Source organism: Phalaenopsis equestris, unplaced genomic scaffold, assembly GCF_001263595.1.
Source record: "Phalaenopsis equestris unplaced genomic scaffold, ASM126359v1 Scaffold000840, whole genome shotgun sequence".
NCBI lineage: Eukaryota > Viridiplantae > Streptophyta > Magnoliopsida > Asparagales > Orchidaceae > Phalaenopsis > Phalaenopsis equestris.
Window position 1 is genome coordinate 3,610,523 of NW_018165280.1, and position 110,805 is coordinate 3,721,327.

Consider the following 110,805-nt stretch of genomic DNA (forward strand, 5'->3'; position numbering starts at 1 on the left):
ATATATATGTATATTTATATATAATAAAAAAACGGATCTCAAATGGATTACAAATTAGTGAGTAAACTTTTTAATGTTCATGAGACGATCAAATATGAACTTTGATGTAATATTTGAATTGAGAATCTTCACAATCAATTTCAAGTTCATGCGATCTCTAATTTCAATAAACTTCTAGATATATTGAATGTTTTGAAGAGAGAGAGAAGCAAAAAACGTTTTGCTACATGCTCAAATAAGCTCAAATGAAGCACTTAAGATTGGTTGAAATAAAAAACTTGGATAGAAAGAACAACAAAAATCAAAATTGGCACATGTTCAAAATTGCTCACGAACAGTGTGTTTGTGTCAGTTAGGAATTGGGTCATTTAAATTAATTAGAAAAATAAATTTTGTGATGTATTTGAACCTGCTATTTTTTCTGTTCTTTTTAAAACACTCGAGTCGCCATATTGTTTATTTATATGTCATTGTATAACTTTATTGAAATAAATCTCTCTCTTGAATCATATTAATGATTCAAAGAGAAGAGAATCGAAAAAGATGATATACGACAACAAATAGACAATCAAATAAAAAGAAACAAATGAAAGACTTATATGTGGGTAATCCTTGTGTGATGAGTCGAGAATATACGTCTGAACAAGATCAGGTCGAAGCACCTCAAAACACAACATCTATGAAGAGAATCCCTACATAAGCCACCCATTATGAAAGAACCGAAAAGAATATTTTTGTTTTGTGGTTGAGTCTCCAGAGTCTCTCAGAGGAACATGACCCTCTAGTTAATTACATCCTAGGGATAACCATGAGTACACTAAAAAAAAGGAGTTCCCCTTATATTATCATGAACCTAGAGAATATGTGATCAAAAAATGGTAATTTTGTATGGGAAGATCTCAATATTTCAAAGCTCTGGCTAAGCCACAGGATAGAGAGTGAGTCTCTCACATTCTAAATGGGCAGCAGTTTATCAACATTAGAACCTACGAAATAACTAAAATCATCTCAATGGGATATCCCTATACATCAGAGCTCATCAGGCCATAAGAGCATATGGTGAATCAAACCATCAAGATGATATCAACGAATTCAAAGGAGTGACATGGCTCATAGAGGCTCGACAATCAAAAGGGTAGAGTAATCCTAAAAGGTATAGGTAGCCGAGTTAGGGTACCATAGACCCATTATCCCATGCTACTAGGACCCTAAGTCGATCTGATCATGAAGGTAGTTGACTCAACAAGTCCAAGGATCTCTGGTCAATAATACAAGCATTGTTTCATCCACGAGGACCTCGGTATCCTTAAGATAGAAAGAACAAAACCCTATCTCATGACTATGAGTGGAGCTCCAAGAGGCGGGCCGTATATCCGTCGAAGAGGTGCAAAAGTCGTAGGAGAGGAAGAGAAAGGGAGGTTTAGCTACAAGGCTTAATACACTCCCAACAAAAGGACATACACCCTTCTGGGTCAGGAGCCTTCTAATACGCCAAGCACAATCGACAACCACTTAAGTAAAAAATCAATGTTGGGTCAGTCAGGTTGGAAAAGCACAGGGGGCTTCTCTTCATGACATGCAATATGATGTAGTGAGGTATTTAATCTTAATATGAAGGTTGTATTAAATATGATGGAGGTGATAGCCATTGATGCGACCCATTTAAAATCCGGCTCTCAAATGCCATGTAGGAATGTAAAAGTATGAATTTTAAAGTTCTGAATGTTTTAATCCTAAAATTTTCATTATTTTGAATATTTTAATATGATTTTATTGCAAATTTAGAATTTTAAATCATAAAGAGCCTATATTGTATTCTTGATTCTCAGACAAACCACAAAAAGAAATAATGAAATCCATTCGAGCATGCAAGCATACAATAAAAAAAAAAAAAAAACCAAATTCAAATAATAAGAAGGTCGGTACCACTAAGTCGTCAATATATTCCATAAAAGAAAAGGTGGCCAGATTTCACGTAACATGCCTGGTCCAAAAAAATTATATAAATATTAAATATGGAATTAAGATACGGGACTCAAGCAACTGCTCCTTGTCCCCCACCACATGAATCCCGCTTCAAATACCTTAGAACCTATGCCTATATCTTACTTCTGCTATAAGACTCTCCTAAAGAATCCAAAAAGTATAGAGAAGAATAAAAAAAGATTCGGCCAGCACGGAAATATGTTAGTAGGAAAGCCAAATACCATGCAATGTATAATGATTCGTGTCTTTTTAATGGAGAAGCTAAGTAACACTTGCAAGCAAAGAGTTAGTAGAAATCATCACATGCTCTCCCTTCCAGTAGTAACTGTTTGTGTGCATATATATAGGTGTGACTCTCTGCATAAGAACACCCTAATATACTACCATACATATCAAACACACAAGCACACCAACAAAAGTGATGCTTGGCTAGCACAAACAAGTTAAAAGAGAACAATAGCCAGAGGCATCGAAAAAGCTACCTAGCATCCTTGCGAGCAATGCTAGTTTGAGTATCATGAAAAACAAGCGGTTCACTGTCCTAACAAGCAGGACAGACCATCAAGGCGAATGGGCAAGCATACAATCATGCAAGAAGCTCATATTTTGATTGTTTGATTGAAGCATGAAATAATCACGATGGTCACACAAAAGGGCAAAGCACACATCATACAAATGAATGCAAAGATGCTACATGCAATGTGACACACACAAACAGGATGTACCGGTAAAACATATTTCCTATGGAAAAGAATTATATGTGCTCAGAAGACTAGGGGCACCATGCAACAAGCAGGCACCATCTACGAGTGTGTTTGCATCAAGTAAAAGGATACCAATGAAAATGATTTACATCCCACCCGAGAGGCACTCACCGAGCAGACATATAAACATGAAAGATATGCACAAGGTAAATGAGACAAGTCAAGCATATGACATACAACTGGCAAACATAAAAAAATGCTAAGCGCCAAACATACTTAGTGATGTGATCCTTACAAGTGAGAATCATAGACCCAGGTGGACAAATATTATGCTTCGCACGAGTTCAGTGGTTACGAAGCATGACTTGTGCTTGACATAATGTGAAATACCTACAACACTCTAGGCAGCTTCGTAGGGAGTTAGATAGATGGCTTATAAGGGAGCTAACTCCTGCCAAAGGGTGTAAGTGTCCATCCCCGTAAATGTCGTATGTGGGGAGAAAATTTACAAGTGTGGGTACGCAAAGAGGCACCACAAGCATGGATGTTCCAAGAGATATCCAAACATGTCACATGTAAAACATACAAGAAAAAAATATTCTACATGCAATGAAATACATTGTAGACATAAAGTCAAAAGATTTTTCAAACATATGCAAAGAAATGTGCAACATGCAAGAAATCATACGTGCATGCAAGTGATAAGTCGAACGGGCCGTGGCAACCGTCCAAACCGAAACGGTGGGTCGATCAATCCGGGACAATCAATAGGACCCAAAAGAGTGGGTGATCGGCCTAGGACGACCGATCAGACAAAAAGTGGGTGATCGAACGAGAGAGGTTGATCGAACCCGAAAGATCGAGCCGAGGCAATCGATCAAAATATGATTATATTATGCTGGTTTGAGAAGAATAGTTTGACATTTGTAAAAAATAAAGAAGAAGGCTTAAGGACAATACTCGTACCCAAGCTTTGATACCATGAAGACTGGTATAGAAAGAAAAAAAAAACCCAAATGACAAAATTACATTCAATGATGTAACTTTCATTTCATTTTTATCATGTAGTCTTAATTGCAATGCAATGTATATATAGCTAAAGGTATACTACAAAAGGAACATTTCGGATAGATTTCAGAGTTGGTTATGCTTTAGAGCAGTGAAATGTGCATTCGACAGTGTGATGTTGGTTTCTATGGGGACCTTGTGGTTGTTATAAATATTTAATATATCGGTTATATGATCAAGTAATCTCAAATTCTTACATGTTTATGCTAACTTAAACGCCTAAATGAGGAGATTCTAACGAGCAAAATATTATTCAATTTTAAGGTCATTAAGACACATAAATACTAAAAATACTACCATTGATAAACAAATCAATAAAATTCATCCAGAAGTATTTTTTGTGATTTTTGGTTAGATTTATCAAAATGTCATGCCAAAAATATTAATAGAATCATATTTTCCACATGGATGAAACTTAAACTTGAGTTCTAAGAGAACTTAGAGCTCTATCTAATGTTTTATACCTACGAATAATATTAACACCGTCATTATTTGATTGCTGTCTCACATCTATCACTCAATGCCTTACCGTTGTCATCTAGCCACCCCGACTCAACAATCATAGTCTATTCACCATTGTTGGCCTTTGTTGTCAAAAAATTATCATCTATTCATCATCGTCGGACCCAAATCATTCAACAATTCTTATCTTACCATCACTGTCTAATCATCGTCTCTTATTTAATATCTCCTAGGCATCATTGTTATTTATCTAGTACCCTTTCTCTGGGATAATTACATGTGATCAAGCTTGAGTGCATAACTCTTTAATAATAATAATCAAATGAAACCATTAAAAATCATTATTCTTATGTATTGCATGTCAATTTCCATTATTAATGATGTAATTTCATAAACAATAAAATATTTCTCGATATTATAAAACTAGTCATATATAAATAAATTTATTGCTTTTTTTATAATCTTAGTTTATATAAATATTTTCAATTTCGAATAAAAAATTTAATGCTAACAGTTAAAATAAGCTCTAATTTTTGGAATGTGAACGTAACTTTATATGTATACTAATATATACTTTTCATAAATTAATATTTGAGCCGATACTAACCATCAAAATTAATTGAGTTTTATTAAGGCCAACAAAAAATTAGCAACTTTTGTTAGGTCAATCTAAATTTAGAATTAAGAAAATTACGCTGAAACAATTTCATTAAAAATTCATGAACTTTAATTAAAAGGATAATTTTGTAAATCCCAATAATTGCGCGAATTTTACGTTGGCCCATCAATACATATTTGTCTCAATCAAAACTTTATAAGATTAAAAACATTATGACCACTCTTGTAAGTACATACTTACAAAATACTCTATCAATCTTTGTAAGTACATACTTATAGAATATGTAATATTATGAAGACATCTCATTTATTGGTGATGTGGCGCTTCGTGGTTGATCTTTCGGACATCAAGAGGCAATATTTTCTCCTATAAATAGGCATGTAAGGGTATCCATAGTTGTCATCCTGGACAAGCAGAGAGGTCAGGCGTGATCATCAAGTAGATGGCATCCTCCTACGCGACGGCTTCCAAGTGGTCGGCGAAAGAGGACAAGGAGTTTGAGAGGGCTCTGGCGACGTACGGGGAGCAAACACCGAACCGTTGGGAGAAGGTGGCGGCGGCCATCGGCGGCGGAAAGACCGTGGCCGACGTCAGGCTACACTATCAGCTTCTCCTCGACGATATAAACAGCATTGAGTCCGGCCTCGTCCCCTTTCCCAACTACCGTCCACACCCCTCTCCGCCTACCGCAGCCGCCGCCGCCGCCTCGTTTCTCAATGATGATCGCCAGCGGTAAATTTATTGCAAAAATGTCTTTTTCCGTGATCTTTCTGTTTTAATTTATGGATGTGGTTCTTCTTTTGGGATTCCTCCTCTGTTGTCTGTTTTTTTGGCTACTGATCATGCGGAGTTTACTTTGATTTTTGCCAATTTCTTTCCTTTGTTTTGGAATAATTACATACAAACCAACTATTATAATCACTATAATCTTTTATATTTGTTCGTATATTATAATATCAAACATTATGTATTATAACATCATAATCTTTAAAACAGACCAAAAATAACATTAATATTAATTTGTTATGCATAAATTTTATTATGATTTAGACACTAAAAAGATATAATTAGTGAATTAAACATTATATAATAACTTATGGTAGATTTGCAAAAAGTAAACAACCTCCTGCGTATATCTTTTGTATTTTTGTCACTCTTCTGCGGGTATGTTTTAACATTGTCTTCATCCTCTCGTTTTCATTATCTTGTTCTGAGCATCTTGTGACATGAAAATTTTAAGTTTACATCATTGCATGCATATTTGTCCTTTCCTAAATTAATATTCCCAACGTAGTGGTTCTAACATATCTTTTGACTGAACGAACAAATTACAGCAAATTCCCTTATCTTATTAAAAGATTATGCCAAAAGGCATGGTGGGTAACAGGGTAAGGGTGTAAATGAATGAATGCACTTTATGAATAATTTGAACTCGACTTGATTAACACTCGAATCATGTTCGTTCAAATTAGTTAATAAACAAGTTTGAACAAGTTTTAAAAGCTAGAAGCCTATGTGAACTAAACACGAACATAGTCGAGCGAATTCATTTTTATTCACGAACAAACTCGTTTGTTGTTTGACGATATTAGGCTCGATGATATCTCGTAATATATATATGAGAAGTTATTTAAATAAATTTTAATTAACTAGAATATTAACATGTTTGCTAATAGCACGATGACAGCTCATATCATATATGATATATAAATATTTGATATTAAGTTTATGTAGGCTTTAAAATCATCATTTTTAGTTGTTTGGTAAGATTTAGGCTAAATCATGCTTAAATGCTACACTAATTATTCTACTAAACATATCTTAAGCGGGGAAATCGGGGCAAGATGGAGTAGAAACAAGATTTAAAATATTATAGTGTTTATCAATTTTTACCTCCTTCATTAGCTAGTTTAAATCTCACTCTTATTTATATATTTATATTTTCAGGGGATTAGTGCATCTGAAGCTAAGGTGATCCAACCATCTGCAAAGCCCAATGTTGAAAAATGATCTACTTAGCAGCCAGCTCAGCATTATATAGATATATATGTAATCTTTGTAATTTGCATGATAAATTAGGGGGCAGTATGTAAAATTTGAAAAAATGGACGCTCTGGTAGCTTTAATGAATTGATTATCAGCGTTAGCAAGTACAAACAGCTGGTGTCTTAAATGATTAATGGTTTCAATGTATGATTGATTGTGCATGCCCGCATGTGGATTGGAGGGCTGTGTTGAGTAAATGGGCGTTGATACGTATGACATGCAGTTGAATGCATCGGGCGCTGGGAAATTGGTTGCCATGCATTGGCTGCATGGAATCGGCAGTTCCCAAATTTTAAAACCTTTTCACACTATCGCTTATAAGTTATAATAACCCGAATTATTTTTTTGATATCTTTAAAATATTTTTTGTGGTGGGAAGTTTTTTATTTGAATATGATCTCTTAAAATATGGTGACTACCGTAAAATAATGATATTTGTAATAGTCATTGCAACTTTTTGAACTCTTGTGTGTTCTGTGGTAGCTTCTTCAAATAGCTGCAGTCACCCCACATTGATCATAAGTTTGTGTTCTGATATTCAAAATTTTCAAAAATTAAGTATTATTGTAGATTTGTAATATTATTTGAGTTAACTCAAAATTGTTGAACTTTCTCAGTTAACATAAATTAGCTATTTGACATGACTGGTAAAATAAGCTTGGTCAAGAACCAATTTAATATTCTTTTAGAAGTCTTGGATAAAAAAGTTCTAGTTATATTTTAAAAAGTTTAAAAATCAATTTAAATATCATTTTTGATAGAAAAATGAGAATTATTATACTCTATATTGAATTGAAATAATATATTCACATGATAGATTAAAGAGAAATAATAGAGTAGAGTAATAAAGACTAATATTTTGAGCCTTGAATTGGCTAATTTATAACAAATTTTAACATATTCAAGTTTGACTAGCCATCAAGATTTACTGACACTATGTCTACATACTTATAAAAAGATGATATTGTTTGTCATTTTCACTCTCATCATCCTCGATAAAGTTGGTCCACTAACAACACTTTTATATTTGCATGGCATGTAGTATTTCACATAAATATTATGACTATATAAGCAAATCAACATGTTATCCTTTATATTACCTAATTTCTAAGTCAATTCTCCATTTAATAAGCTCTTCATTTTTCCTAAAACTAATAGCACAAATAATTATAATAGGACAAGCATATGGCCTAATTGGTCACATGATTAGAACTACCAACAAAAATACAATGAAAGGAAATGGTATGAATGTAAATCATATTAATAATCAAAACATCATAAAGTATTACCATATGATAACTCATAGAAATAATAATTATATATGTAAACTACATATTATGTATAAATTTGTAGATAGTGTTAGATAGATGACCAGTTTAATGGATGTATGATTATGGAATCAGGATGAAAATGTCAAATTTAGTGCTAAATCATTGATGATGAATACTGAACACTAGATTAGACTTTTTCAATAAAATAATCCCGTGTACACATTCGATGACCTTATAAAGTTGTTTTAGAATTTATGTACTTTATAATTGTTAGAGAAAAAAAAAACCTATCAGTTAATATGCACGTCATAATTGATGTCTCATCAAGAAATTTTTATCGTTGGACATGAATCTCTAAGCATCATGAGCAAGAAATATTTCAAATTTAAATTTAAGATTTGGTTCTCGATTTCAACTAGTTTTTAATCAAAATGAGCGTCTTAACAAAATGAACCCAATGATGTCAAAAAGTATCTAATTCGAGTCCAAATAAGTATATGCCAAACACTAAAGTAGTTCAATGCTTTGGTGAATTTAATTGGAAGGCGAACGATCTCAAACTAAAATTTACATGCTTTTATTTAAATTGAGTGTCTCAATGAGAAGAACCCAATAAGCCCAATATCATTCAATTATGATGTCATTAAAGCGCTTAAATATTGAAAAGACTAATTGTGATAAAGGGATTTTACTGTGGGCTTTCTAAGAATGTGTTTTGAGAGATTAGCTAAATTTATCAATGATCGTATAAAAAATTATGAATAACCTTACATTCTTCACTTGAAGGGTGAAGGAGAAGAAAAGTGGGTGAGTTAACTACTAAAGCTTAACTTTTGAAGTCTCAACAGTTGTTCCATACTACTAAAGTTTGTTGTCAACCATTAATAGTCCACATCGATCGCCAGAGGCCATCATTGGACACCACAAACCATGTCGATTTCATGCATGAAAACTACAATTGTTATAACCAATTTTGATAGCTCTGATAAGATTTTCATAGCCATTAACTACAATTACCTCTATAGTCAACCACAGCTTATACAACCAACAAATACAACTGTTATAGTCTTATCATGAAAAATTTAATTAGACTCCAATAATTATAGTGTCAACCACCCTTATACACTTATATCTTTTGGGTAAAGTAGTTATGATTTTAACATAAGCTTATAATCTCATAATCTCCAATCCAATTGAAGAGTGAACATCTATACTCTTGAATATGATCACCTTACAAGATGTTTTACATAAAAAAAAAAAAATTGATGTCTTTTCCCATCAAATTTCTTTTATCTGTGTATGTGTTGGATATCGATGCAACAGTAAGACGCTAAATTATCACTCAATCGCCGCAAATTTCCCATCATTGAACAATACGTAAACAAACTAATGATTGTGAAATAGGTTTCTTATCACAATAATTTGCTAAAATATTAATATAATTGAAAAAAAAAACTGAACTAACCATTCCAACACTAATTAGTTTAGTCTAAACTTTATAATGACTTATATGAATTCTATTACTTGCTCTTTGTACATATCATAACAAAACAAAAGAGAAGATAAATCATATTCCAAAATCCTATGATGACGTCCATATTAATGTTAAGAAATTGATTATATTTTGAAAGTACTCTTAACATACATTTGTCATATAATAATTTAGGATTTATAATAATTTTTGACTTATAAATTTTAACCTCTGAAAATTAAGATGATAAATAATATAGCTTGTCAAATTATCTAATCATCTAGTGATTGTGTTTCAATTTGATTTGAATTTCAGGTAGAAGAAAGCTAGTATGATTATAAATATAGGTAATTACTATGAGAAATAACCATAATAATTAATTTTATTCTTATATCCATATGGAAATCTAAGAATATCATTTTTAGAGTAGAGCCATAATAACTCGAGTTTATAGTTTTGAAATCCACTCCAGATTGAACTAATTTAAAGTTCATGAAATGTAGAAGATGAAGGTCAAGTCACTTTGTTAGTCTCGCAAGAGTTACGACACTCGTGTATTTATAATTTTTTTTCTCTATATTTTTTCATCTCATTTTAATTTGTTATAAATGCATTAATAATAAGTCAGTAATTACAAAAGGAGTTGTGAGGTAAGTTGAGTGATTAATATGACTAAAGGTGGAATCATGTTAAGCACCCCTTTGGAATTTATGATTTTTCTCTATAAAATATTAAATTTAATATTCTTTTCTTATATAATTTAGACAATTTAATAATTTTTCCCCCTCTCAATATATATATATATATCTAATAATTAAACAAATTCAGATATTTTGTGATTTTATTCACCTTAAAAAATAATATTAATTATTATATATATATGTATATATTATTTATATAATAAGCTGATTTTATTATTTTGATTTAATAAAAATTTAAAAGTCATGGATTATGTGCAAATTAGCCGCAGCAGAACTAGCAACTTCCACGTAACGAAGACCGTCCGTTGTTCGTTTCAGATCTTCCTTTCATCACATCGTAACCGTCCATTTCAACATCCTCACATTCTTCACGTTTATCGATTTTTTAAGTCTGTTTGCCGCCTAGTGATATAATGCAGCTCATCAATCGAAATGTTACGGGTAGAGCAAAAAAAATCGTGCAATTTTGGCCGATTCCCGCAGCTTCTCTGCCTCTTTCCCAATTCCAACTTGCTAACTTCCGATTAATGGCGATCTCCTCTCCTCTTTCTGCCATTCGCATTTCAACTCCTCATCCTAATCTATAATAAGTCTTCTTCCTCTCAGCTGCCTTCACTTGGGAGGGAGAACAAGAAGGGAATGAGGATGGCCGTGCGTCTGCATTTCGGAGCGGCTATTCTGCTGCTGTGTTTGGCCGTGGCAATCCAATCTGAGCTGGTAAGTGAAATCGTTCTTAAACTTTTGACTCTTGTTATGAGTTTTTGATAGGTAGCTTTGCCCGAAGTGGAGATAACCTAGCTTATTTTGGTCGTTAACTCCTTTCAATTATATTTTCTTTCTTCAGAAACTGTTTGGTCCTTACTATGGCTCTAATATGAATTCGAATCACACTTTCTTCTTTATTCTTACTGAGAGACTATGATCTGCGATTTTGGAACTATAGGTTATACTCTTATGATGTTTCATGCCAAATTTCGGAGCCCTGGAGTGGTTCTGAAAGCCTTCCTTTTTTTTTTTTTTCATTGTAGATAGGCTTATTTTTTTCCTTAATTTTCTTAACTGCTTTTCGTAAAGGAGGTGGAATCAGTCTTCTGTTTACTCCTAACAGGCTTACTTCCAACTGGGCAGCACCTTGGGCTTTGCTAGGTTCTACGTGTATTTCAAACTTTGATGAATTTGTCAGAATCATGAATTTATAGCTTCTTGGAAACCTGCTGGAGAATGTTTAAACAATAATGGTAGGCAGATGCATTGGGTTTTTAGATCATTGTTGTTAAGTTCACAGAAGCAATGCTTCGTGTTTAGCTTAGTTTTATTGAAGGCGTGAGTTACAAAGAAAAAACAGGCTATTGATGGAAGCCTACCGTTGTCTCCTCATCATCAACAACAATTGCCTTGTGCCAACCATTTAAATTTGTCCTTGTTGAGAAGCCTTTAGTTATTGAAAAAAATTTGTACAAGGCTCCTTGAGAATTTTTTATTTCAAGATTTTATTAGGAAGTTTGAATCAAAGTGGCCCAAATTAAATCTAACACACCAGTAATCAAAACTTCAACCCAAGGGGCTGTATGGCTGCAAGTAGGATTTAGCATTTCATGGATTTTGTGTCAAGGGGGGGGGGGGGGGGGGGGGGGGGGCGAGGGGGGGGGGGGGGGAATGTAGTTAAATCGCGGAAACCGATTTGAGATATCCGAAGCAAAACTTTGAACAGAAGCTAACAAAATGAGAAAACACGGAAAACACAAAGAACATAAGATTTAACGTAGAAAAACCCGAGAATGAGAAAAAAATCAAAGTCACACCACACCATACCAAATAATCTACCATGAAGAAAATGAGGAGAGTTATACAAATTACATAACACCCTACCCTCGCCAAATTTTGGAACACTTCATAACGCTCCTCTCCTCTCCTTTGCGCAAAAGAAATCGAAAACACAACCTCCAATAAAAAAAAAAACTAAAATTTTAATTGAAGAACGACACAAATTTGGTTGCAGGCACCAGGGCGCCGCGATATGGCATTGCGGCAATCCAATGAGTGCTTGGACACTACAGTGTAACGCTCTTGAGTTTTGAATATGGACTGGTTGCTGTAGCACTGCTTGTCTCAGCGCTGCGGCACTGTGACACTCCCCTCCTAGGCTGGAGCGCCTTGTTTTTGGGTTTTGAATCCGGACTGGGCGCTGCAACGTTGTCGTCCAGGCGCTGGGGCACTAGGCATAAACAAAATAAATTTTTGGAGGCAGCGCCCCCAAACCCAATACAAGGGGGACACACCCCATATTACCTGAAAAACTCACCGTCAAGCTTGATTAGAGAAATTGAGGGCTCTAAATAAATGATTGATCAACATGAGGAGTCTCCACATAATAACATTTAAAAAATCCATCCAATCCTTGGATTTGGTAAATTGAATATAAGCCTAATCGAAGCCAAAATTGGGGCTACTGAATCTGAAAATTCATAAATCTACGAAAATGTATTTTATGGTGTTGAACTTAGTAAATACAGTGATAAATTCAATTTAAAGGCACTACCAAACAGTCCCCAAAAAGCTTAAATACCATATCAAACATTGTTTCCCCTAAAATACATTTTTAAACACCATCAAGTATCATGCGCCAGAGACCACTAAACCACGTGATGCATTCATAAAAGTCATTTTCTCTTGAAACTTACTCTACCATGATGAAAAACAACAAAGACTCACGAGACTCACAAGTCATATAAATCACTTTTTCTCAGATACATGGCTCAAATATCATTTCTTTGGGTGTAAAAGTTGAGGGGAGTACAATGGCCCTGTTATATCTATGTTCAAATCCATTTTTAAATCAAAAGTTTAACAAGTTTACTGCTGAGAGACAACCACTTTATATTTTAAATCAATTTGCTATTCTTCTGTCCATTGTTGGATTAATAAAAAACTTAATGTATCTTAACAAATGCAATGCATTTTTAATACTTCATAAGTTCTTTCTTGTTGCATACCAGAAATAACTTTGAGTCTAATGATTCTTAAGGGACACCATCTTAAGCACAAATTTGTTTACTGCACACATTTAATGAATAAATAAGATCTTGTAGAAGGAATTATTTTTAGGAATATGATTTGTTGTCCAAGTTATTGATTGAACTTTAAAACAAATGATAATACTAAAAGTAACTTAGTAGAGCCTCCTTCACAGGGTGAGCTGATGAAATATATGTGTTTTGAAAAATATATAATATGGGAGAAATGGGATTTGAATTTGAGGGATATTGGCTTGAGATAATATCAATGAATCACAACAGAGAATTGACTTGGGATCAATCTACTCTATGAACTCATAACTTTAATGATATGCAAGCTAATAGTTTGAATTCTCATACCTCTTTCGATTATTTTAAGTTTAGAGATTATGAGATCAAAATTTCTAACAAGAATATTGTTCTAACATTTTGTTACGTGCTGACACAGAGGTCGGAGTTGAAAGCTGTAATAATATTTGTAGGTCACAGAGGTCGGAGTTGAGAGTTGCATGTGTTGTGAGCCATGTAGGCCGTAGTTGGTCACATAGGTCGTTTTGGTAAGCTTCAATAACGTCTGTAGGCTATAGAGGTCAGAGTTGGGGGCTATAATTATAGCAGTCGACCACATAGGTTGTAGTAGGGGGAAATTATGAGTGAACTTCAAAAGTCCAGATAAATTGATTGCATATGATTACATCGGTCATAAGATGTTGTCGAGAGTTATTGCCGAATTTCAGTACTACATTATTCATTGTCCCGTACTGGGGGTTTGTTGTTACACTAGATTCAAGATGCCTCGTTACACTATATTCATGGTGTGTTACACCATTTTCGGGATGAGTCGTTATACCACAACGTATATCGTGACTTTGCAAGGTGCTTTATTGTAACACGTGCCATTACCATGCAAGGTCTACAGATAGTGATGAGTATTGGGCGGTCGACGATGGTCGAAGATGGTTGACGGTGGTCGAAGATGATCGACGAGTGATGGTTGATTGTGGTTAGCGGCTGCAGGAGCAGGAAGTGTTCACATGGCCTCCGAATCGTGAACTACTTTCAGATTCTTATCCTCTTTCTGATCCAACTCTAGGTCGCCCTCTTCCCCCCTCAATGAAGGGAGTGGGGCTTTATTTATAGATTCTGGGATTGACATCCCCTATAAATAATGCAGGAATCTGGACCACTTCATCCTAGACAACAGTTGAGAGGTGCTTTTCTCTCTCTTTTTATATATAGAGCTTAAAGCTTTTAATTTAGATGATGAAAATCAATAAAATCAAGCTTGGATGATTCATTGAGATCAAAATAAGCTACCTTAAGCTTTCTATAGTAATTCTTAAGATTTCTAAGGTGATTCAGTGGGAGGCGAGATGTTTACCTAAGGATGATTGGAGAAGTAAAGGCCTCCATCAAAATTGATTGCTATTCATTTCTCCTCTCTTGAACAACATTAGGGTGCTGCTAAAGAGTCAAGAGAAGGGATTGAGTGCCCCTTCGAAAATCCCTTTTAGTTTCCACTTATTTCTCTCATTTTTTTTAATTCGAGGAAGTGATGACATGTCTTGCAATGTGTATCAATGGCTGAGATGGCTATTGGGAAGATAAGACAAATTGTTCTTAGCTATACCTATAGTTAGATTAAGCTAATTTTAGTATATGAGGGAGTTTAGCCAAGATTTGACAATTTTGGATTCAGGGTTTGATTAAGATTTCCAGTAATTGATTAGGTGGGTACATAAGCTTTGGTGGCAATTTTGAGGCGAATGACAAGTTTCTTGTACCCAACCATGGGATTTAATTCATTTAAATTAAGCTTTTGGCTTAATTTAAAACCAAATATGTTGAATTTGACCAAGATCTATATTTGAGAAATTTATTTTGGTTGATTATGGTGGGCTTCTGATATCGTAATAAGACAAAATTGAAATTTGCAGTTTTGAAAATTCCAAAAGAAATGAGGAGAGCCGGGCCAAAAATCCCAAGAGAAATGATGCATTAGCTGAAAAGAAACATGATTGCCACTTGGGTCCGCATCACTTTAGGGTGTTGAATACACTTCTTAACTTAGAAGGATACATAAAATGTTATTACAACCAATCAAAAACTCTCAGTCTTATATAAACAAGCTCTAAACAAAAACAAAAAATTTAAAAATAAAGACTTAATTACAAGTATGACACCCTACTGAAAACATAATTTCAATTCCCGCGTCATTCTACTGGAGTCGACAGGGGTTTTTCATGAAAAGAAGTTTCAGAATCGGTTTCATAATGCAGAGTCAAGTCAGCGATGTTGAATGCAGTAGAAATATTGCAGTCTCTGGGGATATCAATTTGATAAGCGTTGTCATTAATACGTTTCAAAATTCGGAAAAGGCCCATTTGTTATGGCCTTGAGCTTCCCATGTCTTACCGGAGGAAACACCCTTTCTTTAGTCGAATCCATACTGTCTCCTTCTTTGAAATGATCACCCTTATACTCTTGTTTGCTTGTCGTTGATTTATTTAATTTTTCTAATAGTATTCTCACGAACTAATTTATGCTATTTTTGAATTTCTTGTAGTAGAACCTCAATATAATAAATGATCTTAATTTATTAGAACTAAATGAAAATATGAAACTAAGAAGGACACAATGGACAAAAAGGATTCATGTAGCCTATCCACGTAACCCTAAACCCCACGTAGTGGGATTAAGGCTTTGCTGTTGTTGTTGAACCTCAATATCCAGAATCATCGCCTTTGATGGGAAAATCTAATGTAGCATCAAGTGGATATTAAAAATTTTTTCTCATAAATCGCCTAAAAAAAGCTATATTTGGAAGTTTAACTGTGGGATTGATTATAGGCAAACTCCACTTGTGATAGAAGAATATCCCATTGTGCAGGATTCTTCCCAACATAGCGACGAAATAGGTTTCCAAGACCTCTATTAACAACTTCCATTTGACCATCGGTTTATGGGTGCGAAGAGGGACTATATTTAAGTTTGGTTCCCATTCTGCCCCATAATGTCTTTCAAATGTGGTTTAAAAACTTAATAGCTCGATTTGATGTGATGGTACATGGAATGCCATGTAATCGGACCACCTCTTTGAAGCACAAATGGGCGATGTGAGAGGCATCTAAAGAGGTTTTGCATGGTACAAAGTGAGCTATATTGGAGAATCTGACCAAAAGAAAATATGTTGAGATTTTCATACCTATTTTACACTATTTTTGATGATATTGCACTTTAAAGAAGGGTATTTTTGATGTTTTGTTGCAGGTATGATTAATTATGGTCATTGGAGCAAAAAAATGCAAAAACGGCGTCATTGGAGCAAAAAAATGCAAAAACGGTGCAATTTGGAGAAAAAACGAGCGATAAATGAAATTTTGCCCAGTCATCTTTTGATAAGTCTTTCGATGTTTAATCTTTTTTACACTTTTAGCATATTTTTGAATGAGATTACACTTTAAAAGAATGTTATTTTCATGTTTATTTTGTAAGGCTATCTGTTAGGAACACAATACAACTGAAATAGGGCGAAACGGAGCCAAACAGAGCGAAACGGTGGAGCTGCGCAGCCTGCTCGCTGACGGCGCCAAAACGGCGCCGACGGCGAGGTTTACCCAAGAAGACAAAAAAAAGATAGAAAAGCTCGCCGACGACGCCCTCGAGCCCACCGACGGCGCCCGGGACGACTATGGACCGACTTTTGGCGGTTATGGGCCAAAATTCAACGTATTTGGACGCTTTTTAAAAGGTTCCTTGTGGCAACTCTTCAAACTTCATCTCTACACTTTAAAAGAACAAATTTAGGTTAGAAAAAGGGGTTATGTGTGAGAGGAATGTTAAGAAAAGTGTGGAGAAAATTTAGGATTTTTAGAATAGGAGTAGAAATGTATATTTCTACCCTTTTGGAGAGATTGGAGAGGAGATTTTGAGAGAATTTATAAGGAGATGTTCTAGCATTGTATTGATCGGTGGGAGACTTTGTGAGAGAGATTTTCTTCTTTCTTTCAAAGGGAAAAAGCTAATTATTGTGTTCTTCATTATCCTATGGTTTTGCAAACACTTATCTAGTGAATTTGCTTTGATGAAATGAAGTTTTCCGTTGTGTTTTCTTCGTGTTTTGTGATGTGTTTTTCTTACTCTCTCTTATTGTTTGGAAATAATGGTATGAGAAGATTATGTCGTTATTTTCATTTTACTTTTCTCTTGTAATGAGTAGAATTCATGTTTAGGATTTTGTGATGCATGTTAGAAGCAGATTTAATTATAAATGTGATGAATTTTACTTGTACTTTATTTACATTACAATAAAGGCCTGTTTTAGTGTTAAAATTAGTTGTAATTGCATTAAAACCCGAGAGAGCTGTGTAATTCTTAACAAAGTAGAACCACATTCAGATTCTATGGATGGTTAAGTTCATGGGAGTTGAATGCAAATAAATAGGGAAATATACTTTGATGAGCGCAAAATTGGAGATTTTAGAGTGACAGACTAAAATCCCCAATTCGGTGTTTGAGTACTGAAGCGGAGATGTTAGCCCTCAGGCTAGGGGAACGTGGGAGCTCCGAAGTGAGAGCCGGTATCCTCCCGGCCTAGCCACGGATTCAGTAAGCAAACATAAGATTAGTCAATGTTCTTTATGCCTGGACCAAAGGGTAAAGAATAGGATTGCTCCTATTTGGCACATACAATATTTAATGCATCTCATTCCTTTACATTATCCAATTCATTATATAAGAATAGTAGTTTTTAGTATATCAAAATTCTCCAAACCAATTCATCCAAAAAGGGTTATCTTTATAATTAATATTTGCATTTAGTTATAGTCACTATCTTTATATTTAACACTTGCATTTATGAGTAGTTGCTAGATAAAACATCATTTTAATCGACATTCCAAACTAAAAACTAATTGTAGTAGATTAGAATTTGACTAAGGACCTCTTATCTCTCTTCCTTGTGGGATCGATAAACGGGACTCCACTAGAGCCCTGTATTACTTGAGCGATACGTATACTTGCGTTTGAAATTGTGACTTTACAAAATCATTATAAATATATAAATCTGAGTTCATAAATTTAAGCATATATAAAGTCGCTGTCAGAGTCTATCCACCACCACCATTATAGAATCCTTTTGTTGTCGAGTGCAATGGTAGACTAACTACAAAATTCAAATTAAAATCTGTCCAAAGAAATATAGGAACGAACAAAGGAAAGTATAGTCCTAAATTTTGGGACCTCTAAATGGAAAATACAATATCTTTTCCGCTGACATCTTTATGCATAGAGGGCCAATAAAGTTTGTTTTGAAGAAGAGCTATAGTCTTGTATCTTCCAAAATGATCAACCAAGGTCCCCCACCATGGCCTTTCACCACTATGATTTCTCGAATGGAATACTTTGGAATGCATAAATAATTTCCTTTGTAGAGGAAATCATCTTTGACGTGGAAGGTGTTATAAGTTCCAATGAGACATTACTGCCATGCCACTCGAGAATCCTCGACATACATTCCCCATATTAGTTCAAAACCCACAACTCTAGCTTACAAAATTTATCGAATAGCTTTTCGGCAGTTTAGAGCATCGACTACTTGATTATAGAGTCCCGATTTGTGCTTGAGAGTATACTGAAAGGCTGGAATATATTCACTCAATGTGGCATGTCTTCCTTTCAATTTAGTTTGATTTTGAAGATATTTAAGGGTTTCACGATCTATAAAAAGGGCAAATTTGTTAGCTAAAATATAATTACTCCAATGTTATAGGGCCCTTACGATTGAATATAATTCTTTATCATATGTTGATTATGTCCTTTTGGGGTTGTTGAGCTTTTTGCTAAAACTTGCTATGGGATGTCCTTGTTAACTAAGATCGACTCCAATACCAGTGCCACATGCATCACATTCCACTTCGAACAAAAGATCAAAATCAGGAGCAGTACATGGGGTCTGTTTCAAGCAATTCGAACTGAGTTGTGCTTGCTCGGTCCAACATAAATGGACTGATTTGAGAAATTTCGTTAGTGAGACAACGATGGTACTCATGTTTTTGACGAACTGGCAATAGAAAGAGGCCAACCTGTGGAATTGTTGAACTTCCATGAAGGAGCTAGGGTTTGGTCAATCTCTTACAGTTGGTAATTTGTTAGAATCAACCTCCATTCCTACCGTCGAGATCAGAAGTCCCGAAATATTGATGCGGCCAACTAGGAATTTACACTTTTTTCTTATTGGCAAAAAGCTGTTGTGATCACGGGACCTCAAAAACACTTTGTAAATGTTGTAAACATTCAAATTTATTAGAATTATAAATTAAAATATCGCCAAAGTAAATCACCACATATCTTCCCGTAAATGGTTGGAAAACTTGATTTATGAGGCACATAAAGGTGCTCGAAGCGTTTAAAATCTTGAATGGCATCAACGTCCACTCGTAGAGCCCATACCTTGTCTTGAACACTGTTCTGCACTCATCCTTATATCACATATGTATTTGGTGACACCCACTTCGAAGATCTATTTTGAAGAAATCTATCACCCCTTTTAGTTGATCAAAAAGATCATCCAATCAAGGAATGAGAAACCTATATATGATAGTGATTTTATTTACAATATGATTATCAATGCACATGAGTCATGTCCCATTTTTCTTTGGAACCGCATTCGGGATAGCACTACGTCACACTAAGCCTTTGTGGATCAACTCATCCACTTGACATTGAAGATCCTCGTGCTCCTTTGGAGACATTCTAAATGCAAGATTGTTTGGGATGACTAAACCAAGCACAATGTCAATGACATGCTGTACCTCTCTCATAGGAGGCAATCTTACAGGATTCTTTACTAGAAATATATATTCAAATTGCTGTATCAATCCCTATGCTTTGGAAGGACTTGTTGGTAGATGTCCGGAACTCTCAATTTTGATCAAGAGGTACCCCATATTTTTCTCCTTAAGTTCTTGTTGGTAGATGTCCGAAACTCTCAATTTTGATCAAGAGGTACCCCATATCTTTCTCCTTAAGTTCTTTCAAGAACAACGAAGGAGTAAGAAATATTGATTTCAACCCTCACTTGAATCTCCTCCTTCATAGACACCAAAGTGTTTTGAATTCCTCCTTTGATAAAGGAATAAGTATTAGCATATCCATCATGAATTGTACGACGGTCATATTGCCAAGGCCAACCAAGCAATATGTGACATGCGCCCATAGGAATTACATCACATAAAACCTGCTCTTGAAGTTTCCTACTGATTGAATATGACACCATGTATTGTCGGGTGACTTTAATTTCAGCCCTCTTTTTGAGCAACATGAGTTGGTACGAATAGGAATGAGGTTGAGTAGTTAGCCCAAGCTTCTCCGGCATGGTTATTGCAACAACACTCTCACAACATCCACTGTCGATGATAAGATTACAAATATTGTCCCAAATTATGCACCGAGTTTTAAAGATGTTATGTTGTAAACAATCTTTATATGGAAGATTGTTCGACACTTTAGGAAACATATTATCATGAGTAATTTCCCTTCATTCGCAAGTATCATTTGGTCCCTCGTTGGATTAATGTCTTTTTCTTCTACCACATTATTTTTCTCTAGATCAGTCTCCTCCACCAATGAAATAATGCACCGGTTAGGACAATTCGAGGTTATGTGGCTGAACCCATGGCATTTCAAGCATCATATATAGGATGCAGTTCCTTCCCTCACTGTGGTAGCAGTCCGTCTCGATTGGAAAATAGTTTTGCTGCTATTTTCAACTTGTCGACAATTGGTTTGTGCCCAAAATTGGACTGATTTGTTGAAACCGCCTAAATCATTGGTAGGAATGCATATTGTGGTGTTCCTACCCAATATTCCGCTGTTTTTTCAAACTTGACTACCAAGTTAATCATGTTTTGTAATATCTAGAACAGCTGCAGGTGTACCACATTAGCGATATTTGGTCGTAGTCCACCAAAAAAAATGTGCAATAATGCGCTCTTCAGGCTCAAAAAGGTTACATTTTAGCCCCAAATGTTCTAATTTAGCGCTATATTTCTCCACAGATAATTCTTGTTGATAAAGGTTATGAAGTCAGATAAAGACTTCTTGTCGGTAATGCTCGGGTAAGAATTTCCATTGCTTTTCTATCTTCATTTTTGTCTAAGACGTGATCTTGGATATTCCTCTCTTTGTCGAATTCTCTTCAAGTTTTCTCACTACAATGTGACAATTTTTTTTCAATCGATCGCCACTAGTTTGTGGATATGTTTTTGTGACACCTTCTTGAATTTCAAGACTCGTTTAACTGTATGTAGCCATGTGAAAAATTCATCAGGATCTAATCTTCCATCAAAATTAGAAAGGTCGATTTTGATTCCAAAATTTGATGGTTTTTGTTGATTTTCACGCAACATACGTAGAAGTTGTTCATCACCACTAGATGTCTGTTAATGACATAGATTTTCTTCTTCACCAGTTACATCATTTTGGAATTCATTTTGAAATTCTTCTGGGTCTCATTGTTCAAGAAGCACCAATCTTGTACTTGACAAATTTCTTGTTGCAATTATTCCACAACCAAATCTCTGCCTAGACAGACATCGTTCCTCCTTGGTGGCATCTTCAATTGCGTTTAGACGCCAAAAAAGAGAAAAATAACAATTAGAGTTGGAGGAAGGAAAACATTGACGGCCGAAACCATAAGCCTTGGATCCGGGGATTCCTGATCATATAACCTACAAGAATGTCAATCGGAAATCTTCACATTGAAGCCGCAAGAAAACAAACAGTTTGCAAAAAAATCTGTTTCCTCTGAAAACCATAAAATTAGAAATCTGGACAAAATTCATAAGAAGGAAAAATGGAATTAAATGGAATGAAAAATGATGAAAAGCATAAGAACTCGGAGAAGGAAGAGAAAAATGCGCAATAAAAAACCGCGTTCTAATACCAAGATGATATTGTAACAAGTCAAAATTGAAATTTACAGTTTTATAACTTCCAGAAAAAAAGAGAAAAGCTGGGCCGAAAATCCCAAAAAAGAGAAATAATGTATTAACTAAAAAGAAAGATGACCGATCACCACTTGAGCACTACTCTAGGATACTTAATATACTTCTTAACTCGACAAGATACGAGAAAGATTATTGCAACCAATTAAAAACTCTCTCTCCCGTTCTAACATACATGACGACCTTACATATGTAAGCCCTCATCAAAAACAGAAAACTAAGAAAAAAAACTTAATTGCGAGCATGACACTCTACTAAAACTTTAACAATTTCAGCTCCCGCGCCAGCTATAGAATGGGGTTGGCTCTATAAGGTTTAAATAAACTTGATTTGGTCAAACTAATTGGGTTTGGGTATAAGATTTAGCCCATCGACCTAGACTTAACCTAATTTGGTTATTTAAACCTATGTTTGGCTAAGGTTCAAGTGGATTGACATAGGGTGTCTAAGGGTCTGTTTGGGGCAGCTGTAGCTTTTTGAAGAAGCAGCTGTGAAGCTGTTGAAGAAGATGCTGCTTCAAAAAGCTACAGTGATTTTTATAATTTTATTTTGAAAAAGTGAGACCGCAGTTTTCTAGCAGGTAGCCAGGTATGGTGGGAAAACACAACTTTTAGCTGCAGTTTTTTAAGAATACAAAAAAAAAAAAAAACAATTTTAAAAAATATAAAAAACTGCGGTGTGGCATCACGTCGCCGCATCGCCGTCTCAAACGCATCATAAATTTCCATAAAAGATACCCCGGAAGTAGTGTTGACAAAGAACTCTCAATATGAGTTGTGTAATGCCAAAAAATACGCCACATATTGTAAATGATGAAGAGACACTAATAAATTAGTAAAAAATCATGATGTTCTTATGAAAATAGAGACATAAAGAATGAAGGTCATGCATGTAGCTCATCAATTAACTCTCCCATGACGGAAAGGATGGAATAAAGTATGTGTTAAATGACACAGAGGAGCAACTGATAGCCTTAAGTGTCTAAATGTTCAGATTTTTTTTATTTTAATTTTGAAGTAGGTAGTTACTTATAAAAATAAGACGAGTTAGACCCAGGGACTCTGGTTGAAATAATCACAAACCAAGACTATGAAATGGATCTAATGGCTAAGAACCTAATTTGGAGATTTGATTTATTTGAAGTTTATAGGTTTAGTAGGTTAGGCCTTTTGACATTAGTAATATGGCATCAAGGATTATCTATATGAATTAGCCTCAGATGCTCATAAATAAGGCTCATCAACACCCCGGAAGTAGTATTGACAAAGAACTCTCAATATGAGTTGTGTAATGCCAAAAAATACGCCACATATTGTAAATGATGAAGAGACACTAATAAATTAGTAAAAAAATCATGATGTTCTTATGAAAATAGAGACATAAAGAATGAAGGTCATGCATGTAGCTCATCAATTAACTCTCCCATGACGGAAAGGATGGAATAAAGTATGTGTTAAATGACACAGAGGAGCAACTGATAGCCTTAAGTGTCTAAATGTTCAGATTTTTTTTATTTTAATTTTGAAGTAGGTAGTTACTTATAAAAATAAGACGAGTTAGACCCAGGGACTCTGGTTGAAATAATCACAAACCAAGACTATGAAATGGATCTAATGGCTAAGAACCTAATTTGGAGATTTGATTTATTTGAAGTTTATAGGTTTAGTAGGTTAGGCCTTTTGACATTAGTAATATGGCATCAAGGATTATCTATATGAATTAGCCTCAGATGCTCATAAATAAGGCTCATCAAAATTGAGAAGGATCTGAAATTGATTTCTTGTGGAAAGAGATCAGCAGCTCGTGATTTTGATGTCACATATTAAGCTTCTTTTTTATTTTTCTTTAAGAAAAAATCAAATTACATGCATATGAAACATATCATGAAGTTTCACCTTCATTTTTCATTTTTACAATTAATTTATTTTTGTTAGAGAAGATCAAACATCATGATCAAGAAGGGTTTAATCGCATCATGAAATTATTTCTTCTCAAATTTTTGTATTTATACTTTTTTTAGGAGCTCAATTAGGAGTAAAAGTGTCGAGCTTTGAGTACATACATGATTTAGATTTTATAAAGCAGACTTGGGTATGTTTGGGGCAGCTGCAGTTTATTGACAATCTACTGATAAGTAGTTGATTCAGATAAATTGTTGATCAGCAGCTGATCCGGATAAGTTGGTTGGTTTTTTGATTTATGCTATTGGAAAACAACTATTTTGCACTTGGTTATGGATAAATGATCATTCTATCCCTGTACAATAATGTTGTTTGCAACATAACTGTTATAACAATATATTTGATACTTTAGAAACAAAAAACTACTTCAGAACAGTAGAAAAAATAAGATACACATTTCACATAACAATGATTATCAAATGTACTAAAAAAACATTAAAATTACATTTTAAAATGATATTGGGAAGTAGCTGTTTTGCGCTTGATTGTGGGTAAATGATCATTCTACCCCTGTGCAGTAATGTTGTTTGCAACATAATTGTTATAACAATATATTTGATACTTTAGAAACAAAAAATTATTTCAGAATAATAGAAAAAATAATATATACACATCACATAACAATGATTATCAGGTGTACTAAAAAAATATTAAAATTACATTTTAAAAAATGATAATATTAATTTTGAAATCCAAACGACACATGTCCCGAGCTACGCCGTCCTCTAGGGATGTCATCCAACCTCTGCTACTATCGACAGTGGAATCTACCGGACTGTCTGACCATCAGAAAAAGTCATACTTCACTGGACCGTCTGCACACCGCGAGCACATGTAGAACTTTTTTTCGTAATTATGTGCCCGTTGTGACATTAGTAGGTAAGGCTATAGTCCGCAGTGGTAGAGCACTCGTCGGGAGGTCCCTAAAATTCTGGAGCTCATCTTTCCTGAATGACTAATAAGACAATCTATTAGTCATAACAGAAGTTGAAATTGCCAAAATAAATAAATAATTACTGTTTTTTGCAGGCGTGAGGTCTCAAAAAACTCAACATATCAATCAATGAATCTGTCATTACAAAAATACATGAAACTTTGTAAAAAAAATGAGTTATTGGTTGCCTTTAACCAACATAAAACTAACCTCTTGTGTCTCATATGTGCATATCACAAAAAAATAACATTCTAAAGAACCTCATAAACCTATGCAACAAAAAGAAAAGAGAAACTTGATTCTCTTCATTAGGATTTCACATGTAACATTGACCAACAACGATCAACAAACAATCCAGAAGAATCCATAAGGTCAAAAGTCTCCATGGACCTCAAAACCCTAAAAAAAAAAAAAAACTCAAATGGAATAGAAAAATGTCAAACACGTGAAAATTGCAAAACTAAAAATATTCATTATACAAGCGATATAAAATAAACATAGAGTAAATAAAATAGACAAGAGACGTCCAATCAACTTTGAAGAATGGTGTTCGTTATCCGCTCTCTCAACTAAGCTATTTCAACTCCCCTTTTGTCATCATGGGTTTAAGATTCCTGTGATTCGACTTCTAAATATGGATATATTGTCCTACATGCAATTCAAATGCTTCTGGCGAGACCTGCATGTGAAGCCTGCATTCGATCTAGAATGATGTCCTCGAATATAGTTGTGGAGCGCCATTGTGGCCATTATAATCTGCATTTGCTTTAGAAATGAGTAAGTTGACTTATCACGAAATATGACTCATTTCTTCTTCCACACCCCAAACGTTATTTCAATTACGTAGTGTAAGAAGTGTCTTTTGTTAAAAATTTCCTTCTTGCCACGAGGTTTACCACAGAATCTCTCAAAATCTGGAATGTGATATTTCGTATCTGAAAACAGCTTTAGATTCTCCATTTGTAAGGGATATCAATACCGACCAAGTAATATTTACTGACCCAAAAACCATAATTAGTAATAAATTATTGAATAAAAATGAATGTGATATATAACTTAACGAACCTGGAGGTGGTTGAGGGAAATAGTGTCTTCGGTTTTTTGTCGCATAAGCAAAAATACGACTATCATGCGCACTGCCTTACCAATCAGTTATCACAAAGGTAAAACACATGTTAAAGTCACATACGACCATCACATTTTGTGTGGGTGATCCACATCGTTTAATGTATGCGACCTTTTCAGTGTTAGATACACACGCATCCACGTGGATTCTATCCATCACTCTAATACAGTCCTGTCAGATCTGTTAAAGCTGTGATTGCCACGTAACTGATTTTGACTTCTGAATATAATTGGTAAAAATAATTACTTTAAAGAATGACATATAGCGGAAGTCATTTACAATTTTTATTTGAGTCGTCTCGAATGTTGGATCCTTTGGCTTAATTATTTTTGGCCAACTAACTGACAAGTGCTTTCAAACCCATTGAGAAATACTTGCTTATTGTCTCTAATGAATGCTGAAATTGCTCCATCGCTCTTCTCATTGATTCATTCTGTGATAAAATATAGAGGGTTATTCCTAACACATATCTTGTTGTTATTTTTTGGGAGTTGTGGAGTCGATGATGACTATGTTGTTCATCGAACAGATCTAAAAATATGATTTGTCATATGAAACATGTTATTGAACTATGTGGGGTGTCCTTGTAGTAGCTCATTGACCCATTTATCACCAATATAGGTCGATGTCAAGAATGAAGTTCGATCGACAAAGGAGTTGTAGTATTCGTACAGGAATGAATGAAGGTCGATGTCAAGAATGAAGTTTGGGCTGGGGCCTTCACCTAAACAATCTATCTGCTCGATCTCCAAGTCATCTGGTATGATTGCAAACCCATGCTTACTTGGGGTGAACACATGCATGCCCGTCGCAACAACTCCACTAAACATGAGGTCCAAGTTTTCCTCCAGGTCCAGGTCAATGCCACTTACCTTAAATTTTTTGGCAGTTAGCACTGTCTACAACGTACGGGAAAGTATATTAGTTAAAAAAGATGAATGGAAGAACAAGTATTTAGGGATTTATTTATTACATCCAACTTCTCAGTCCATCAATCCTCTGAAGCATCAAAGATCCACTTGATATGATCCCAACCCAAGCCCGTGGATACTCTTTTCAGTTCCTTCTATAACTTTCAATCATTCTTCAACTGGTCCGACTTGTTCTTAAATTTTAACCTATCACAGTCCCTTCCTATCATTTCTTGAAACTTCTTGTAATATTCTGCCACTCTTCTTTGTTAAAGTAGGTGGCGGGTCTATTTCAAGCTCGATCTCATTTATACAGAGGTTGCAAAGTATGATTGACTTCCCTATCCCACATTGCTGATGAAGTCACTTCTTTGGACTTAACCATTACGTTACTAATAAAAGAAATGTATAAAAAAATGATATAACCAGTAAAACAAAAAAAAACATGATAAAAAAGAATGCTCTAATAAAAACAAACCCATAAACTCAAAAAACCCTTAAAACCAAAACAAGAAAACACAAGAACGAAAATCTGTTAAAAAATTCAATCCAAAATGTGATGCTGATGATGATGTTGATATAGAAAGAACGAAAAGAACACCTTCATGATTTTTTCCAACATACATACTTGATTTTAGCCACAACCCAGTCCTAAGACAGCCACCAACCAAGCCAAAACCATCCCCCATCACAGCCACAACCCACCCCCCATCACAGCTTCATCACAAACTCCACACACACCATCCACCATTCACCACCAACCCACAGACCCAAGCCAAACACAGCACACCCAAAGCCACCAACACAGCCTCCAAATGCAACTGACAAACACCACACCCACAGCCACCAAGGCAGCCTCCAGAGCCACCAACACAACCTCCAGAACCACCAACATACGCACACTCACATCCACCACCAACCCACAAACCCAAGCCCAACACGACACAACCTCTATGGCGACCAACAAGCACATCGACCATAGCTTCCAACACAACCTCCACAACCACCAACATACACATCAACCATAACTACCAACACATCCTCTAGAGCCACAAATACACACACTAACATCCACCACCAACCCACAGACCCAAGCACAACACAACTCACTCCCAAATCCACCAACAAGTACATCACCTAGAGCCACCAACACACACACACTCACATCCACCACCAACACACAGACCCAAGCCCAACACAACACACACCCAAAGCCACCAACAAGCACATCACCCACAACCACGAACACAACCTCCACGACCACCAACAGGGACATCACCCACAACTACCAACACAGCCTACAGACCCATGCACACACCCAAAGCCATCAAAAAGCACATCACCTACATGCCACCAACAAGGACAACACCCACAACCTGCACATGCCACCAACAACAACAACACCCGCAAACTCCACATGCCACCAACAACGACAACACCCACAACCACCAACACAACCTCCAGAGCCATCAACACACACAATCACATTCACCACCAACCCACAGACCCAAGCTCAGCACAACATACACCCAAAGCCACCAACAAAGCTTTCCCATGACACCAACACGCACATCACCCATAGCCACCAACACAGACTCCACTTGACACTAACAAGCACAACACCCACAACCACCAAGCCGCTACCTCCACCACGAGGCAACATAAAAATCATCATAAATACCATCATACTCAACACACTTCTCCCATCAAATTGAACAAAAAATCATCTCTATAGCAGACAGTGAATGCCCTGATGTTGCTTAAAGGCTCATTCGAACACACAAAATGAAAGATCAATTCACCAAACATGCATGAGCAACGAATGTGCCAAGCACACCAAGGTACCTGAAACAATTCAAGTGAAATAATCTACATATATAATAGTTGTAGATTAGTTGTATGTACCAACCATTCCATAAAAAATTACCACAGGATTAACTACATATATATTTACAAATGAAGCACGTTTGAAGATCAAACAAAGAAAAAAAAAATAGGGAATGTAGATTTTAGGCAATTACAACTAAGAACCTCGTAACAATGCTACAGAACAAATCAACAACCCAATTTCATGCATTCATCAAATTTTCAGTAAAACAACCAACCACAAAAATCGTAGGAAGAAAGCCATTTCATAAAAAATTACCACAGGAATAACTACAGTTGCCAAAGATCGTAGAGGGGAAGAGGAGAAAGGGAACTGTACGTGTGAGAGGGATAGAGCGCGAGAGAGTACCGAGAGCGATCGATGCTATTGCCATGAGACAGGCGAGAGCGAGAGCGATCGATGATAGGGCAAGTTCGAGGGAAGATGTGACACGAGAGTGACGAGGTTGAGGGCAGCAGGGTAAAATAATCGCGAATGAACGCGAGCCGCCGACCACGTTTATTAAAAAATCAAATACGCTGTTTCCCAAAACTCAACCCTAACACACAAGTCAAACAAAACGACGACATTTTGGACATACTGCCCGCGGTTATAAGCTGCCACAAACGGGGCCTTAACTTATTCTTTAAGAAGATTCAAATAGCACACAAAGATATCAATTTCATTGATAGGAGAATCAAATTTTGTGATTTGGCAACCCAAATCAAATCCTAAAGCTAGATTGATATAAGAGGGCAACTCATGCTTCAAAGTAATCAAACCACGATGTAGAGGACATTGTTGTGGCCTATGGTCGATCAACTTTTAGCAAAAATCCAAACGAAATGATGAAGATTGAAAATTTAGACCCATTTTATAAGCATTTGAGCTTATAATTAGGACCAAAAGTAAACTAAGTCTGATAAAATTTTGTTTAAGCATGTGTTTTAATAATATGGTTGTACTCCTTCAGTGGACTCGTGTCTTGATAATCCCTTTAGTTGAGAATTTATATAACTAGGCTCTCATAGTGGGTTCATGTCCTGAGAACCTCCCAATTGAGGTTGACTCCTTCAGTGGGTTCGTGCCTGAGAACCCCTCAATTGAGATATGTATGATTGGACTCCTCCAGTGGATTTGTGTCCTAGGATTGATTTCTAAAAATGCTAGACTCGGTCTATAGATTTATTGAACTTAATATTAAGCTCGTTATTTCAACCTCGGTGAATTTAGTGGATAAATTTGATTGCTTTATTTTCATGTTGAACCAATCTTAAGGTGTTATTGAGCCAATGATTGTCATTAGTTCCCTCTTTTTAAGTATGAACTAATAAGATTCAAAATGACAAGTAAAATTTAAAATACCAAATAAAATATAAAGTTTCAACCTGAGAGGTTTTTACTTTAAAATATCTCAAGTTCTAGCATAAATTATTTTGAGCTCAGGTTAAGATAGAATAGGAAAATTTTAAATAAAATGCAAAAATCTAAAGATATTCAAATGAAATTTATCATTTAAATAGCAAAGAACAAACTCTATCCACTATCCACAATCATTTGTTAAGGGTGATAAATTTAGAAATAACTTAAGCTCATAAATATTGGGTATTGTATCAAATATATCATTATATTCACATTGAAAATAGTTTATGCCAGTAACGACATGACTCAGGTTTTGTTATATGCGTGAATTGGCTCAGCGGCTCGTCAAATATGGTGTTTACAACCAAATATTTTTTGTTGGGTGTTTTAGCTCAGCGACTCCACTGTATTATGGTTGCAGTTGTAGCCAATACGTTTCTAGTAGATTTTTGTCATTTGAGTTGCGAACCATTAAACATATTTGATAGAGTACAAATCTCTCTATTAGCTAAGATTAATTAGATTTATACTCTTAATTAATCACAACCCAGTTCTATAAGATTTTACAAAACAACCCGTGACTACTAACAAAAATTTTTCAGTAAAATTATGTCGAATTCTTCTTTATCTAGGTAGATTAGTGTCCATGACAAGCCGTGATGCCAAAATTATGAGATCTTGGTTGAGTTCTTCATCATTCTCCCACTATTTGGTTTAAGCTCTTGATAATAAATTTCATAATCTAAAACACAAGTCTTGTGCTATTATATGATAATTTTGAACACTCAATGCGTAATGACTTGTCTTGATTGAAGAAAGAGAAGTTAACTAGATCTTAAGGCATCACAAAATGAGTGCGAAGTATCATACCTAAGATTTTAAGTCAATACAAAAATGAATGTGAAATCTATGGTTAATATCTTATATTTAATGTAATCCGTCTTCAAAAAATTTTATTTGGAACCCAACAAAAATAATCTCTCGTCAAGAGAGGCTGATTCATGAAATTTTGGAGCCCGTGCTCATTGCAATCTCATAATGTGGTAGCTAGGAGTGCTGTTTGTTTTACAATGAATGTTGTTGTTTCGTATCATTGAAATAGTTTTTTTTTTTTTTTGGTAAGTAATTCATTATTATCTTGTAAAATATTAAGAATCTTACTTTGACGATGAGCAATTTTGTATCCTCAATTTATCGCTTTCAAAATCTTTCTATCACTTCCAATTTTTTTTCTGCAGGCCATTGCCATGAAGCCAATGCCTCAAGCCTTGTCTGATGCTAAGATTCTTAAGTTGAGTTCTACCTGCTATTCTTTAATGCGTATCCCTATCATTTTTTATCCATTATGATACTAAAAATTTATCAACTTTTATGCTGTGATATCCATGCAGGATTCAATTGTAGAGAGGATTAATGCGAATCCTGTCGCTGGATGGAAAGCTGTCATGAGTCCTCGCTTCTCCAATTACACGGTATGTCAACTCAAGTCTTGGCATCACCAAAGCATCTATGTTCAATAGGATTGGATAAAGGTAAATTATTTGACAGTCAATGTTTAGAAACAAATGGGACATTTAAGATTATAATAATTATCAATGAAATAGTCATACAAGATCTAAACAAGTCAAAATAGAGGTTAAAGGAGCACAAGTTTAAAAAACATAACAAAATTGAGGAACTAATTTGATTTTTATTTTTTTACTTCATAAGATATGATTAAATACCAAGAGAATTGATTTAAAAAAACTCTATGAAGTGAATTTTTTTTTAGTTGAGGATTTATATAAGCGGGCTCCCCCCGTTGGCTCATGTCCTGAGAACCTCCCAAATGACGTTGACTCCCTCAGTGGGTTTGTGCCTGAGAACTCCGCAATCCAGTGGATTTGTGTCCGTCCTTCAGTTTGATTTCTAAAAGTGCTAAACTCGGTCTATAGACTTATTGAACTTAATATTATGCTCGGTATTTCGTCCTCAAACAAAACAAACCTAAAATTAGATGAAAGCCGTAATTTTTAAAAATTTCTAGTGTATGATCGAGTTGCAACTACTTGTGTAATTGTGAATGATATTGTATTTCTCATATTTTTTTTAAAGGCTTCTAAAAGTGACCTTTAGGGTTTTTATCATACGTTTTAAATGTTTTATATCTTATGTTGTCGTTTTCTTTCAAATCGAGCAAATGATCCATATAGTAAAAAAAAAATTAATGAAAATGCTAAAAGACCAACATTTTTCCAATAAGATTCTAATAAAAACATGTAACTAATTCTTAAAGATGATAATATAAACAATATTAAAAGAAAGATAGATCACCTATATACGAGATGACTTTATGGACAAATAATCTCTTTAAATAGGAATAATTCAAATATTTTATACTTGAATTATAAGTAATAACGTTTCTAGACCCTTTACAATTTACCATATGATAGTTTGGCATTCACCATTAAGTGTTGATGCAACTTAACTCCCTCTTGTCTCTCCCTCCCTCCTTCCCTCTCTCTTTTTATAAGTTCCACTTTGTAAATTTGTATGGCACTAAATCGAGAACTGAAAATGAAATCAACAATACTTTGACCGCTCAATATTTCATTAACATTTAGTTAAGAGTTTCATTATAAGATTGCTAAATTTGTTCATAGCTTTAGTAAAATATGATTGTTTTGATTTTACATTTAGGAAGAATCTCAGTTTTTTTTTTTTAAATCGAAACTCAAGTTCAGGTATGATGTCATATTCAATTTTGCTTTCAACCAATTCAGACTCTACTTCAAGTACAGGTTCAGGTTTATGATCATGATCTATTGTAGGCCTAAATATAGACTTAAGAATATAATTTATGGATTCATATTATATCTAAAAGTCATTTTATGCGTTTAAGACATTTTCAAAAGACTATTAATGTTGATAATTTCTGCTGTAAGCACAAATTACGCCATACATGATTTTTTATGTTCGTGTGTATATAGTAGGCTTTGAAGTAGATGATTTTGATTTTTTTCTTAAGTGTATTAATCATATTAGCACTAGTTCTAATCGAACGATTTTAAGATTTCTCAATTTCCAAGGATCTTTAAAAAGGCTGTTGATACATTTTTGGTGTATTGTGGTTAATTCATTCCTAAGCTCTTGCTTAAGACCCGTTATCAAATAGAGAGTGGTAATACATCTATGAATAAATAATATTTTGTCTTAATCATGCATAATATTCAAATACTTTAAAAATACATTATTTATGATCTTTAAATTGGTCATACAGCTGATCTCTCTAATCACCACGCGACCCTGTTCTACCTGGGATGCAAAGTATGGGATCGCTGCATGCTATGACGAGAACATTCTAATATTGTCACGATTTGACTTCATTTCGACTAGTTGGGGAGACATGATCGAGGTCTTGCAAAATAGTTATGATTTCAGCTAGCCGAGAAGCGACGACTTGATTTCAGTGTATAAGGTTCAGCCTTCATGAAAAAAAAAATTGTACTTGGAGAGATGGTAGCAAAAAAAGTAGACGATTTGGAGAAGAAATTTGAGGAAGAGATGAGTCAACTTAAACCTGAGATAGAGGAAAGATTCTCCACCATAAAAAGAAGATTTTCTCTCATTTATGATAGGTTTTCTTCCTTGGAAAACCGATTTGGGAGCTTGGAGGAGATGATGAGAAAGCTTATTGAGATGCAATCCAAAATCTTGTTGGCGGCTCAATTTCCCTAACCAAGGGTTGATAGGAGATTCCGTTCCCAAATCAACACGAGGAGTAAAATATCCACCATTAAAAACTTCCCCCTAGGACCTCGGGGGGTGGATTAGAGATTTCCGAAGGAGGGAGCTGGGCTTAAACATGAATGAGGGGTTATGCAAGGGGTTGGGAGGAGCACTTGGAAGGCCTCGTGTTACCTCCAAACATATAGGATGAACTAAAGTTGGAGATATTGAATGAAAGAATCAGAAGCAGATTCAAGCAGCAGCATGTAGATGGAATTGCTTGACATCTGGAGGTTTGGAAATGAGCATTGATCGACAGAAGAGATGCAATTTGGAGCTGGAAAATATCACTTCAAAGAATTTTGGTATGGAACAACGAATCATGGTGGGTGGGATCTCGACAGAGGGCTGCATCCAACTCTTTTGGTGCCCTTTGCGGTATCAGCCTTTTGGGTTGAAGGAGATTTGGGAGTAATGATGGAGGATGTGATCATACAGTTTTTTTTGACCTTGTTCTTTAGCCTAATCTTGCTAGTGAAGAAGACAAATGAGAATTGGTGTTTCTATATGGATTATCGAGCCGTGAATTAAGAAATAATCTGGACAAATTTTCTATCCCGGTGATTGACGAGCAGTTGGACGAGTTGTTTGGGACTGCAAGGTCCTCCAAGATTGATTTGAAGATAGGACATCAACATAATCTGAGGTGGTTGAAGGTTGTGCACAAGAATAGATTGTAGACTTTTGTGGGCCACTCCAATTTTTTGATTAAATGGAAAAGATTCCTAGATGATGATTCACGTGGGAGTCATATGCTACTTATCCAACAGTAAATTTTCTAGCTTGAGGACAATGTGTATTTTTGGGAGGGGAGTATTCTTATATTGTTGTCTAGCCTAAGGGCGGTTTTATCATTTATTGGCTTAAGGGGAATTTAATATTTTATTATTTATTTTTATTTAGTATAAATTGGGCTAATATGTTTAGGGTTAGGGTTATGTATGAGATTGTTATTGTGGTCTTAGGTTTAGGGTTTGAGAGAGATTTCCCGCCTCTCGAATTGTAAGAATTGAGAAAGATCGTCCATCCCTCAAATTGTTTGTGCTTATGTTTTTATTAATATTGTTCTCGATTATTAAAGAAAAAAACTTGCTCTACTCTAATTTTTGTAAAAAGTCGTGCTAATTTCTGCATCAAATCGTATCAGACACCCATGAGCTTCATGAAGAGATCATTTTCATCCACGATAATGATCGAAGTTGCATGATCTTAACATCACCACTACTAAACCATAACAACTATTGACCCCCTTTAATGAAAGTTCCAAAAAAACAAAAAAAAAACTTCATTTAATGGTGAAAATTCTATGACAATCCAAAAGATTTTTTAAATTAGAGTCGAGGATTAAAAAAAAACAAGCGAAAATTAAAATTCATGCAATTAGAAGAAATATAGATTGTAATAAATCTGACTAAATACGATCTCACTTTCAACCATTAACAAAAAAACATAGGATTATTAAAAAATGAGGGGAGAAGAAAGAAGGAAAAGAAGTCACCTGAAAAAAGCCTCTCCCCTCTTTGATGTGTTAATGTTTCAGACTTCCTTGAGTCTTATACTTGATCAAGAATTAAAATCTCCTAATAGATGAAGAACAATCTTATACTTGGACCAGTTCAGTCCAGACACGTAAGTGGGATCTGCTTCCCATTGCAGAAAATCTCGCATGCACGGGATATGCTTTGCGTTAGCTTTTCAAGGTTGGGGGAGCTTCGACCTTATTCTTCAAAGCTTTTGTCTGCATGTTGAAGTTTGCAGAGCTACTTTAACCTCCCAGGATTGAAGAGTTTTCAAATATGTCGATATGAGCATCTGGATCTCACTGATAGTTACACTATTCCCAAAAATATTAGTTTTACCCTACTTTAGAGTAGTTATATGTATCGGTCTAACCCTCTGGGATATACAACTAGACTACATTTGGTTTTTTTTCCAAATATACTCTGTAGGGTTTTCCAAATGCAGCTCCAGGTTGCTCATCCTTATCTGGCATGAGGACAGACCGAACTCCGAATGGTGTGGCTATGGTGGTAAGCTATTGAACAGGATGTACTGAAACTCTCTCTGTATCGGCTGCCTTGTGTTTGAAACTAGCTCTTCTATATCGTTGTCCACTATCATCACCAAAACTTATTCCATCGATGCTTCTCTGCTGGTAAGGGAATCTAATCTCTGACTCCATAGAAGGTAAAAGGATGATGCACTTGCCATACTTGGTGAAGAAGTGTCTTATAACCATTATATTCAGTTTTGTGATCAAACTACCGTAGCCTCTCCAACAAAAGGTGATAGACATCATAGGCACTACATCGCACAACACCTGATCTTGTAGCTAATGCTCAATTAAAAACTCCACCAGCAATGCTGACTTTGTTCTTCTTCCATAACCACGTCAGGGAGTTTGGCTGAGAATGTCTCTGAGTTGTGAGACTCAACTTGTTCATCATATGTATATATATCATATTTTTGCTGCTCCCTCCATCGATATTGATATTGCATATCTTTCTCTTCACAGTATAATGATTGTAGAATATGCTCTGTTGGAACCACTGTTGAACCCTTGTATTCTAAGTACATAGGATCAGTCGAAACACAAATATCTCGCCTTCATTCGTTGAAAGATTGTACTTCTTACCTTTTGTTTAGATGCCCCTTCATCACTAACTTTCTTTACTGCACCCTGCTCGGTAGAGGATAACTCGGCTCGCCTGGCATTTGGAGTTAATATGCCGATATCCATGGCATCTGAAGTATTCCTGACTGGGATTGCAGTGGGTGTGTTATTTTTCTTAGGCTTCTCACTCTAAGTGGCTCCGTCATTTTCAGACCAACTTTCTCAACATCCTGAGGCGTGCTTCTTTCGATGTCTCTTATTGTGGGTGGTTGTTTAAATAGTGGTGGGTGTCTCGTCTACTTGTTCTATCTCTCCACTTTCAATGCCAGGGTCTGGACGTTGCCCAAAAACCAGTGAGGTTGTAGCTAGACAACTTTGCCGATGGAGGGTTTCAAGCTTCCCAAGTAACTAGCTATCATGTGCTCCTCCGGCTTCGTCAAATCACATTTCAGATTAAGTTGCATAAACTCCATTGTATACTTCTCCATTGATAAGTTCCTCTGTTATAGGTAGTAGAGCCTCAAGAAACGATCTTGACTGTTATGTGTTGTCATTGTAGCTTTCTATTTTTGTCACAACTCGGCCTGATAACTTAGAATTAACCAAGTTCGGAATTGTCGTCAGACGATATTAACATTTAAATAACTGGCATTAGATTTACGTGTTTAAGCAGTCACCAAGAGTATGGTTTGAGAAATTTACACTATTTTCTAAAGGTTGGGGGTATACTCAAGGGCAATGAAATCATACAATATTCTTTAGACATTCAAAAGATGGGAGGATAATCATTCTGATTGTGTATATGACGATATAATTCTCACATGAGATTACATATATGAGATGAACCATTTGAAGACTTCCTTATCTGTTTCTGAAACCAAGGATTTTGGGTCTCTGGGATATTTCTTTGGCATGAATGTTGCTAGATCAAAGAAAGGGATTGTTGTTTTACGATGGAAAAATGTTCTAATCTAGTAAAGGAAACTTGGATGAGTGAGTGTAGGCCTACAGACACTCTAATTGATCCCAATCAGAAACTGGGAAGAGAAAGAAGGTGACCCAATGAATACAATTTAGTATCAAAAGTTAGTTTGAAAGTTTATATACTTATCACATACCTAGCTAGATATGATTTTTGCTTTGAGTTTAGTAAGTTAATTTATGCATTCATCATATGAGAAACATCTTGAAGCAGTTAATGAGATTCTCAGATAGTTAAAAGATACACCAAGCAAGTGCTTACTCTTTTAGAAGATCACACATGGTAGCCTTCTCCCGCTATTTATCTTGTAAACTTCTCTTGTGAAATCAAAAAGAATAATTATTTTTTGCTCTCCCAAATCCTACTAAAACTTTCTTAAATGACTAACTCCTAGATGGAATAAATAACAAACTAGTAACAAACTACTAACAAATAAACAACCAATACACGCTAAAAAACAACTTAAAAGTTGCTAACAAACTTAATGATTGACTTGCATATCTTTCATAAATTATTGAAAGCTTAAAAAAAATAAAATAACTCAATCATCCATGGAAAAAAATAAAAAAATACAAATTTGAATTTTTGCCCACATCAATATTGTTAGAATTTGATTAGACACGTACAAATATAATTAAAACCTCATTAGCCATTATTATGAATGAATGCAGATTGAGGATTTGTAAATCCATCCCCAAATAGTTGGGTTAAGCATAATGATGATGATGACAATCATTAGAAAAAAGATTGATTCAACCATTAACTCTTTTTTCCTCTGTAGGTTAGCCAATTCAAATATCTACTTGGGGTCAAACAGACGCTTAGCAATGCCGTTATTGACATTCCTGTCATAACTTACCCGAAATCTTTGAAACTGCCAAAGGCATTTGATGCTAGAACAACATGGTCTCACTGCAGTTCCATTGGAAGAATACTTGGTAAGTTACATAATTGTTTGTTTAAGAAAATTCTTATTTTGAAATTATACTGACACCTAAAACTTTGCCTTATTGCCTTTCTCATTCCATCACCAATTTGATTAAAAGATCAGGTATGTTATTCTCTTCTGTTATTTGCAGAGTAGCTGTTCAGCTAGGTCTCATAATCGCATGCTAACTCCATTTTTCTTTATTTTCAGGGACATTGTGGTTCTTGCTGGGCGTTTGGTGCAGTGGAATCCTTATCTGATCGTTTCTGCATTAGATTTGGTGTTGTGAGAACTACTTAACTAATATACGAACTGGTATTTTGTGAAAAAGTTCGTTTTCTTTGGAATATTTCAATTACTAATCTCTGAACCATCATTGCAGAATGTATCACTGTCTGTTAATGACCTTTTGACATGCTGCGGATTTATGTGCGGAGATGGCTGTGATGGAGGTTATCCTATATTTGCTTGGAGGTACTTAGTTCAGAGCGGTGTTGTTACTGAAGAGGTGAGCTGTTGTCTCTATCTATCTAGCTGCTTCTACCATCTCAGCTATTAATCAACAGCTATCCTTGATTTAATTTTCAGTAGAAAGATACTTAGGTTTTTTATTTAATAGCTTAAGGCAATAGATGTCAGGAAAGGAATGCCTTCCATACTTTTGTTGGATGCTTAATAAATTTTTATATTTTAGTCTTTGGTTTATTATGATAGAGACTGATGGTTTGTAGAATATTTTAGTGAAGGTCCGCAAGGCTAGATAAAATTTTGTCTAGAAACAATCACATTTTAACAAAGTTTTTATATTATGAAAGTGGTTTAATTTAATTGATATGCCCATAATCATTGTAAATATAAGGGTCCGCTAGTTCATCTGAATTCTTTGAACATTTACTCTGAATAATCTAAACTAGACCATGTTATGCCATTGTTGGATGCCTATTTTAAGGATAGTTTCAGAAGATTTAACCTTTCCTTTTTTTATATATTAAAATTCTTTTTCAAATTTATTCTTACGTTGTGGATAAGATTGTAATTTTCTCTATTGAGAAAGACGCTTGACATAACAAGAGTTTCTTGTCTTCTATTATGGCCACAACTTTCTTCATAACGTGCAAAAATTGGATAAATAATTTTGAGCAGTTACAGCTTCCAAGAGAAACCATAATTTAGAAGCACAAAGCAACTCTATAAAATAATTTTGTCCGTGTTTTTCTCAGTCTGTTCACGTTCAGTTTATCTTACCACAGTTTTTTTACTTACAAATGTATTTCATTGAGATTCAGTTATGCTTGTCTTGATTAGCAAATTTCACTTTGGTTAGCAAGCTATTAAAAAAGAATTAGACCTAGTTGCATCACTAGAATTTGGTATAGAGATCATTCGTTTCATTAGAATAACAAAATATATATGACAGAAGCATATTATTTATTCTTAAGTTGGGTTAGAAATAAGGCTGATAATTATGGCCGGAGCTCAAAATTTGCTCAAGAATCTCAAAACTAATTTTCTCACTGTTAACATGGATTTTTTGAATTATGTTCAATTAAACTGAATTTATGCATATTATGCGTTTGTGTGCATACATATGCAAGAGCAAGCGCATGAGTAAGTGTGCGAGTGACATTAAATCACTCACACTGTCAACTGTACTCGAACTTGACTCGAGTCGATTTGCAAGTTTACATCTAGTTAGAAAATAAGAAGTGTACTTCAAGCTGCATTATAAAAATGATTATACTGGTGTCTTAAGCCTTCTGAAGTACCCTAGTAAGCATTTTATTGGTCATTCAAGATGCTGCCAACTTCTAATTGTTTTTTTTGTTTTTAGACACATACTGCACGATTCTCATATATTTACCTACTTAACACCTACATATTCATATTTACATACAAACCACTAAGATGTTTAACAACACATCAAAAATATCACCATGAATACCTTTTTAAAAGTGAAATTGTATAAAAAAAAATGACAACACGAATCTCAAAACAATCCAACGACCGGGGTGGAAGACGATCGTTGGAAGATCAAATGACCAACTAACTACAACGTGGATATTAGGAATTATGACGATCAGAGGAAGAAAGGTGATCGGCTTGCATGACGATCATTGATCGGTCAACTAGGCATCGAACTATTCGATTGACCAGCGATCCAGAAGGTCTGAGGATCATTCAAAGAGAATCCAAATGGTTGACATGACTCTGACACGGCCAATCATGCATCAACGATCGAGTACCAACACGTGACCCGAAAACAATCGTTCGGCCGAGTTGAACAGTTGCCAGACTAAAATCAATGAGGCGGCTCTTGTAGTATTTTATTGTATTTTTCCCGTAATTTACTAAAGTGACTATCACATAAGCTAATGATTATGGGGCAAAATTGTAATTATAATACGTGTACCTCATGTCTATAAATAAGGCTCATTCCATAATAAAATGTTACACACTTTCACTGTTCTCTACTGTTTTTTCTTCCTCCAGGTACGCTCTATTTTTTTTTTATATAATGGTACGCTCTATCCCTTGTGTGTTTTTTGACACTTTCGGATTCAACATCCTGTTAGGTGCGGTGAACGTGGAAACCATGTCGTCAACAAGAAGAGTACAACAATAACAATAAGGAGAAGAGAAACATAGTAGAAGTGGGATGCACCAGATAGTATATGGAAGGATTTGTATAACAGGAGTGCAAAGCTTGAGAACTCAGAAATCTAATCAGATGTCGAAACAATTTGCAGAAGTACTTAGAGCAGTTACAGCCTTTAGGGGAGCCCCGTTCCACGGGGAGAACAAGCTCAGCATGAGACACATTACCCCCCTCGAGAGGAACCTCTGGCGCATAATGGAAGGAGAACAAACCATTTGCAGGAGAGAGTTGAAGATGTGATGCATCAGGACAGCGCCAGACCCGCCTTTGTGGTAGAAAGACAATGAATTGGGCGAGTCAAGGTGACATGACAACCAAAGAACGCTTTCTCCTTACAGATCTCTTGAGCTGAATCCCCGGAGAAGTTTAAGCTGCCAGCCTTGGAGTTATATAAGGGACGACCGAATCCCAACGACCACCTCGCGCCTTTTGAATCTTCAATGTGCTTACTAATGATATCTGATGCCTTCAAGTGCAAACTATTTTTCACAACATTGAGACCATCTGCTCTAAGGTGGTTCAACACATTACCAGTGAGGGTAATTACTTGCTACGCAGAATTTAGGAGGCTTTTTCTGACACAATTTGTCGGTGCAGTGAGATTAAAGAAGTTTGCCTGATCTCAGTGGCAATTAAAACAAGGACCCAACGAGAGCTTGCGCTCGTTCATCGCACGTTTCCAGAGATAAACACTGGATGTGAGGATTTGAAACCCGACATGGCTCAGACCGCCTTGACATAGGGGTTGAGGTCAGAGAGATTTCACTTTGACCTCGACCTTGCAAAGCCCCATAGTTTCATCGAGTTACTGGTGATACCAATAAATACGTCCACGCTTATGAAAATGCTCCCGAGTTCTTCACAAAAAGGCATCAGAAGCGACCATCACAGAACGAGTGGAAAGTAAGGGAAAATGCGCGACGATCCATCCGACTACACCATGAAAGTCACCCCTGCAATAACTCAACCCATCATCAAGGCGACTAGAAAAAGACAAGCAAAGTCCTATGATCAGTGGTTGATCCAGTACCACGAATGACCTCGACATGACCACGAGGTCCCTAAAGCCATTCCTCGGGGGTATCAATCGTAGAGATAGTAGACGCCATTCAAGTCAAATTTCTTTAGGAGGGCTCCGCCAATGAGGACATGGGCCCTTCTCCGGGACAACAAGAAGTACTTTAAGTCCCACAGGGATCATGACCATGATACGAAGAAATGTAGACACCTCCGGAGCCTGATTGAGGAACTGATAAAGGAAGGAAAGTTGAAGGAATTTATCGCCCCAGGGGCTGGGACTCAGAGACAGGGTAAAGCCTCAATGAGGGGAACACCCGGCAGACCAATTTGCACAAATGCCATCCACATCGTAGGATTTGTACTGGCCAGATTCAATGGAACCAAACCACCCAGGCGAGCGAACTGGAAGAGGCAACAAATTGGGGGACTCTGCGCCATAGCTTTTGCCCCAAAACCCAGAAACCATCCACCTATCTACTTCAACCACGACGTTCTGCCCTCGAAGGGAACCCCCATAATGATGCTATTGTAATAGCAGCTATATTTAATAACTATTAAGTGAAAGCATTCTGATTGATGCATGAAGCTCCTTGAACGTACTCTTAAAATAGGTGTTTGACAAGCTGAGTCTTACCGCTGATTGGATGACTGCACCAGCGGGGCCACTGTATGGCTTTTCGGGAGAGGAAAGAAGCGCTCAACATAATCGAGCTCCCAATTAGCTGGGGAGAAAATGTGAAACAGGTTACATCGACGGAGGACTTCCTTGTGGTGGATTCTGCCCCGACGTATAATGCCTATTCGGTCGGCCGCGCAACATATAGAATTTAAAAAGAAACTTTTCAAACACTTAAAAAATTTAATATGAGGTTGAATCCGTTAAAATTCACATTTGGAGTTTTAGACAGACAAATTTTTGGGATACTTACAAACACTCGTAGATGTCCGTCAAGGCTCCATTAAAATGCACATTTGGGGTTTGTAAGTATCTCAAGAATTTGTCTGTCAAGACTCCAAATGTGCATTTTAATGGATTCAACTTTATGTTAAATTTTTTAAGTGTCTGAAAGGTTTTTTTCTGAAGTTCTATATGTTGTGCGGCCGATTGAATATGGCATTGTACGTCGGGGGAGAATCCACCACGAGGAAGTCCTCTGTCGATGTAAGCTGTTTCACATTTTTTCCCAAGCTGATTGGGAGGCCGATTATGCCGAATGCTTCTTTCCTCTCTCGAGAAGCCATACAGTGGACCCGCTGGTGCAGTCATCTGATTATGTCGAGCCTTGCAAATTCTTTGAGAGCATAAAAGCCAATCGAAAAAATTCCAAGCACTCGTAGATATGTCATCCCCCAGAAATACCAAAGAAATACCATAAATAACAAGCCGACAATCAAGATTTAGCAGATTCATTTCCAAATTAGGAGACAAATGCGAGGAAAGCCAAGTATTTCGTAGGGACGTTCAAATTCGAAAAAGCCTTTGCAAACCTCAAACAATCGCCCGCCTCTCCCCTTCTTCTCCACAGCTCGAAACGAAAGGAAAAACCTTCCCTTCATTGGGGATTGGCTCGGAGGCCGTCAGTTCAGTTTTAGTTAGAGAAGAAGTCGAAAAATAATATCCAATGTACTGCACTAGTAGAGTCCTCAAAGACACAGAACTCAAGTGCCAAATAATGGAGAAACTAACTTTTGATTATTTTAGCACACATACTCCGACCATACTTTCAAGTATACTCCATACAAGTTATCACAGACCATCCGCTGAAGCTTGTCCTCACTCGCCCGGAGCATTCTGACTAACTGCTCAAATGGGCAGTCGATCTCAATGAATTTGATATTTTCTACTTTTTTTGGATGACAATAAAGGCACAACTCGTCGGTGATTCTCCGAACCCAAGTAATTGAGGGAGAGCCAACGATCGTCGGGTCCATTTAGATTTTATTAACAGATGGTGCCTCCAGGCGATTGGGAACTGAACTCATAGTATTTTATGCAGCCCCAACGGGGGAAAACATCTACCACTCGGTCGAGGTAAATTTTTATATAACTAACAATTAAGCAGGGTACGAAGCTTTGATTGTAGTTCTTCACTTAACCTTGGGAATGGAAGCCCTGCACATACAAGTAAAGGCTTACTGACAGCTAGCTGTCAACCAAGTCAACGACGTATTGACAATGGTAAGATACTTTGAGAAGGTGAAGGTGGAGATCGACCAGAGAGAAGAAAACCAAATCGTTGATCTCCTGTCCAGGAGTCTCCACTTGGGAGAAGGGCAGTGAAGTAGCAGAATCTTTCCCAATTTCTGGCAATAATCAGTCTCTCGACCTCACCACCCGGGTTTGCAAACACCCGCTCTTGAATCATTCTCTTGGTCTCCATCTGAGTATTGTAATTATGTTGGGCTTCGAAACTAACAAATCTTCATGCATCAAAGTTCTCGGACGGTCTTTCTCTCTTAACTCGGGAAGCCATTTGAAAATTCTACAAAAATCCAAATATAGTCCAAATAAGTTACTAAATCAAAAATCTAACTCCTCAAGCAAGGTTATTTAGTAAGAAACTTTTCATCATGAGTTTTTTTCAAGTATTTTTATCAAAAATCCAAATTTTCGGATCTCCTAAAATTCATGTTGAAAATAAAAAATTTCTAAGTTAAAGTGAAGCTCTTACTAAGAGAAGATGAAATCTATAGTTTTTAGCCTTTGAATCCTTCTTTTTAGCCTAGTTTTTAGCCTTTGAATCCTTCTCTTTCTCCCACAATGTGATCCCTAGACAAAGGTCTGGTGGTAGAAGATGACTCAAGTAGCGAAAATAGAGTTTGTTCATGCGATTTCGCAGTTTTCTAAGCAATATAGCTTGTACAGACCTTTGGCGCTTCATGCGCCAGAGTTCAAATTTTTCAAATTTCGGTTTCTGTGGAAATCTGCTCCGTACCACTTTACGTCGACCTCTATTTTGACTTAAACCTTTATAAGCATATATAAACATCACACTAACACCACACATTCACAAACAACACAAAACTCACATTTATATATATAATCCGTGCTATTACAAACTAACATTTTTCAAGCCAACAAACATCAAATTCGGTGTTCAAAAGCAAACCAATATCCTAACACTGAAATCTAAAGATCAAAATTCAAAACATAAACATAACATAAACATAGATAGTGTTCAACATAGATAGTGTTCATTAGAAAGGAAATGCAATCCAACACAACAAACTAAAACAAACAGTATTGCACAAAACATTTCGTGCATAAATTAAGATCATTCATCATCTTCACTATCATCCTCTTGGATATCTCCCATTGATTGGTGGTGCACATACAAATTGTAGAAAAGTCGAAATAGAAATTCATCAGTTGAATTTTTTTCCTCAATTCAAGCATGTTTCTATGTTAAAAATGTTTCTTCAGTCTCCAATCTAGATGATCCGACATTTCAGTAATATTCTCAATCACGTGCATGAGATTCTGCACATCTTTTTTTATCTTCTTGATCCTCTTTGAAAGTGCACTCGAGTTGAAGTAAGACTGAACAGGTGATGAATTCTGAGATTCTTGATCCATCAGTACCTTCATATCATTTTCATCCCCCATTCCAATACAGTTGCAGTAGACTTCTGGTTCTATCGGTTTCCAATGAAGTAACACTTTTTCCCAATTTTTAGAAGGTACTTGCGATTGACTGCAAAGTAGGAAAATAGTGGATGGATGTCCCAATCCAGTTGCAGATCCATTCACAATCAAACCCAAAAATCAATTCACAATAATAGCTCCAACATCAATAAGTTTTTTGGTTTGAATACAGTAATTCAGAATGACACTCTTTTACAGTAATTCAGAATGACACCAGAATGACACTCTTCTTAGTGACCATACTAATTTTTATCGTAGGCAGTAATTTTGATGCAATAAAGAAGTGTTAGGCTTTTGAAACTAGATTTAAAAATGACGAAGGAAAACTTACATTTCCATCATCTCTAGTCTCCCAATAGTCTCCTTCATCCATAAGGTAACAGTAGAGTTCATTCATATTCTCTCTTGTATGGGTAAAGTTTGCATAATGACAGATGGACACATTTTCAATCATAAACATCTCGTTTATTCTTGAATGAGTGAAATGCACAAACCTACCTCACACGTCAATCATTCCTTGGTTGATCCCATGAATATTTGCATAAAGTTCTTTTACTAAAGGAACAACAACAGCGGCAATAGTGTAGCAAAGCACTTCCCTACGCCTCTGTGCAATAGTCTCTTCTACTCGAGTATTCGGTATGTTGAATCATCGATTCACAAATCCCCTTTGTTTAATAAGCCTCTTCTTCACTAGAACTCGATCATGTAATTTCTGTGCATCAAAACTAACGAACTTTCTCCGGTTGAAAATTCTAAATATAGCGGAGTTTCTAGAGTGGAAAGCCATAGGAATTGAAAGTGGTGACTCCTCTCTCGTTTTCCCCCTTAAAATATGGTTCGAAGTCGGTTTTTAGGAGTTATATGGAGAAGAAACCGCAAAAACTGCCATTTGACACGTTTTAAACATTTTTATGACCCGCAGCGCATCATGCGCTAGCTCTCTGGAAAGTGGCGCATCATGCGCCAGTTCTAGAATTTTTGCTGTTTCGATTTCGATCCAATAAATTCTCAGCTTTTCCATAAAATAAGGCAAATAAAGATATTTCTAAATATTTTATCAAATACACGGACTACATAAAGACACAAACATAAATATACGTGAAATATCTCAAACAAAAGAAACTCAAAAACAAACTAAACAACGATACAAATGAGTTGTCTCCCATAAAGCGCTTGGTTTAATGTCGTCTGCCTTACATTCCTAATCTTATCCTGGGTGACCCAACATTACTGTCTCTTGGGGTTTTCAATACTAACTGCCCCCGTAGGGATACATTTTGATAACTCCGAATGACCCTTTCCACCTAAACTTAATTTTCCAGAAAATAATTTCAATATTGTATTATATAATAAAACTTCATGTCCAGGTTCAAATTCTTTTTTTATTATCTTCCGTTTGGATCATGTCATTCTTTCTTTTTTTCCTTATAAATCCTCGCATTATCGTAAGATTAATTCCTAATTTCCTCAAGCTAATTCAATTGTAATAATCTTTTCTCACCAGCTACTTTCAAATTGAAATTGAATTTTTTTATAGCTCAATAAGTTTTATGCTTCAATTCAACTGGCAAATGACAAGTCTTTCAAAAAATTAATCTATAAGGGGACATTCCTATGATGTCCTATAGACTGTCCTATATGCCCATAATGCAGTATCTAATCTAGTAGACCAATTCATTTTACTAGGATTAACACTCTTTTTCCAAAATTCTTTTAATTTCACGATTGATACTTCTGCTAAACCACTAGTCTGGGGATGATAAGCAGTTGCAATTTTATGCATTATATTATATTTTTTCACTAATCTTGCAACTCTTGCATTTCTAAAATGAGATTCTCTATCAGTAATAATTACTCTCGACATCTCTCGACATTCTATATCTTGATTCTATATCTTGTAAAATATTTTTAATTAAAAATTTTGAAACACTCCAAGCATCACATCGAAGTAAAACAATTACTTCAATCCATTTTGAAACGTAATTCATTGCAATTAATATGTATATATTTCTAAATGAGGGTATAAATGATCCCATAAAATTCAATCTCCATGCTTCAAAAATTTCAATTTCTAAATTAAAATTTAGAGGCATTTCATTTCTTCTTAAAATATTATCTAATCTCTGACACCGATCACATGTTTTGATATATATATTAACATCTCTAAATAGAGTAAACCAATAAAATTCACACTGTAAAATTTTATGAACAGTTCTATCATTCTCAAAATGTCCTCCAAATTCAGAATCATAACGTTTTTGAATAATCTCTTAAGCTTCTTTATAAGACACACATCTTCTCATCATTAAATCTTTACATTGTTTTTATAAATAAAGATCATTCCAAAAATATGATTTTGCTTTATGAATGAATTTTCCTCTGCTGTTTTGTTAATCTATATGGTAAAATACCACTAACAATATAATTTATAATATCAGCATACCAAGATATTTATCATTCTTTTACATCATAAAGTCGTTCATCAGAAAAAGTTTCATTAATCTCTTCTTCCATATCCAATATTTATTCTTGTTCTAGCCTCGATAGATGATCAGTAATTTGATTATCAATCTCTTTCCTATCGACTACTATAAAATCATAAAATCAAACTCTAAATCAAACTCTTGCATCAAAAATACCAATCTAATTAATCTTAGTTTAGCATTTTTGTTTTGCATCAAATATTTAATAGCTGAATGGTCAATATGCACAACACGTTTAACTCCAATAAGATATGATCTAAACTTATCAAAAACATACACAATAACTAATAACTCTCTTTCAGTGGTGGTGTAATTAATTTGAGCATCTTTGAGAGTATTAGTAGCATAATATATAACTTTAAAAATCTTATCATATCTCTGCCTCAAAATAGTTCCAATTGCATAATCACTAACATCACAAATTAATTCAAAATGTTTCTCCCAATTAGGTGAAATAATTATAGAAGCAGTGATTAATTTTTCTTTTAAAATTTCAAAGGTTTTAAGACAATCTTGATTAAAGTGAAATTTTGTATCGTTCTCCAGAAGTTGACATAAATGTTTAGTAATTTTTGAAAAATCTTTAATAAATCTCCTGTTAAATCCAACATATCTTAAAAAACTAACTTATATTGTGGTAGGTGGAGGTAGGTTCGATATAATCTGCATTTTTACAGCATCTACTTTCATGTCATTTTTTGAAATTTATATCCAAACACAATTCCTCCTATAACAATAAATTGAAATTTTTCTCAATTCAATACGAGATTAGTATTTTCACAAAGTTTCAGAACTTTCTCTAAATGATTTAGACATATTTCGAATGAAGTTTCAAATACAGAAAAATCGTCCATAAAGACTTCAATCCCTTTTTAAATCAAATCACTGAAAATTGACATTATACATATTTGAAATATTGTAGGTGCATTACATAATCCAAAAAAAACATTCGCCAAAAAACAAAAGTTTCATAAGGACTAGTAAATATTGTTTTCTCTTGATCTTCTGGAGCAATAGACATTTAATGATAACTGATATATCCATCTAGAGAACAAACATATTTATGCCCAGCTAATCTATCCAACATCTAGTCCAAAAAGGGTAAAGGAAAATGATCATTTATGGTAACAGAATTTAATTTTCTATAATCTATGCAGATTCACCAACCAGTGACTGGTCTTATTGATATCAAATCATTATGCTCATTTGTCATTACAGTCACATCTTCTTTCTTTGGAACACAGTGAATTGGACTAACACAAGCACTATCTTAAATAAGATATATTATTTCGGCATCTAACCACTTTAAAATTTCTTTCTTTACTACTTTCATCATAGGATTTAATCTTCTTTGAGGATCAGCTCTCGGTTCATGTTGATCTTCTAATAAGATTTTATGCATACAAATTGAAAAACTGATTCCTTTAATATCAGCTAATGTCCATCCACTAATGTCCATCCACCATCCAAAGACTTTCTTATATCTTTTCAAAATTTCTAACAATTGTTCTTGCATATCAGTTAATTTTGAGAATATTATAACATGTAATGTAGATAAATCTCCTAAAAATGCTTAAAATGTGTAGGAAGCGTTTTCAGTTATAGTTTAGGGGGTTTCTCAATAGATGAAATCAAATTCTTGTTACTTTTTGTAGGATCTAACATTTCAAATCTTTCCTAAACATAATTCATATACTTTTTACTCACCTTCATAGATTCATCTTGAATTCTATCCTCATTTTGATATTTCATATATTTCTTTTTAAATTCTCTTTCAAAAGTTTTCTTAAAATATTCATGGCTTAAATATTCATTAATATCCATTCTGAAGCAGTCAATCTCTTGCTCTTTAGTAGGGTATCTTATTGATTTTGCAATATTAAATGTAACATTTTGATCACTAACTCTTATAGTTAGTTCTATAGTTAGTTCTCATTTCTAAACTCTTCAAGTGGCTAGGAATGATCTTCCTAAAATGATAGAAATTTCTTTATCTTCCTTTATATCTAATACAATAAAGTTTACATGAATATATCTAATACAATAATACAATAAAGTTTACATGAAAGATAAACTTATCGACTTTTATCGAAACATCTTTTATTGCTTCTTTAGGATAGGCAATCGAATGATCAACTAACTGTAGAGTTTCAGTTGTAGGTGAAATATCTCCTAAGCCCAACATTCTGAAAATTGATAACGGCATAAGATTAATACTGGCTCCTAAATCACATAAAGCTTTTCTATAAAATTGTAAAACTTTCAAAATCTTTAAGCTTTTCAGGAAGTTTTTTCTGAATTATAGTGTTATACTCTTCGCTGAGTGCAATAGTCTCATTATCTACAAACTTCATTTTCTTATTAAGTATATCTTTCATGAACTCCACATAGCTTGACATTTATTCCAAAGTTTTAATAAATGAAATATTTATCGTGAATTTCCTCAAAATTTTCAAAAATTTCAAAAATTGATTATCTATAATTTTGCTACAGTCTTTGAGGAAATGGAGGTTGTGGTTTTTCTACAGTGATTTTTATTGGCTTAATAGGATTTTCTGACTCAAAATGAAAATCTCACCAGATTTTTCATTTTCAACCTCTTCTTTTTCAACTTCAACTTCTTGTTGAACTCTATTTTCTAATTCTTTTCTACTTCTCAGTTGAATAGCTTTAATTTATTCTTTATTCTGATCTTTAGGATTTACTTCAATATTACTAGAAAATGTTCATTTAGGTCTATTGCTAAGTGCAGTAGTAATACATCCCAATTGATTTTCCATGTTTCTGATAGCAGCTGCTTGACTTTGTAATTGACTACCTATCTGCAATATCAATTCTTCCATTGATAACTTTTTCTCCTTACTCTGCAAATTATTAAAACCTGGGAGGTAATAAGGTTTATAAGCTGGGTTCCTTTGATTGTTAGAGTTTCCCAATGGGTTTGCAGTGTTGTTTCACCATTGCGGATTTGCAACATTAGAATTATTGTTACTCCAACTAAAATTTGGATGATTCTTCCAACCAGGATTATAATAATTGACATAAGGATTATTAGAACGATTGTTTATTGCATTTAAATTCTCATAAGAAGATTGAAATTCTATCATTCGTCCCAATGAGTTTTCCTTAAGCACATGTGTTGTCTGAGAATAATTCATTCCATGTTGATCTATCTTCTTTGATATAACGGCTATTTGGGCAGCTAAAATAGATATATATCAGACTCATGTATATTAGCCACTCTTTTTGGATTTACCTTTTCAGAGGGCTATTGAAAATTATTAGTAGTCATCTTTTCAATTAATAAATATGCTTCATCGTGATTTTGGCATTAATGATCTACCAGCAGCAGCGTCAATTATCAATTTAAGAGATCCAACCAACCGATTATAAAAAGTTTGAATTATTACGAATCTGGCAACGCATGGTGGGGACACTTTCCAAGGAGATTTTTAAATCGTTCCAAGGCTTCATAAATTATTCCCCTTCAAACTGACAAACAGATGTGATATCATTTCTAAGCTTAGCAGTTTTTGAAGGTGAGAAATATTTAGATAAGAATTTTTGTGATAAATCTCGCAATGTTCTGATAGATCCAGGTGCTAATAAGTTTAACCATATCTTAGTTTTATTCCTTAATGAAAAAAAGGAAAAAATCTAAGTCTGACGGCATCATTTGACACTCCATCATATTTAAATGTAGCACACAGTTCTAAAAAACTAGCAAGACGTAAATTATGATCTTCAGTAGGTGTTTCTCCAAACTGATTATTTTTTACTATTTATATAATAACATGTTTAAGTTCAAATGAATTGGCAGCTACAGCAGAGTTTTGGATATTCAAATAAATTTCATTTGTTGTAGGATTTGCATAATCTCTTAAATGTCTCTGATGATATTCATTTTCATTTCCAACATTGTTTAAATTGCAAATCAGTTTGCTAAACTGATATTTCTCTTTTTGTTATTTTCAAATTTTTCTAACAGTTCTTTCTAACTCAGAGTCGTAAGGTACTAAATTTTCAGATTTTTCACTACGCATAAACTGAATAAAAGCGAGTAATTAAAAATAAGCAAATAGAAAATGTTCAAATTAAACTAGAAACACTCTTTTTTGTTTTTTTATATTTATAAAATAAAATAAAATAAAATGTTAATATTTTTCGTTACTTCCCCGACAACAGCGCCAAAAACTTGACACGAGATTTGTATATGCAAATATTTAAGAAGTTGACACCACTCAACGCTTCAAAAATTTGATGCAGACAAATTTATAATAAATTTGCAATATAATCCCAACAAAAATACTTTTTATAAAAATAATTTATCTTTTAAATCTCTTTTCAAACTGTCAAATCTCTTTTAATATCAACCCATGTATACATATCGTTCAAATAGGGTTCTAATGAAGTACTAGATATCGATCCCATAGGTAAGTTGGAAAATCCTAAAGTAAATTATGAAAATTATTTTATAATAAAAATAAAAAATAAAAGCAAAGTGCGATTTGAAAATTGACTACTCAGGTGGATGCTAATTAAAATGCAGATTTAAGATTATAGAAATTAAACTAAACTAAATACTAAATTTTCAAAAATAAAATTGCGAAAATTAAACAAAATTTTTGTTATAACGGAAAATCCAAATTTAGGAAAACATTATTCCTCTATACAATGAGTATATGATTTGTGAAGAAATTGAAATCATTTGAAAAAATATATATAAAAATTGTTTTGTGCCAAATAGGAACAATTCTATTTTTTACCCTCTTCCGAGTGATATAAAGATTATTGACTAATCTAGAGTTTGGTCCCTAATTCCGTGATTAGGCTGGTAGGATACCGCCTGCCACTTCAGAGCTCTCACTACTCTCTCCTCTGAGGGCTAACAATCTCGCATTAGTTTTCAATCAATTGAACCAAAATAAGAGATTTAAAACTGTCACCTTAAAATCTCCAAATTTGCATCCAACAAAAGTATATTTTCTTATTTTGTTGCACCTAATCCCATGGATGACATACTCTCCTATGAAATCAAATGTGATTCTCTCTATGTTGTAGAAATCATATCTCATTCAAGAATCTGTCTTTCAAAATTTTTAACATTTCAATTTACCAGATCGAAAAGTAAATGAAGATCGAAGTTCAAATAATCACAAATTATTATCATTTAAAACCGTGGAAAACAAAAGGAAAACAAAATCTATTATTCACAAAATCATATCTTCAAAGTAGGGAGAAGGATAAAGAAGATTACTCATAATTCATGAGAAGGATACGAGAAAACACGAATTTTATATATAAAAACAAGTTTACAAAACAAAAGAAATAAATGACACAACTTATCTCACAATCATTCCTAAGCAAATCCCTTGAAGTTATCTCCAAGTCTTTCTCTATTTACAATCACTCTTAATTTTATCTTAGAAATTTAATGAAGAAGAAATCTCTCACCTTCTCTCTCCTCTTACAACCCTAGAAGAAAATCTCTTCTTCTCTCTCTCTCTCTAACTCACGCCACTTTCTCTCTCTCACTCACGTCACACACAAAAGTATCCTCTTCTCTATGAAGTCTTCTCCTTTAATTTGGGCTGCCTCTTGAAAGAATTCCCTCCAAAAGTCAACTCTTTTGAATTCAAAAGTTGTCATTTGATCCAAGAGTCATATCCCTTCATAAAAGAACCTTTCAAAGTGTCTAAATGCATTGAATTACTCCAAGAGATGTGTAGAACAAGTGTCCCTTTGAAAATTTATGCAAAATTTGTTTCGAACCACCTTAAATTAAAAAAGTCGTCTCTGATGCATCATGTGTCAGCTCTCTGAATTTTGGCGCATCATGCGCCAGAATCTAAAATTAGCTCTTTTTGCTCCAAATTTCGACCTTTTTGTCATTTTACTTCAAATTCATAAAAATGATATATCTGCAACAAAAACATAAAAATACCCTTATTTAAATTGCAATATAAAAAATAAGCATAAAATAAGTACTTAAAATAGTATATTATTTTGGTGTATCAGCAGCCCCAAAGTCTCGATCGGCCTATAATTGAAGAACCACAAGCAATAGAAATTCATGTTTAGGAAAGAAAACTCGGGTCGACCCATTCATTCATTACCTTGAAACAGTTAAAATCAATAAAGAGGTCACTAATTATAAGAGATTTAGTTTAAAGATGCCCGGTATCTGATGGTGGAGAGAAAATTTGTTTAGGAAGTTGGCCACATCTCTATACCTGAAGTGCGTTAGAAAGGATGAGATAGAAGATATTTTCCAAAATGTTCATGTCGAGGGGTGTGGAAGTCACTCTGAAGTAAAAAACGCTAGCCCATCGAATCTAGCAACGGGTATTTTTTGCCAAATTTACTTAAAGACACAAAAGAGATAGTCAGTCTCTGGCCTTTCACTGTATGAGGGCTTGACGTTTTAGGATTTTTTCCCCTATCAAAAGGGACTACACAAGTTTTTATTGGTGGTCTTTGACTATTTCTCTAAGTGGATAGAAGTAGAGCCCATCGCCCACATAATAGCAGAAGTGGTTCAAAACTTTATTTGGACGGACTTGATCTGTTGATACGGACTGCCACTTGTCCTCGTCACAGAGAACGAAACTTAATTTGTTGATAAAAGAGTTTGGGATTTCTGCAAAACCCGAGGAATTAGCCTTAACTTCGCCTCTGTGCATCACCATTGAACTAACAGGTAGGCGGATGCCATCAACAAAATCATCTTGAACCTGCCAAAGATGAAAGTAGGAGCAGAGGGGAAATGGGCATATCTAATCTCCTAGGTGTTATGGGCAATTCGAACAATGTCATCTTCATCCACGGGCTAAACTCTGTTCATGCTTTCCCATGGGATGAAAGCTATGTTGTCGGTTGAATACAACAATTACGATCAGAGGGTGCTCACCGCCTTGGTCTTCGATGAGGAGAACTTGGAGGACTGGCGCGAGACAAACAATGAAGGAATAATGCTTACTTTAGACCTGACGGAGGAAATTGAACCAACGTGGTAGTTAAGAAACTAGATCAGACGTGGAATGGTCCTTATATTATCCACCTGAAGGTCGGATCCAGAGCATACAAATTCAAGATCCTTGCGGGAAATGAGGTCCCTCGTACTTAGAACGATAATGATTTGAAGAGATTTTTTCCTTAAAATTCATTAAAGAACATAATACATTTTATGCTCTTGTATTTTGTTGCTTATAAACAAGATGAATTGCCTTCTATTCTTCTGTTTTTTAGCTTTTTTCTTTAAGATACCTTACATGATAAATAAAATGTGATTGCTTTGAGATTCTGAAATGCATTGTTGTCACATATCAAAAAGTGAATGAAAAAGAAGAAAGAGACTTTAAGCGTTCTACGCTCGGAGAATTGATTCTCCAAAAATATAACGGATCGGCACCCGACAACAAGAAGTTCCGCGAAGGCTGTACAACAATCATCAGTGGCATATAGGATGTTTCGGCACCACGACAAGCTTCGCAAGGGGTTTGAAAACGATCGTTTGTGGCTCCTATAATTACCCAACACCCTGCAACAACAAGCTCCGCGAGGAGTGTGAAAGCGATCGTCAGCGCGACAACGACAAGCTCTGTGAGGATTGTAAAACGGTCATCACCCGATAGCGACAAGCTCCGTGAGGGATGTACAGCGATCGTCAGTGATACATAGGATGTTTTGGCACCCGATAAAGGCAAGCTCCATGAGGAGTGTGAAAACGATTATTCGTGACCCGTATAATAATCGAACACCTGACAGCGATAAACTCTGCGAGGGGTGTAGAAAATAATCGACAACGACATGCTTCTCGAGGGGTGTACGACAATCGTCAGTGGCATGTAGGATGTTTTGACACCCGACAACGACAAGTTCCGCGAGATGTGTGAAAACAATTGCTTGTGGCCCTCACAAAAACACAACACCCAACAACGACAAGCTCCGTGAAGGGTATATGACGAATTGTCCCTTATGTCAAATTAAACAAAGTCTAATGTATGTATGTATGTATATATATATATATATATATATATATTCTCGCCAAAAATTTATGGCAAACGACATATTGTTCAAGAGCATGACTGACATTTAGATAAAAGAAAGACGCAGTGCGAGGAACAAAACCTTCGACTTCAAAAAATCCTTGTATTACTTTAAAGCTCAATTACAAAATTCAATTTTAATCTTCCTTACAACACAAAATAAAAAGAGAAAAACATCTCCACAGCTCTAGATGTTTAAGGACATTCTGACACCCTTCTCTCTGGTTTCCTCCGCTCTCTTGGCATGTTCAGTCTTTCCGCTTGTTCGGTCTTCTTCCTCATCATCAGGATCCAAAAGGAGCGTGCCAGATTCTTCCATCTCCGGCCATTTAGGGTAGACTAATTTATGCTTCACGAACCTTTCAATGGCAAGTGAAGTGCTGACCTCAATCTGGCAGGAGAGACCCTCAACGTGCTCTTCCCTGGTAATCATCGAGGACATTCTCTCTTTTAGCTCCTCGTTCTCTTTGATAAGAGTTGCCACTTCAGTTTCGTGCTCCTGGGCCTCCAGCTTCCTCTTCTCCATGGACAACTTCAATCTCTCCTCGGCCACAACAGGCCTTCGTTTCAACTCTGAACCAACAGGGTAGATCTCTCAACATGCTCCTCAGATCTGTCCAGGAGAAGAGCCTGGAAATGTGAGGCTTCTCAGGCAAGGGCATGGTACTGTTTGGTCGCTTGAAGCATGTCTTTCTTATCCATCGACCTCAACTTCTTCTCAAAAGCGGGGGAACAAAACATTTCTACCAAGGTCGAAGGGTAATCCCCATTTAGTCGAGAATTGGGAAAACACTCCTCCATATCAAGGAGCACATAATGGCCGCTCATCCATACCCCGGCTCTTCGACCGTGTGTGAAACCATTGAGACGAAAGTTCTCCCTTTTTTGGAGGAAGGGGCGAATATGTGGCTAGAGTCGGAGCGCTTCCTTCCATCCGGGAGGTCTTTCTCCCTATTCTCTCGACAGCCTTGATTCTCCCTCGGATTAAGTCTTGATCGAAACAGGATGGGAGGTGTGACTTGTCTCTGTTCGCTCCTGCAAACCCACGAACAATGTCCCACCAAGAGTCATTGTCGAAACTCAGCCGACCGATGGATGAGTCGTCGAAGCACTAGAATTTGATAAGGATCCTCCTCACTCCCTTAAAAAGAACTAACCAAACTACACAAGTGCTATATATACATAGATAGTGAATAATAAGTGTGAAAAGATTATCACCTTCGGCTTTTCCCTCTGTCGACGTCTGCCTCTGCCAGACGGGAGAAGACCGCTTTTCAGCTTTTTCAAAGCCCCCCGCTCTTCAACAGGCATCTCCTGAGCCATTTCTCGATTATCGGACGAGATCCACAGTCCTTCAGTCATTGTCTTAGTACCGTCCAGACGGATCATATGTTGACCACTTTCAGGTCGAGGTATTGGAATAGCGAGAGGCGTTGACGTTTGATCAACATCTCGTGGTATTGAAGGTTTCCAGGTAAGGTTGTCGCCTTCTTCACCCCGCAGTCCACTGAAGAAACGCGGATCCCCCAACCGCATGTGAGGGAGCCAACCAATAATTTTGTTTTCCAATCCTTGATCTTATCTATAGATGAAACTTGGGACTACAAGCGAATTGGATGTAACCATCCCGGCCGATTCTGAACTAAAAGAAGTGGTTGAACAACTCGATCGCCCAGAAAATCCTTATCCTTCAACATAAGAGGACGAAGGTCATAATAGTAGCATCGAGTATGGAAAAACCTAAGCAGGAACAATCCCATATCGATTAAAGATCGACCGCAGTTCCCTGCAGAATGACAATTGAATACCCATCTTGAAATGATCTTTGTAAAAAGCCAAGTCAAGGGCGAAGTGGTCCATTGCTTGCTCGTGACTAGCTGCCGGCCAAGGGCGAATCGAGGGATCAGGTACGTAAAGATCTTGAATCTCCTTTACTTCCGCTGCAGCAAGAAAATCTAATAGAATAGAAAAACAAGATAATACAATTAGAATCCAATATTAATAGAATCTAAAATTCTCTTTTTATTATTTACTTATTTATTTTCTTTCTTCTATTTTTTCATATAGTTTTATGATTGAGATTTAGACTTACTAACCTCTTCTGTCACTAATCTAATAACAAACATATTATTACTATCTACTATCCTCTAGTCCAAAACAACCTGTCCCACTGGTCACATCCTCCGCAACAACCGCATCCTTTGCAGCGGCCTGTTTCACGACGGCCACATCCTCCATAGGATCGACATCAGCATGTGACGAAAGAGAAAGAGAATCGATCGTCAGGACATCTATAGTTGCACCAAAGAAAGAAATACTAGTATTCAAGGCTAGCGATTTAAGCAACATACCCAAAACCCAGTCCCATTCAGACGTGATGAAAGAGTTAGCACTCTCACCGATTTTTCTTGCCTATCCTTCCACTGAAGAAGGGCCATCTTTCGGCAACTGGAGCGATATCTCTGCCTCAGTCGTCACCTCCTCCATGCCAGCATGAGGGGTTATTAACCCCATATCAGTATGAATGGGAGCTTCTTTCTCTCCAGTAGGAACATCAACCGTCAATGGTGCCTAGTAAAACGATCGTTAGGCTGACCTTCGGTCCGTTCCATATCTCTTTTTTGCGGCGACGAGCCTGCAAGAGAATCGGAGGAACCAACCCGATCCTCGCGATTTTGCCCGCATACCACCAAGAGCCTTAAGGAGTGCATCTATGTCAACAAACAATGCTCTCTCACCGGACATTGTTACAGGCTCAAGCAGAAAAAGGGGAAAAGATTGGAGATAGGAGAAGAGAGAACCTCACAATCCCTCTCTAGCTCTATGACCTATCTATAGTAGCCAGGGAATTCATTTATAAAGTAATTATGTCATTTATATTTTTCGTATTTTATTATGAGTAAAATAGATTCTCTTGTTCTTATGCGTTGCACAAATTTCAAGAAGCACTAGAATCGGTCATCTTTTGGTATGCATGTAAATTTACCTTGTTTTTAATGTCCTGGGTTTTACTAACTGTTTCCTGAAGCGTTTAGTTCTCTTGCGTTTTTTCTTCGATTCTCCTTTTAATTAGAAGGATTTTATGATTACGTTTGTCTTATATGAAGCTGAGTTGACAATGCCATTAATTGCAGTGTGACCCGTACTTTGATCAGATTGGATGTGCTCATCCAGGTTGTGAGCCTTCCTATCTGACACCCAAGTGTGAGAAGCATTGCAAGGTCCATAACCAAGTCTGGGCTGAGGCAAAGCATTTTAGTATCAATGCTTATAGAATAAACTCTGATCCTCATAATATAATGGCAGAGGTTTACCAAAATGGCCCCGTGGAAGTCTCCTTCACCGTTTATGAGGTATGAAAACACAAGAATATCAACTTGACTGATATAGAAGTTTAAATTTATCATTTTTTTTGTTTTTGCGAAGTCAGTTTTTATGTACAAAATGAACTTATACAATATTCTCACCTAAATTGGTAGGATTTTGCCCACTATAAATCAGGAGTCTATAAGCACATCACAGGTGATGTATTAGGTGGACATGCTGTGAAGTTAATTGGATGGGGCACTAGTGAGCAAGCCGAAGATTACTGGGTATGATCTCTTGTTCTAATACTCTTACTTCAGAATAGTTTAGCAGCCTTCTTTTGATATTGTTGCTCTATGCAGCTTCTTGCTAATCAATGGAATAGAGGATGGGGCGATGTATGTCTCTGTGTCTGAATCTCTGCAAAATCTTTTACATGAAATTTCAATTTTATCGGAATGATTCTTAGTATTTACATCAGATTACTTAATTTTCATTGTGCAGGATGGCTATTTCAAGATCTTAAGGGGAGCAAATGAGTGTGGAATTGAAGAGGATGTGGTGGCTGGCTTGCCTTCGCCCAAGCACTTTATATTAAACCATGCTGATATGGATGCAAGTGCTGATGCCTTTGCTTGATCTCGATGCACGGCGGCCTCGAAGTCTAGTCTATTTTACCGTTATGCTTGACTGGTAGCTTTCAGATCCTTAGGATAGTTTATACTTCCATTAGAGGATATCATATCAGGTCCATAGGATAGTTTATATGATCATGCAAGTTCTCTTCAAAATCCAAAATTTTTATTATTTTCAAATAAGCCGCTTTTCAAAAATTACATACAAAACCTTCCAGTTTCATTCAGTGCGATACATGTGAATTCGGTGGTATTAACCACAATACCACCACAGTACCACTAATCTGCACGTAAATTTGCTCCATTAAAAAAAAAAATGAAACTTCAAAGAAATGTCACCATGAATTCACATGCAATCAGCTTCATGGTAAAATGAAAGGAGGAAAACTACGGTAAGCTCATGTGTGTGCCATCGAGTCATACATGTGTAAGGGGAATCGCTTTTGTATTGAAAAATTAAAAAAGGGGTATTAACATGCATTACCACACAATTCTTATATATTTATAATATCTAACGCTTAACCTTCATATATACATGCATGTGACCATTTCATATCTAGGCCTTTAATGCAAAAGTATTGTAAATGCAAGTATCAAAATTTAGGTGTTAGATATGTAAGTACTAAATACATAAGAATTGTGCGGTATATATATTTATAAATTTTCCAAATAAAAAATATCCACTTATAATGCCAGTGCCCTTTTCAATTGATTAGTAAATTTTTTTTTGCTTATATTGAGATAAAAATGTTTCCCATAATGGCCCAAATAAATTACAAAATGACACTGATAAAATATCATTTTTGTATTTGGTTGGATGCTAACCGATGACAAATTTGGGCTTAGGAGCATTGAAATGTTTTTTTTTTCCCCTTTTTGTAGGTTTTTTTATTTATTGCAAAAATAATTGTAAATTAAAAAGTTTATACAACTTGCAGTAGAAAATAGGAGAAATAGAATACTTAAAATATACAAGAAAAAAAAAATTACATTAATATTTACACTCAAATAGTATGACTTGAAATTAATGATCACATATATATGATGTAGGGTATGGATGATCTATTTGGTGGAGTTAGCAACTTGTTACCTTAGGATAGTGGTTGTTTTGAACAAATTTAGAACTTCTTGGCATTGAAAGGGTAAATTTCTCTTAAAGGAAAAATGAATTTGAGAAACTATATACTATAAGTGTGGGATATTAAGGAATTAATGAAGGTGTTTTAATATCTTTTGAATTAGTAATTAAGGAATTTTGATTTTTTTTCCTTATTGCTTACCATAGACTATTGTCTTTCTATAATAGGCTTTTGTCTTGGATATCTTAAGGTTAATAGGGAGTTGAGGCCTTTAGTAAATTGTAAAGGTTTTTGAAGAATGTGTAGGGTTTAGCACCCGGTCTAGCATATGTTGATGGGGGTAGAGTTTTGTTACAGAGTAGGAGATGAAATAATAAGGATTTATCAAAGCAAAGGATCCTTATTATTCCTATTAAGAGTTCAAAAATTATAATTTAATTATGATAGAAGCCAATAGTTTTTAATTTAAATAATGTGTATAATTACATTAGTAATGGTGAAAGGATTCACGTCCCTCAATAACTGAAAATCGAACCACAGTTTATAATTTATCCATAATGGTTTCAAGAGAAAAAAACACATTAATATACCTGTAAATATAATTGTGAAAATAGAATCAGATTAAGCAGTTCAATTAGTTGAATTGTGAATCAGGTCTCAAATCAATTTGGTTCAATAAAAATATTAGATTTTTTAGGAGAAGAAATCAACTCATAAAAATTGGCCAACTTAAACTATAAAATCAAGAACCAATGAACCAATGCCAAAATGATGTTGGAACATGATATGTTCTAAACTTATTTCATGGTTATTATATATATATATAGGAAAATTAAGCTCAATGGGCAACATGCATGATTCAAACCTATGACCTCACTGTGGGAAATTATACCTTCAGATACTATCATCAATAAGTGTGTGTATTTTTAAATCTTGATATGTTCTTGAATCGTACCTCAAGGTTTAGAGTGTAAGAAATGAGATATATATATATATATATATATATATATGTTTGTGTGTGTTTGAAATGCACAGTAATGAACATTAAAATGTCTTTTCCATTATCCATTCTCTCATAAAATGATCCTTTACTTATAAGGATGGGGGTATAATATGTGAAGTTACATATTTATCCATGCTTTAATGATGCGCTATAGGATATTTTAGGTATTTTACTTGTATGGGCCTATGACTTGGCTACCCTCTAACTCGTTCGGAGGAGCTCGATGAGCCTTAGTTTAGTAAGGTATGCTCATTCGGCTGTGTTGAGTCAAGGTTGCCTATCGGCCTTCGATTAACTTCAGGTTGGTAGGATTGGCTTGATTGACTTAGCATTGCTAATTAGTTGATTGTCGACCATCAATCCTTGGTGAGGATGACGCGGTGCTATAGTTGGACCAGTCAGTCCAACATATGGGTGTCGGTCCAGCAGAGAGTTGGACCAACCAGCCTTTTAATGGGTCGAGAGTTACCACCCCTCCTCTCTCCCACTTTCGTATTTAACTCCCTTCCAAAAAGAGGATCTCCTTCCTCTTCTATTACTTGCTTCTGTTATCCCCTTTCCTATTTATTTTTCTTTCCAATTCATATTCATTCCTTTTCTAATTACTAGCAACTATTAGATATGTGATGTTTGAGTATTTTGGGGTTAGTTTTTTTTTTATCCTTTCAGAGTTTGATGCCATTGTGGTGTTCTTCCCTTCCGAGGGTTGTATCTGATAGCAAAGAGGTGCTCCGACCGTAACTAATCTGAGATGGTGATCGTCTCTGATGGTTTAAGAGGTTCTCTAGTTGTAACTCGATCCCTCGAGATACTTATTTTTCACAATGCTTGACATCTAGTTGTAGTCCAATCATCGCAAGCCACCTCGTGCACCTTCCTTGTTAATGTTCGCTAGCTCCAACAGATATCCTACTGCAGCCATCTCAGCATATGCTTTTCAGGTTGTTGTCCATTCTTTCGAGTGTTGTCCCGACCATCAATGACTTCTTTCAGGTCGTTGTTTCCTCCTAAGTGTTGTCTTGATCACTGCCACCCAATTCCAAATTCTTGTCCACCTTCCCCTGCACATCCCAGTAGGCCGCCTATCTTCCATGCTCCCTCCACCAGGGTGTCGACCATCCTCGCCCTTCCCACTGGCCGCTAACCACCAACTGTCCCTCTAGCACCACCGCAATCTGCTGCTGGCTACCGACTAGCCTACAACAGTTTCCTTTCTACCTCCCAGATCTACCGCTCTCATGTAGAGGGGGATGTTTTTGTCTTTTATGTTTTTTTTTCTTACTTTTCTTATTTGACAGTCATCATTATTGATTATTGTTTTCATATCTTTGTGTGATTTTCAGTTGAAGAGTTGGCTTGTATTTTCTTTGAAAGTCAGCAATATTATTTGTTGTTTGGTCGTAATTTGGGTTAACTCTGGTATCAAAGGAGATTTTGTTGGCTCAACGATGCTAGGTTGTAGGGTAGATTATCAATTACTTTAACTCAAAAGATAGTTCACTCTCTAATAAGGAGAGTTGAAGGGATGATTTAGATTTTTTGTGACATGATTATCTCTCGATCCCTAATAAGGAGCCTCTAGGAAGGCTTGTTTAATGACTAATAGTATTGCGGAGTTGATTTTTTTCCCTTAGTTTGGGACTAAGATCATCTGGATGTCTATTGTCATTCAAACTCTGGCTTCGATGGCCATGTCTGGTCGGATTTAGTTTTGGCTTTGACTTTGAATTTAGTTCGGACTACTATGTCCAGTTGTATAAATGAGATATTTGGTCTTTTGCTGGTAGACCCTTCTTAGTTGTATTTTTCAGTCTCTTGGATCATTAAATCTTCTCGAGAATTGTGTTGTGGTGGCTATTACAATTTTTTTTAAAAAAAGAAAAAGTCATACCACAAGTTTCTAGCAGCAACCGCTGGTAGTCGGGTCCAGTGGAAAAACACAGTTTTCATCTACAGCTTTTTGAGAACACAGACAAAACGTAGTTTTGACAAACAATAAAAACTGTGGCGCGACACCAAACGCGCTCTAAACACACCCTATATTTTATATATACATATAGAATTAAAATTATAATATATTGTAAAACAAATTAGTTAAATTATAATAATATTTACTTCATTATTATGATTCAAATTAGAACCATCCCTGTTCTAAAAAAGTACAAAAGAAATAAAATTCTACTCTACAAAAGGCAGCTCTCAGCTTCTAGGACAGCTCTCAGCTTCTAGGACATCTTTCGTTCAAATTACTGTTTGCAAACGAGTACCGGAAGGATATGAGAGTGGCGGCATCCTCTCTCCTCGTCGCTCGGCGCTACAGTTCTAGACCTCCCCGCACTCTCAGTACCATCACCTGTCCATCTCTGTCCCCTCGACCCCCCTTCTCTTCTTCCACTTTCTCCTCCGTCTCCTCCGATCCCGCCGCCGCCGATGCTATACTCCTATGGGGTTGCACTCCCGCCGAGGTTTCCACCATTCTCCACAGCTGCACCTCTCTTCCCCTCCCAAACATTCGTTCGGTTCACGACAAGCTACAGATCCTTAAAACTCTCGGCGCCCGTGGCCCGGACCTCGTCAAGATTGTAGCTCGCAGCTCGCCGCCCACTCTTCCTCTCCCGTCCCCTCGCTTCCGGCATCGGACGCCGCCTCGAATTTCTCCGCACCCTTTTTCCCTACGACCCCCGCTCTCTCCTCCGTGCCGTCATCTGCAACCCCTCCCTTCTCACCTTCGACGTCGACTCCATTCTCCTCCGTTGCACGGATCTCTACGAGCGCGTCTGCATTCCTCGGCATGTTCTATCGGTCTCCAGCCTGACGCCGCGTTGTACAAATACGCCGTCTCCATCATTGCCATATCCAGATTAGACACGATTCAAAGCAAGATCGCCAATCTTGAGAGGTTCGGGCTATCGGAAGATGAGGTTTTGAGCGATTTATTCGCTCGTTATCCCAGTGTGCTTACTTTCTCTGTGGACAAGGTTCAGAGGAACATGACCTATGTTCTTGGGATAATGAGACTCCCAGTCCGGGCTGTCATCGAGGAGCCTAAGTTGCTCTCGGTCAGTTTGGATAGGTGTTTAAAGCCTCGGTTTTTGATTTGGCAACGATTGCAGGAGGCAGGGCTGAAGCCTCGTGGAAAGGAGCTAACTGTAGTGTCGGCCATGAGAATGAGAGAGCCGCAATTCCTCAAGGCTTTTGTAAAATGTCATGAGAATGCAGCTGCTGAATCCCTGATGGAACTTTATAACAGTTCCATGGTTTCAAGGCGGTTGGCAGAGTCTTCAAAGAAAAAGATTATACGCAAGGCATTCCCTTATTAATCTGAATGAACTGTAAGCATCTCATTTTCATTATTTGAGGATTTTGTTCTTAGTTATGACCTTTTGGTGGAAGGAACTCAGCCAAGATACTTGTTTTTTAAAGGTATTCGTAAGCTCTGTAATGGAATTGTTTATATATTATATTTAACAAACCCACAATTGTGCTTTCCTGTAAAATTTTGCCAAGTTCCGCTCCACAGCCTCAGGATTTGGAATAACGCAAATTAAGAATTAACATAGAAAAACTTAATAATATAAAGAATTGCATGTTACCCTTTAGTAGGTGCCTCTATCAAATCATTTTTTTTGGATCATCTTTCTATTTCATTATGGTTTGTAGCTCACTGCAAACCACTTTCCTGTGGTTTTATCTTTTAAATTTATGCTCCAAACTTTTCAATGTTCCTCTTTTAGATTAAGAGAAATGTTTTTGGTTTATTGAATTGAAACTTGCAGTTTTAGCTCAAACATTGGAGGATCATTAAAAAATTATTATTTTGGCCGTTTCTTGGGTCATATATAGGACCCTTTAAGCATATAAAAATATGTAGCTTTTCTTTGTGAAAGAAATTTAGTCTTACCTTTGAGTTTTTTGTGTGTGTGCACACCATTGATCGGAATTGTTCTTGTAATGGCATGAGACTTGGATTAACACTTTCATGATGTCTTTTCTCTATTTCTTTCTTTGTTTATCGGTGTATGCGTATGATTGAAGTTTAATTAAATGTGATGCATGCCAATTTTCGTTTGTCTTAAGCTTGATTATAGATTTTGATAATTATTATATTATTTTTGGAATGAAATAAATGTGTTTATTGATTTTGCATTAAATTTGGCATTGAATACGGCTAATCTTTGCTAAAATTTTGAGTTGATAATTTGTGATGTGTATTTTGTTTATGCGTGCGCGTGTTTATGCGTGCACGTGTTTATACTTTTTTTTTTTTGTATGTTATCATAGTTTTGCTTAGAGAAGATTGAACCCTTAGTAATCCTACATTAAATCTGTAGTTAAGCTTATATTTGTATCATCATATCAATTAAAAATAAGATATATTAATTGGTTTGATCAAAAAATTAATAAACAATGCAAGTTAAACATGATCATGCAAGTTTTGGTTGGTTCTAATGAACATGTTGAAACTATTATAATCTAAATTACATTCCTACTTTTGATGATATGTATAATCTTGAGGAATTTTCAAATGTATTATAATTTAGAATGTTTCTTTGAATATTCCAATCTATTTGTTTTCGAAAAAAAAAATTAAATCTGTTAAATTCATGCTTGTGGGTTGAGCTCAGTCATTTTTTTCAAATTATTGCAGGTGAACTACATTAAATAGGTTTACCTAAAATATAAACTTAAAGAATAATGTTTATCATTTAATGAGATCTTTTACATGATCAATTTAAAGCTTGTAAATATGATGAATTTTGCATGCATATTTTATGATGGATTATAAATCTTGTAGATTAAAAATATTTGCATCGTGAATATTTTATTTTTCTTATTTTTCTCATTCAAAGTATTTGACAAGAGATCAGAGATGAACAAAACTACAAATTTCCCAAAAAATGCTATCTAAGGCTTGAACTAGAATTTTAAATGTTCAAGCCTATTATCGGTGCTATGTTAGTCAGACTAATGTGCATGTAATTAAAGTTTCTATGAAAAATCATTACCTTTTTTTTCTTCTCACACATGTTATCAAATGATTAGAAGCAAGGCTTAACATTTTGAGTTAATTATTACCTGATCACCAAACTGTAAAATTTTGATTACTTAACTATTTGAAGAAAATTCGGCAAAATTAGACCAAAGGAGCAATGAAATAATTAAGGTTTAGATGCTTAGATTTGCATAGATAAATACTTTTCTCATGCCTATCAAAATATATTGACAGAAGAATCATATGTAGTTAAATCTGATCTTATATATAGTTTAGAATATTTTCTTAAGATGAATTAAATGATGATTTATGATTGTAATTTAATTCTTTTAATGTGGTGGAAATTTTACACTTCTCTTAACAAGAAGTAATGCCCAAATTTGAAATTGAGTTTAAGTTGAACCTCCGTTGGAAATTGAAGCATAAATTGAAATTGAGCATATGAAAACTCATCCTGATTATGAATGTGAGCTTTTATGTGAAATTGAGGGTCTGTTTCGGACAGCTGTAGCTTATTGAATAATCTGCTGATAAATTGATTAAAAATAATCTGCTGATAGGTACGGTATCTATTACAAATTTTATTTTTTTTGGAAAAGCCAGACCGCACCCAGAAAGCTCTCACCGCACCTAGATAGGTGCGGTGTGAAAACGCTGTTTTAAACGCAGAAGCTATCAAAACGTAGCTTACCCAAACAGGCTAGGTGCGTTTTCAAAACGCCATCGCACCAAATAAGCTGCCCCAAACGGGCCCTGAATCTACTCATATATTTGAACTTGAATTTGCTATGAAAACTCCTAAAATATGTACTGTCTAGTAAAAGTTGAATCCGGTTTTTAACCGTGAGCCTAAATTAACCATGTTTATTGACATTGAAAAATCAATAGAAGATATTAATGATTTTAATTGTAGAAGTTTCAAATGAAATCATTCTCTACAAGTCAAATTGTAATTGATTTTAGATTTGTTTCTTGATAAAGTGCTTTTCTGTTTCAATGAATTTTTTAACGAGGAGGTCTTTAAATTCATGTGAAATTTATATCAGGCGATCTTATGATTTCACATCCAACATCATACCCAATAGACATGCTCCTCCGATTCTATAAATTTTTGCAAGTATTTTGTTGACTATTGATGGTGAATGTCATACGTTTCTTGTATCATGAGCTGACAAAGTTATTTATGATTATTTATGGATTAATTTGCAAGAGCACAATATTTGTGCTTATACTTGAATGAAAAATGTTTAATTCATTTTAGTTGAATTTTTTCAAAACAAACAAAATAATACAATATTTAACGTCTTTATTCATTAGAAATACTAATCATGTATGTTAATATCATTTTATTTCTTATTTCTTATTTCTTATTTCTTATTTCTTATTTCTTAGTTTATTTTACTGTAATATCAGAGTTTCGTTGGAAAGCATGTAGGTTAACCAAGGGATAAATTCTGTTTTTTTTTTAATTTTCTATTATATTTTTACTTTATTTTGTTTTTTATTTTTATTTGAAACAAAATATATTTGCTATTTTGAAAACAAATCAATTTATTTTTAAGAGCACTCTAAATAGTTATATTGTGTGTTTTTAAAAATAAATATTTGTATTTCTAAAAATAAAAAATATAAACTCATAAAAACATACCAAACAAGTAAATTTATAAAAACAAGATAAAAATAATAGAAAAATTAGAAATAAAGTTGATTCTAAACATCCACTATATTTTTTATGAAATTTCCGTTGGAATTTTATGGTCTATGCCGTAGATTTTTTTATTTTGCAACGGAAATAGAAGATATGTTTGTTGTCACTTTTTTTTATCATTTTATTTTCATTTTCCGTAACATACAGATCACTTAATTCTGATGTATTTACATCTGTAACACCCAAACTTCAATCTTTACATAAATGCTACCTTGGTTATGGCTAAATGGTGTATTTCTCCTTTTAAAGATTAAAATAGTGGTATTTTTTATTTGATACGAAAGATTTGGATGGTATAAATGTTAGAAATAAAATTTAGGTGTTAGATAAGTAAATACATAGAATTGGGTGGTATGCATATAAATGCCTCTTTTTTTTTTTCTATTTTAATTCCCGATATTGCAAAGTTTGTGCTGTTTCGTGGCAATATATGAGATGTTCATGAAATTGCTATGGCATAACACCATTCTTTGTGTGCTACGTATTTAGTGGTTTTCTATGACCGCAAAATTATCAATTTTTTTATATTTTGTCTCACAATGCATTAAAGTTACCCAGTTGTGTCATTACCTAGGTATTCATAGTGGATAAGTTCTTGAAATCTTCACTTGACTCAAACTTACAATTTTTTTATGCCTTGTTTTTTGGAGGACTGGATAGCTTGCCTGCTTTCCTAGCACGAGTTCACATACCAGGGCTTGATGTTATTGTTGATTGATGTGCATATTTTCTTGTCTATTCATAATTGGCCATCTTATTCCCATAGAAGTTAGGCTTAGAGTATTGTATTTTTTTATTGACTTCCGACTTCCATGTAACCTGAAAATTAGTTCTAGCCACTGATGCTGTTTATGAAAATCATGACAAACCTGAATGCATCTCTGCTCTTCCTAGTAGGGAAAACTGGTATCCTTTAGTTCCTTTCACGTTTCTTTAAATATGTTCATGATGCTTCTATGCAATGCATATCACATTACATGTAAGCATATCAATGAACTTATACGAAGAACATTAACTAGGTTGTTTATTTTCTGTCTGGACGATATGCGGGGTTGCTACATTCAAAAATTGGTTTACTTGGACATTAATTTAGTATGTATATAGTGGCTCTAAAACAAATTACACAGAATTGTCATCATTTACTTATATTTGGAATATGAAAAATACGATCATGTCCAAGGATCAAACAGAAGTTGCCTTGAACCGACTGTAGGCGTGACACAAATTGAATTCAAATTTATTATGGCAAGAAATTGAATCACACTGAAATATTTTATAGTCTCATTTCAAGCCTGATAAAAATTCAACATCAATTGAATGAAATTGTTTGATTTATTTCAGGTTCAATTTGGTAGCGGCTGCAGCTTTTCATGATAGTCTATCTATAACAACTTTCTCACAATTTCTTCTCCAGATCCACACATTTCAGAAAGAATTTATGGTGGAGCCCCATGAGACCAGGCCTGGAAGAGTTGAATTTCTTGCACATCTTTTAAGCTGCATATATGAAGTCAAGTGTGAAGATAGTTCTTCTGCCCAAGTCCAGCACATAGTGGAACTCAAAGCTAGAAGGGGTGATTCAAGCAGAAATGATTCTTCATCCAGTTATGAGCAGAACTTGGTTGCTGGGTTGATTGACTGGAATTATGGTGAAACTGTACTGTTACAGAGAGCTGTATGCAAAAGGTGAAGTTGGTATTCATAAGACAAATTATACCTGTAATTTAATTGGCTTAAATGTATTTAATAAGCCGTGTACATATGACTATTTTCTTGATTCGGTAATACAACCGATTCCATCTTCTTAGTGCACCGCAATTCTATCACCCAAAAACGAGTAGTTCGATTCGTTATATGACAACCAGAGCTGATCCATGTAAATGCAATTGAAAAACAGTTATCCAACAACTTGTTTGAACATTGAAATGTAATTGTTGATATGCACTTACTTACAGTATAACTAAAAGTTGTAATTTTGGGATAATAAGAAAAAATTAAGTTGGTTCTGTTTTTTTTTTATTATTATTTCTTCGTAAATCTGAATTTATGGAATTTGATAAATCTTAGAGCTACCAACTAGAGAAGAGACATGACAGTAAGCCCTCAGAAATCAAGTTTACACGGGAGAGTAACGGTAAGATGGGCATAACGGAGAAGGATATCAACATAGCGAGAAAATATTTAGTTAAAAATATTCTTTCATGATCTAAAATAAAAAGCACATTTGAAATTTTTTTTTTTAAATTTTTCTATAAAATAAAAATGTTGATATTTGCGCATATATTTCTAGGAATATATGAAGTTAATATATATATATTCTTTTTGTCCAAAGATATCATTTGGTTCGAATTTCATAAATGAAATAACTCACAAGTGCATATGAAAAGAAGATCATGCCCAATTTCTACTCAAAACATATGCATACTGAGTTATATTATACAATTCACTTAAAGAACACATACACATATTATCTAATATTTTCCTAATAAGCCTTTCTGATACATCATTAAATTCTTGAAAATATATAGATGACTCTCCTAACACTTTCATAATCATCAGTATTCTAGATGATAGAAGCTTTACAGATAGTACATTCATTCTTAATCTTCAGCCACTACTCGATGCATCTCAAATGATACATATGACTGCAACTCAAAGTCACCATCTTCTCCTCCACTTGCATCTCATCCTTGATTTAATCAATAAAACACAAAAAAATTTAATTTATATTTCATTATGTAAATTATAGGTAAAAAAATAAAAAAAGTAAAAAAGGCACATGGCATATGGTGCAAATCTCTTTTTTCGTTCTTGGGCAGCCCAAACACCCTATCAAAAACTCAAATATGAAATCTGCTGACAACCCGCCGCTACTTCTTCGACTTAGATTTTCTCCATACTGTAAATTTAAAAAAAATTAACTTTCGTTATTCCAACTATTAATAAAAATATTTATTAATATGAAGAAAATGGCTCATAAAATTGCATGTCAGTCGCATCACTTGTTGCTCTGGTATCTTGCATCTGGAAGAAACGGCTTCAACTGCCACGGGCCTGTGTATATTAGGAGGCCTGTGTATATTAGGAGGTTGTGGACGCCGCATAGGAGGTGGAATCACGTATCTTGTCGAGATATATATATAATATATATGATTAAATGATTAAATGCTGATATATAGATGTCAAAGACACCCGAATGGAGAAAGAGGAGAAAAAAATGTCACGTCAGATTTATGTACCGTAAGGAGGATAATAAGGCTTCCAAGGATTCCTCCATGGCCGAGGATCAGCTCTCATCCTCTGTATCTCCGGCGAATTATAGTCCCGAGTGTCAGTGAATATGATAGTTGATCCAGTTGCTGCGCCCCAACTTGTAGTGTCCATAGTTGGAGCATGAAATGGGATAAGAAGCCACGGAGCAGCTCTCATCCATCATCTCAGGTAACGGATAGCCCAAAGTGGAAGTGAATACGATAGCACGATCTACTTGCTGCGCCCAAATTGTAGTCGCCATAGTTGGAGCCGAAGGTGGGAAAACAAACGATCTGCAAACAGAGGAAGGCTGTGGGAGTGGGAGAGAAAGAGTGAGTTGATGAGTGAGAGAGGAAGACTGAAGCAGGGATTAATCATTTCGCAAAATGTATCATCTTTATATGTAGCAGATCCCCAAGAATGAAGCAACGGATAAATTTATATTTAAGGAAATGCTCTGTTTGTAAATCGAATTTATATATATTATATATGGAAATAAAATCTGTTTGAAAATTTTTTTTTAAAGTTGGATCAGATTAGTGGAAACTAAACTGTTCTTATAGATCAGAGATTTATTTTAATTCGATTAGTTAAAGCCGGGCCTGAAATAGTTCTTAATCCATATTATACTTATATTTTCTGTATTGAATTACATTTGGCTAGAATAAGAAAATATTAGATGCTTGAAAAGCCATCAACTAATTGCACTATTTAGCACAGGTTTTGAGATATTTTCTTAAAAAAAAAGCATTCCAATTCTAATTAATGATCATCAGGAGTTCCGATTTCAATAAACTAACAACTAAACTCAACAAGACGGACTCAATGACACCAAAGTTAATCCTATCTAAGCTAAATCAACTCCTGATTAAATTGTTGAATCATTTTTGGAGGTTTTTAGTGGTTAATTAGATAGTCATATGAACTTCAGATTTGATGTATGTATAGTCAAATCAAGTGTCTTAATGAGTGAAATCCAATTAGTCAAAGATCCCTCAATTCAGAGGTTAGTAATGACCTCAAATCATTAAAATAAATCCTATAATCGAAGGGGGTCGATACAGGTCATCCATTCAAATGGTTAAGTTATATATATGAAAATAAAATCAGTTTGAAAATATTTTTATATTACGTCGAATCAGTTGTACCTAAAAGTAGTAATTAGTCTCAGTTATACATGTATTTTTAATATTGAATTATATTTGAAAGATAAGATGAGAATAAAAAATTTATTACAAATTTGACGCATCATCAACTAATTTCACCATTTAGCACAAGAACTTGAGATATTTTTTAAGCAAAAAATGTTCAGATTTTAATTAATGATCATTCAAAGTTAAGATTTCAGCAAACCTACATTCAAACTGACCAGTTCAATGAGAAGAATCCATTGTGACCAATGTTGATTCAAGTTTTAGCCAAATAAAAGCTTAGATTAAGCCTTTGAATCACTTTTGGAGGTTCTGGATGGTTAATTGGAGAGTAAATAAACACTAAATATGATGTAACTATAGTCAAATTGAGCATCTCAAGCAGAGAAATTCAACAAAACTAAAACTCCCTTGATTATGAGATTTGTAATGGCCTCAAATCATTAAAAAACACTTATTATCTAGGGGATTCATATGACGACCAGGTGTGGGGAAGTTATTTATAAGGAAATACTTCGTTTAAAAATCGGAAAAAAATTTATATATAAATAAATAAAATTTGTTCGAAAATCCTGTTAAAATTGAGTAAAATCATTGGGATGCTAAAGTGTTTTTATAAATCATAAATTCATCTTATACTTATGTTTTTAGTTGTTAATTATATTTCAATGATGATATGAGAATAAAAACAATCTTGCATATTTGATGAGTCAAAAACTAATTTCACTATTTAGCACACATCTCGAGATACTTTTAAAATAGAAAATGTTTCTATTTTAATTAATGAGCATCAAAAGCTTTAATTTTAGCAAACTTAAAGTCAAACTGGTCGGTTCAATAAGAAGCGCCCAATAATACCAAATGTTATCCAAATATGAGCCAAATCAAGGCCAGGTTAAGCATTTGAACCACTTGGGGAGTTTTTAGAGGGTTAAATAAATACCAAATGTTACGTACTAATTGTCAAATCGAGAGCCTTAATGAGAGAAATCCAATTAGCCTAAATTCTCTTAATTCTAAGTTCATTAATGAACTCAAATAAATAAAAAAACCTTTATGATCAGGGAGAATCAATATTGGTTGTTCGATCAGTTAGGATTTGCAGAAAGACCAAAATAAATTTCAGCTAGAGCCTATCAATAAACTTACTTTCTTAGCTTGAAGGAGAAGGAGGGCCTGCAAGGGGTTAAATTGTAGTGTTGTTCTGCACTTTAGATCTGACAATAACTCAAGGTCTCAATAGTCACCAATTATCGTTTGTCGGCCGTCTTCGTCCATCGTCTTCTACCCCCTGCTCCCCGACATTGGTGGAATCTATTCAGCAGCAAAGTATATCGGTGGCCTCTATTATGTAATGTAGTATCCTAATGGACTTTGCTGCGTAACAAAGTATTTTGATGAACTCTATTGAGTACCAAAGTATCCTGGTGAACATTGTGGAATAACAAAGTATCATAAGTATACGATAACAAAGTATCTTAAGTACACAATAACAAAGTATCCTAAGTACAGGGTAACAAAACATCTCAAATATTATGCAATGACATATCCAACATGATATATTGGATACCTGACGATACCTCCTACTAGCAATTGCTCACGACCATTGTATTCATAATACCTCATATCTTTCTATAAATGGTGTGCAAACAAACATGGTACTTCTTGTAACATTGCAACCCTTCTTTTGCAAGATAAGGGTATATTTTTGTACTTGTGAATTCATAGTGGATCATTTCTACTGGTCTAGACCCTATGCTGATTTCTTTATCCTGGTGTTTTTCTTCTACTTTTTGAATCATCTATTTGTTTGTGTGTTCGATTTTAGTACAACGTCGAGACATTAAATTATTACTTTACTGCAGTGAAGTTTTGACACACACTAATAGTAAAAAATGTTCATTGCTAAAAGACACATTTTTTATCTTACCATCACAAAAAAAACTACGCGCACACACACAAAGAGTTACGAAGGTCAGATTAAATATCATTAGCGGTGTAAGAATTTTTATGTGAAAATAGAGAAATGGAGAAGTCATCAAGCCATGATCCCTCTAAAATACACTACTATGTGAGCCAAATATTCCAATAATTTTACTTTTTATTTAATCAGTGAATATCCAATTATAAAATTTGGATTGCTGGTTTGATCTCATGTGAATAATAGAATAACAGAGAAATTTCATACTCCCCTTGAAATAATAGAGAAACAGAGAAGTCATCATGGCATGATCCCTTGGATCTGTAAGTATAATTTCATACTTAACACTCTTACACTCAAACTTGTTTGACCTCAAGGTTATCAAACACAAAAATGGATAAGAATTTTTTTATCAAAATTTAGTTTGGATGATTCTCGAAGTTATTGAATTTATTTTAAAACGAATGTTGTGTGACTTTTAGTTTATTATTCATATATTCAATTCATTTTAAAGTAAATTCAATAATTTTGAAATCCATTATGACTAAAATTTAAATAGGATGTGTCAATTAGAATATTGGACCATAACTTATGTAAATTTCACAGATATCAAATCAAGTACACCATTTTGAATGTTTGTTTCATTCCTCCTTAACATTCATAAAATAAGATTTGTTTAAATGTCATAAACCTTATATATAAAGTTAAAGAGTATGATTGTCTTTAATACTTTAGAAATGATCACATTTTTATCATATATAATTTTGTATGAGTGCTTGGAGTTTTAAATTCTAAATATGTAGCTCATTTTGACTCTAGGGGATTCAAATGCAAGACAAATGTCATCTAAAAGCATATGTGGCAAATGAAACACTTGTTACACTTCTACACTAAATTTGATGAGCATTATGATTTCTCTATTGTTTATCTTAAAATTGATTCTCTCTGCATACATTTTTATTTATTTATTTATGTACAAGCATCCATGTAAGATTACAAAAAGTCTAGGCAACCATACATGTGATAATGATACTTTCTTGGCTTGGATTTCTTGATGTTGATGAGATGTGTTCTAAAATCATTAGATATACTTTGAGAATAATGTTATGGGAAGTTTACATACATGCAGCATTCTTCTTTATGCATTTACATGTCCAACATTTAGACTTTCATATTTATATTCATAACATTTAATTATTATAAAATTATGCATGTAAATGTAACTTTCATTTTGAAAAGTAACCCTTAATATAATTGTGATTAGCGCTTAAACACCAGAACAAACAAATAGTGCTATTTTTATGTGATGTTAAGGATTTGTGCGTTACACATGTAAATATATTCATGATAGACATTAGATATTTAAATACACTATTTGTCTGTAACACCCCTGATGACTAGTTAATATTTATGAAGTTTTCTTCTTCATAGTTAATTTAGATGTATGGTATGTATTTGAAAATAGAATTTATGATAATTTCAATTTTCGATAGACATAAAAATGTATACAAACATCGAATAAACACAGACTCCCTCAAGCACATACAACTTCAATCCAAAAATTTTCATTTTTATCAAATTTTCAATGATTTGATTGTGTCATATGTAAATGCATAAGTTCCCAGGTTCAAAATATCATTTTAGTGCTAGATTTATAAATGTCAATCTTTTAGGCGCTGTGCAATTATCTTTTAAAAAAAATATAAACTAGTCAAGTTTGTGCGTGCTTAGGCTCAACTTGTATTTGGCTTGTTAAATATGTTTGGGACATTAATAAATCGAACGAAAAAAATTTGTTCATATTTGGTTTATTTGCTTAGCGAGTCGAACATGAGTTTTTCACGAACAACAAGTCATTTTGACATTTGTAGTTACTCAGCCGTAGAATGTTAAGAATAAGGGCGAGATTTAAATCTTATCATTTATATTAAAATATTCATTTAAATAGAATTTAATAATTCATTATTCTAATTTTAATTAATAATTTAAATTAGTTAAAAATCTTTACACCTTTATAGTCAATTAAATTATTTAATAATAATACTCAACAATTATATATACATATTTATATATATCGTGTTTGTCTCATTTGTTTAGCGAACGAATTGAACGACTAGTTGTTCAAGAATAATGAGCCATTTTGACAGCAGTTTAGATATATAAATAAATTATATAATTACTTACAAAGTCACAAAAAATATACTTATAAGAGATAAATATAATTATTTCTTGAAAATCAAATAATTATAACTCATAAAAATGTCTTTCAGAAATTATCTTCATAAATACATAAAATAATTCTGATGCAGACAACTAAAATCTAAGATCCTAGCATTATTTTTAATTTTAACATCATTTAATTAATACTTAACATAAAAACACAAATATTACGCGGGCTTAGCACATAAAAGCTCATCCACTTTAGATTAGGGTTGTAAGTGATTCAAGCAGACTCATGAGCCGGCCCGAGCTCACTTGATAAGTGATTAGTGATGCTAACATGACAGGATCAAACCAGCCCCGACTCCATTTGTTAGGTAAAAAAGTATTAATAAAAATATATATTTAAAAATATATTAACATTCAAAAAATATTCTTTAAAATACTAAAAATATTTAAAAACTGATATTTTATCTTCTTAATGAAGTGATTCATTCTATTTTATCATTTAATTATGACATTAACTTAAATTAATTTTTTTATTTCATACTAAATAAATTAACTGTCTCAGCCTTGTAAAACAAAACAAAAACACACTTGAACTCGGTGGATGAAGCGCGAGTCACTCGTTTACAACCCTTGTCATCTCTTTTCAGCTCCATACTTCAGCAGAGACACAATCGGAATAGATTTTAAGCGAGATGGCAGATGCAGCAGAGCTTTTGAGCCCCGGCATTCTAATTGATATCGTCGACGATGAATGGACGAGGGAAACCCTACCCAAAGATGGTATCTTTTTCATCTCAAAACCCTAATATGTTCTCAACTTCTCCTCGTAATTCTCTTTGGGATTTCTAATCATTTACCAATTGTTTGTTTCGAGCAGATGTTCCTCTCCCATCCGGAATGGCCCCTCGAATTGATGATGCTGGGGATTCAACAGGTTTATATCTCCAACGAATTTTTTCGCGGGATTTCTTCATGTATGATGCATACTGTTTTTATATTGAAGGTATAATGGGAAATTTGAGGAAGTTTTTATACCAAAAGAGAGCTTGTCATCCTCTAAATATCCATTCTTCAGGACCAACTTTGTGGCATCAACTGCTGGTGTAATTTCTTCTCCAAACATTGCTTCTTCTTCAATTCTCTCTTCTTAGTAGCCTTTGAAATGTTGCAGAAGTGGAACAGATGTGGGTAGTTCTTTTATTCTAGAAGAAGTAAAACATAGAATCTGATATGTGCTTCAGGTTTTAGAATGAATTTGAAGTCTTCTTTTAGGGTTTTGGTGATATTGAAATGTTGGAAGCAATTGAATTGTATGCATTCTTCCTTTTCACCTCCTTGCTGTTCCTGGATGGAATTTGCCATGATAGTTTAAGATCAGTTTGGAATCTTTATTGGATGTAAAAAACTTAAACAAGAACCACATCCATACTCTGTTAGGAATTGTTACCGCTAATGCACCATCGGTTTTGCCTTGGAAAGATTAGAGCTACTTCCTGCAGTTTCTAGATATCCCTGTTTTGGTGGTGAAACTCTAACCAGTTGATTATTGGCACTCAATCTACTTCCAGCCACTGTTGGCAGGACCTGATTCAGTCACCGGTGGTAGTTTGGAGCGGTGATAATCCCTGGCACATACTATTACTACTGGAAGAAAATGTTTGAGTCACTTTTTTACATCAAGATAGATGAGGGGAAATGATTGAAGATTTAGCGATTGATTGTGATAAAATCCCAGACTATTATGATCTCCCAGACTTCTTACCTCTCCCAATTTGGGGAATTCACTCCAAGAAAATAAGGAAATCCTTACCAATTCTTGGAAACTGTAATTAAGCCTTCCAAGGAAATTACCCCTTCTAACATAAAGTGGGCAATGTTAGACGAACACGTTTTAAATCCTTGAACATGTAATTGCTATACTACCTTCCTAGGCAAGTAAGAGAAAAAAGCATACTAAGTTTTTTTTTTCATTAATAGAAATGACCCTCATGTTTCTAACTATATTATATTGCCTCATTTGGTGGCATATAAATGAAAAAAATAATTTAAAAATTGATGACGAATGCGGTTATAGAAGTTAGTCCATGAAACTAATATTAGGATGAGATCTTGGAATATAGGTGCTCTCACAAGTAAATTAATGAAATTAGTTGATACTACGAGTCATATAAAGATAAATATCTTATATTTGCAGGAAACTAAATGTGTTGGAGAAAGACTAAGAAGATTGATAACTTAGGTTTTAAACTTTGATATTTAGGTAAGAGTAGCACTAGAAATGGTGTAGGTGCAATTATAGATAAGAGTTTAAAAGATAATGTTATAAAAATTAATAGAATTGGAGATAAAATTATAGCCCTTAAGATTATTATTGATACTAAGATTTTTAATATTATAAGTGCTTATGCTCCTCAAGTAGGTTTAGATAGTGGTTCTAAAGAAAAATTCTGGAATGACCTAGAAGACTTAATACAAATGATACCCTTGAAAAAAAATATTTTATTGGAGGAGATTTAAATAGACATGTTGGTAGAGTGATAAAAGATTTTAGAAATATTCATGGTGGCTACGGTTTTGGAGTGATTAATGAAGAAAATAAAGTCATATTAGATTTTGCTTTAGTGTATGATTTTTTTATTGCTAATACTTTATTGAAGAAAAGAGATGAACATATTATTATTTATAAGAATGGATTTAATAAAATAAAAATTGATTATTTTCTTATAAGAAGAAGAGATCGTCAAGAATGTAAAGATTGTAAGATCAATCCAAACAAGGATTTAAGTACTCAACATCGATTATTAGTTATGGATTTTAGGATGACGAGTTATAAAATAAAGTATACTAGGAATCATTATCATAGAATTAGATGAGGGAACCTAAAAGACACAAATAAAATTATTTTTATTAGTAAACTTCAAGATTTCAAGATTTGAGATATTCATGAAGAAGTAAATTCTATGTGGGATAAAGTAACAAACACTTTTGAACAAGTGACAAAAGATGTACTTGGAGAATCAAAAAGAAAAAAATTTATAAATAAAAATAATTGGTGTTGGAATAATAATGTGCAGGAAAAGATAAAATATAAGATTTTATGTTATATAAATTAGTTTAAGTTAATTTTGATTTATGCCTGACAGGTGTACTATTGAAGCTATACATTTATTGATAGGTTTGATGGAGAAGTGCAGAGAGAATAAAAGGGATCTACATATGATTTTATTGATTTAGAAAAAACTTAGGATAAGGTTCTAAGAGATATCCTTTTGGAGAGTTCTAGAAAAGAAAAGTGTTGATATGACTTATTTCAAGTCATTAAAAATATGTATACTATAGCAGTTACTTGTGCTCGAACAGGAGGATTGACCAAATATTTTCCTATTTCAGTTGGATTATTAGGGATCGACTTTAAGCCAATATCTTTTTGCTTTAGTTATGGATACTCTCATTGGACATTTACAGGAGGATCTACGTTGGTGTAAGCCTTTCGTTGATGATGCCATTCTTGTGGATAAAATCATAGAAAAAAGCTCAAGAAAAACTTGAATTATGGAGATCTACATTGGAGTCTAAAAGCCTTCGTTTGATTATAACTAAAACTGAATACATGGAATGTAATTTTGTAGTATAGCACTAGTGACAAAGTTGTAACTATGGGTGATAAAATTATTTAAAGTTGTGAACACTTTAGATGTCTCGGGTCTATTGTTCAGAGTGATGGTGATTTAGATGGGGATGTTATTAGTAGAATTCAAGTTGGTTGGTTGAAGTGGAGGAATACTTCAAGTCTATTGTGTGATAGAAAAGTACTGCTTAGACTTAAAGGAAAATTTTATAAGATGGTAGTGAGACATACAATGCTTTATGGCGCTGAATGTTGGCTTTAAAAGAGAAGCATAAAAAAGTTAAGTGTTGTCGAGATGAGAATGCTTAGGTGGATGAGTGGTTTTACACTTAGAGACAAAATGCGAAATGATTATATCCGTGATAGGGTTAGTGTAGCTCTAGTGGCAAAAAAAATTAGAGATAGTCATCTTAGATGGTTTGGTCACATTAAATGTCGACCATCTGATTATCCGGTTAGGAGAGTAGATGTTTTAGATTTGACTTGTGCTAAGAAAGGCAGAGGTAGACTTAGAAAGACTTGGGCATATTGTATGAAAAATGATCTTAATTTATTAGAATTAAATGAAAATATAACACTCAATAGAACATAATGGAGAAAAAAAAAACATGTAGCCGACCCCTCTTAGTGGGATAAATGCTTATTGTTGTTGTTGATGATGATCATGAGTGTGAAATTGAAAATTTCAATTTTGAGTGCTTTTGAAAGGGTTTATAAAATATTAAATCTATATTGATTTCAAAATAAATCCAGCAAACTCCCTAATATAATACATTTTTTATTTTTTGAAACATATTTTCTAATGTCAAGCAACAAATGAGGCCTAAAATTGTTTCATTTTTATCTTTATAGGGTAGTTTCAACCGAGATAAAAACAAAACTAGTTAAATTATCTAATTAGCGGTTTTAACATGGTTTGATTAAAACATTGTGAAATCTGAGTAGCAACTCTCAAGAGCTATTTCTTACATGCTCTCCAACTCCTCTCATTACATGCTTGCTTCCTACGTCCATGCATTTATTTGACACGGCCCCATTAGGTAAAAAAGACCTTTACAATATAAAAGTCATTATTATAAAAGCAATGAAATAAGCTTTATAGTTTAAAGGATGATATCTAGAACAAGTAAAGAATAATTACAAGCATTAAAGCTACTGAGAAGAAAGTTGATAACAATGATATTCTGTTAAAGTGTTTTTTTTATATTTATTTATTTATTTATTTTGGGAATTTAGTTTTTTGTGCCTAACGACCACTGCCATATGAATTCATTCCTCCCAATTGCTATGTCCATTAAATCAATCCAAATGTTTTTTAATCCTCACTCCAATCACTCAAATCACATTTAAGGAGAGGAGGTGATCTATTCATTGCTGATCCTTCCCCCGCATAATGCCCGCACCAACCCCCCCGCCCCCTTCTCCCGCACAAAACTTGATACAATCACTCAAATCGCCTATTGGTAGAGAAAATCGAGAAGGGAAAAAATTCAAGAAGCCACATCAACAATTTTGTACTTCGTCTTTATATGAGAGCCATGGATTTTTGACTTTCCCTTCTTTAACGTACTTTACCTTGCATATTGAAAGAGCCAAGTCTCAAAAGAAATTATCAAAAGTTGGATTTAGTTCAAGAGAGGGGCACTTAGAAATTTATGGACCCGAGAGTTCTTGTATCATCCATCCATCTTTTACAACTTTTGAGTTTTATATTGTTGGTCTTATGGACTTCTGAACCATATGATAGAAGGAAGCAATCAAAAGCTAATTAAAAATAAAGATTGCTTTGAAGACTACCAAGGATGTCAAAAGGCACCTCAACAGAGCTATCCCTAAAGTTTTAATTTACAAGTATATCCTTCTCATGTGTGTAAAACTCCTTATTGTCACTGAATGCAGAATTCCATTTTGTTTTGTCAAAGGGGCTTGCGTTTCAATCCCCTTCACTTCGCCCGGATTGGCACCATTATTGAGGTGCCACCTAGGCAGGTGCCTTGGTGGAAGATGTTGGGAGATTACTCTTTAATGCAATTTTTTAATTATGATTTAAATTTATATATTATCATACTATATGAAAGGGAAACTGTCTTAAGTAGACTTCTAAATATCTTTTGGATACATTTCAGCTTATAAAATTTGTATGATATAGGTCATGTGAAGTAAATTCAAGTTCTTAAGACTCACTGTGAGATGCATAATATCAATGATCCAATCTATCTCAAGGGATTTGATTGAAGAGATGGATGCTAATATCCCAAACGTGGAAGAAAAAATGGTGCTTGAAGATGAAGATTTGGTATGGGATGGTATATAAGAGCATACATATTTAGAGAAAAATATGATGCTTACTTGGAGGTATGTTAAAACCAATATTGGTGCTAGAGCTTCTAGTTCTCTTGTAATAGATTTTTATTATTAAAAAAAATGGACTAGGGAAACAGAAGAGAGCTTAAGATTCACAAATCTAGTGATAGGGAGAAAATTATTGGTGAAAGGTGTTACTTCGGCACTGATCCGCCATGCAGAACCTATCAAATAATTTGATGGCTTATTTTATGTGTAAGGCTAAAAGGGCAATTTAGTCTTTTGTTATTTATTATTGTGAGGGTATATATAAGGCTAATATGTTTATGGTTAGTGTTATGCACGAGATTGTTGTCTTAAGACTTAGATTTAAGGCTTAGAAGAGATCACCTACCTCTCGGAATTGTAGATATTGAGAGAGATCGCCCACCTCTCGAATTGTTATGTATTCATATTGGGTTGTTTTGTGCTATTGAAGAAAGATTTCTTTGCCATAATTTTTGTGAAAATATTGGCTTTGGTTAGTATTAGTGGTTTCTAGGGTTGTCAAAACGGCTCGTTGTACGTAAACAGTTCATGTTGGATTCGTTCGCTAAGCAAATGGTTCGAACACAAATAATTTTTTGTGCTCAATATATAAATGAGCCGAACACGAATGAGCAAATCTTTGTTCGTATTCGGCTCGTTTTGACATATCTTTTAATATTTCAAAGCTTTGTTCATTCGTAATATATATATATATAAAAAAAATTGATGAAGAGCATTTTTAAATAATTTAATGATATATAATAATTATATTTAAATGATGTTTTAATCTAAATAAGTGGATTTAAATCACACCTCTACCCTTAACATCCTGTACCTGTGTGACTAGTGTTAGCAAAACGACTCTTCGATCGCGAACAACTCGTGTTCAACTCGCTAAGCAAATGAGCCGAACACGAACAATTTTTTTGTGTTTGAGATATAAACAAGCCGAACACCAAGAGTGATATTTTTTAACGAGCCGAACACGAGCTAAGCTTGAGTTTGCTCGTGTTCGACTTGTTTACACCCCTAGTGGTATCAGAGCATTCAATCTTGGAAGTAGCGACATAATTTTGACTTATAGGAGGACAACCTTGCGATACAGTAGATTGCGAGCTATATGGGAAGAAATGACGAGATCATTGCTTACAGTATAGGGCATGAACGATACAATCATGATAAGAGCTTAGTGGGATGATGGGATCGAGATACAGTGAGCTAATTGGGAATCAAATCGCGGTCACCATACAATAGCGTGGCTGGCGTGCCACTCATGATACAGTCGCGATCCGAGAAACCTATGATGGGACCAGGCGCGATCGGACGTAGTAACGACGGAATCAAGTGTGCCTTATTCACTATCTGTGATTTGAGAAGTCAACAACTAGATCAGGCGTGCCCTAATGACCGAACCTCTCACAATTTGGGAAGTCGACAACGGAATTATGGCGTTTGTGTCGGGACTCAGGCTTGCGGCGTAAAGGAGTTTCGAAATCGTACATGGAGTAATTACAATCAATAAAGTAAACACTCTGTAGAAAAAATTAAACAAAGACTTGAGCCAAATCAGATCTAGAATGGATGAGCATTTATCGTCCATGGAGAGGCGATTCTCGTCCATGTAGGGGAGACTCATAGCCCTGGAAGAAATGATGAAGAAGATTGTGGAGTTTTACACAAAATTGCCTTTGCTTGCCGCAGAATTGAGAAATAGCGTTGGGAACAGATGCGAGCAACAACCATCTGAAGAATATGTGGGGCATGTGGGTAGGGTCTTTGCCTTAGGTTGATATGGAACCTCGGGATTTAGCAAAGGAGTCGGTCGAGCAACAACTTCTGGATGGAATTGTGCGATATTTGTATTTTTGGAACAAGTGGCAGCAGGAGAAACAGGTTGACTTGCGATTCAAGGTTGGGGAAGATTGATTTCGGCGAAGGGCTGCATCGAACTATGTCAGTGCCTTTTGCTAGGTAGCCTTTCGGGCGGAAGGCAATTCATGAGTAATGATGGAAACTGGATAGCTGGAGAAGAGCAGGGCAGAGTGTCATAGACTGATTTTGATACTACAGAGTATTCATGAGAGAGACAAGATGGGGGTGTTTTGCGGTGGCCCAAGTTTATGCAAAACTTTCATGACGCTCAAGACCATGGTGAGGGCAATTCAAGCCGCATGACTCAGATTTTTGATTGGTTGTCAGAGCATGGAAGAGACACATTAATACGGAGTTGCAATATTTTTTGGTGATCGATGACCTACAAGATGAGTTACTTGGGGTTGCGTTAATCTCAAAGTTGACTTAAAGTCAGAACGCCATCTGACTCGATGCGGCCGAAAGATTTGCACAAGTTGGCATTTTGAACTCATGAGGGTTACTATGTTTTCTGATTCAATGGAAATGATTGCCATATGAGGATGCTGCATGAGAGCCCAATGACTTGATCTAGCAATAATTTTATTTTTTTTTCACCTTGAGAACAATGTGATTTATTGTGAGGGGAGTAATGTTACGCCGACATCGACGACGCGTTCCACCATGCCAAGCCCGCCAAATAATTTGAAGACTTATTTTAGGTACGACGCTAAAAGAGCAGTTTAGCTCTTTTTATTTTTTATTTTGGGGTTAAAAATAGGGTTAGTATGGTTAGGGTTAGGGTTATGCAGAAGATTGTGGTCTTGAGTCTTAGGTTTAGGGTTTGGGAGTAATCGCCTAGCTCTCGAATTGTAGGTGTTTATCTTTTATGCATTAGAGTTTTGTTTTTTGGATTCTTGAAATAAAATATTTATTTGCCCGAATTTCTTTGAAAAATCATCATGGTCCATATCACAAGGTTTTATCATTTTGATATTTGAAATGAAATAAGACTTTATATATATATATTGCTTACTAAAGTTTAATATTTTAATTTGATGATTATCATGTCATACTTTTCGGGAGTATTTCTCATAATTAAAATTGTCTAATTTCTTGTATCTTTGCTCGGATAAGCGGCTAGGGATTTAATGATTATCACCTTGGGTGTCTTGCTGTTTTAATATCAGTGATGCCATTGTGAAGTGGCATGTTATGGAGCAAATCATACATCAAATGAGATCTTTAGTATTCATTAGGAATTAGAAATAAATGATTTGCAGGTTATGTTAACTAATTTAAGGATTAGAGCATAGTTTGATAACTCTCGAATGTGTGATGATGGTTGGATGATCCAGAATAGGATGAATTTTATGTCTATTCTCGTGTATTTTCCAATGGGTTCCGTATATTGATGTAATATTTCCATATAAGCGTGTGCGTTACATTTTTATCGATGAATGCTACATTTGAAGAAATTAAAAAGGAAAGAGTTATTCGAGTTTTGATAACGCTGTGGTGAACAACGAAGTGGCATATCATTTTTTGATGCAATAGAAGCAGCAGGTATATTAAAATTTTCTGTGTCACGTTACATTGATTTGATAACGGAAGATACTACCAAAATGATGGAATAAAATATACAATTCAATAATTTTAAAGGCCAAGAGAATTTGTTTGCAAATATGAGTGATTATTATCTCTAATGAGCAAAAATACTAAAACAAATGAATTGGTAAGGCTGATTATCACTTGATTTGCCGCACACTTGTTTGGATTACCGTACATTTATGAGCATAATTATAATTGAAGATAAATCATTACATTTACTACTTGGCAGGAAAATATTTCCGAGCTTAAAGCAAATGATATAGAAACGACTCCCTTGCTGCAGACAAATGTTTGAAATGCACCTTGGTTGCAATTATGTTTGCCATTTTTTTCTCTTTGAAAGTTTTATGGTTGGTGGATAATGTTGCTCGGGCATAGATGAGGTTCTTTCATGTTGCTAAGTACATAAAAATGCTCAAATGTGTATTAAAAATAATGGAAATATAAGAAATAACTTTATCATATTTATATATATATAATTGTGAGGTTATACAAGGATTCCAACAACTAACAGCTTTGTTATTCTCTGTAAAATCAAAGAAAATTTGTTAAATAAATTAGTTTTTTGCTTTTTTTTTAAATATTCCAAAATAATTGTGTAGTAAATTTATCTTCTATTATAAAGTTGCAATTTCCTTTGCCTTTTTACAAGATTTTAACTTTAATTTTGTATAATGAAAATTGTCCATTTTGGGATTGTTAAAGTTCGACGGTCTGTCAAAAACTATGCTGTTGTAGTTTTTTATAGTCTAATTTTCATTTAATATTATGTTTAATAATTATTGTACTTTTTCAAATTATCCATTGAGCCAAATAGTGGTGAAGAAACTTGACTAACTTTGTCCTTATGCATACAACTTGAAAAAAATAGCTTTAAAGAAAAAAAATGTGGCAAGAAATAACAACATGAGGAGAATGAAAATCCAATAATAGACGTGGATTATGTTTGTGATGATGAAATTTGTCACCGGACTGATAAGGGAGGATTATAGTCTAAGATGGTGATAATGAATGAGTTCTTTGTTTTTGGATTTATGGTTCAGAGAATAGCAATTGAAAGGTGGTAGTGGCGGCAATTCTAGGAGAACAACAAATATTAAAACGGATGTCATGGGAGTGATATAATGGTGATAATGATGATGATAAGAGCATCCATGATATAGATTTTGCACCTCAAAGAAGTGGTGGACATGATTATCAGATTTTTGGGTACATAAGTGGTGCATATGATGTTTAAGGCTCCAGCGGTAGAGTTCAATGATACATAAACAAGATGACTTAGTTTTCATGGTAGCCCTAGCGCATATGATGCATATTGTAATGAAAACACATATTCAATAAATATTAGGTGTCATGATTAACTAACTTCAAACTCGCGTGAGTAATATTCACCAATTGATGATTTGGTGACTTTAATCTTGTCATATTGTCAGTTGTAATCTTAATGGAGAGAACAGTTGTGTGGGTGAGTGCTTTAAACATCCTAATTTTACATTTCTGACTTTCTAAAGTTAACATTTACTTATATAACATGTAAAACTCTCCAAAACATTGAAATCCGTCACTTTTCTTCTCTCCATTAAATTGTCTTGTGCTCCAGCCCTCAGTGTTTTAGCCTACTGAAAAAATAAGTTGTTCCATGCACCAGTAAATCATAAAGTGTTGCTTTTCACTTTATACTACTTAAAGTTGGTAGAGCATGTCAGCAACAATGGCGGTCATGGGCTTCATCATCATCATCGTGAAAGTACATTTTTTATAATTTTTATAAGAAGGATTTACATACATACCATTTATTTACTATTTATTTACATAACCAACACCTAATTCTTATTATTTACATTTGTATATGTCTTCATACTTTTGCACTTTTAAAAGTTAAAATAATGGTGATATTTTTTATGTGATATGGATAGTTTTAGACGGTATAAATTGAAAAAAATTAAAGTTTGGGTGCCAGATAAGTAAATTGATAAGAATTTGGTGGTCTTTATGTAAATGCACCCTATTTATAAATGTTCTTTTATATATGCTGCAGGGCAGGAGAACTTGCCAGGGGAAGGGGATGTATGGCGTGACCTTGGCCTCGAGAGGAATCGTTAGATGTCTGTCTACTTCCTGCTGCGCACAAGTACTAATGCCTTTTTTTATAGCCATTTCATGTCCAATTAAGCGAAGAAATTGTATTATTGACTAAAGAAATAACTAGTCTTTGATTTAATATGGCTTTATATGTGAATGCTCCATTTTATTTGAATTAGGAACCTTATTTGAGCAACTCATTAACTTTAAAATAATAATAATGTTAATAATAATAAGAAATTTGGACTGTTTTAAATGAGGGCTGCCTTCAGTTTGAAAAATTCTTATTTATTTACATATTTAACATCTAAACTTTACTTTTAACATTTATACCATTAAAATCTTTCATATCACATAAAAAATATTATTATTTTAATTTTTAAACATATGAAATACACCTATTTATAAATAAATAAAGTGGCATGTATGTAAAAATAGAAGTTTAGTATGTATATAAGTAAATCTTGTTGAGGGCCATAAGAAATTAATAATTTGTTAGGACGATTTATCCTGACATCATTCAATTTTTTTGAGTCTATATGCATAATATTTTGAAATCTTGATATTATTAGAGTTAAGGACGATTTTTCATAAATTCTATTAATAATATTAGCGTTTAATTACAAATTTTATTGTATTAAATCCGTATCGTGATTTGATTTACAAACGTGTCGGTCAATCCCTATGTATTTCATATGTCTAATACCTAAACTTTAATGTTTTACGTATATGCCACCTTACTTATACATACAAAAGTGCATATCATTTTTTAAAAGTGCAAATATTTTGTTATGCGATATGAAATATTTGAGTTGAACGAATGCAAAAAATGTAAAATTTAGATGTTTGATAAGTAAATATATAAAAATTAGATGGTATGTATGTAAATGCCCCCCTCCCCTCATAAAAATATGTAGTAGCCCTTCACCAATTCAATTAATATCTTATTCCCAACCGCTTGATTTCCAACCTCACGTATCAACGCATAAAAAAAAAATTGACATTTGATGCGTACACAAAAATAGAATATGAAAAATATCATTCTCTTGATGAAATCTTCACCTACCACTAGGGCTGTCAAAAAAGCTCGTTGTTCGCGAACAGTTCATGTTCGGTTCGTCAATGAGTTCGTGTTCGATTCGTTCGATAAGTAAACGAGACAAACACGAACAAATTTTTTTCGTTCGGTTAGTTAAACGAACCAAACACGAACAGTTATGCGTTCGTTCGTGTTCGAATCGTTATTGTTTGAAATATAAAAAAATATAAAATAATTATATATAAAAAAATTATTATATTTTAAAACATTAAATTTTATAAATTATAATATATAATAAAATAATAATATTAATATATTAATATACTATAGTAGTAATATACTAATATAGATATTTTCGTGTTCGATTCGTTCGATAAGTAAATGAGCTAGTGATCGGTTCGTGTTCGGCTCGTTCGTTAAGAAACGAACACGAGCTTATTTCAAACAAACTAAATTTTAAACGAACCGAACACAAACACAAACTTTATTCGTCCGTGTTCGATTTGTTTACACCCCTACCTACCACCAAATGCCACCTTTTGTCTTCTTTGCCCAAAAAGTATATGGTCCAAGTCAACTTACATAACTTCGAAAACAAGCGTGAAGAACCAAATATTTAGAAATATCAACGTCTGCTAAATCCTCACCTAACACAAATGCCACGTCCCTCTCCCCTTCCCCCACCAATAAAATGTTGGGATAATTACATAGGGATCATTTGAAACATCTATATTTACAAATTAAATTGATATATTTAAGTGTGTCACGATCAAATTATTAAGAATTTGATATAAATGAAAAAAAATACGAGTTAGAATTTTATCATGAGTTTAGATATTTGAGTGAGACTTTGAAAGAAGGATGAAAGAGGAAAGTAGAATTTTTTCAAGTTTGTTTGTAAACAAAGCCTTAATCCCACTATGTGGGGTCGGGTACATGAATCTTTTTTCTCCATTGCGTCCTATTTAGTTTCATATTTTCATTTAGTTCTAGTAAATTAAGATCATTTTTTATACAATAAGCTCAAGTCTTCCTAGGTCTACCTGTCTTTCTTAACACAAGTCGAATCTAAAACAACTACTCCTAATCGGATCATCAGATGGTCGACGTTTAATGTGACCAAACTATCTAAGACGGCTTTCTTCTAAAAAATAAATATTAAGAAAATAACTAATATACACGAAATACATATATTATCTATTTCGAGTTCATAAGTAGTTGTGATGTCAAAAAAATTAAATACCTTATGAACGAATTAGAGTTAAGGATGGCCTATGATTTATGAAGATTATGAAGTTTCTCATTTAGGTGAATCTTATGTTTTAAGTGTGGAATCATTGAATTTGGTAAATAAGTGACAAAATAATCTATATTTAAACACTTATTATTCTGGCATGAGAAATAAGCAATACTTATAACTATAATAATAATTAAAATATATGAAAAAATAAGGGAAATAATAATCAAATAAATCTTGTAGTCAATTGAAATATTCAATATAATAACCCTTTAAACTCAAGATCTAATCACTCTTCCAGTTTCACATTTGAGATTCAATCAAAAGAGAAGAAATAATTCTTGAAAAAATTATGTTACAAATGGGTATACAATAACTTAGTCAAGTTATAATCATTAGAAATACATAAATTTAATTAGGATAATTGGCTATTTCATTGAGTAATCGATCTCAAGAGATATCGCCAAGCAACAGAGGAGTGAATTCTAAAAGAAAAAAAAAATTGACGAGCAATGTAAAATTAAAGATAAAATTTTCATTTACTTAAAGTTGTTTGAGTAAATTTGTATGAATTTGTCCTATAACTTGAATATAGTTCAGTTGCTCAATAACACATTTAAATTTGATATAACATCATCTATAATAGACTATGAATATCAAGTAAAACATATACCAACAATCACTAATAACAACAAATAAACCTTGATCAATTCAATATTCCTAGGCAAGCTTATGGTCGTAGAGCCATAAGTCCAAAAATCAATCCCAAGCAAACGCTTTCATTCCATTCTTAAATAGCTTATGATTATGAAAGTAGTGAAGGGTTGTTGAAGCTAAGAAAGAGACTAAGGTTGTGCCCCGAAGCAATCAAAAGAACATAAAGACTCTCATCACAATCGTGTGGGCATTACAACACAACCAAAAGGAGAGATGATATTATTGAATAACATTTTTGGTGGTGTGATGTGCTATGCTTCATGTTCCACATAAGAAAATAAGAATAAAAAGAAATCATACAATCAAATAAACATAGCTTATTTTTTATTTATAAATAATTTATCTAAAGTCCAACCCTCTTAAGTTGATTTAAAAAAAAACAAAAAATTGCTATAGTCTTGTAATTTTAAGAAAAAAAAATATATTTTGTATTGCTATATTGTTATTTAGTAATATATGTGTATGTATGAGGATATCATATATTTAGTTGATTTTAATTTGAATCACATTAATTATGTAAATAAACTATATCTAAATTGATGCAAAAACTAATTTTAATTTTGAGGCAATTAAACTTGGATGGAACAAGTTTCAACATTGACTGAATCATCATCCAAAAATGCGACTTGGTTAAGTTGTTTTCTTTTTTTTTTTCTGTCTATTTGGGTAACAGAGGACATGAGCTGTACAATATGATATTTTTCAAAGGAAAAAAAGAAGAAGAAGTGAACATCAATTTGAACACTCATATCATGTAAAGAAATGCTTGGACGATGATATCTGATCTGTAGAAAATTTAAATAAAAAGGAAACAATTTGAATGTTCAATATCCAACAGCTCTCCTCATAAAAAAAGGGGATAACTACATACAGATCATCTGAAACATTGATATTTACAAATTAATCGCCCTGGTAATTGTTTTGAACTACTGAACATAAGAATTATCAAAATATTGAGAATTTGATAAAAATGAAAAATATGTAAATATTTTTATTGGAATATAAATGAGAGCTTTGGAAGGATGCTCTGAAATTATTCTTAGTAGAATCAATCACCTGAACAATGCCAAATAAACTAAAACATAAAAGCATTTGAAATGAGCTATTGGAGCTAATATAGAGATTTGAAAATTTTATTTTCTTCTTAAAACAAGCTAAAATGGCTACTTACTTTATTTATTTTATATTTATATACTGAATATTAGACAAAATTTTCCACAAATTTTAGGTGTGCATTAAATATCTTCAATATGTGCTTAAGGTTAGCAATCAATAATTCAATAGTGCCTTAATTGAGCTAAGAAAAATGGTTTTGATTTTTAATTATTTTTAAATTAAAAATAGCTCAAAAATACATTTTTGTTTTGACTTCCATTTTATTTTTTCAAATTTCCTCTAATCTTAATGAAAACTCCAAACTAGTTTCCATAATTTTCTGATTTTTGTTATATCTTATATAATTATTTTAAGCAAAAAATTTTATTTACTTAGAAATTTTTTTTTATTTTAAAAATAATTTTTTTGATTTTCAAATTTTAAAAGAGACTTTACAAAACCATTTCCTCCATTTTGGGATATTTTGGTGTTTTTTTTAATTATTTTGTATCTTTTCTAATTTTTAACAAATTATTATTGGTTTTAAATGGAAAAAATACTTTTTGAACTTTTTAAATTTGATTTCTATTTTTCCTAAGGTCTTCGGACACAGTGAATCTACCAAACTTGATTTTATATTTTTTCTGACCTTTATTTTATTTTTTATAGTTATTTAATTAAAATAATACTAAGAGTTCTAGAAAATTAGGGCTTTTGATCATAGGAGTGTTCTCTGACTTTAGAAAAACTAGAGAACACTTCTAAGCACATGAAGAGTAAGCCCTTAAAATTTTACATTATTTTGAATAATATTTAATTAGCTGTGATTTAAACAAGTTTTTAATGTATTTAATTAATTTAAAAATAAACATAAGGCAAATATTTTTTATTGTGGTCTATATTATTTTCCTCTGTTCACTGAGCATAAGAGTATTTTTATTTTATTTTAGGATTTTTCTACACCAAGATATGTATTTTTTAAGTTAAATATCATTTTATGTATTTAAATAATTCCAAAATACCCTATTTATCTACTTATCCGACTCGGCGTCCCGTCATCCTCGTCAGATTTGAACTCCCAAGCGACGCGCTCCGGTTGACTGGCCTTTCGACGCAAGCGTTGACTCGACCGGCAGTTTCACATACCGTGCTCCCGTTCAGCTTCATCTCGGCCGCTCGTTCAATACACGCGAAAACGAACAACAACAGTTCTTCTTCGTCGATCGTTCATACTCGAGAATCGTCTAACTTCTAACCTTAAGCTCTCACTTGATACTTAATGAAATTAAGTGTGGTTTGTTTTTACACCTTCATCTAAGTGAGACGAACCTATCTATATGGTCAAATGCGTATGAAATGCACATTTCTTTCACAAAGGTCCAAACCAAGGCAAAAATTAGGGATTTTGGGTTATACTTTTGTCCAAGAGGTGAGGCCTCAATTGAGTTAGTTGGAGAAGATCGCCTTGACCTCAAGAACCTCCTCAAAATGTCACTTTGAGTTGTGATGGGGCCTAGGTATGATGTAGACTAAAGGGTGGAATGGCTTAGGTCTTGGACAAGGTTAGAGAGCTCGGGAATGGGGGATTTTGATTAAGGAAATGATTTTAGGCTATGGTGAAGCTTAATGGAGTTTGGTGGAATGACTGAAAAGGCCTTGATTTTCAGTTGGGAAATTAGGTTTTTAGGCTCAGTTTGAGGGTTGGAAGATGGTGGTGATGAGCTTCGCAAGGCTAAGGGAATGTTTTGGAGAAATTTTGGTAGGGCTTCGACAAGGTTTGTGCATCACCTCCCTTTGGCCATGAGGTGGTGGTTTTTTTTATAGGCAGGGAAGGGGGCTTCAATTGGGCAAAAATCCATTGGGAGTGAGCCACATTGGATGGAAAATTTAGAGTTTTGGTCATGGATGATCTCTAGGGTTTGGTGTTTTCCGATGACTAGGCGGTTGGCCAGTCTAAGGGTGGCAACTATGTGGCTCAGGGGGGTTAGGATTGGAGAATTGTGGAGGCAATTGGGTTGTCTCAGGTGGCAAAGGGTGGATCAAAGAGGAATGGGATTTAGGCCTCTTTTAGGTTTGACTTGGGTTTAGCCGTTGGAAATGGCTTGGTCTACCTCCCCATGGTGGTTGGTGTGGTCTTCTTGGTTTTTACGTTTTGTCCAAGAAGTCACATCCAAGAGGTTAGGGTTTGAGCTTGGGCTTGGCATGAAGCATGGAAAGGTGAGACAAAGCTTGAGGGGCTTGAAAACATGTCCTCCTTTTGCCACTTCGGGTATGGTGGACTTTCCATGGCTCATATGGCTCACATATGATTTGGAGAAGACTCTATGGCTTGCATGTGGCCTAGACAACTTTCATGAGGAGGAATATTAGAAATTTTGGGGATTTTACATGGTATCGGTGTAAATTCAAATTTGATTGATTTTGATTATGACATTAGAGATTAGGGTTTGATTTTGATTAAATGGATGATAAGAATAAGAAATTTATCATGTGAGTTTTTGATTTTAAAGGAATTAGAAATTGGGCTTGATTTTGGTGTACTTTTAAAAATGGGTCATGTGTAATTGAATTTGGCTTGAATTTTTATTTAAGCTATTCATGATGGGCTTGATGGAATTTAGGAATTGTCATGTTGAAATTTGAGGCATATATTTGGTGAAATTTAATTTGTCATGTAGGCTCAAAATTGTTCGATTTGGATTGATTTGAATTTGATCTTCGATAGACATGGATTTGGGATTGAATTTTGGTGGGGTTGGATTTAGATTTATCATTAGGAGGATTTGAAATACACTTGGTGAACAATAGAGACAATTTGAGAATTTTGGTGAATTTTGAGTACTTTTGGCATTTTGGTGAAAATTAGGATATTTTGGGCAAATTTTTTGGTAATTTTGGGGGTAGTTTGGTAATTTGGAGAGGTTTAAAATGATTTTTGTGAAGGTTTGGGTATTTTGACAATTTTAGGTATTTTTTAGGATTTGGGGGTATTTTGGTCATTTGGCAAATTTTGGTGGATTTAGGGTTGATTGGATGATGTGAGCATGCAAGCCATGAAAAGCCTCCTCAAAGTCATATGGTCTTATGAGAACTCATTTTGGAGCCTCCACATGTTAGTCTCAGTCATCCTAACCAAGGGTTAGGGACTTTGAACCACCCACATGAGTCTTCAAAAGAGCCTAAGGAGTAGCCATGGACTTCAAGGGGAGATAGACCAAATTAGGTAAGATGGATGGTTTTGGGTGTGTTAAGGAATTTGGGGATTTCAAATGTGTCCAAGGCCAAGTCACCCAGAGCTACTCTAAGGCCAACTGATTCTATAGGAACTCAATCATGGGTCTCCACATATTAGTCGTAGCCATCTAATTTGCAAATGATGGTTTGTGACCACCCATGTGAGACTTCACAAGAAGAGTCAAGAAGTATTTAGAATTTTAATAGGATAGTCAACAAGAAAATCATATGGCTAGATCTTAGGCATCTAAACAAGAGAATTAAATATCATTAAAAATGAGGTGAACATGGCCAAGCCAAATAAAGGTTGTTGGACTGACTAGTGCTGGCTGGGCCAAATGGAGCTATTGGTCGTGCAAAATGGAGCATGCTAAGCAGAATGGAGCTAGTTAAGTTGGTTGGAGCTTGTCTGTTGGGCGGACTAGAGCTAACCAGGTTGATTGGAGCTGGTGGTCCAAGTCGAATGGAGCTATTAGTTGGGTCAAATGGAACTGGTGGTTGAGCTAGCCTAACTGAGCTAAATGAAATTGGCCTGGTTGGCACCACTAGAGCTAGTGGTTGGGTCGAATGGAGCTGGTCTGACCAGACTGAATAGAACTGGCTTTCCGGGGCTGACTGGATGAATTTGATTGTTTTTCCTAAAAACTTTTCTAATGCATTATATTTTGTTAGTCACTTCTATGTGGCTTTATTTTATTCCTTGTATATCTCATCTTCTTGTTTGTGATATGATCCACAATCATTGTGTCATTAGGATGTTGAATTTGAGATTTGTCTAATAATAACATCAAATGAATAGTGTAATTAAAAAGAGAGGGGAAAGAGATGAACAGTGATCAATCCTCCTAGATTTTTTTCGTCTTTAATTATAAATAGTGCTTCTATATTTATAGGAGGGTGATTATTCTAAAATGATAATTATACCCCTAGTCCCATGCTATCAGTTAGAGATGACCAAATGGAGCTGGATAGGTTTACTAGACATGGTGACCGAGCAGAATGGAGCTGGTGGTCGACTCAGATAGAGGAAGCTGGGCCAAATGGAATTGGTATGTCGGGCTAAATAAAGATTGTTGGACCAAACAAAACTGGTGGTCGGGCTGAATGGAGTGGGCCAAGCCGAACGGAGCTGGTTGAGCCAACTGGAGCTAGCTAGGTCGAATGGAGCTGGTGTTTGGGCCAATTAGAGAGAGCCGAATTCAACGGGTTCTTTGAACAATCTCAACCTCTTAAACTACGAATGAGAATTTCTGTTATACAACAAGGCAATTAGATAAGTAAGTCCAAGGGTAGACAACAAAGAGGTCGACTCAGACTATCAGAAAATTATATCAAAGAAAACCAAAAGACTCAGTGGCCAAACACTCATAAAAGCGATTACAAAAGACAGTATAAGAGGCCGATAATGAGAACTACGAGAGATAGAGAACATCCATGTTTACCAAAGAAGTTAAACTGAAAAAAAAAAAATCCCTCTAATACTCATATTTAGTGGGGATATTACCAATAAGGCAATCGAATAGAAATGATATATATCAATGTCATTTTATGAAAACAACCCCTATAAATAAGGGTAGCAAATGTAAACATGATCTCTCGAATTTAAGCTGGCCTCAGCTCATGGGAGCCAAAAAAAAAATCCCCTCTCTAATCTTTCTCATCCTCTTCAACAATATATAATATTGACCATCAACACATCAACACTTGATCATATGTAAGTTAAGCTCTTGGCAAAACATCTTTTGGAGTGCATCACAAAATCTACAAAGAAGATTAGTATCATTGTAGAAAAATATCAACTCTAACAAACTTTCTTGGAGCAATTTGCTCCAAGAAATAACACACAACATTCAGTTTTTGAGCTGCTTCTCTCCAGAGCTCACACAGTTTGTACAAAAGAAAGAAAAAACAAAACTTAATATTTCTAAAATAATTAAGAACGTTCAAATATAAACAATTAATCGAATCTGCCTTCAAGCACAGCTGCTCCTGCAACCATAGCTCCCAAGCACCCGCACGAAACCCGAAATCTCTTCCAACCCCGCGATGGCTGCCGCCACCGAAGGGTCCGACTCGCTCCCATCCACATCCACCACAAACACATAGTCCATCTGAACAACCTCCCCACCACCCTCCCGATTCACCAAACGAACCGGGTTCGCTCTATTAGGCCGGTGGTCGACTTTCCTGACGCGGACTCCCCGGCTCTCGAACAGCCACAGTGCCCGGAACAAACCGGACACTCCCTTCTCCAGCGAGAACGCCACCTTTGTCTTCCGATTCTCGCCGCAGTAAGGGTTCCCAGCTGCCACTCCCAGCTGGAGAAAACAATTGAAGTTACACTCCTCATCATGGAAACTCTGTTCCATGATCCAAAGTCCAAACTCCTTAGCCGCGATCCTGCTTCCGATCACGGCCGTATCGCAGATCCGGTCCTCCGCCACAGCGCGCGCTGCCTCGGCGGCATCGGCGACCTCTTCGATTTCCAGATCAAGCGATCGGAGCCGTCGCTCGCAGTGACCAAGCGCCTGCGGGTGGCTGACGATACGGCGTAGATCGGTGAACGCAACGCCGGGTGCAGCAAGGAGACAGTGGTTAACGGGAACAATGAATTCTCCGGTGATCCGGACTGCAGGATGGCGTAAGAGAAGATCAAGATTCCGGTCGATGGGACCATCTACGGAATTTTCTGCAGGGACTACTGCGCGGTCGGCTGAGCCGGATTCTAAAGCTGAGAATGCGTCCTCCATCCGAAATCCGGATGGAAAAGCGTCGACATCGGGGAAGGAGGCCGTAGCAGCCTCGTGGCAATAGGAACCTCGGACGCCCTGATATGCCACACGGATTGGCCGGCGGCGGCCGTCGGATCTGCCGAAATCTGGAGGGTCTGCGCCGGGCTGTAGAAAGAGGCGCTCTAGCCCGGCGATGGCTATATCAAGACCGAGCCGAGAGGCAAGCACCTCCGCTGTATGCGTAGAAGAAAAGTTTAAGGTACAATTATCCTCTTTCCCCTTTCTCTGCTGTTTTAGATTGGATCTAACGGAAATGGTGCGCGATTTCTTGCTGCCAGCAGCAGGGCAGCCGGTGGGGAGGGGTGAGGCGTGGGTTAGGGTTCCGATCGCCATGGATTTGGAGTTTAAAGTAGGGTACTGGAATGATAACAGCTAAGAGATCGAGAGCGGTGGCGTTCGATCCCTAGCTGAGAAAACAGGAGATTGAGGTTTGGTTTATAGTGGTGGAAGAGGAGGTAGGTAGGAGAAGAGCAGCGTGGCCTCGTGGGCGGTGAGTTTGGTTAGGCCGATGGATTGAACTCGTGGATATTTGTGTGGCGATGTGGCGTCTGGTTAAACCGGGGTACATAAAAGGCTACAGGTCATTTATGTAGCGTACCAGCGTTTAGTATGAGCAAATGGCTTCGGAAGTTGTCGGCTGTTAGGGTTATGCTGTACCTGCGGAGCAGTGTAACTTAGGCATTAGGAGGTCTTGGACATTTGATGACACTTCTGCGGGGCAGTGTAACTTGGAGAAAAATGAAAAAAAATTAAATATTATCTTATAAATTAAATGGGAATTTAAAGTTTTATCTTATAAATGAAAAAAAAATTAAATATTATTTAAATTAGGCTAGTTGGATTTCTCTATTCGAGCCACTCGATTTGACTGTAAGTGTGCAAAATTCTGAGATCGTTTGACCTTTTAAATAGTACACCCAAGCTTCTAAATACACTTCAATTGCTTTATTTTGTCTCATATGGGCTCAGATTGGATCACTTTCAAATTCATTAAGTGTGTACTGTGAAGATGCTCAATTTAAGAATAAATTTACCAAAATCAGGGTCTGGATGATCATGAATTTGAATTTGAACCATCTCTCACTCAAAATACATCGTGTTGATGATAACAAATTTCTTGATGCACATCAAATATAATACTTAATCAAGCTTTATTTAGTGAATTCTAGAATTTATGTAAACTTACATTACCTTGAAAAGAGTATTCAGGAGCAAGAGAATAGAGTGAAAGACAAAAAGAGGACCGCATAGAATGGGAGAAATTCTAAAATTTAATTGTTAAGAGGAAGGCACAAAAAATGTGTGATAAGATTTAGCCTCTTAGACTATGTAGTCTCATTCTTGATCCCATATATTATAGGTTTGTTGTTACTACTGGTTATGTTACACGAACGCCCACATAAAATAATAATAAAAAAAAAACTAAATAAAGAACATATGAATAATATAGTTGTCTTCTAACCTTAAAGGACTTCGGACTAACGAGTAGACGAACTATCGAATTAACGAGCAATTGTGCCTGAGATGACAAATTAACTAGTTGTTTTACTTGGACTGTCAAACTTGTGAAATGTTATAGTTTGTCGACGGGTTCAATGGTCATGATTTGCTATATTTGCCAGTTATCCATCAATTGGCAAAACTATCATTTGAATAGACCTGACCCGAATTATATATATATTGAATAATAGTAAGCTATCAGGTATTTGGCCATAAACCATTAATATAGCCCAAATGACATACATTTCATTGAATTCTTAATGATGTGACCAAAAGACTTGATAAAATAAAGATAGGTAACTTAAAGATTTCTCCATGCAGCCCAGCGGTCACTACAGCCAAACTTTAACAGATGATCACGAGGCGTTGAAGAGCAAAAGAAGAGTGATAGGTTGGAGACACCCAAGGCCGTCCTACTTAGGGTTGAGCAAACCACTAAGGCCAGGCCACTGCAAACAATGTATTTTTGATTGATGTTGACCGCCCTTATTGGCCATTCAACAAATCACAAGCTCAAAGGAGTTGGCCACCTAGAGGCCGTCACTTAATATCAAGCGGTAGATACTCAGACTCCTGATCAGGCAGCTTAAAGCTAGGAACAAATGACATAAGCATTATGATAGTATTTGAAATACAGGGCGAAAAGAACATGATACTTCATGAAAGGTGTTGTTCTTTCGAGCGTTACTATTAGAAACGAGCGACTAAATTGAAATTGTACAGGGTCCCGCCAAGGCATTTTGGCGGGATTCTTTTATTTTAGATGATATGATGTATCTTTTCAGGATGACGTTAACATCTATAAATATGAGGTACTGTACAAAAAAATGGGAAGATCCTTTGCTTCTAATTCGTGCATTAAGGAATCTCTATTAATTCACTAAAATTTCTCTAGTCTTTCCTCAATGGATTCTTATTTTCTCTTCTTGTGTGTTATCCCTCGAGACGTGGCTCGAGGATGAATTTAGGTTCAACAAATAGTTAGTGATGGATTACTAAATTATGAAACTATTTACATTATATAATTCATCAACAAAATAAATAATTAATAATTTATTAGTTTTATCTCATATAAAAATATTATTATTTTAACTTTTAAATAATGAAATACACATTTTCAGCATAGGTTAGGTAGAAAATGAATAAAAATTAAAAGTTTATAAATACATAAGAATTGAGTGGTATTTATGTAAATCTTTCTTCTTTACATTATCTTTCTTTATTAAATGAAGTGAATAATAATTTGTAAACTGTTTATTAGGAAAGTTATTTGATACTTGTTGTACAATATTAAAAATTATTAAAATCCTTTTAATTTCATATAAAACTAATACACTACTAATTATTTATTTGTAGATGAATTATAAGATGTAATTAAATAATTTCTTAATTTAGTAATACATCACTAACTATTATATTTTTTTAATAGTTTTTAGATAATGCTATTCAACTTTCATTTTAAATTGTCTTGGCCACTAATCACTATCATACTTCTAAGTTTACATTAATAATTATAACTAATGTCGATTTTAAATTATTTGTTTCGTTATAGTTAACTCATTATACCTCCGTCTTCTGAGTGTACAGTCCGGGCCCACCGTATATTAAATTATTTCATTTTTTTTTAATTAAGAGGGCATAGATTTTACACATGACAGACAGTGATTAGAGTCCTGAAGTATTTTTACATCAAGCTAGTGGAGAGAAGTTTGCACCATCATCTCACCGAGATGGGGAGAAGGAACTTTTACTATTTCCCTCAATAGTGTCTTACTTTTTGCCGTTTTATGACAAAACATTTTTCTTCATCTTTAATCAGCTCAGGGTGGTTTTAATATCATTTTTTAGGAGGTTGCAAAATAAATAAATAAATAATATCTAAATATATAATTTTATTTAGCATTTAAGATAAAAAAAAATTGTTAAAAAGATATATTATTTAATTTTAAATGAAAATTTTATTTATTTATTTATTTTGGATGATTTAGCGAATTTAATTTTAGTTAGTCTACGTATGCAGTGCATTTACATACATACCACACACTTCTTTTATGACAGTTGAACATTCATATTTACATGTATATTATTCAAATTTTTAACATCACATCAAAAATATCACTATCACTATTTATTTATTTATTTATTTATTATTATTTTTTTTAATGTATATGACATTAAGGCGACGTAAGTGTAAATATTAAATTTTGGGTGTGAATTGTGTGGTATGGACGTAAATTGAATTTAAACTAAGCTCTGAACCAGAAAAGCTTATATGGGCCCTACCACATAATAATAATAATTAAAAGTAATTATAAACAAATAGAGGCGACAAGTGTGACAGAGTGGCATTAGCGAAGCACCAGCCATATTTTGTCCCAGTTATTCTCCTCGTGACAATTGGTCCTTCGATCTGAGAGGCACGTGTACAGCTTAGTCTCAAGCACATGAGCTCGGAAGAAAAATCTTTTTCATAAGTGATGCAATATCAACAATTTCTTTCATCTAACAACAATCTTGAGATATAATATGGATCTCAATATAATTTTTTAAGTAAAAGATATTCAAATTTTGATTAAAAGATATCCAGTACTCCAATTTCAGCAAACTTATAGTCCAACTGACCCGCTCAATAAGACATACCCAATAGTACTGACATTGATTCAATCTGATTTAAATCGAGCCTCGATCAAGCCATTAAACTGCTTTTAGAAGTTTTTAGGAGATATTTGGAGGTTCAAATGGATGTTAAATCCTGCGAGCTTATGGTCAAATCGAGCGACCGGCGAGACGAATTAAACAAGCCTATTATCACTCAATTCTAACATTGTTAAGGTACTCAAATGTCCATCAAATGCCATTTGATCGAGGGAAGTCCTCTGAGCCATTTGATCAAAGTGGTTCATATTCCTGCATTAATTGTACCCAAAATGCTATAAATAAAACCTCACCCCACTCATGAGGGGGGAGGAGAGCTTGGAGCTTAAGAAAGGGCTTGAAGCTTTGAGAAGAAGCTGAAGTCTAACATCAAACCTATCGCCATTGAACACTGTCGACTGTCATTGACCACCGCCGACCGTCGTCAACCACAACCGATCAATGTCAGCCACTGCTAACTATCATCGAACATCTTTGACCACCACTTGTGGGCCATTGTCGTTTGCTATCAGTCGCCGTCAATTCCTTTCATCAAGTTCATCCACACGTTAATGTTGTAACTTTGGAGACCTTATAACCCTTTATCGTCTGTGGGACAAGTGGTTGCAGCTGTAATCATCATTTTACAATGGAACTTTTCAGCTGGGCTAGACTCCATGATTATCCCTTTACGGGTTTTCTACGTAAAAATTTATGGTGTCTCTATTGGTTGTTTCATTCACCTGAGCGTGTGTTGAATCTTCGTACCTTGCTAAGACGATAGTACATTACTCTATTGCCACTAATTTTGTAGCATGTGAATAAAAGGCCCCCCTTCAAGGGTGAGCAAACCAAAAACTCTGGGGTGAGCAAACAAACGACTCCCCTCTAGAGCGAGCAAATAAAATACTACACTCCAATGGCGACCAAACAAAAACTTCCAAGGAGAGCAAATAAAAGAGTCACCTCTAAGGGCAAGCAAACAAAAAACTCTAGGATGAGAGAAAAACCGACGATTCGACCTATCAAATATGATGGGGGAAATCTAAGTCTCGAGTTTGATGATATCTCGATCGTCGATTTTTTAGGAGTTGGGTCGCTAGTTAACACAGGCAACCAACTCAACGTAATTGAATGCCTCAATACAACACCAAATAAAGAGTCGATTCGAGAAAAATGCTTCAGAGCCTGCGAGATAAAGTAAAAGATGTCAGAAAGGAGCACAGAGAACGTCTAATCAGGGAGTATCATAAGTGATTCATGCAATCATGTTTTTTGTATTAAAAATTTTCTTGTCCTTCTCACAACTGTCGTTATCAAGGAACAAAAAAATCATAAAAATTAATCTGTACATCCAAAAATGTTATGCATAAATCTAGAGATAATCTAACTGTCCAAATAAAATGATAGGTGTTAAAAGTTAGTTATGATTATAAAGCCACCGTAATGATTTTTAACTCTCCTATGAAAGTAGAGACCATAAAAGGCATCACAAAAACTTGTGGCTCCTCTATTAAAGTGGGGACCATAAAAAATAATAATAACCTTTAACTCCCATATTAAAGCAGGGAGAAGAGTGTAATTTTAGACTCGGTTACTCTATCTGTTATAAATACGGGGCTTTTGACCCTTTTTTTCTGTAACCATCTTCTGTAAGGATATTTCTCTCCCCTTCTCTTGTAATCCTTATATTATATATATATATAATTGGTCAATGAGCCTAGGCCTACCCTAAGGGATATATATATATATATTAATTGGTCAATGAGCCTAGGAGCCTAGGCCTACCCTAAGGGCTAAGTTTATGCATATTATTTTATTGATTTTCCCTTCACTGTCTCTTTCTTTTTCTTCTTCAATATCTCTACGGTTCTGATCATGGTGCATGCCTCAGAAGACAAATTTCGATTCAACAGTTTGATTAATCTTTTTTTAATGATTTATTTGATTTTTTTTCATTGATTTAATTTGATTTCTTGACGAGTTTATGTTTTGATTATTGGTGTTATTTACTTAATACTTAATTAATTATGTTTTCATTAATGATATAAAATGAATCAATGATTTGATTAGATTTTATGATTTAACAATTTAATTTGGCTTGATTTAGTATTTAACTGATTTGATATGCCCTGATTTCATTTTAATTAATGAGAGTTGATTTGATTAAGAAGTCATATAGTTTTGATTTTTTTTCCCATTTGATTAATTGGCTTAATCGATTTAAAATTTTAATTCCAGCATTTTAGAGCTAGTGATTTTATTCTAATTCGTTTATGATAATTATGATTGCCAAATTAGTTTGAAAAATCAGTTTATAAACTTAATTAGGTCTGTATTTTATTGTCTTACATTTTAGTCTTTAGTAGTTTCATGAAATTATAAAAATGCATCCCGGCTCATCCTGTTCTTCCTCATCTCACTTCTTATATTATTGAATCTAGATTTGTCATCTGAGGCATGCCCAAGAAATGAAGCGATAAGAATCCTGAGGGAGAGGTAGAGAGAGAGAAAGAGAGGGGGAGAGAATGAGAGAGTAGACAACGACTGGCCCATCTGGGGCAAACCGGGGTATTCCTGAGCTCAGTAACCCATTTTATATATTGAAAGCAGATGTTACAAAAGAAATGAGAGAGAGACTCCCTGCAGAAAAAAGGTTTAGAGAGAAGAGCTTCAAAGCTCTTAATACATGATCTGATTCCCCTATCTTTAAGAGATAGAGTGACAAAATGCAAAATAATATGTTTTGCCCCTACTTTAGAGGATTTGTACAGGGTTTTTTGGTCTTTCAGAATGCCAACACTAAAAAATGATTATAAAAAAATAACTACAAAAATAAACATTTGTAAAATAAAAAATTGAGATATTTCATTCATGATTAAAAAAAGATTATAAACAACAATTACAAAAAATAATCATTTGTTATTTCCTAAACTTATAATGCTTACCAACTGAGTAAGTCTCATCTTAATGACTTGGCATAATGAGTTAGATTTTACTTATAAGTGGTGTTGGTCCCTTAATAAGCCACCAGACATCTTAATGCTTCTAGTTAGTGTAGAGAATTACAATTTAGGAATAAAAAAGATGATCTTGGGATAAAAATTAACTCACAACTGAATCCATGTGATACTTGTTTTCAAAGTATAAAGATTAATTTTCACAATTGATAATAAAACTATTGAAATTCACCCAAAAGAAGAAAGAAATCTATAAGAGCTCTAGCCTTGTGCAGACTTCAACACCAGTCATAGCTTTATCAATGACGGGGACGAAATATCTAATTTCTGGCGCAGGACATGTTGCTTCATTGGGAAGAAGGCTTATGGTTTCGCAGATGATTGGTGAGATCGTGGAAGCCGGTGAGCCTCAAAATTTGTTGTCCTATATGTGCTTGAAAAGTCTCCATCTACTTCCTACTGTGGAGAGAGGAAAGTCCCCACCTCCTACACGAAAACTCATCCCACTCCATGAATCTTGAAATCTTGAAATCTTGAAATCTTTTTTTTTTTTTTTTTATCTTAGGATGAAACAATGATGTTTTATAGTTTTATCAAATATTTTCTATTTTAATTTTTAATTTTTTAATATTAGTATGTCGTCAAAAAATTATGTGCAAGAACTTTGAAACATTTCTGATTAAGATTCAAATTCAAGATGATTCAGTGCCCCGATTATAACAAGCTTATTGTCAAAGTAATTGTCTTCACGAAGTGAGTCGAATGAAGTTAAAAATGGTTCGATCCGAGTCTGATCAAGCTCAGATCTAAGGATTTAAACACAATTGAAGGCTTTGGATAGACAATTGAATGGTTAAATCGATTCCAAAATTGACAGGCTTTGGATAGACTTTGGATGACTCGATTTTGATATCATTAAGAAACTCAAATATTCATAAAATATGATTCAATCAAAGGGACTGCTCTGGGTCATCAAATTTAGTCGTTCAGATTCATGCAGTATTTATAAACGATATTACTCACAAAATCTATAAATAGACTCTCACTCCCTTATTGAAGGAGACTTTGACCTAAACTTGGGCCTAGAATCAAAAGTTGAAGGAGCTCCATGCTCCTGAGAGTTCCTAAGCTCCACCATTATCAAATTGTCGCTGACTGGCAACAACCACCGCCACAACTGAATCACCATTGTCAGCCATTGCCACCACTACAAAACCACCGCCATCAAACTACCACTGCTCGATGACTATTGTTGAGCAACCGCCAACGCCACCACCATTTGACCCATATCCACAGTTGAACCATCATTGCCTAGTAGTCGCCACCATTGGACTGCCACAGACTAGTTTTCGTCACTTCCTGACCATCACTGTCTGACCATCGCCGTTGAGCCACCACCACTGCCATTCTCTCGTCACCATTATTTAAACAACACAATTTGACAGCCGTCGTCAACGTACAATCTTCATCTCATTAAAAATATGCAATTAAAATATGAGTAATTAACCATAGATAATTATGTCTTTAAATCTTCAGCTCAAACTATCTACTTCAACCATAGCTTTTTAATGGATTATAATATACAAGGATTCATATTAATAAATAATTAGTAATTATTAGTTATGGGAGATTAGATATTAAAGATCATTAAAATACATGTTTAATCACACATAGAGTTTCTAATTGGAATTAAAACTATTTATGGGCTAAAAAGAAGAAAAAAAGGAAAATAAAAATTATGTAAAACCTCGTTGAAAAGAAATTAAAAGAAAAATAATAATAATTTGCCATTATGTTCAGAAGAAGCTTGAGACTTAGCATGAAAATTAAAAGTTGATGTTGAAGCCCTTTTTTAATTAATAAAGTTTAATAAGTAAGTTTGGCAAAATTAATGTTAATCAAATATGTGATATTTTTCCTTATAAATCTATGCATTGTTCCTTTATTAAGATGATTTTATGCTGGGAAAAGATGTTTTTTTCTGTGTTTTATAGATATAGGTTTCAAACGAGTTTTAGGTAGCTAAAGAATGTAATTGAACCAAAAGATAGACCAGGCATTTGTGCTAAGGAGCGACGCACTCGTGCCTTCCTCTCTGTTGTGGAACTTACACACTGGACATAGCAGACGACACCACTACTCCACTTATGACAGGCTTGCGCCATCTGTCGCCCAGGGCGGCACCCCTGCACCACCACCTACTTCATTCGCACCACCATCCAGTTGGGTTTTACCCGATGACTATTTTGCAAGAATTGAGGTGGTGCTTCAAACTAAGGCTATATATGGTGATGATGTGAACAGCTAGGGTTACTCTTGGCAATTAAGGAGCTGTTCTAATTGTCTCTGGAGAGTTTTGAGTGTGCTTTAAGGTTTTCTCCATTGGATTTCCTTTGGAGAAGATTTCTAGGATTATTTTCTTTGAGACATTTCAGAGTTTGTGAGGGAGAGATTTGGGTGTACTTCTACAACGAGATCGACTGAGATCTCACATTGTGAAGAGAGAATTAGAGTGTATTGCAAGGAGAGATTGACTCGTATTTGAATTTAAGTACCTTCTTACTAGGCTTTTTCAATGTTTTCAATGGAAATTTTTGTGTTTTCTTTCCTCATGCATAATAACTAATTATTTTTCGTACTCTTATGATGTAAGGTATGTGATTTGTTAATTGTTTTATCCTTGAACTTTTCTCTAAATTTTTTTTTTTTTTTGTGCTTGGAGTTTGATAAATTGATGTGTTAACCTTCCTATCTTCATTTTCTTCTAATTTGGCCAATTAGAATGTTAAAATCCATAGTGATATAAGACTTCTAATCGTTGAATAAAATAACAAGCAACTTAAAATACATTCACCTAATTGAATAGACATATTACAAGTGAGAGAGTGCAACCTAGATTGGGGACTAGAGAATTCCTCAGAAATCTCTAGAGAATTCCTCAAAAATCTTGCATGGTTAAGTCCCCTTAATTGTATACAGATTTCCAATATTTCTTATGACTTAAACATAGGCTAAGGAGGACTTATCAGTGGTTATCAACACTAATGTGGGGAAATCATACGAAAAAAAATTAGAAACTCTAACAGCTTTAGCTCCATTTTCTGATTTATGTTTTAAGAAAATAGAACTTTTTCAACATCTTCAACTCTAAGCACTTCAAACTACGCTTAGCGGTTTAGTAAAGAATTTCACTTATTAGAAAAATTAACAAATTCTCTCTTTGGATTTATATGCAAACTTAAATTTCATATATTATTTGATCAACATGTATACTTGCATGATTGTCAACTGTCTCGTAACAATTTCGAGCATCAAATCGTCGCGTAGTGGTCGCCAGTACTGTCAGATCACAGTTGTCTTGCCACCTCATTGTGGTCGTTCATTATCAAACCACCGTTGTCATTTTCTGGCCATCATTGTTTGGTCACCATCAGCGCCTAACCACCATAACCCGGTCGCCAAAGTCGAGCCACCGATCTTGCGACTGCCAACACCACCACATTTGTCATATCGCCACTACCGAGGATACTGACATCAAATTTTCTAGCACATGACCTATACCGTTTGCTTTTGTTAATAGTAAATGGGTCACTATCACTTTCTCAGTATTTTCTACTACTTAACGAAAATCTCATGTCACTTATGTAATATTATTTCAAACCATTGGTAAAATCTTATAATGAATAGTGATATTTCAAGTGGGTCAGACATCATTACTTGTTTCCTTCTAAATTTTTCATGTGAAAATCTTAGAGTTTACATAATTTTTTTTCCGTTGCAACTTGAACTAAAATAGGAGAGGAGCCTAGATTATGACACGTGGAAGTTGAATGCAAGATTACATCATATTTTTATATTTTAATAATAATAATAATAATAATAATGGTATTATTATCAGTCCAAGGGTAGAAGGTACAAGGGTTAGACACGTGGCTGTATAGTTTTTATACTCTGGGGAAAATTTTGTACAGTTGTCATTATGAAATTAAAAAATAATTAAAAAAATATTATTTGGAGTGAGGGAAAGAAATCTTTTGACCCTCGGCGCAGTGCTTTCAGAAATTGAGAAAACAACTGAATCAAATCACGTGCAGGAAAGATGGCGTGAAACACCATGGAGAATTAAAAAGAAAAAAAATTGACCTGCTGGAAACGTGATAAAAGGTGGGTTGTTGGGCGCCTGGACTCCCCTTTCATGACTATTCCTCCGCCCATTTGATT

At 34.7% G+C, this 110,805-nt stretch overlaps 5 protein-coding genes across 7 annotated transcripts; 4 read left to right on the forward strand and 1 right to left on the reverse strand.

Annotated features, from left to right (window-relative positions):
• Positions 1 to 5,254: 5,254 nt before the first annotated feature.
• LOC110031734 (protein RADIALIS-like 4) lies at positions 5,255 to 7,214 on the forward strand. The gene is made up of 2 exons (XM_020735097.1): positions 5,255 to 5,571; positions 6,787 to 7,214. The coding sequence occupies exons 1-2, from the start codon at positions 5,282 to 5,284 to the stop codon at positions 6,812 to 6,814; spliced, it is 318 nt and encodes a 105-aa protein (XP_020590756.1). The 5' UTR covers positions 5,255 to 5,281; the 3' UTR covers positions 6,815 to 7,214.
• Positions 7,215 to 10,778: 3,564 nt separating this feature from the next.
• LOC110031705 (cathepsin B-like) lies at positions 10,779 to 71,192 on the forward strand. 3 transcript variants are annotated; one of them, XR_002294766.1, is made up of 12 exons: positions 10,779 to 11,045; positions 31,747 to 31,800; positions 31,900 to 31,980; positions 38,654 to 38,810; positions 38,919 to 38,923; positions 39,011 to 39,085; positions 39,183 to 39,308; positions 59,791 to 60,009; positions 60,136 to 60,249; positions 60,325 to 60,360; positions 60,467 to 60,655; positions 70,795 to 71,192. XR_002294766.1 is itself a non-coding variant. In XM_020735047.1 (11 exons), the coding sequence occupies exons 1-11, from the start codon at positions 10,968 to 10,970 to the stop codon at positions 60,599 to 60,601; spliced, it is 1,080 nt and encodes a 359-aa protein (XP_020590706.1). In that variant the 5' UTR covers positions 10,779 to 10,967; the 3' UTR covers positions 60,602 to 61,078. The 3 variants fall into 3 exon arrangements, 2 of the variants coding, with proteins under 2 accessions (XP_020590706.1, XP_020590707.1); XM_020735047.1 differs by lacking the exon at positions 70,795 to 71,192 and having other exon boundaries at positions 60,467 to 61,078; XM_020735048.1 differs by lacking the exons at positions 60,325 to 60,360; positions 70,795 to 71,192 and having other exon boundaries at positions 60,467 to 61,078.
• On the forward strand, positions 64,956 to 71,192 carry LOC110031570. The gene is made up of 2 exons (XM_020734819.1): positions 64,956 to 66,011; positions 70,722 to 71,192. The coding sequence occupies exon 1, from the start codon at positions 64,956 to 64,958 to the stop codon at positions 65,997 to 65,999; it is 1,044 nt and encodes a 347-aa protein (XP_020590478.1). The 3' UTR covers positions 66,000 to 66,011; positions 70,722 to 71,192.
• A 7,268-nt stretch (positions 71,193 to 78,460) lies between these two features.
• Positions 78,461 to 78,995, forward strand: LOC110031723. The gene is made up of 3 exons (XM_020735081.1): positions 78,461 to 78,653; positions 78,751 to 78,807; positions 78,877 to 78,995. Exons 1-3 carry the CDS (start codon positions 78,566 to 78,568, stop codon positions 78,978 to 78,980), a joined length of 249 nt encoding a protein of 82 aa, XP_020590740.1. The 5' UTR covers positions 78,461 to 78,565; the 3' UTR covers positions 78,981 to 78,995.
• A 19,476-nt stretch (positions 78,996 to 98,471) lies between these two features.
• Positions 98,472 to 100,000, reverse strand: LOC110031778 (arogenate dehydratase/prephenate dehydratase 2, chloroplastic-like). The gene has a single exon (XM_020735175.1). It carries the CDS (start codon positions 99,821 to 99,823, stop codon positions 98,672 to 98,674), a length of 1,152 nt encoding a protein of 383 aa, XP_020590834.1. The 5' UTR covers positions 99,824 to 100,000; the 3' UTR covers positions 98,472 to 98,671.
• Positions 100,001 to 110,805: the final 10,805 nt, after the last annotated feature.

Coding starts and splice junctions, on each gene's coding strand:
- LOC110031734 (XM_020735097.1), top strand. CDS start 5,282: ATGGCATCCTCCTACGCGACGGCTTCCAAGTGGTCGGCGAAAGAGGAC. Junction 5,572..6,786: donor CTCAATGATGATCGCCAGCG/GTAAATTTATTG, acceptor TTATATTTTCAG/GGGATTAGTGCATCTGAAGC.
- LOC110031705 (XM_020735047.1), top strand. CDS start 10,968: ATGAGGATGGCCGTGCGTCTGCATTTCGGAGCGGCTATTCTGCTGCTG. Junction 39,309..59,790: donor GCGGTGTTGTTACTGAAGAG/GTGAGCTGTTGT, acceptor CATTAATTGCAG/TGTGACCCGTACTTTGATCA. Junction 60,361..60,466: donor GGAATAGAGGATGGGGCGAT/GTATGTCTCTGT, acceptor TTCATTGTGCAG/GATGGCTATTTCAAGATCTT.
- LOC110031570 (XM_020734819.1), top strand. CDS start 64,956: ATGAGAGTGGCGGCATCCTCTCTCCTCGTCGCTCGGCGCTACAGTTCT.
- LOC110031723 (XM_020735081.1), top strand. CDS start 78,566: ATGGCAGATGCAGCAGAGCTTTTGAGCCCCGGCATTCTAATTGATATC. Junction 78,654..78,750: donor GGAAACCCTACCCAAAGATG/GTATCTTTTTCA, acceptor TGTTTCGAGCAG/ATGTTCCTCTCCCATCCGGA. Junction 78,808..78,876: donor TGATGCTGGGGATTCAACAG/GTTTATATCTCC, acceptor TTTATATTGAAG/GTATAATGGGAAATTTGAGG.
- LOC110031778 (XM_020735175.1), bottom strand. CDS start 99,823: ATGGCGATCGGAACCCTAACCCACGCCTCACCCCTCCCCACCGGCTGC.